General features: G+C 37.9%; 4 protein-coding genes and 1 long non-coding RNA gene across 10 annotated transcripts; 2 read left to right on the top strand and 3 right to left on the bottom strand.

Annotated features, from left to right (window-relative positions):
• Positions 1-26,258: 26,258 nt before the first annotated feature.
• MAIP1 (matrix AAA peptidase interacting protein 1) lies at positions 26,259-35,361 on the bottom strand. Its single transcript, XM_019746479.3, has 5 exons — positions 34,912-35,361; positions 29,995-30,066; positions 29,468-29,594; positions 28,076-28,223; positions 26,259-26,565 (listed from the first exon to the last, which is right to left on the bottom strand). The coding sequence occupies exons 1-5, from the start codon at positions 35,359-35,361 to the stop codon at positions 26,487-26,489; spliced, it is 876 nt and encodes a 291-aa protein (XP_019602038.3). The 3' UTR covers positions 26,259-26,486.
• A 277-nt stretch (positions 35,362-35,638) lies between these two features.
• On the top strand, positions 35,639-58,043 carry TYW5 (tRNA-yW synthesizing protein 5). Its single transcript, XM_019746478.3, has 8 exons — positions 35,639-35,764; positions 41,013-41,167; positions 44,973-45,042; positions 47,418-47,462; positions 48,330-48,467; positions 50,213-50,300; positions 50,684-50,800; positions 52,818-58,043. The coding sequence occupies exons 1-8, from the start codon at positions 35,687-35,689 to the stop codon at positions 53,072-53,074; spliced, it is 948 nt and encodes a 315-aa protein (XP_019602037.2). The 5' UTR covers positions 35,639-35,686; the 3' UTR covers positions 53,075-58,043.
• Positions 42,635-52,589, bottom strand: LOC148754889 (uncharacterized). The gene is made up of 2 exons (XR_016019660.1): positions 52,223-52,589; positions 42,635-44,226 (listed from the first exon to the last, which is right to left on the bottom strand). It is a non-coding gene; the product is annotated as an uncharacterized LOC148754889 (long non-coding RNA).
• Positions 57,062-68,354, bottom strand: C17H2orf69 (chromosome 17 C2orf69 homolog). Its single transcript, XM_019746477.3, has 2 exons — positions 67,880-68,354; positions 57,062-59,956 (listed from the first exon to the last, which is right to left on the bottom strand). Exons 1-2 carry the CDS (start codon positions 68,213-68,215, stop codon positions 59,129-59,131), a joined length of 1,164 nt encoding a protein of 387 aa, XP_019602036.2. The 5' UTR covers positions 68,216-68,354; the 3' UTR covers positions 57,062-59,128.
• A 153-nt stretch (positions 68,355-68,507) lies between these two features.
• Positions 68,508-143,385, top strand: FTCDNL1 (formiminotransferase cyclodeaminase N-terminal like). Of its 6 annotated transcripts, XM_074339735.2 has the most exons (7): positions 68,508-68,660; positions 69,994-70,062; positions 112,443-112,567; positions 115,185-115,280; positions 116,514-116,666; positions 133,490-133,675; positions 142,481-143,385. In XM_074339735.2, exons 3-7 carry the CDS (start codon positions 112,456-112,458, stop codon positions 142,915-142,917), a joined length of 984 nt encoding a protein of 327 aa, XP_074195836.2. In that variant the 5' UTR covers positions 68,508-68,660; positions 69,994-70,062; positions 112,443-112,455; the 3' UTR covers positions 142,918-143,385. The 6 variants fall into 6 exon arrangements, with proteins under 6 accessions (XP_074195836.2, XP_074195831.2, XP_074195829.2 ...); XM_074339730.2 differs by lacking the exons at positions 68,508-68,660; positions 69,994-70,062 and adding an exon at positions 110,233-110,572; XM_074339728.2 differs by lacking the exons at positions 68,508-68,660; positions 69,994-70,062 and adding an exon at positions 110,233-110,666.
• Positions 143,386-144,179: the final 794 nt, after the last annotated feature.

Here is a 144,179-nt window from a genome sequence, read left to right as displayed (position 1 = left end):
CTGAGACAGACAAGATGCAAACACAGAACAATAGAAGAAAGCAGGGCCCTGTGCTTCTGGCCTTTGCCTTCCCTGATTCCAGCCTTGATGGACCCTGGCTTCATCCTTTGTGATTAGAAGCTCTTTTGCATCCCACTCCTCCAACCCAGAATTTCTGGATCCAGTATCCCCTGCTTCAGTTTTGTTTCACCCCTGGTCCTCTCACCTGGTTTGCTCTTTCTAGCAGAAGCAGTCCCCTGACTCCAATTTGCCCTGTGCTCTAGCACTCCCTCCTGCTTACCCAGCTGGAGCATCTGACTGGTCTACTCCCACCCCTAGATTACTTGGTATTCCTCATGTCTTCCCTGGGGCAACAAAGCCTTATGTCCCAGGCAGTGTCACGGGGGGTACCCAGGCCCTAGATGGAAGTACAAGTGGAGGTCCATCTGTCTAAATATTTTAAAGTTATACATTAAGCCAATGACTGCTAAATAAAACATGTTCTGTTCTCCTGCCTTGGCAAGTGTATCTTCATAGTGTCCTTGAAGTCCAGATTGAAATTTTGATTTATTGGGCTCCTCAGAGTTTTATGCCAGAACATAAGGGCAGGTGAGAATGAGGCCCCAATCCTTGGCCCAAACCTGCCACACAACCCCACTGTCTTTCTGACCTGGCTTTGCTCCAGGTGTGAGTGTGGGGAGGGGTCTTACAAGGACATGTGTGGACATCCCAGCCCTCACATCCAAATTTCATCCATGCTCCCTAAAAATATCTTCCTTTTTCCTGGTTGTATGACCAACCCAGAGAAGGTGACAGAGGCCCTGGAAGCAGCCTGAGGCTACCTAAACAGGGAATTCTGGGGTCCTGGGTACCCAGGTGGATGGGGTCTAAAAACAGAGATGTGGGCTTTAGGTGGGGATGTCTCCCTGGCCCATGGACTTCTTGCCCTGTGGGGACTGGCACAACTGGGAAGGGTGGGAATGGGGACCCCTAAAGCCTGACATCAACGCAGGAGTTCCTCTCTTCCAAGTCTAGGGCTGTTCGGAGAGAGAGAATGAAGTTTGGTTTTAGATGTGTCACCGTGGAGGAGCTGGTGAGAATCCCATGTGGAGCTGTCCTGCAGGACTTTAGAAATGTGGGCGTAAAGTTTGATCAGAGACCTGCAGACAGTAGAAAACTTGAACATCACTGAACTAAAGACGTGAAACTAAGTGGGATTTCCCACACTAGCTGACAGATGGTAGAAAGTTGTTAAAGATAGCAGAGCTTTTTAATGCCCCTAAAATCACTGTTCCTAACAATGCAAAGCGGGTTGCCTCTCCCACTCTTTTTAGTGAGATATGTTGTTCTCCAGTAGCCATTAGGGGCATTTGAAGGTTACCTGAAATAGACTGGGTTTGACTACAAATGCCAAAACATATCAATGGCTTCTATAGTGGCAGTCCAGGCTGCAATCTTGATGCCACAATCTTTAGGGGCCCAGGGTCCTTCATTCTGTATTTCTAAATAGTAGTTTCCACCTCATAGTTTAAGCTCAAGCTCCAGTCATCAGGGAAGAAGAGAAATGAAGTATACAAGGTTATTTAATATCTGATAAGACTATTTCTTAGAAGTCATACAGGGCCGTTCTTTTATCTCATTGTCTAGAACTTAGACACATGGCCACATCCACTGCAAGAGGCTAGAAATATAGAATTTATTCCAATCAAGCAGGATCCCCTACTCCCTGAAAATTAGGGATTCTATTATTAAAAGAAGTAGTAGATAATGGAAACTTAGGGACAATTAGCCAACTCTGTCACAAATTGGAAGAGAAGAGATAACAGAAAGAGTTGCCTTAGCGACAGCCTCTTATCGCTTCTGATACAGTGAAAAGTCCTCAGCAGTATCCCCACCTTTACATCCTGGAGCTTCTGCTACTGTTTAGGAGGGTGTGGCAGAAGCCTCCCCAGCTCCCCAGCCCCATTTCTTTACAAATACAGCCAGCAGCAAAAGGCTACTATCTAGATACTGGGCGAGCGTCACATCTTAATTTGTCCTTGCACTGCTCATCAAAGGCTGTTTCTCTCTTTGAATGAGCTGTAGCTGTAGCCGTTATTATGCCTGGGAAGGCTGTGAAGTTTCCACGCGTCAGCAGTTTTGCTAGTTGACTCTGCCTGATCAGATGTAGAGCAAATCATAAACTATTCAACATGTAAACACTGAGGATGTGCTCTGCATGGGTAACTCCCATGAAGTTTGGTTGGTGTAATGGGTCTTGGGAGGGCTGGAACCCAGTCTGTGAGGGGAGGGCGGGTCGAAATCCTATCAGCCCAGTGTGGCAGAGTTGGGGAGGGAGAAGGGGTTGAAATGGGGGGGGGGGAGTCAGAAGCTTGGGGTCTGTTTTTCGTAGATGAGTCTCCTTCATGAGAGTCTGTCCTCTTCCTTCCTCAAAGTCAAGGACTTCCTGGGAGCCCGCTGAAGAAAGTCTTCTGGACACTGTCACACAGCAGCCTCGGGAAGAAAAGACGGCAAAGCAAATCTCTTGAGCACAAGCAAAGCAGCCACTCGGGCTGGATCCTGGCACTAACTTATCTCACCTCGTAACTCTTTCACCTGAACAACTCTCACTGATCTCCCCTTTCCACCAGTTATCACTCACTGAAGGCCCAGGATAGCATTCTGGCAAGTGCATGGGGTTTGCAGCTAGCTAAATCCTGGTTACGACTCCAGATCTGCTGTTTACTAATGATATAGTCTCAAACATAGTAACTTTCTGAGCCTCAGTTTGCCTACTTGTAAAATGGAGAGCAGGAGGAAATACCTCATAGGATTTCTGTGAGGCTTAAGTTAGACAACATACATTAAATTCTAGATCAGTTCTGGCCCACTCAAGTACACAAGCTATAATTTCCTTCCATCTTCCCTTCTTCCCTACTGAAAACACTGAAGCACCTGGAAAACCTGCCCAGGAAAATCTGTTGTTATCTAATATTCCTTGCCCATCCCCACTGCTCCCAGCAACAAATTCCTTCTCTGTTGCTATTCTTGACTCTCTGGTTGAGCCCTACCCTCATCCAATTCTTTTCTTACCAGCCACAAACTGTCCTTTCTCAGACAGCTGCTGGGCCCCCAGCAAGTTCTCCCTGCCACAGAGAGATGTGTAGCTGCAGTCATTCATTTCTCCTATTACAAAATATGGCTTGTCGGCTAAGCGATCCCTCAGCCCCGATGACCTGGGTCTGGCCAGGCCAGGGTGTCAGTAAGTCCACAGCTGTGGAAACATGCAGTCCTGGTGGCTGAATGTCCCCTGATTCCCAGGGCCCTCTGACATACCTCACAGTGATTAAAATCTTCTTCTGAATCAGAGCAGGATGTGAGACTAAATGAAGAGACTGAAACCCCAAAACCTTTCTTCTTGGCTGTGGCATCTGTTTGCAGTTCAAACCCCCTTATTCTCTCCTCATCAGACTCCTGGCTGGTGACATGGGCAGTGGCCTGAGGAGCGGTGCCACACTGGGTTCAGTTAACATTGGAGGCCTTAGGGCAGCAGAAATAGAGAACTTGCTTCTGATCCTGACTCGCTTCCTCAGTAAGACACACTTGGTGAGACCTGCCTCTGCCTTATCTTCTTCCTTCTCCTGCCACAGCGCAAGGAGCCCCTTAAAGCTGGCCCTCTGCTTGGGCTTCAATCCCAGTCCTTTTTCTATCTCCTTCAGTTATCTCCTCTTTAGTATCAATGCTTCCCTCTGTCCTGGATCATTCCCGACACCATAGAAACATACTTTATCATCTCCCATTTAATGAACAAAACAAAACAGAGACCCTCCCCTCACCCCATGTCACCTTACAACCACTGCCGCATGTCTCGGAAGCTCTTAGAAGGATTGTCAGTACTCTGTCTCCACGTCCTCACTCCCGTTTCCTCCACAACACAACCCAATCTGGCTTCCATTCCCTTCTCTCTGCCGACACTGTTGTTACCAAGCCCTCCACTGATCTCCATGTTGACAATCTAGGGGCACGATTTTTGTCTTCATCTTACTTGACTTAGCATCAGCTTTCAGTGAAGTTGACCACTGTCCTTCTTTTAAACTTTTCCTTTCTTATGTCCATAACACCAGCTGTTTCCTAGTTTTCTTTCCTGCTCACTAGTCACCCTCTCTCTGGCTCCTTTGTTAGCACACCATCTTCTATCCAACCCTTAAATACTGGAGTTGCTTACTGATGAGCTCAGGGCCTTCTTTTCTTTCTTTATTTTTTATTATCATTTTTTTACACTCTATCTTCGAGGGCCAGATGTGCCTTATCCTTTCTCATGGGTTTAGATTTCTTTAAATTCATTCACGTGCTGATTACTCCTCAATGCATAAATACTCCTCAGACTTCTCTTTTGAAATCCAGACTCAACTTACTACTAGAATTCTCCATTGGGTGTCTCAGAGGTATTTTCAAATGGGCAAAATGGAACTTTTGATTAAAGTCCTTAAAGTCCTCTTTCTTCCTCAGCTTTCCTCAACCAAAAAAAAAAAAAAGAAAAAGAAAGAAAGAACAATTCTACCAGTTAGTTGCTCAAGCCAATGATTCCTGTTGAATGTAAGCTCCACAATAGAAGGGATCTTTGTCACTTTCATTGTTGATGTATCCCAAACAACTAGAACAGTGACTGACACATAGTAGGAACTCAGTATATATTTGTTGAATGAGTGATTTTCTTAATTTTTCTCATGGCCCCCATCCAATCCATCAGCCAGTCTGATTAATAAAACTTCCAAACCATACTCCCCATTAGTCATACTTCTCCATCTCAGAGCCACCATTCTGATCATCTCACCTGGATGTATGAAACAGCCTTTCCTTTTGTCTTGCTGCTTCCACTATTGCTCCTTACCAATCCGTTCTCTTTACAGCATCAGATGATGTCACTCCTTTGTTTAAAATCCTTCAGGCTTCCCATCAGGCTTAAAAAGAAATATAAACTCCATTATTTGGCCTACAAAGCTTTGAATGGCCATTGTCTTACACGTTGACCTCATTTCATAACCCTTTAAAACATTCTCATTAAGTTTTAGTCATCGGTCTTCCACGAATTCCTGGAAATGTCCAATCTCTTTCTACCTCAGAGCTTTTTCACTCACTGATCCTTTTGCCTAGAGTGTTCTTGCTTTGCTTAGTGGATGGTGGGTCTTTTCTTAGCTTAAATGTCATTTTTTCAAGAGACCTCATTGACTACCTTACCTAAAATAGCTCAGCTTGGTATTTTTGACTATAATACTCCCATTATTAACATTGAATAGAAACTATCATTATTTGGACCATTTGTTTGGTTAAATGTTTTTCATCTCTACTCATCTTTTCCCTCACTCCTCCCACATTAATGTAAACCCCATAAAGTCAGGGGCCATGTCTGTCCTATTCATGATCATATGCCACTGTGTCCAGCACATGGCATTTTCTGTATATTTGTTGAATAATGAATGAATGACTCAGATGTGTTTCACCTGTCAAGGTATGTGTGCCTCTGGAGATACCTGGTCCTACCTCACAATCATTTGAATGTTAAGTTACTCAGCTATCAGCCGAGGTACCTATTCTTTCAGATTTACATATAGTTGGGAAGAACTCCCTTTCCTGCAGAAGTCCAATGCCTTCCTCAGAGTGTTTGTGAATTCCTAGTGTCTTAGGTTCTCAAGAGAGCTTCTGGTTTTAATTTGCTGCTCCTGCAGATTCTTAATCTCATTCACATCTCTTCTCATGCAGCTGTTCTTAACTTTCTGCTCCAACATGACCCAGATGAGAAATTGGGCTAGATCTTTCTCATTGGCCCCAAGTATCACTCAACCAAGCATTTGAGAATGGAGCAGACTTTCTTGAATTGTTAGAGCCTTGGTTGGAATGGAGAAGAGGCCGCCAGGGAAGCAACAGTGTTTACAGCACTAGGAAACAAACAGCTTTAAATTTCAATATTAAACATTCCTGTCCTTGCAAGTCCTTTAGTCACCACCACCAGCACCCTACCACGAGTGCTTTTTCACTGTTGACATTTCTTGGGCCCTCTTCTTCCCTTTGCTCTTGCCTTCATTTCTGTTGGAGAGCAACTGAGTGCTCTCTTCCTGGATTTTCCAACCTGAGGGGTGTTTAGAAGGGCCAAATGGGAGGATAAAAGGGACTTGTATCTTTCAAATAAACAGAGGGCACTCTACTCCCAGAAAAATCATCCAGTCCCTTAGAAATAGAGTGACTTCAGATTGTTGACATTTTAAAAAGCACTTTTTAATTCTACGTTACCTATATATACTCTGTGTACCAATTAAGAGAAGTATATTTCCATATTTGCCTACGTTAATAGTGCTATAGAGAGAGAGAGGTATCCAGGGCAATAGTTTTAGTTGTTTTCCAAAGAACTCATTTGGAAGTAGAGTATGGAACACCAATGGAAATAGTCTGACTTGATTTCCAAAGAACGACTTTGAGCACATAGGAAACCTTACACATCTCAGAAGCAATAAAGAAAATAATAAAAGGACTATGTTCCTCTGGAGAAAGAGATTGAAACCATTTTCTCTAGATGAAAACATTTGGAAAGGTCATGTTTAGATTACCCAAAGAACATAATAGCTGACTCCCCACAGCTCAGAGCTCTGCGATCGAAGTAGTTTCTCTTTTGCTCTAAGTTGATGTATTCTAGACCATTGAGGCCAAGAAAACCTGGTCTCTGAATACAGAAGAATTTACATTTTAGAGAGAGCTCTGACCCATTGCTGGCTTGCTTAAATTATGGGGAATGGGATTATAAACGGAATGATCTGCATTAAGTTTTTTCTGTGGCTTCTGACTGACATACATGCCAACTGTTCTAGAAAGAATAGAGGTAGGACTGTCCCACTACCATGGCAAGATGGAGAAATGAGTTGTTCCTGTGGCTTTCCTCTTTGGAATGATGGCAGATATGGCCAGTCTCTGCCCCCAGTTTACTGTCTCTCCCTGGATGTCTCCTTTGTAGGCTAAATCTTACAAGGGGCCTGTCCACTGGGGGCCAGTCAAGTCTCTCTGATGAGGAGAACTGCATTCTTGTTCTCTGCATGGCTTTTACTAACAACTCTTCTACCACGCCCGTCTTTACCTCTTGCCTTCTTGTGTACTACCTCCCTGGCTTAGGTTAGTGGAGGACCCTTGGTCATAGTTAATAACAAAATGAATTCCCTACTTCCTCTCTTTTTCTCCACCACCAGACATAACTCACTTGGGAGATCCAGAAGTGAGGATTTAGGGGGCTTCTGGACTGATATTTATGGTCAATAGATGACCCAAAATTCTTTTATCCCCTTCATTGAGTAGTTTTATAATACAGGCATAACTATGATTCCTTCCTCTCCTTGACCCTCCAAATTTAATCTGTAGGCAAAATATTTAGTTAGATCTCTCAAAGCCACCTTTTTCTCTCCATCCCCACTGCCACAGTCTAGCCCAAACCTAGACGACTGCAACAGCCAATTCTAGCGTCTTCCTTGTCTTTTCTCTTCTCCCTCTGTTTTCCTTGTGCCAACCAGAATGATCTTTTAAAAGTGCTAATCAGATGAGATTACTGCCCTGCGAAAGCCTCCTATGCTTTGGCAGCTTCAGAGTTTCTGTAAAGATTGGGAGAGGGACTATCGTGTATCATCTACATAGTATTGTGGCAACAGCAATTAAAGAATGAGGTGAGGAAGGACTGATGGAGATTACGGAGGTAGAAGTGGCCCCAAATCACTTTGAATGAAACCCACTGTTTTCCATGGTTTGAAAGGACCTGCATGGGGTAGCCCTCCTCTTTCTTTCTGTCCTTGGAGAGTCCCATTTCCCCTTGGCTTACTGTGGGATGGCCACACCAGTCCCTTCCACACACCGAGCTTTATCTGGCCTAGGATCTTTCTCACATGTTCTCCCTTTTACTTCTGCTTCTGCACGACTGCATCTTCCTTGGCCAGAATGTCACCTCCTCAGGGAAGTCTCCTCGGACCTCCTATCTAAATTAAGAGCCAATTCCCATTCCTCCTTCTCCTTCCCTCCCATTATTCTGTATTACCACACTCTGTTTTCTTCATAATACTTTTCTCAGTTTTGTCAGTCTATCTGACCAGACTGTAAGTTTCAACATTGCATAAAACAAATAAACACAAACACCCACCATGTTAATTTTGTTCATTGCTATTCTCCAGCCCCTAGCATAGTGCCTATCATAATAAGCACGCAAAAAATATTTGTGAATAAATGAAATGTACACTGGCTGGCTATATTTTCTTTTCTGGTCAAAAGAATCGTGTTTAGCTAAGTTAAGAAGGTAGCAAGGACTAATAGCAAATTTGGGCTCTGCACACACAACTTTAACCATTCAAATGCATAATCTTAAAAACTGGAGTTGAAAATATATATATATATATATATATATATATATATATATATATATTATCAAAGGATAGTCAGATGGTTCCTGAACCCAGAGAACCAGTATCAGGGACCTATGAAGGTACATGTAGAGATATATTATTACCATATTTAAGTACATCTAGAATCCTGGCCTAGTGCAGGGTTTCTTAGCCTTAATACTATTGACATTTGAGGGTGAATAATTATTTGTTGTGAGGAGCTGTCATATTGTCACAAGATGCCAATATCACCCCACTCGTACTTGTAAACAACTAAAAATGTCTCCAGAAATTACCAAATGTCCCTGTGGAACAAAATCATTCCAGTTGAGAACCACTGGTCTAGAGGAACACTTACCATCTTCAGGTGGATTGCCGTGATCTGAAAAACCTTGGGTCCCACAAAAGAAAGACAGGAGAAAACTAGCTTGGTAATAGGTTGCTTTTTATTCCCGGCATGAGGAGTAGCACAAAGTATTCAAAGGCCAGAATGTGTAATCAATCTAGCTCTAGCTTCATACTAGACGGAATGTCTCTAGGATGAGGCCCGAAGCTCACTGGAGACTTCCAAAAGAAGGAGGTGAATTAAATATGACTAGATAAAATAATTCATGCAACAGCGACAGGATTTAATTACGGGTGACTGCAGTCTATGAATGTGAATCAAAAAAGTGCCAAAGGCACATCGTGCAATGATGACTGAAATGATGCTCATCCTAAACGACTGGCTTAGAAGCCAGGGCGTGCTGGATGGAACACGTGCGATGAGCTACATCTGCTAGTGGCCTTAATCAACAGGCATGGCCAGGTAAGCAGCTCAGAAGCTGCTAAACTGATGGTATCATTTGCCCATGGCACCGGGATGAGAGTGCTTTATAAATCATCTTGACATCAATCCAAGCACCAGAGAAGCAACACTGAGGTTTCCGGTCTTAGGTCTGGAAGGATGTGGCATGTGCACAGATAAATTGAGTACAGAGACATGATACGGATGAGGCAGAAGTGAAATGTGCTCTACCCATATGAAATAAACGCCAAAACTGTGTTGCAGAAATGCAAACATACACACAGAGAAAGCATCCAAATAGTTAAGTGAATCAGCCTAGAAGGAACTTGGAATGGAAAAATAATTACAGTACAGAGCCCTCCCAAGGAAAACAGGAAACAAGCTACACTGGGGGGAAAGCACAAAACCTTTCTCAAACAATCCTACATGCAAGTGGAAACTTGAAAGGAGATATAGAACCACAGACTCTCACACAAACACTCAGTAACCACATAACAGCTGCCTGATGCAGAGCAGAATCTGTGAATATGTCTTTGAAATTATCAGTGGCAACAGCTGAATAGGACAGAAGCTGTGAAGCCTTCTCCTCTGTTAAGAGAGGCTTTTAGAAAGGATCGGGGAGCCCATGACTTCATAATTTCAACAGCAGGAGAAGAATGTTTTAAAGCTCTAAGCCACAGCTTGAATGTAAGAATCACTAAAAAAAGTGATATTTAATTACAAAGAAATCAACACAAATTTTCAATGGGGACGCTGTTCTACACACCTGAGGTTAAATGGCAAAGGAAAATGTCAATGGCTGAAGCAGCCTCTCCAAATAATTTAAACACCTTTCCAGAAAGAATTTGACACCATTCTTTGTAAAAACCCTAATCTGCAAAAATATATTCTGGCATTGACAAGGCAAGGTATTTTAGCCACAGTGAAAAAAAAAAAAAAAAATCCCCCAAACCAATTTTGAGATAGGCTATTGGATTACAGTTGATATTCTTGCCTGGCGGGAGGAACACTGAGGCTCATTTGAAATACTGTGTGCAGCTCTGATAAGGACATAAATATGGAGAAGGTGGAGCAGAGAGCAACCAAGTGATAAAGAGACTCAAAGGAGACCTACTTTACATTAGCACATATCTTGCAAAATCAGCAACCACACAGCACCTGGTCAGCAAAGAAGAGGATTTATGAGAGAATTGCATTGAGATGTTGAGGAAAAATCTAAAGGGATTACAAATGATAATGCAACAGGGCTGCTTGACTCTAAATGTAAGACCAGGGCCTGCAAATTCAGGTGAATAAGAAAGTAAATTTTAAAAATTGTTTCCTGTTTTTTTGCTTTTTTTGGAGGAGGGTTTGGGGTTTTTGAGGTGGGAAAGCGGCCTTGAGCAGGGTTGAATGAGAAAGAGGGATAGTGAAATAATTGTCAGAACTGTGGAAAGGATAAAGAAAGGAGAAAATGAATTTAATAGCATCTTGAACATAATGGTATAAAACCATTGTGGGGACAGAGTCCCAGAGAGCAGTTTCCAGGCTCTCAGCCTCACGTGGAAGGGTGCTGGCTCAGTTATTAGATGTCATCAGCTGTAATCTGATGGCCATCCACTGTGGCTGGGTGGCCATCAGCTGTTACCGGTTAGCCATTAGCCACTAATATAACTGCCATGGCTATGCTAGGGGGTTGGTTGGTGGGTTGTTTGGCAGAGAAGCAGACGGCGGATTGTGCATCGTGTGGCTCCTGCTTCCTGTGTCTCCAACCCAGCGCCAGCGAGACTATAGAGGTATGAACTCCCCTATCTATGGCTCCGTGGGTGTTCCTTTTTGGCCTCGCCATATCCTGCGTTCTTGTGTGGGGAGCAGGATCTGAGACCCTGCATGACAACCATCCTACCCTAGACTGGAAAAGTAGACATTTCCCTCCTTGGGGTCACCTGATAACATAGTTTATGTATAGATAGTTCCCTTCTTAGGTCCACTACTTGGTGGATTTTGTGTCATCCTACTCCATGATGCAGAAAGTAACTTGTTTCACTGTGATATAGAATCTAGATCAAAGGTCTTAAAGTTCTCGCTGGCTTTTCTCTTCTGATATTTCAAGTCGAAGCCATCTTCAAGATTCAGCCCAAATTCTTTCTCCTCTGTGAAGTCTTTGCTGGCTTCTCCAGTTGAAAGTGACGTCTTTCTGGTCTGAGCTCTTCCAGCATGTATTACCTTTCTATTCATTTGCTACTCTTTAACTGCAATGGAGAGGAACTCAACTAGATCATAAGAAATATAAAGGCAGTAACATATCTTGTGTGTTTTGTGTTTTCCCTTAATACCTCTTATTGCACTTTTTTGATAAAGGGCTTTAAAATGAGCGAGGGTTTGGTTAATGACATACACACAAGCATCTTATAATGAGCTCATTGAATCTTGTATTCTATGGCTGGTTTACAAGAAGAGGCAGGCAGGAAAGGTTCTGTCATGGTAATAATAGCGACCATTTATTGTGCACTTACTATGTACCTACCATAAGTTATGTCAAGAACAAAGGGAAAAACATGAAAAAGTTAGGGGAGAGTATGGCATTTTGAGTGGTGAGAAGAAGCAGGACCAGATTAAAATTAGAGAAGTAGGATCTAATTCTAATTAAGATTTTAAAATTAATCAATTTTCTTAGAAAAGATAAAAAGGTCTTTTAAATGCCAATGTATAGTTAGATTTATGCTACATTATTTCATTATGTTTGCATTAGGTGGTCTCTCTCTTTCTCTCTCGATAGATAGATAGATAGATAGATAGATAGATAGATAGATAGATAGATAGATAGAGTCTATCACTTACTCCATTCCCTAGAGGAAATTGCAGTTATTAGCAGGTATATGAGTTCTGGAGGGACATATACCTGCTAATAACTGCAATTTCCTCTAGGGAATGGAGTAACTAAGTGACAGACACTCAAAGGAGAGCTAATTTATCTGACCACAACCATGGAGTTTGAGAAGGGAGAGAAGATGATTGAAGATTTTCGATTTGCCTCCATTTGTAAATTATTCTTATTTTTATATGCATATTCATGTGTGTTATCAGCCAGAGTGTCAGTCAGAAGGTATAAACCACCACAATTATTTTAACAGAATTTAACATAAAGAATTCTTAACTAGGTATAAAAGAATTGAAAAGGCAAGAAGGGGACACTGCAGTATCCCAGAGGTAATAACTGCACAAAACAGCCACCATCGAGGGCAGGGGAACAAAGCGAGGAGGTTGGGATAATTCCGTTTTAGGAGCTTGAAAGGGAGATTGGCTGCTGCTGGTGCCTCAGGATCTCAGAAGACAGATTCAGATCTGTGACAAGTGGTTGTCTGGAGAGATTGGGAAAACTGCAAACTGGAATCGACTGCCTCTGAGGAAGAATTAGGATGAAGGGATGAAGGGCCATTGCTGGGCTACCCCCACAGGAACATGAAGCATAGAGTAAACGTCTAGTTCTTAACTTTTCCTTCCATCTTTCTGTCTCCCTTTGGCGCCCCCTAATGGAGACAAATGGCAGAGCTTCTTTCTCAGTTCCAGGGACACGTGTATAGCTGATGATCCACATTCAGTCTATTGATTAAGCCGTGCTGCAAACTCTACCATCCTGGTGGATGAAATAAACAATTCAGCTCTCATACTCATAGGAGTCAGAAATGGCCTCAAAGAGTTTAGAAAGGAACCCTATGTTTATTTGTATCTAGTTTTCTTGGAGAGGAACATTGGTTTGATAGAGAGTACGCACAGTTAGGAGCCAACATTTTTAATTCTGTTTCTGGCTCTGCCACTAAGTGGGCAGTCCTATATAAACCATATAATCTTTTTTAAAATAGCAATAAGAATTAATTCCTGTATGGTGCTTATAATGTATCAGGCACTGTTTTGTGTGTGTGTGTGTGTGTGTGTGTGTGTGTGTGTATATATATATACATATATATGTATATATATATGTATACACATATATACATATATACATATATATACATGTACATATATGTATATATATACACATATATGTATATATATACATGTATATATATATGCATATATGTGTGTATGTGTGTGTGTATATATATATATATATATATATATATATATATATATATATTCCTTGTAGCAGTTCTATGAGGAACAGGGACTTTAGTTAATTTACCCCAGGTCACAAAATAGTAAAGGGGAAACCAGAGTATGAACTCAGCAGTCTGACATATACAGATTTTTCTCTTCAGTACCAAGCTTTGCTGCCTCTCTATCTAACATTTACATGAGGCATATCATATGCCAGGCATCTTTCTCTGCCCTTAAAATATAGAAAAAGCTTCTGACATAGGACTGTCATTTTGTAGCTGAAGAAAATGAGGCCTGAAGAGGCTATAACACTCTCTGGCCTCCATTTCCCTTTCTGTCAAATGGGGAGGTTGGCCCACCTGACATAATGCTGTTTCTACAAGACACTGAGATTCTGATATGAAAGAGCTTCCAGGTCCTGGATAAAACACAACTAGAAAGAGTCCTCTTACATAATTATAGACCCCCTGATCTTGCAGAGTTGACAATAGCACAGTCTTGTATATCAGTACAAAAATAGCCAATTTGACACAGGTTATTTTTTCCCATCATCTATTCTCCTGCTAAAAATTAGATGGCAAATAAAAGGAAGGAGATGAACAGTTTTCCAAAAAAAATTATCTAGGATTATTTGTTTTTTGGTTTTGGCAAGTAGCTCTCTGGCCATATCCACATCTGGCTATTGTAAACCAAAATTAGTTTTAGACTGCAATAAATAGAAAGCATTTATTTGAGCAAAAGGAGCTGCAGTCCAGAGAACACAGATTCAGGTAGCAACTTAAATTGTGTTCCACTGAAACAAAGGGAAGCCATCTTTTATAGTGAAAATTCCCACCAAGATTCTCAGTTAGGTGCATTTTATGGAAATGAGGTATCTAAATTGTACAGTTCTGATTGGACAAGGCAGGTCTCAGGCTCTTGGTAGAAAGAGGAAACCAGGGTTTCCCAGCAGTGGTTGACCCAGACCACTGCTTGTAAACAAACAGGGCATACATAGTGCAGGAAGCCGAGAGTTCAGTCTGAGGTTTCTCCAGGTAAATAGAGTACATGAGAAGGCCCTGTCAGCAAATGGCTGCTAGGCTGTTATTATTCACAAAATGTGGGTCCTCCATTGATCATGGGGAGTCCATCTCAGCAGATAAATTCCTTCTCAGTATTCACATCAAATGAATCTTTCTTCTTGGCATCCACATTATCATCCTTACTATTAAACTGGGAAGGGGATAACATGAATTTTTTATTACTTCATTTTTTCCCATTTTTATATCCTGTTTGACTTTAAAATTTTCAGTCTACCACAAGCCTTTGAGATGGGTCAGTATTTTTACAACAGAAAGGTTCAGAGCCCAGGGAAGCTTTAGAACTTGCTGGAGGACACCCACCTGCGCTGGGATTTGAACTTGTGATAAGTTTTACCTAAAGTGACATTATCAGGGCTGCTAAGACTAAAATGGATCTTGTCTTAGAAATCCTCTTTTTTAAATAAAAACTCTCCTGTCAGTGTATAACTTTGTAACTCTTGACCAGCCAGGGATAGGGACGTTGATAAATTGCCAGCCTCTCAGCCAAGAGACTCAACACCACTGAATTCCTGGTAGCACCACTGTGCAAGCCACAGGCCAACCATGCACCATCTTGACACCATCTGGGGGCCACAGGTATCTAACATTCCTGGGAACTTCACACTACACTACAGGGACTGGTGTGTGGACTGTGGCAAAACCTCCATGAACCTTGGGAATATGGTGACTTGTATAAGGACAGACATCAATTTTCCTAGAAATGTTCCTATGGGGAAAAAAAGTGCATGTAAGCAAAAGCAAGTCTTCTCTGTTCACCATAAGATGACTTAGCCAGCACTTTTATAGTGACCCTTTGGGCTTAAAAAAGGTTTCTAATAGCCTTTAGAATCTGCTGGGAAATAGAGGGTTTACTGTAATAACAAGAGGCCTGCCTCAGAGAGACCTTGATTCTTCACTTGAACACCCATAGAACCCCACAAAATACTTTGTATAGGGATGACAGTAAAGGGAGGAGAGCAAATCTTCCCAAGGAATGGTCTGCAATGCAGGTGGCATATAATTTACTCCAAGAATAGGTAAGCAGAAAGAGGGTGGAGAGCTGCTCCAGTTGCTCCCTTTCCATCCCCAGATAGGCTGGAAGTCCTTTGGAAATTCTATACTCCTCTTTACAATGCACCTACCACAGTTTGTGCCAATGTCCTCCTCACACTTGAAAATGAATTATAGTCCTGTGTTGCGTAACGACTTTTAGGTCAAGACAGACCGCATATACAATGGTGGCCCCGTAAGATTATAACGGAGCTGAAACATTCCTAGTGCCTAGTGCTGTTGTAGCCAATCCTAATGGTGTGTAGCACAACACATTACACAGATACTTACCATGGTGTTACAATTGCCTATAGTATTCAGTACAGTGACATGCTGTTTGTAGCCTAGGAACTGTAAGGAAACAGAATTTGTCACCCCAAAACATGTCTTGTTGGCATAAGGATTATTTTAGGCTGCTTACTTTTAAGAAACAGCAGACATGGAAGAAGCTCTGAAAACCAAGTAGAAGTTATCCTTTGTAAAAGACATCTATCACAGACAATAGTTTAGTGGTTACCGGAGGGGGAAAGGGGTGGTAGATGAGGGTAAAGGGGAACAAATATATGGTGATGGAAGGAGAACTGACTCTGGGTGGTGAACACACAATGGGATTTATAGATGATGTAATACAGAATTGTACACCTGAAATCTATGTAACTTTACTAACAATTGTCACCCCAATAAACTTTAATTAAAAAAAAAAGACATCTATATTTGTAAAGGAAATCTCCATTGATAAGGGTGTCTACCTCCCTGTACCAGGAAGAGGGGAATGAACTTATCTCTAGAAACTCTTGTCAATGCAGAAGACAAAAACTTAAATCTGCGTAACAGCCTTACCTTTGTTTACTTTTTCTGCTAACCTCCCATAAACTCACTCTGTGATGTTCACACAATGACAAAATCACGTAACAATACATTTCTCAGAATATATCCCTGTCCTTAAGAGGCACATGACTGCACTTTAATCAACTATCAAAGTCAACAATTAATTGAACCCAATATCACTGAAGGAAAGTAGGAAGGCATTGGGGGTTTCTTAGATTGGGGTTCTAATCCCAGGTCCTCCACTGACTGTGCAAATCCATGCAAGGACTCAGCTTCTTTGAGCCTATGTTTCTTCATTTGACAAATTGGGATAATAACCCCCATCTCATTGGCTAGTGTATTAATTTTCTATGACCGTAGTAATAATGTACCGTGTTTCCCTGAAAATAAGACCTAGCCGGACAATCAGCTCTAATGCATCTTCTGGAGCAAAAATTAGTATAAGACCTGGTATTATATTATATCATATCATATTATATTAAAGACCCGGTCTTATATTAAAGTAAGACCAAGTCTTATATTAATTTTTGCTCCAAAAGACGCATTAGAGCTGATTGTCCGGCTAGGTCTTATTTTGGGGGAAACACGGTACCATAAACTGGGTGACCTAAAATAACAGAAATGCTTTCTCTGATAGTTCTGGAGGCTGGTAGACTGAAATTGATATTAACAGGGACTTTAGGGAAGATCCTTCCTTGCTTCATCCAGCTTCTGGTAGCCCCAGATGTTCCTGGGTTTATCGCAGCATAACTCCAATCTCTGCCTTGGCTTCACATGGCCTTTCTCTCTGTCTCTGTGTTCTCTCATTTTCTTACAAGAACATCAGTCACTAGATTTAATCCAGGATGATCTCATTTTGCTCCTTAACTGATTATATCTGCAAAGACCCTGTTTCCAAATAACGTCAAATTCTGAGGTTCCAGGTGGACATGAATTAGCAAGGGGTGCACTGTCAACCCATGACAACTGGTTCGGGGGTTCAATGAGAAGAGCCTCATACAATACTTGCATGTTATAGGTCTTTAATAAATAAAGAGATGATTATTGTATTTGTTGTTATTGCTGCTGCAAGGGTCATTGTTTTCGGAGAGAAGGAAGAGAAAGGTTTGATTTGGAAATGAAAGGGCAGGCCTGAGGCTTAGCAGGGGCAGGGACAGTACAGAAAAACTAGGAGGTTCAGAAAGCGGAACAAGTGCTAAGGTGACAGTCATCTGCTGGGCTTGCTTGGTTCCTGTGCCCTCAGAGGCCAATGCCTGAGATAAGCTATCCGTGTTGGTCAGGAAAACTGGACACCTCAGCCTGGCCTGTTTGGCCATCTTCCCAGTGCCCTTACTTCTCTGAGTGAAAAAACAAACAAACAAACAAACAACAACAACAAAACCCCAGAAGAATCAAGGGAAAGAAACTTAGCATGCCCATTTTTTTTCTGGCATAGGTATTTCAGTTTTTCTTATGGGAGTGGGTGAAGAATTGATTCTGGAAGTTACACTCCCAGAGTGCTGAGGCCTTCTCACTGAAAATGAAGTGAATCTCAGTGCCGAATGTGGAGAGAAACTCCTATGATTTCAGAAGATTCCTGAGCCCTGGAAATGAACCAAGCATAACAAAAATGTGAAGTCAAAGGCAGTTGGAAAAGCTAGGCCCCTTCCTTCCCAAGGCCAGGATAACAGGCATCCTGGATGCTCTAAAATGTACTCAGCATATTTCTAAATACACCAAAATTTCATTCCGATGTGAATTGTACCCTGCCAAGCATTGTAACTAATAGCTTTGATGTAAGTGTGACACATCTTTATGTCACCAGAAGAGGTGGGAGGGCAAGAGCTGAGTCATGACTAAAAGTTATTAAGTATAAAGATTCCCTTGAAGACTTAACTTTTTCCTCCAGAGACAGACTCCCAGCCAGTTGTTCTTAACTCTTTTTTGTATCATGAACACTTTTGATAGTCTGGTGACCTACATGGGCCCCTTCTCGGAATAAAGTTTTAAACTAAATAAAATAAAATACATAAGATTACTGATGATACCAGAAAAAACTTATGAAAATACCAACAACAAAAATAATAAATTTGTGGTATGGTCCACATGTACTTCTTTATTGATGTGTTAAACAGCAAGATCCAGCAGCAGGTCCTCTAATTACGGTATTTTGAAGCTATGAGTGATGTAAACAACATTTCAAGATCTCTGCAGCAACTATAGTGGGAATCTACAAATACCTGTGATTTCTTGCCTCTATTCATAATGGAAGAAAATGCTAAATTTCAGTTGAAATTTAGGGAAAGTAAACAGTTTTTTCCCCATCAAAGTTCACAGAATTCCATCCATGGAGCTTGGTGGTCCCTAAATTGAGAACGTCTGTTCTAAGCAGACTTTTCAAAGGTACTCAATTTTTGGTGGGGCCCTGTCCGCCAGCCTGAGCACCATGCCAGTTATGTTAGCAAAGGAGGCCTCCTAGTGGCCAAAAGGCTCCAACTCCTCAACCAAAAACTCATTTAATTGCCCATGTTAGAAAACAATAGGTCAGGCAATTAATTAACTGGCTCACAGAGAGAAACGGAGCAGGAAGGCTACTACTTGTCAGCCCGGGCCCGCGGGATCTAATCAGTCCAGATTTAAAAGTGCCGTTTGGCTTCATGGCAAAGGGCTGCAGGTTTGTGCTGTTGGTCATCAGCAGAAGACATGATGCCAGCCTGGCAGGCTGTTTCTAAGGGGGCTGCTGCTCCCACGTCCCCCACTGCTAGTCAACAAAAGTTAAGATTTCCCCATGGGCTTCTCTGACCAAGGCTTTTAGGACCCGCTTTCAGTGCATGGAGCTTGGAGCCATGAAACAAGGAAAGAGGAGAAATGAATTCAGGACTTACTACGTGCCAGAAACCAGGCTAAGTATTTCCACATATGCGATTGCAATGAATTCCTAAAGCAAACCTACATGGAAATAATAATAATAGGTATTGTTATTATTTATAGAGGCAACTAAGGCTTGGAGAGGAAAGTTGTCATTTGCTCACAGTCATCTCTGAATAAATGACGGGGTTGGGGAGCCCATCTGATGCCTTGTCTCTGCCAGCAAAGGCAAGACAGAGATTCCCACAGCAGTTCTGGGGCCTGGAGCCAGTTGCCCAGTTTGAATCCTGGGCTTCTCCACTTACTAACAGTGTGAATTTAGGCAAGTTTATCAATCATTCTGTGCCTCAGTTTCCCTATCTGTAAAATGAGGATAGTACCTATTGTGAGATTGTAAAAATTCAAAGTAAAACCCTTAGAACAGTGCCCAATACCTGTAGGCATTCAAATACGTGATAATTGGCTGTTGTTACTTTCAGACAATATTGTCTCCAAAAGCAAAGCACCAACAAGGTTGCCAATAGTCTAAACCAGTGCTCCTATCCTGTTGGTGATTTTCTTCCCCAGGGGACATTTGGCAATGTCTGGGGACATTTTTGGTGGTCACAACCAGGGGGAATCTAATGGGTAGAATCCACAGGTAGTGTGAAACATGCTACAGTGCACAAGATAGCTCCCCACAAAGAATTATGTGGGCCCCAACTATCAATAGTGCTGAAGTTGAGAAACTCGGCCCTAACTGAACACCAGTGAGGCAGAGAACATTTTGCCAGATATGATGAGGTGCTAAGTTGAAACGGCAAGTGTCCATCCTGATGGAGGGAAGCCAGACAATAAACAAATACTTAAGAAACTACCAGATGACAAGAAATGCTGTGATAAAAAGAAAACAGGATGGCGGGTAGAGAGTGATGGGGTCAGGCTGCTAAGGATTGGATGACAAGAAAGTCTTCTTAGAGGAGGTGGCATTTAAACTGGAACCTGAATAGCAAGAAGTGTCTGGCTACTCAAGGTCAGAGCAAGGAGCAGAGCTGGCAAAGGGAAAAGGTAGGGACACTCTTGATGTGACTGAGGAAAGAATAAGAGTAACCATGAGAGTCATGGCAGGGAGAGAGATAGGGAGCTGAGTGAAATTCCAATAAAGCCCCATAGAAAGGCTTTCTTTGGACGACACTACTGCTCGGTTTACTCCCTCAGAAAAATATTGCCTCAAAGTACTAGATGGTGACTAAAATATGCAATATGTTATGTTATAAATTTTAAGTTTGTTTTAAAGTGTTGTTTTTTTTCTTTAGGGAACAGTAAAAGGAAATCTTTTTCCTAACAGTGAATTGTTTAATAAAGTCAATTATTGGATTGGTTACTTCTGGTTTAAGATAAATCATATTGTGTCTTCCTGTTCTCTATAGCATCAGGACTATTCAAATGTGGTAACATAAGAAGGATGTTAAAAGGAGGGGACACTTAGAACACAGTTCCGTTTTGCTCCTTTGGAGCTTTTCAGCTGCCCTGAGTCGGCTATAATATTGCAATGCATAGTTTGAGAATCAATAAAGCCAGGATGGAGGGCAGGGAGGGGAGCAAGCAGGGTGGTCTGCTAAACCCATACAGCTTTGCCTGCAACTACTCTGCATTCATAACATCAAAGGCTAAGGGAAGGCACCTAAAAAGGAACCAGTGATCAAATTCGTCCATTATTCTTTACATGAAGGCAGTGAAGTAAATTTTGATAGAATGTCCAATAGAACTCATTGGTTTATAAAAAGGTGGGGGGGGCAGGCAGGAGGAGGTTTCTATTGTTTAAAATGGGATAAACTATATCCAAGGTCCTCCAGGCAGAAATATGTGTGTGGTATAATCAACAGGAAGTGAGCCCTCAGAGGTCTGGACATATTATTTGGAGCATCCTTAAACAGCTTTGAAATCAAAAAAGGTTTTCTGGATACTCTATTACATTTAAGCTTTAAAAATTAGCTGGGCAATGTTTAGGACTATGAGCAGACCCCGAGGTCTCTGCAAGCTAAGCTCTTGGTTAATGAAGCTGGCAAAGCAGGCCTGCCAGCCATTTACCAGAGTCGGCACTGGTTCATGACTCAAATAACCCAGTTGGGGAAAATTGCTAGTTGCCTCCTCCTCTCCTTAGTCTTAAGACCCCTAGTAATATTTGGGGCAATAAAATGTACCTAGCTAAAAGACCGTATTTATACTATTTCCCTGCACCACAAAAATTATGTGTGGTCATGTGACTAATTCCTAGCCAATGAAATTAAGTGGAAGTGTTCTGTGTGAACTCTGGGAAAGCATCTTAAAAGACAGCTGTCCATTTTTTTCCCCTATTCTCCATTCTGCTGCCCGGAATACAGATATGGTGGCTGGAGCTCTACCAGCCATTTTGTACTATGAGGATGGGGGTCATATCCTAAGAAGGGCAGTGGTGACTAGAAAGTGCCTGGATCCCCAAAGACTTCATGGAGTTGGCATACTAGCCCAAAGCATTCTGTCTCTGGACTTCTGTGATGTGTAAGATAAAGCAACTATTTTTTTTTATTATTAAGTCAGGATCTTCAAAGGTTTTGTTTCATGCAGTCAGAACTAATCCTAGATGATACATCAACATTTGCATAATCCATCCACATTGTGAGATTGAATTACTAAGATTGAGTACTCTCATAGAAGTCTTATTTTATCTAACTTTCTTAGTTATTATTTTGAAACAATAAACAATTTATAATAAGGCTTAGCTGACCAATTTTTATTTCATGTGGTACCCCCATTAATCGAAGGGGTATTTTAATGCACCTTGGCAGATCTTATCCAGTGAAGAGAATGGAATTCAGGTGTCCTATGGCCTTTTTCATTTAAAACTGGTTTAAGACAACTGCAGTCACTGGTATACAGGAAGAGAGACCCTAATCCTCAGGCTCCTGTAGCAGAGTAGTCAATAAATCTCAGCTAATAATATGTCACCAAAAGATCTGGGAAATCCCTCTTTCTCCTGAGCCTCCTGATGTCTGATGCGATAATGTGTGCTGAGTGGCTCTACGATAGCCATCCCTACGGTTCAAACAAGAGAAATCATTAATTGCTGCTTGTGGAAATCATATTGCTGCTCACCAAATGCTTCTCACTGTCTGCTTCCAGCCTATAAGATAGAATTATACTTCCTGGATCTCTGTCGTTGAGGAGGGCTATCTCTGGCCAATGAATTGTATCACTTCTGAGTTTAGCATGTAATTGCTCATGTGCAACCCTTCAGAGTTGTTTTCCACTTGCTGTAGTGTCAGATAGCAGCTGCTAGGAAGGAGGGTGATGCCACCACCAGAGTCCCCACGTGTCTCTTATTGGACATGCAGTGTGAACAAGAAATATACCTTTTTGGGGGTCTCAATCCACTGAGATTTGGAGATTCTCTATTACTGCAGCATAATCTACATTATCCTGATTAGTACACCACACTATCCAGAAAAACCCTTCTGAGGATTAGGGCAATCACAGAGAAACTGAATGATATTATCAATGGTTCCAGCAACCAGAGAAGAGATGTGGGGGAAAGTTCCCTCTGACCCTTTTAACACCAACACCTTCTGTTCATAAAATTTTTTTGGCGAGTAGTTTCCTATTATCTAGCTACAAAAATCTGTGAGTAAACAAAGCAACCCTCCCATTGCTCAGGGACTTCAGACCTTCTCAGGCTCACTGCTGACTCTGGCATTTAGATTCCATACACAATTAGCTCCACCGTGTGGTGTTTAGGATAAAGGACATTTATTATAGGACCATAAAAGCAAGGTCACATATCCAATACCCTATACGCCTTGAGAGGGGGAGTGTACCTGTTAAATCGCATTTAGCTTGCTAGGGCATCAAATCAAAAGCAATGGAAACATGTTCCTGTCACGTGAGTCAGGAAATTCAATAGTAGTGAGGTTCACTCATTTATTCTCTCAGCTAATATTTACAGAGCTCTACTATGTACCAATATTGTTCCAGGTTCAAGACACAAAAAGTCCCTGCCTCCGTTAGAAAGACAGACAATGGAGCAAATCAATATGGTAGGTTATTCTATAATGTCAGATGTGGGAAGTGCTATAAATTGAAATAAATCTTGGTTTTGGGCATAGGGAATATGGGGGAGGGATATTTTAAATAATGTTGACAGAAATAAAGGCGAGGAGTCCACATTTAGCATTCCCAGACTTCCTTTAGATAAATGATCCAAAATCTCAAATATTTATATAAATATGAACATTCTCTTGCAGACATAAAATGTCAAAATATTTCAAAATGCCCAAATCTTGGTTTCTAAACATCATTCCTGTCTTGATTTGTACAGGCTGCTAAAACAAAACACCATAGACGGAGTGGCTTAACCAATAAACATTTATTTCTCACAGTTCTGAAGGCTGGGACGTCCAAGATCAAAGTGCCAGCAGATTTGGTGTCTGTTGAGAGCCCACTTCCTGGTTAGCCATCTTCTCACTGTGTCCTCACATGGTAGAACCTAAGGAAGCTCTCGGGGTTCTTTTTTTATAAGGGCACTAATTCCATTCATGAGGGCTCCACTCTCATGATTTAATCCCACCCAAAGTCCCCACCTCCCATCACATTGGGTGGTAGGATTTCAACATAAGAATTTCGGGGGTGGGACGGACACAGGCATTCAGTGTATAGCAATTGCCCTGAGGAAATCATGACTCCTTGGAGAAGCCACCGATTTTTCAGGTGTGAGGCAGGAAATGGACAAAAGATCCTGGGACATACTGTTATGCAGAAAGTGCAGAAGCACTAAGACTAACAACAGGGTCACGTTAGTCTTGAACCTGTCACAGCAGATTGTAGGGGCTCGCACTGGCTAAACTGGGGGCTAGTTAAGCATCAGGAAGAATGACTATAATTGATACACTGGATAATTAAAAGCCATGTGCTCGGTGTGATATTTAACAAAAAAATAAAGGGAAGGGGGCCCTGTTTTATAGGATGATGTCAGTAGAAGATATAGAATTAGAGAATCATCATTTCGCCAACTATTATGTAACACTGATTCATGCAAGGACCATGTTGTGTATTAATTTTCCTGCTGCTGATGTAACAAATTACTGCAAACTTAGTTGCTTAAAAAAACAGTATGCCTGAAACTTATTTTCAAATGCTTTAGATAAAAACTGTGTGTGTGATATTGTGATTTATACTATGCGTGTGGTCTTTATCCCAGTTTCTGGCATAGAGCTCCTAAACACCTTGGCATTTCCTAAGTGATAAGAGAAATAAAGGTGTCCTGATATTCATAACAAACCTTTTCAACCATACCTGAGTTTATATTGATGAGGTGACTTTTGGAAAGCACCTGAGGACGTGGGGCTAGTTGCCAGAACTAACCATGATTAGAGGGTTGGAATTTTCAGTCCCATTTCCCTGTCTTTGGGGAGGAGAAAGGGGCTGGTGGTTGAATCAACAGCCAACAGCCAATGATTAAATCAACTGCCTTTGTAATGACGCCTCCATAAAAACCCAAAAGGATGAAGTTCAGAGAGCTTCCAGGTTGGTGAACCCTTGCAGCTGTGGAGAGTGGCATGGAAGCTCCACACCCCCTTTCCACAATCCTAGCCCTATGCATCCGTTCCACCTAGCTGTTCCTGAGTTGAATCCTTTTATAATAAATGGGTGATCTAGTAAGTAAAATGTCTGAGTTCTATGAGCTACTTTAGAAAATTAATGAAACCCACGGAGGGGGTCATTGCAACCTCCAATCCATAGCCTGTTGTCAGAGCCCAGGTGACCACCTGGACTTGTGATTGGCATCTGAAGGTAGAGGGATGGGCAGTCTTGTAGGACGGAACCCTTAACCAGTGGAATCTGATGCTATCCCCAGGTAGTGTCAGAATTGAGTTGAATTGCAGGACACCCTGATGGTGTCCCAGAATTGCTTCATGGTTATGGGGAAAGCTCTCCCTCACACACACAATGGAACCTAGTACCAGATGTGTGTGTGTGTGTGTGTGTGTAGAAAAAGGGAGAGATAAAACAATATGGCAAAGGGTCAACCTTTGTTGACTTTAAGGGGAGAGTACATAGTTGTATACTGTGGTAATTTAAATCTGTCGACTAGATTAGGTCACAGAACTCAGATATTTGGTCAAACATTATTCTAGATGTTTCTGTGAAGGTATTTTTTTGAGGACAATAACATTCAAGTCAGTGGACTTTGAATAAAGCAGATTACCCTGGATCATTACCCCAATCAGTTGAGCATCTCAATAGAAAAAGACTTTTCCCCCAGAAGGAATTCTGCTAGCAGACTTGTTTCAAACTATAGCATCAACTCTTCCCTGAGTCTCCAGCCTGCTGACTTATTCTGCAGATTTTGTACATACCAACCTCCACAACCTTGTGAACCAATTCCTTAAGTAAAAATCAGTTGCCCAGTATGCATGGGTCCACTTTTGAATCTATTCTGCCCATTGGTCCTTAACATTTCTTATAAAACAGGTATCCCGGCAACAAATTCTCTCATCTTTTCCCCATCTGAAAAAATCTTCTCACCTTTTCTGGATATTTTTGAATTCTACATCAACAGGTTTCGTTTTTCTTTTTTTCTTTTTCTCTCAGCACTTTAAAAGATGTCATGCCAAGGTTTCTAATTCACATTCTTTGAGGGGAAAAAAAATGCAGTCAGTCTCTGCAATGGAATTTTTTTCTCCAGCTGATTTTACCTTTTTCTTCGGTTTTCAACAATTTGATCATGATGTACCTCAGTGAGGTTTTATGTGTTATCCTGCTTGTTGAATTTCTTGAATATGTGGGTTTACAGTTTTCATCAATGAAGAAAATTTTGGCATTAGTTCTTACATTGTTTTTATCTCCCCTACCTCAACTTCTAGGACACCAAATACTGATATGTTAAGAGACTTGATATTATCCCACACGTGGTTGAGGGGCTATTTTTTTCCTTTGTGCTTTACAAAGCTTCAAGATCTTTGTTCTGCAGTGACCAACCTACTATAATCCCATCCATTCCTCCTTCTCATCTATCCAGTGACTAGAGGTAATCAAATAGCATTAAATTGTAAAAATAAACCCTATATATAATTTGAATTATTGGTATAAATATATTAACCACAAATAAAATATTTAAGGACTATTAATTTAGAAATGTGTTTTAATACCTTCTTTATTTTCTATAAAAGTAGTTTGTGTATATACACATATATATGTAACATTAGAAATGATACTGAATATGACACCAACAACAAGCTATTGTAGTTTCTTTATTTTGACCTCTTTTATAGAAGGTGATAACAATCTGTGGAAAATGCTTTACTGTATCATGCCAATATACTACAAGGAGTATTGCAAAATAATACAAAAGTAATCCACAGACTTGACTAAGTGAAGATCAACTGATCCAAAACTTTTCTTCCTTAGTTTTCACAGCAATTGCTGAAAGTCCAATAAACTTATTTTTTCCAAGAAAGTTTATTCTAATAACTTTGAGTGATCAATCCGTGAAATGGTCCAATCAGGCTTCACTCCTTGTGTAAACTCCCTCTGAAATCTCGAAAAAAATTACAAATAATGTGAATCTTACATTAGTCCAAATACTTCTTAGATAACTATATATTCTGCAAGTGTACATTAGAGGCAGCTTTTAGCAATAAACTAATGGTCGATGGTAAATAAAAATAAACAAAAATTTAATCTACCAATTCAATCACAAAAAATATTCCACAAAATTAGAAGCACACTGTCAAGTAAAATGAGTATTTTAATGGACTGATCTACACTCCATCTGCCAGTCCTTGAGAGAAACTAGGGTATTTTTATGTTGTTAAATACCAGCTATAACATATGCCTAATATGAGGAGAAATAAATTGGACTATGGTGATTAAAACAGCACTTTAGTGGTATTTGGTTTATATACATTAGATCAATCTTGAAAATAACAGTGTTTATAAGCTGCCCATGGTATTCGTAGGGAATATGAGAAGAACCAAAGGTTAGTATTGATTATAGTGTTCTTTAATTATAAATGATGTCTCAAAAGAGATAATTTAGTAGATTTAAATTAAAAAAGTATTTAAATATACAATGAGGTCTCCATTGAACTTGCTGGACTTGTTCACTGCTCCAGATGTTATTAGCACAAAAATACACTACAGTGTCTCTTTTAAATAATTTGCTAACCTTCTACTAGACAGTACCTCCTTAAGGGCAGGAACCCTTCAGTTTTGTATCTGAACCCCTACCAGAGTACTGGGTAAATGGGCGATGGTCAATAAATGTTTAGTGAGTGGATGGATAGTCCATGTGCCAATTATGGCAGATTTTATTTTCCAGCAATGGCCATAACTGTATCTCCCACCCAGTGTGCTCTCCTGCAATGGGAACTTGCTGTTGCCCCATCAAAAGGTGGAGTTTCTCCAGGCCCTTTTAATGGTGCAGGTCCTGTGTCTGCTTTGACCAGTGGACTATGGTGGACATGATGTTGTTCCAATCCTCGGCATAGTCCTCTACCGGTCTAGCATCTTCTGTCTTCTGCTTCTTGAAAGCCAACCAGCATGGAACGAGCCTGAGACGACCACAAGCCCAAGCCATGAAGAGAGGCCTTGGAGAATGAGACATTATGTGGAGAAGCCAAGAGCACGCAGGTGCCGCACGTGTGAGCGAAGCAGCCATTGTGGAAATGAATCCTCCAGCCCTGCCACCCCCGGTGGTGCCAGGTGAAGCAGAGAACACCTCACAGTTGAGCCTTTACAAAATTCCTGAGTAGTACAATAGCGGGCAAAATAAATGAGCTGTTTGAAACTACTGAGTTTTGGAGGGTTTGTAATGCAGTAATAGACAGCTGAAACACCGTTTAATTCCATTCAGAAATATTACCTCCTTCTAATTTCTGAATGTTCCTGCTGCATGGCCAGTATGTCACTATGACTTTGTCTCTTCATAAAGAACTTGAAAAATTTTAATCCTTTTCCCCTAAAGCTCCCTTTAGTTTTCATACCTTCTTCACACTACCTTCCATTTTCTAGTGAAAAGGGAACAATGAAGTGTGATTTAGACTTACTCATAGCTTGCACTAAGAAGTTGTTTCGTTTCCACGTTCTGATCCCCCAACTTAACCTGGAATACACCGGCTCCACTTAAAGTTTCACTGGGGATGTTGGCACTGGTTAGATACCAAAAGCACATCAGGATGTTAACAAACTTCCTTCCTTAGGGAAAAAACACACACACATACACACAAATACAAATCACAATAATCTATCATCCATATATCCAAAATGGAATCAGAAAGTGGCTGTAGTTACAGTTGTTGTAGATCAAACTCTGTGCTTATTCTAGCCTAACAAGATACCTATATTGATACCTTTTTATTTTTAGAAAATTCTTAGGGGTTCTGACATATTGGCCCTCTTTCCATTGCAGTAATAACAGCTACTATTTACTGAGCATGTAGTATTTACTAAGTATACTACATAGATTATTTTCAATTTGTGGCATTTTCTAAAATTATAATGCTATAGGGAAGATTATAACGTATCTGTTGTCAAACCAAAAATGAAGGAGAAAAAACATTCCTTGCTGCTAAGTAATTAACTTAACCCAAACTGCCAGAAAAAAGAAAGACTCCTGTTCTTCCCTAATGCACTTTGCTATGCCTGGTGATTACGACAATGTCCTATATAAAAATCAGGTAGTGACCATGGTGCTAAGATGCAATTTGAAATATTAGGGGAGGAAAAAATATTTTTTAAAAATATGTAAAAGTACCTTTTTAAATGTTTCAAATTAACGTGCATGAACAAAATTTTTAACTATTAAGAGTCCAAATCAGAATTACCTCGAGAAGTGTGTAAGCAAAGTCCAGATTTCCTGTGTGCCTGGCACGTAATACATATGCAAATATTTGTAGCAGGAATAAGTCAATACATTTTCAGGAATGCTATAGGGAAGATGTATGCATCAGATAGCAGATACCACTAAAGTTCCTTTCAACTTTTTAAACTGTCTCCAAATAAACCCAATTTGGGAGTTCTGTAGTTAATCTTACTTTGGAAACAGTCTTTGGCTGATATCATTTCTTTTTATTGTACTCCTTCTATTTAACATACAGCTGGACATTTAAAATGCTCAATTGTTTCCATCAAGTTAGGAAATCTGAAACACAAATATTTTTAATTTGATACATGGGAGCAGCTTGTGCTAAACAGATTGTTTTCATCAACTTACGTGACAATACCCTGTCCTGTGAATTAAAAAGTAGTAGAGAGAAAAGTTCCAGGTGGAAGGCGTAAGACACTATGACCATATCTCAATTCTTGCAGAGCGAGGTCTTTAAAGAATGAACACATTATTTTCTCTGAAGTTCTATGACTATCCACTTGTACCTACAAACCCCCACTATTTCATGATTATCCAGTAGCCTAGCTTTTTTTGATAATGATGGACCATTTACCTTTCTCATCGTAGTAAATGGAGATGTCCCCTGTTGATGTGTACACAATTTCATCTATGTCAGCAGCAAGGGCATTTTTATGGTTGTCAGGTAGTGAAGTGATCTTTTCTTTCAATACATTTAGTACCTATGTTTGGAAAAATAAAAGCGTAATTCAGCTATTGAGCTTTTGAAAGCTTTTCAAAAGCATGGTGAATTCTTCATGGAATGAATTTTTCTAAACCTATTTTTAAATTTGCTACCATATTTACTCATCTTCAAAAGCAACACTGAAAGTAACTAGTTATTCAACTAGATAATTCCTAACAGAACACTCTCTATAAGAACAACTGAAGGACATCCTATTTACTTACTTTTATGCCTCAAGTAGCAAGTCATTCTATGTTTTTATATGACCCAAAGTACTCAAAAGGAATGATGGCACACATACTATTTTCAAGCATAAATAAAGACGGCGTACTATATATCATTCTGTTGCAAGAGTAGAATACATTTATTTTTAAAGGAAAACTAAAAGTATACTTTACCTCTTTAGCCACAAGTTCTTCCAAAAGATCAAATTTACACTGTGACAGCAACTTGGACACATGAGCAAAAGCCTTAAAAAAACAGTGGAGGGAGGGTGGTGATTATTATTTCCAAACACCATGCAAAATACCATGTATGATGCTCAAAGTTAAGGGCTAAGTGTAACAAAGACTATTTTATGATAAAGGCGATCAACAATGTCAAACACTAAGATATCAATGTTAGGCATGACTCCTAGTCAGCTGGCTTTTGTTTTCTCATATGGCCTTCCCACATATATAGTAGTGAGTGAGTGGATTACTAATAACATCCACTCTCAGGACCTGGGAAAAGCTAGTGTGTGGTGTACACACTAGGTTCTCAGTAAAAATCCTCCTCTGTATTTCCTTTTAAAATAATGATGAAGTAATCAACCTGAGTGTTATATGACAACCTCCCTTCCACCCCCCATCATACAGGTAACAGCTGGGAAGCAACAGTCTAGACTATACTGGGAGTCTGGGGATCTGGGTTACAGTCTGAACCTTATTAAGGCAGATAAGGCAGGCTTGGGAAAGTGTCAGAAAAGATCATGAGTTCACAGTCTACTACAGTGGGTTCTTATTTTGAAGTATGAGGTCCCATTTTAAAGTGTGTGTGTGTGTGTGGGGGGAACCAACTGCAATCCTCCACATTCCCAGCAGTGAGAAATGAAACTGTGGATGAGATTTGACCATATTTTCAAGGAGCTTTCAGTCTACTCAAGGAGAGAGGCAAGTAAACTGTCAAGAATTATGACAGGGATAAGAACAGGATGATTTGGGAGAATACAGAAGAGCCACTTAAGTCATTCTAGAATGATCAGAGAGGGCTTCCTAAAGGAAGTAACATCTAAGATGAAATCTGAAGGACTGGCAGGAGAAAAGAAGCACAAGCATGTCAGAGAGATAATACTGAATAATTACTATGGGATGAATTGTGTTCTTCCAAATTCATATGTTGAAGCCTTAACTCCTAATACCTCAGAAGGTGACTGACTTTATTTGGAGACAGGGCCTTTAAAGAGGTGATTAAGTAAATGAGGGTAGGCCCTAATCCAATCTGATTGTTGTCCTTATAAGGGGAAATTGGGACACACAAAGACACACCAGGGGCACGGGCACACATGCAGAGGGAAAAAACCATGTGAGGACACAGCAAGAAGGCAGCTAGCTGTCTGTGGGCAAAGGAGAGAGGCCTCTGTAGAAACCAAACCTGCCAACACCTTGATCTTGGATTTCCAGCCTCCAGAACTGTGAGAAAATAAAACTTCTGTAGTTTAAGCAACTGAGACTGCGGTATTTTGTTACAGCAGCTCTAGCAAACTAGTACAATAATGGAAATGAATTTTGAGAAAATGCACACGTCCAAATGGATTAAAGGACCCTCTGCAAACACTTTAGAGGGCCTCAGGGTTCAGAGACGCCATATGAGAATGTTTTAGTAAGACTCCGTGTATGGAATGTGGGTGATATTTTGGTAAAATGAAACAAAGACCATAACCATCATATTGAAACCCAACCATCAGATTCTAGTTTATGTGGCCAAGGAAGATCACACCTAAGCAAATTATCCTCTAAGGTGGTAATGAACCATTTGGAGGCTGCCCTGATGAGGCTTTGATGCTATAGGAGTATCTAACGTAAAGAGGCTTCTGGGAAATGGCCCTCTTTTTCATAGCAAAAGCTAAAATGTGCAAGCAAGATATACGAAAACTAACAGTATGTGATTTATGTGGTTTGAGGGCAATAACAGGGAAGATATATCTTATGCACGTATCAGTGGTGTGATACTGTGATGTAATAAGAAATACATTATTTGGCCTTCATTCTGGTTCCTGGCACAGAGCTCCTAAAACAAGCCCCTTTCAACCATACCTGAGTTTAGACTAACGAGGTGACTCTTGGAAGATGGGGGCTGGTTGTTTAGAGGGTTGGAGCTTTCAGCCCCACCTCCAGACTTTCACAGAGGAGAGCCGGGCTGGAGATGGAGTTAATCACCTATGGCCAACGATGTAATCAATCATGGCTACATAGTGGAATCTCCGTTGGAAACCCTAAATGAAGGGATTAGGAGAGGTTCCAGGTTGGTGTCAGGTGGAAGTGAGGGCCGAGTGGTATGCCCCTACAGAGATAATGGCAACTCCACACCCCTTCCCACATGCCTTGCCACGTATATCTCTTCCTTTATAATAAACTAGAAGTAGCAAGTAAAGTGCTTTCCTGAGTTCCATGAGGCATTCTAGCAAATTACTGAACCCAAGGACGGGGGATGTGGGAACCCCTGATTTATAGCTGGTTGGTAAAACGTATGGGAGGCCAGGACTAGGGATTGGTGTCTGAAGTGGAGCCAGTCTTGTGGGGCTGAGCCCTTAACCTGTGGGGTCTGCATTAAATCTGGGGAGTTAGTGTTAGAACTGTTATAAGTACCCCAAAAAGGCTTTGAAGACATAGAAGTGCTTAACCTAAAGAGTCTCTGAGGAAATAGCTGCCTTTCTTATAGAAAAGGCCAAAGTGTGCCAGCAAGATACAGGAAAACAAACAGTATATGATTAATGGGGTTTGATGGCAGTGATGGGGAAGATATGTCATATACACATCAGTGGACGGCAGGGTCTGCGGAGTTAATAAAGTCATCTATAGCATTGGATCACCTATTCCCCTGGTTCAGGTGATGAATAAAAGCTTGCGTAGATTGTACTGAACCATGTCAATTTTGGTGACTTTGGAGAACCAAGACTGTAGAACGGGTCACAGGGCGGTGCACCTCAGCACTCACTAGCTGTGCATCCTTGAGCCAACCGTTCTACCTTTCTGGGACTTGGTTATCATCGGCAGAGGAGGATTAGATCAGAATGATAAGCCCTGAGGTGCCCTTTCATTTTCATGTTCTATGATTAACAACAACAAAAAATCGTAATGAACATGATCTAATTGGTAACTTGATGTTCACAACCCAAGATAACATCTTCCTGCTGGGAGATTAGTCTAAGGAGAAAGAGCAAGGGGAGCCCATGAGAGTAGATACTTGTACACTAGCCAATGTTTTTGCACCAGATTATTTCCAAGCCCTCGAATTCTATCCATGCAAAGGAAGGTAGTTTGCATTATGAGATCTAGTATGGAGAAGGTTTTTCAGCTATGTCCTTTTAAATCTTAGGTGTTGAAGAACTGATCTGCTTGATCTGAAAGATATGTTAAGTAACCACTGATGTGAGGGAATCATAAACATTTGCCATGGGTAACCCAACATCCTTTTTGGATATCAGAATAGCTAGACGCACAAGAATTGACTTAGGTGAGGCAAAACAGCATACCAATTAGTTAATGAAGGGGTGGAGATGCTACTGAACAGCAAAAAGGGGGGCTAACATAGCTAACAGCTGGAGGACCTCTAAATCACAGTGACTAAAAAGTGTCTCATGCTCCTCTGTGTTCAAAGGAAACAGGGACTAAAGCCTGATCCTGTCTACAGGAGGGAGATGATTTCCATTCCTTATTAACACATAAATGAACTGGTCCAGTCATATGTGTTATGAAGTAGACAAGCTCACGTCATCAGTGGGTATTGTGAAAACAGTAGGATCACGCCAATTTACCTCTACGTGGACACATATTTTGAACTGACATGAGCAGAGGTGATGATGCTATTAATCAAGTTGCTCTCTGCTTTTTAATTTTTTAATAAACACATAAAGCAGTGAAGCGTTGACTCAGGAAAGCAGGAAGCAGGAGTTAATGATGACACTGATTATAACATTTAATTTATAACACAGGTCACCTAAATAAATATAAATGGCTTTGTTTACAGAAATAATCTGAAATACATTAGGAGTAAACATAGCAATACCAGTATATAATCAAATGTAAAATGACTACACTTGATGGCATAATTTAAAGATACATGGAGGTATGAAGTGGGAAATAAACTATGATTTCTGTTGTTTATCAAAAGTTCTGAAATGTTTGGGAATGACGAACTCTCTAAGAGATTCAAAAGAAAGTTATAGACAGACTTTTATCCTAGAAAAATGCATGTATGCACAAAATCTGCAAATAACCTCAGGACCCAAAGTGACAGACATGTGGCAAGGAGCGAATGATGGCTTTATTAGCTCACAGACCCTGTTCTCCATTGATGTCTATATATGACATGGTATCTTCCCTATTACTGTCATCAAACCACATTAACATTATCAGCCACTTAGAAAGAGGGGCACGACTGTCAGGATCAGGGGTATGAATTACCAAAAGCTGTTTCTCAGTGTGCAGAGTGGTGTGCATTTATCAGTGACCAGGTTGTCTCAGCAAATTCTTTGAAAAGGGAAAAACTGCTCATCTCGACACAATTCTTTAGAAGTATGATGGGGAAGGTTGAGGGTAGGGGGAGGATCAGAAAAGGGAAACAGAGCTCTGGTGGGAAGTTTTGTCTTTCTACCCAAAATGATATTATAGCACTTTAAAACTGTTCTCACTCTTCAAAACAATCTTATCCACTCATTCATTTATTCAACAAACATTTATGGAGCGCCTACTATATGCGAGGCATTGTCTTTTTCATTCTGCAGATAAGCATGTTTAGAAAAGATAAAGCCATATAACTTTTAAGTGGCAGAAATGGGCTTTGAATCCATTTCTGATTCAAATCCTGTTGAGTGCAAAAGGTAATTGGGGGACTTCACCCTGGTGTTTCAATCGAATACTCCTTCTCGGGGACCATGTAAACAGAAGCAGAAGCTTAATTTAAGTCAAGAAGTGGCCCGAGGGTTCTGTGCCAGGGTCACTACCCACGTTTGATAATTTGAGACTCAGTGAGGACACCTCACCGGTAAATACTTTTACGTGTAATAGTTGAAAGCATGAGAGGCGTACAGGTCAACTCCAGCGAAAGAAACAAACCTGCTTCGCTCCCTCTGAGAATTCTGCGATGCTGAACTCCTGGTCGAAATAGGCCCAGATCAGGAAGGCGTAAATTCGAGTCCGAATCCAGTTGATGGGGTTGGACAACCCGAGAATGATCATCTTGGTTTTCTGGCGCTGCTGGGGCTGCTCCTCAGTGCTGTAGCTGCGCCGCGGGCAGGCAGGGAAAGCCGGGAGGGCTGCGGGGAGTCCCGGCGGGCCGAGCAGGGGAAGCCGGAGGCCCTGAGCGGGCAGCGCGGAGGCTGCCGGAGCCCAAGTGAAACGAGGAAATGGGGTCGTTCCCGAGCCATTGTGGCAGCGACAGAAATAGCAAACTCCAGCCAACGGCGGCCTCACCTTGGCTGCATCGGGAATCCGGGGTCGGGCGGCCCCGCCGGGCAACCTCCAAGTGAGCAGGAAACGCGGTAAAGGACTAGCAGCCAGCGCCATTTTCGTGACCTTTCACCGCTGTGCTTGCTTGTACTGTATCGAAAGAAAGTCGGTGGGAAACTACCTCAGCGGGGTTCAGAGAAAGACACTGCAGAGTAAAACTGGCCTGTTGCTGCCACCTCTGGTGAGTACGCCCCACCCCGGCTTTCCACACACGATCCATACAGAGACCTCCAGCCCAGCGCTCGGAACCGGCCCTTCCCCGAGTCCGTAGGCCTTGCGGACCTTTTCTCTCCGGGTCTTGTTTCCGGACGGATCGCAAAGTTGAAGAACGTGTTTAGGGCAAAGGCTTCTGGGACTTGGGATAGGACGAGCTTCAGCAACGATGGCCCTGCAACGCTTCTCGGTACCTCGGCTCGAGGGCATTTCTCAGGAGCACTTCACGCAGCACCTCTACCCACAGGTGAGGCCCTCGCACGGGTCGGCTCGCAGGAAGCCGGGAGACACCGGTCCCTACCACTCGAGTGGCTCCGAATTGGTTTCTTGCGACCCCAGGGTGTGGGGAGGAGGTGGCAGGCGGCTGAAAATGCCTGGTTAGCTCTGCGGCCAAGGAGAGGGCACATGGGGGATGTCAGCTGGTTCATCTGTTACATCGTCCGGAGAGAACAGCTCCGCGTTCCTGGGGAGCAGGATAACCGCAGAGAGCTGAGTGCGAGAAACGTTTTCACTAATAAGCCCTGCTCGCTGCGAAAAGCGGCCTTGCAGTAAGTAGCCTTACTACGTAGTCTTTTGCCGTTATCAGGGCAATGGAAATTTTTCCACCACCACCTCCGCCCCGTCTCTATTTTCCTTCAGGTTTCCTAAAGTTTAGAGGTTTTGCGGACCCCTGTTGGCGCGAACGGCCCCTGTCAGTCCACTCGAGTTACTGTATTTAAAGGAGCAGTTTTTCACTGTACTGAGCCAATAGGAGAAGCAGTGGGAATCCCCCAGGAAACTTCCACCGGTCTTGGTCTTGGATTCTAACTAACCTGGGTTCTAGTTCAAACGTTGTAATCTTTTATATGTGAATCCGAACCTTAGTTCTTTAAAAGAAAATTGAGAAAAATGTTAAGGGGAAAGAAGTATTTTTACTTGCCGTGCTTTGCAAGGGAGTCGGAGGTTCCAAAAACAGAGACTAAAGAGCCCAGCAGATATTAAAAAAAAATAAATTAAAAAAAAAAAAAATCCACCAGCTTACAGATACTCTCTTGATGGTAGAAAACACCCTCAGCAGTTTTACTTGATATTTACATCTATAAGGGTGGTCAAGGAGCTACAGTTCTAGTGTAAGGGATGAATTTTTTTTTCTTTCTTTTAGGAGTTAGCAACCTACAGAGAAGATTCAAGCCCTCATTTATTTGGGGGACTAGTGCTGAACAGGTTGTTGTTGCTCACCCCACCCCACCTCAGAGTGTGCTAGTATAAGATACCTGCAAGGCAGTATTGTGAATATTGAATGATGTATGTGGAAGTGCTAAGAAGCATAGCAAAACGTGTTTTGTAGTTTAATCTTTTCAGACTAGACATATGAGGTCAATTAAAGTTTGAGGTCAGACAACTAAGTTCGGGAACTCTATTGCAACACTGTTGCTAACATTTTTTGATATCAGAGGGGTATATTCATTATGAATTTGTACCAACTGGATGATTAGCTAAGTTTACTATTTGGAAGTGCTGAAAAGGCTGTGTGAAAAAGTTAGATGACCTGAACTTTTCACCAACAATTCATGACTCTTGTATCAGGACAATGCACCAGCTCACACAGCACTGTCTGTGAGGGAGTTTTTAGCCAGTAAACAAATAACTATACTGGAACAACCTCCCTACTCACCTGATCTGGCCCCCAATGACTTCTTTCTTTACTCAAAGATAAAGGAAATATTGAAAGGAAGACATTTTGACATTCAGGACATCAGGGGTAGTAACACAACAACAGCTCTGATGGCCAGTTCAGAAAAAGAGTTCCACAGTTGCTTTGAAGGGTGCACTAGGTGCTGGCGTAGGTGCATAGCTTCCCAAGGGGAGTACTCCGAAGGTGACCGTAGTGATATTCAGCAATGAGGTATGGAGCACTTTTTCTAGGATGAGTTCAGGAACTTAATTGTCCGACTTTCGTATGTCACAAAGAATCATTAAGTTTCATAAAGTGGAAAATCACAAACAACACTCTGGTCACAAAGTAATATAACTAGAAATTAATAAAATTGCAAAACAAGACCTTGTTACTTTTACTTGGAAACACTAAGGTAAAGCAATGAGGGACATACGCCTGTCATATTTTAAATGTTTTAATAATTAATGGTGTGGTACAGGTGCATGAATAGACAGTCTAGAGGAATAGAAAGTCTGTATGTGTTATATTCATATATCCACATATACAGAGGGTACGAAAAAAATATACACATTTTAAGAAAGATCAAAACTATTAAAATTGTAATACTCAATATATACTGATAACAAAAGACGAATACAAGTCACATTTGATTTCTGCAATTACAAGAGGTGCTCAAAGTGGTTACCATCAGCGTCCATTACACTTCTGATTACAGCAAACTACTGCTTGAGCAGTGTTGACCAAAGTGTCCACTTGTGTACATTTTTTTTGGCACCCCTGGTATATATCCATAGATAGATAGATAGATCCATATATATATATATTATATATATATATCCAGAAATAAACTTCCGTTCATACGGAAATTTAGTAAGTGATGAACGTGTCATTTGTAAAAATCACTGGGGCAAAGATGAACTTTTAAATCAGTGGTGCCGGGACAGCTGGATAGTCATTTGGAAAATGATAAATAAAGTTAGATTTATATCTGATACCTTACACAAGAGTACTCTCCAAAGGGATCAGAGCTCTAAATGTAAAAAAAATGAAACTACACAAGTACTAGAAGAACAGGGGTAAATTTCTCTCTAATGTAGGTGTATAGGAGGGCTTTCTAACTGACTGAGCTGTAAATCAGGTGTAATAAAAAGATTCAAGTTTGCATAAAATACAAACTGGGGGGAAATATTTGCAACATATATTTCATAAAAGGATAGTAAAAGCCCATGTATGTGAAGAACTGAAAAATTAAGTAGGGAAAGGCCAGAAGTCTGATAAAAAGTAAGCAGTTGACAAAAAAATAAAAATGCCCTCTAAACATTTGAAAAGATCTTCAACTTTGCTTTATAAGAAAAATTAAAGCTACACTTAGGTACCATTTCTTACCTATCATATTAGCAAAAATTAAGACTTTAATAATACACTCTTGGCGAGGCTGTGAGGAAACTGTCACTCATACTTTATGCCAAGTGGTACAGCCCTTATGAAGGGGAATCTGGAATATGTAACATGCATAGGAGAGTGATTGATTAAACTGTCCATGTACACTGGTGTACTAAGGATAAAAGGAATGGAGATAATCTGAACTGATAGCAGTGATTTCCAGGATATAGTTTTAAATTTTAAAAAGCAAGCTCTAAAAGAAAGTACACGATATGCTACTTTTTGTGTAAAAAAGGAGGGGGAGAAATAAGGAAGTACATGTTTTTGATCACTTTGCAAAAATGATACAGGAACCATAAGTCAGAAACTAATGAGACGGGTTATCTATAGGGGATGAGTACAAGGTGGAAGAATGTGGATGGAGTGGTCTTTTTGTATAATTTTTACTTGGTGATCACATTAATATTTTACATTCTAAAATGACAGTAATAAAATTAACAAGGATAAGGAATGATTTAAAAAAACAAAAGTCTAATATAGAATATGAAAAAAAAACAAGTGAATCTAAGTAATGGGGAGGATGAGAAGTAACCCAAGTCATTTTTTAACCCAATACTTTGATTGTATGTTCTCAGTAAAGACAAAAAGAACTGTAAACAAATACTGAATTCTAGTTAGTATACTTGTTTTTTAGTCTTATGACTTAGTAATTCTAAAAGTATTTGTTGTGAATTCTGGGATTCTGCAATTTATTAAACATTGGGTGTTAGGAACCAGGCTTCTCACTGTTAGAGAAGGGAGTTACAAACATAAAAATAAGATTAGAGTGAATCTTGTCATGTAAGATCAGAATTGGAGGTATCATTATTGAAAGTGTTGTGGTTCATATATACATCCATTAAGTGTGCATATGTATATAGTACATGTGGAGAGAGAAATAAATAGATATAGATATATGCATATATGGTGTGTGTGTGTATTTTGGGGGAGGACAATTTCCTAGCTCTGCCCACTGAGAAGGCCTAGAAGTAAAGACACCCCCGTAGCAATGAGCACATCTAGTACACAGATCGTGATTTCTAAATAGCGTTCCCCACTAAAAGAAACCAGAGCTGCTTGAAGAAATGACTGTAGGGCTGAGAGAGAGCAAGGATAAAGGATGCTGGATTGTGTTCTTTTGCCATAAAGTAAGGAAGTGCTCAGGTAAAAAGTCCCAAGAGCCAGCTTGAAGGGGCTCCTAGTCGTCAAATCTGGGATAACTTGAGCATCAAAATTATATCAATAAATTATAACCCAGTGATTAAAATAAATAAATGGAGTAGTTAGAGCTCATTAGAATGCCAGCTAATGTAGAAGATGATGGAATTTTTAAAAAGCACGAGTTTTGCACTCATCGTAGGCATACTTGACTCAGGCAGGAATTACCAGTTGATCAAAATTAACATCACAAATAATAGGGCAGAATACCATGTGCCACCTGCCTTGTTGCACAGAGGACACAACATTGCTTCTGTGGTACATTCCTTCCAAAAATGCATAATCTGAGTCTAATTATGAAGAAACATACGAACCCAAACTGAAAGGCATTCTAAAAAATAATTGGCCTGTGCTCTTCAAAACTGTCAAGGTCATGGAAGAAAAAGGCTGAGGAACCATTCCAGATTAAGAGAGACATGACAACTAAATGCAATGTGGTATCTCAGGAATCGGGGAAAAATAACTATAAAGGATATTATTAGGACAGTTCGCAAAATTTGAATATGGACTGTGGATTAGATAACAATATTATATGACTTAACTATAATTTTGATAATCTGATTATGTAAGATAATGTCTTTGTTCTCAGGAAATATACTCAACTGTTTATAGAGATAAAGTAGCTTAATATTAGCAACTTACCGTGAAATAGTTCAGAAAAAATTAAATTATCTTTAATAATATGTTCCTCTCTATACACACATAGCATGAATGAGAGCAGATGGTAAAGGAAATGGGGCAAAATGTTAAACAGTTGGTGAATCAGAGTAAAGGGTATATGGAAGTGCTTTGTGATGTTTTTGCAACATTTCCATAAGTTTGAAATGGTATCAAAATAAAAAGGTACAAATAATATTTGATGATAAAGTACAAATTATAATCATTTATATTTTTGTCATAAGTAACACTCATGAAAATGCTTTAAATAATATTTAGATTTTTTTCTTATCTCTTAGCTATTGGTGGTCTCACTGTTTTGTTTGGTTTTGTATTCCTAATGTTAAAATGTTGTTCTAAGTACATTGCATGAGTCCTCTTCCTGTTATAGTATGAATTGTCAAAAGGGTTGAGTGTGAGCATCTTGGGCTCAAGAATCATTTCTTATTTACTTTTATCCCTCTGTTGTCAAATATAACTCCTGATATATTGTTAGTTTTCCCTAATTATTATTTTTTTTGTACTCTTTCCCCACACGTAGAGAAAACCTCTAGTCTTGGAAGGAATTGATTTGGGGGCTTGTACAAGCAAATGGACAGTGGATTACCTAAGTCAAGTTGGAGGGAAGAAAGAAGTGAAGATTCATGTTGCTGCAGTTGCCCAGATGGACTTCATTAGTAAGAACTTTGTATATAGGTATTTCCTCCTGAGGTTTACTCTGCGAATATACATAACTGGTTTTAAACCTTTACGATATTTTTGCATTATACAAAGACCATATGGCACTTCATCTTTTGGCTAGTTTGATATAATCATGGAATAGCTTACTAATTTTTAAAGAATGGCTTTTAAAAGACAAAAATTCTGAGGTTACATAATTATACAAAGACATTTCCAAAGACCATTTGTTAAATAGGGTGTATACCTGATACCATCTGGAATCATGGAAGGAAAAGAATTTTCATAACGAGGTAGATTACATCTGAAGTTGGGTGTGCTGAATTCATTCAGTGCTTCACTAATCAGTTGATCCTGGCATATTAGTAATTGTTATCTAGAGGTATAAATTCTAAAGTTTTCCTTCATAACCTATTTTGATTTTCAATGCCCTTATTTTTGGAAAATTTTCTAAATCCAGATTGTTTTTAGATAAGTATAAGCCCATGTTTTATTTTTCTACCTTCTCCAGAAATATAAGACAAGTAGTTGCTATGTTTGGTACAATCTTTCATCAATTCTGATAACTTTAAAAAAAAAAAAATCATAATTTTCTCTTTTGACAAAATAACCTTAAACACTTAATTTTCCTCGTGGTTGTCATTTTTGTTTTAGGATCTCTTAAAAGTAAATAAGAGGTAGTTTAGAGCTTCTGGATGTCTAAATTTGAAAGCTTTAAATGCTGTAATCTTATAGCTTTAATATACTATTTATTCCCTTGAGTTTATTCCCATGAATTTCATTAAAAATGTTAAAAACAAATGACCTTCAGATTCTGAACATGTGCAGTTCCCAAAAAATTCAATCTATTGAAAAACCATGTAGTTCACAATAGCCTGATTTTTAAAGGGAGTTAGCTCTCACTGTTCCTTCCAGAGTTTAGAGATGAGTGAAATAGAGCTTTTAATATCCAGGGCCATTCCTTTCTCATTAGTTTTCCAAACTCACATAACAGCTTGCCAAAGCATTTCTCAGTTTTTGATCCTTTGAATATTCGCCAATATAGTTCTGGTTTTTAATAGTCCATGAATTGAATTTAATTGTCATAAGTTTTTCCAAGTGTAAGAACTTTTCATTTTTTAATTAAGTCAAAGGGGAAGAAAGTGCTGGAATGATAAGTGTTTTTCAGCCTGCAGTTAATGATGTTTATTTTCCAGAGAGTCCAGTGCCATAACAAATGGTTATTGAAACTTCATCTTAAATTGCCTGATGTTTTGTCATGTGCTATAAACTTTTCGAAACTTGTTTTTGAAGCACATACATTATGTAATAGCTCTTATCCCAGCTTCCTCCAAACTTTCCACTAGAACCACTAGAGTTGCAAGACTTTTTTCTTAGCGCAAGAAAAAAAATAGGCTTAGTCATTTTTGGCAGTTAATGGGGAATAGGAAAGAAGGGAGGCATCTAGGCCAAAGGCAGACTAAAAAGTAAGAAATCCTCCACACATTTATTATATCATTGTTATCATTTCAGTTTAATAATAGTTATACAGATGAGCACACGGAGGCTGAAAAATGTTAAATAACTTAAACCTAAGATCATACAGCTTGAAATGATGGAATCAGGACTTACACCAAATTTGCCTGACTCCACAGAACCCATGATCCTAACCCCTCTTTGGTACCACATCCCTTACTAGTCTGTATGCCAGTCCAGACAAATGGAACTTCAATAACAGATGCCCTTCTTTATGAAACAGGCATGGTGTAGATAAGATCTCAAGGCCAAGAAACTTTCCAATTCATACACTGCGTTTCTGCTTCTGCAGAATGTCGGACAGGTACCACTCCTGAGGGAGAAGGTTGCTGGGTGCACCCCTCTTCTGCTTCTCTGGATTCAGCCACTCTATCTGCCCTGTTCTTACAAAAGTCTTGAAACACTTCTGGGTTCTCCCTAGTGAAAAAGCTAAGCCTGGGCAACTGCACCCATTACAGAGGTAGCTGTGGGCCAGAGGGCTTCCACGGGGTTCCCAAATTCTTCAAAGATGCTTTGGTGGGAATGAAGGCTATATAGTGAGATCAGAGATGGAAAACATTGAGTAGGAAGATGCCAAGTATACAGAGGGTGCCAAAAAAATGTATACACTTTTTAAGAAAGGAACAAAACTGTATTAAAATTGTAATACTCAATATGTACGGATAACAGAAGATGAATACAAGTCATGTGTATACATTTTTTTGGCACCCCCGGTATTTATTGATATAATTAGCCAGAAACTATAGTAGGAGATTGGTCTGAGTAGACGGCAGACTCCTTTCTTTTCTCTTGCAGTGCTCACTCTACATAATTACCAGCAGTGTCCCCAAGTTCAGAGTGACATTCACACTCACAGGACCTAGTAGTCCATAATCTGGCATCAGATTCACTTGGCTTTGCAGGAAATAGCATTCTAGAAAGATGGTATCAGTGGGATTCCTTATACCAATCCAGGAGCCTTTTTTTTTTTTTTTCTTTTTGGCTCACCAAGTAACAATTATAAGGGAACAAGACTATAGAGGGGGCTACAGAAACACCCTAGCTTAGATACCAGTAACATGAAAGACCCATGAACTTATCTTCTAGGTTCCTCCAAGGGGCATACTCAGTTGCAGGAGTACATTGCACACAGAGAAGCCAAATCCCCTCTGCTTCCTAACAAGTATTTATAATCTACTCAGCAGCCTTCTAGTCCAGACATAGTTCTCCCATCAGGGGTCATTTATATAATAAACAGTATTAACCTGATATCACAGCTGACATTCCACATTTATCTTAACCCAGTTTGTTTCTAGGCAAACATTTCTAGGAGCAGAAAAGCCCAAGGTCATCTTTATAGAAGGATGTGTATACCTCCCAGTGGAAAGATATTTGGTAGCAAGAGTGAAAAGATTACAACCCTTAGAGGTTTGGAGGCTGGAGTGCAGTGTGGGAGGAGAGGAGAGGCTTTTGGCCCAGATGCTCTTGAGGACTTCATTGTCTTGATGTTGCTGATAAGGGATCATCTTCACGTAGGGGGTGGTACTTTTTGATTCTGGACAGTTGAAGGGATAGGATGGGACCTGGAGGAAAGATAGCCCTCCTTTATTTCCAGGACCTGGAGGTAAAAGAAACAAACTGCTTCTACGATATTCAGCCCTGTTCACCAGCATGCTGGGAGCCTGGCATTTAGGCAGAAATATTGAAGAAGAATAAAACTCGGTCATTTCCCTAGAATTCTCCTCGAGATATTCCTCCGAAGCCTTAAAATGACAGAGGGTGGTGCAGGGGGCTGAGAACAGTGTTGGCGGCGTCTGTGTTCTGTGGTGCTGCCCTAAGGCAGGACGATCAGTGAGAAGGCCAGGGGAACTTGATCGTCACTGGACCCTTTGCCTACCTACTGTTTCTTCCAAAGGAGCAGAAGTAGTTGCCCCATTCATCACAAGACATTTTTGCCGTGATACTTGGAAATAGGTAGCAGTAAGAGCTTGAAAGTTTATGTATTTCCAATGCTAACCAGACACCATAGAAACTTGGAATAGTTTTTTTTCTCACAGTAACTTAGAATAGGAGGATACTGACATGAGAAGGATCCCTCTGTACCATAGATTTAAAAATCTTTAATTTTTGAAATCAACAACTGAGGTCAAATAAGCACACAACTAATGAATTTTGAAAATTTAGAATTCTGCATAATATTTTATAATAAAAATTATGGCTATTATAAAACAAGATCCTATCCAACTCTTAACAAGCCCCTGTATATAGTAATTAGAGTAGTATTAGTTGATTTATTATTAATTCCAAGGATCTTTTGTGTTCATTTCAGAACTTTACCTTTTGACAAGTTGGTTCAGAGAGCAGCTGAGGAAAAGCATAAAGAATTCTTTATTTCAGAGGTAATTAATTTTAACATTTTCTTTGGAAAGCATTAATATTTGTAAATGGATTTTCTTATAAGAGAATTAGATATACAAGAGCTATAGCCTTCTCTGATAGCCACTCTTAAGGTTTGATTGTATATGCCATACATGTTAGTTCTGGTATTTATTAGATCCTAAACCTCGACCAAATCATCTTTCTGTGCCTCAGTATACTAATCTATAAAGTAGAAATAATAGCAGTACCTATTTCATAGGGTTTTTGTGACAATTAACTAAATAAAATCTGTACTTAGCACAGTGCCTGACTAGAAACTACTCACTAAATGTTAGCTATTAATATTAACTTTCTTTGAAAATGCTTTGATCTGATATGCCAAGTTCAGATGCTAATGAAGAACTTTATTTTCTTATTGACTATTAGACTGTGTATTTTATTAATATTTATCAGTGTGATTTCTATTGTGTGTATTTGCTATAACGTTTGTTCAGAATAATTCTTTCTTACATTATAATCCACCTTTAGATAAGTCAGTTTAAATATCTTGAAATAAAGCATTGGGGCTTATGTAAATACATTTTTAAAAAATTCAGTGTTATCTCAAAAGCACATTTTAAAAATAAATTGCTTTTTAAGCTTTGAATAAAGCTGTTGTCTGTTTTTGAGTCAGCTGGGCTTGTGGTTAGTTTGGTTGTAAAGGGTGTTGCATCTTAACAGTTTTCTCATCAGGTGAAGATTATACTAGATTACCACCAAGGTCCCTAAAAACTCTGGAGGTCTGCGGTTCCACAGCATGACTAGGATGTCTAATAAAACTGATTCCATTTGCTGTACCTGAAAAATGTTTTTTAACTTTACAGCCAAGCTTTAACATGTGTATTCGTTGCCCTTTGGTATTTTCTTTTCCAAGGGTAATGAGAGGCACAGATTTAAATAGCCATGAAATGTCAAGTGAAGAAAATGAAATAGAAATGAGCAAAGAATTAAAGTCTAAAAATTATGGAAAGTGTGTAGATGAGTATGGACTGTCGGTTTGGTCCTCCAGGAAGATGCTGAGATGGAATTCGAAGTGCAAAAGGTTTATTGGGGAATAATAGCTGTGAAAGGAAAGGGCGGAGGATTGGGTAGAGGGAAGCCAACAGCCCGTGATGCAGATCTGGCAGTCTGTGCCAGCTCACTGTGGAGGGGCTGAGCAAAGACTGCCCGGTAGAGGAGTCCTCTGTTAGGTAGTAGTGTCTAGGCCTCTCACCGTCTGGCTCAGTCATTGCTTAGGGCTGTCCCGTCCCAAGAAGAGCCTGACCTTGGTTCAGAGGCTGAGGTGGACCTGAAGGAGTTAACAGCTGGCAGCTACAAGTTAATCTCACTCCTTGCAGCTAAGTAGTGAGTCCTTTCTTAAAGGTGGTTTGTGCAGTGCATCTCTGTATCTGCCACATGAATTTATTTTTAAATCCTGAACTATTAGAACTGGTAGAAAACTCTTGGATTTTTGAAGAACATATTTTGAAAACTGTTTAGCCGGTAGTAAGTTTATAGAATATACCTGATATGGTACTAGCTGAAAATATAAAAACAATGAATCTGGAAGTTTAAATTTATGATCATAGATTTATAACATATTACTAAGTAAATACGATATATTTTGCAGTTTGTATTGTAACAGTCAGTGCAGATATAAGAGGCAGAATTCTTGTGTTGGATGGCCCCTGTGCTTGAGCAGGTATATCTCAATTCTCTAATTCTTAGGAAATGCAGGCAACAGCAATGTTTTGTTACTCAGTTCCCTATTATAGCTACATAGTGAAATATAATTGATAATTTAAGTGTCAACTTAAATTTACTACTATAAAATAATGTATTTCTAATTTATACGTGAACTGACTCTTAAAAGACTTGGCTTGAGAGTTTATATAATCAAGGATAGGCTTAGCTTGATAAAACAGTGTTCCAGATTTTTAAAAAAATTATTTCAAGTATTTTATTTATATCCTGTTCTATATTTGTATTATATTAGTCCATTGTTGGCCTCAACAATACCTTGAAATCATGTGTGCTACACAAATGAGAATTCTTTCAAGTCTTAAGATGTTATTAAGAGTCTAAATGATTTGGAGTGTAAAGTCTAAATTAAGCATTGTGGCTTTAAATGTGGTATGTATGTACTGCCTTTAGAATTTATTTTACTTAATGTTTTGTGGCTCCAGTCATTATTACAAGCAGTATATAAAGACATTTCTTTATATGGCCACCAGAGAGCATTAGTAGAAAGGGTAAGAAAATGGAACTGTTTTGAAACTGACTTAATGGGGTTAGATTTTAAGACTGTTTCCGTACGTTTTTACTTTCTAATATTTTTACATGAGTACTGATGTCATTTTTCTTTGGGATGTTTAAGGATGAGAAGTACTATTTACGGTCACTTGGGGAAGACCCCAGAAAGGTAAGAATTCTGAGTGTAAAACAATTGTTCAAAGTCTAAATGGAGATAGATAGATAGATAGATAGATAGATAGATAGATAGATAGATAGATAGATATTTTAACTGGCACTATAATTTGTATTATTACTGCCTGATATATGACCTGTTTTATCCTTTTCCATTTTTTTCTCAATGATTCATGCCCTTTAATAAGTACTATTAAAAGTTGATAACTTAGTTTTCAAGTAGGATCATAGAATCTTAGTGTTTAAAGTCGTCTACTCCAATGTGTGCACAATTAAGAAATCCTTTCTACTGTATATTTTATAGATTGCCATTCAGCTAATAAAATACATTCTAAAATAATTATAAAAATTCTGAATAATCCATTATATAAGCTTTGACATGCATTCAGAGTCCAATTAATATGGCTCCAGTATTAAGGAGTGGTCCCTGAAACAATTAAGTAAGATGATATTTTTTTCCTTTATGTCACCATTTACTTCTTTACCTTCTTTTATTCTCCTCCCTCAGTGAAATCCACAAGTTTTACATAGTTGATAACATTCAAGTTGTTGACTCCTAAACTTAAAATACTTAATATTAGATGACAATTGTATGAATTTTGCTTAATGTAGGAAGAACCTTTCTATAAATGAAGCATAGCTAACTTACCAATAACGATATTATTGACTCTGCTGTCTTGATACAGTCTGTTATTCTTCATTTGTTGGCTATGGTCACATCCTAGTATTTTAAAGCAGTGAAGAGAGTTTTGCCCCATTCCCTCTTAATATCATGGGCTCTGATGGCAGCCTTAGCTATAATAAGCATTATGCCAATATTGTGTTTATTATTAAAATTCTTACTGTATTTCTCTCAATGCAGGATGTTGCAGATATCAGAAAGCAGTTTCCGTTATTGGAAGGAGATATTAAGTTTCCAAAATTCTTCAAAGAGGAACAGTTCTTTTCCAGTGTTTTTCGAATTAGCTCACCAGGATTACAGCTCTGGACACACTATGATGTATGTCACATAAATGAGGAATCTAAAGCTAATGGAGATCTTTAGCGCTTACAGATTTAATAGTCATAGGTCCAGCTCTGTAGGCTACGCTAAAGATCTTTGACATGTAGTTTGCTGAATCGTCATGTTTGAAAACAGGTGCTCTGCAAGGCAGTGATATGGAGTGGATTATTAGCTAATGCCAAAGCCTAGTTTCTCACATTTGCATTTCTCTGTGGGCTTGTTCTTGATGCATCGTCACCTGTATATATACTGAATTTTATGAAGTGTGTTTTTTTTTTACATACGAAAAATGGCCACCAGATGAGGGTGAAAATTGTGAAAGTGGAAAAAGTGATAAGATTGTGGTATGAAAATATAGAAATGATACACATGACTAGATGGAACTGTTATTCAGGAGAAAGGCAGAAGTTTGTGGAAAGCCATTTCTAGTTATAAGAATTTGGGGATATCAGTGGTCTTAGGACATATATCCTCTGAGAATGTCAAATGTCTACTGCATTTGTTGAGTAACAAGATATGTAGATTATTGATTTTGATCATCCTATGGTGTTATATTTTTATTTGCTTAAATATATGCATACAAGTATTAAAAAAATTATACATCTAGTATTGTATATGGTTTTGGTGTTGGGTGGAAAAACTTAGGAAGCTACAACAATAACTAATAGGTCTCTAAACATAAAGGAATTGTTTTTTTAAGTTCTAAATAAAACTATATTGTTTTATAAATGAGTTTTATAATTCAGCTGAGGACCTTTTGGGAGGATTTTAACATAGCCACTTCATAATTAAGTGAGATAAGACACAAAATCGTAGCATATTATTTTTTAAAGGTTTTACATAAATGATATGGTGAGAAAATGATGTGGTAACTCAAATAACGTTTTTAACTATTCTATGACTTCTAAAATTTTAAGTAGTATTCTTTTTATATTGAGTTATATGGAGTATTATAAAGCTTTTCTTAAATTAAAAATAAGTCAGAGGCATGCTAGTTATATAGTTAAAGTTTATACAAGTAAAGAGTGGGTTAAAGGAGAAATGCTTTGTAGAAGTGATATGTAAATAATCATGAATATATCTTAGTATATTATATTTTAATTCCTTAGTTGAGAATTTTGTAGCTCTGCCTTTTAACATTTTTCACAATCTGTACCAACGAAGTGCACCCTTGCATACACAGAATAGTCAAGATTGCTCTGTTAATAGGTGTATCAAAAAAATTTGTCAGGTTATATTCCTATAGAAATAATTTAGAAATCAAGATACCTATAACCAAATTATGGCTGGCCATACATTAAAAGTTATTAAAGAGCAATGGTTGCCACAATACCTTGTATTTTCCCAACACCTACATTTTCTAAGTGCTTTCAATCTGTTGTCCAATGTTGGCCTGATAGCATTCCTTGTCAGGTAAGTAATATGTACTAACCAAGGGGAGCCTCAAATAGGTGTAACTACCCTTACTGTCATAATGGTGGGGAAAGGGCAAATAGCTTTGACTTCATGAGGACATGGCTTGCCAAACGTTTCCATTTTAAGGCAGAAATATCTTAGTGAAGGCGCAGTTGTGTTTGGAATACAAGTGTTTTCATTGTAATATTACAATGTTTTATAAGAGTTTTAGATAACGTGAGCCGAGTCCTACTAAAGGACGGGATTTAAACATTAACTGGAACCGTTGTTTCTATTTAATGTGCATTTTAGATATTTCTTATTGATAAGTTCCTATTGGTCTTTAGGTAATGGATAACTTCTTAATACAAGTGACAGGAAAAAAGCGTGTTGTACTGTTCAGTCCTCGAGATGCCCAGTATTTATATTTATCAGGTACTTTATTTTAAAGTTTATATTTTTAAAGTCTAGTTTTTTCAGTTATTTTTTGAGAAATCTCTTTATTCTCATAGAAAAACATTTTAGGGCTTCTTCTTAGTAATTATAATGTATTCTCCATTGTATATGTGTATACATATAGGCTATATGAAGAATGAAATTTTCAGATTTTCTTAATTGTATTACATCCATGTCAGTGGTCATAAATAAAGGGTGGGTCATTGAAAATTTTCTTAGGTTTCAAGACAGTAGTAATTGTTCTCACAGTTTGGGTACAATAAGTAATTGTACAGAAAAGAATAACTTTTCAAATGTATGTAATTTCTTTTTTAAACATGCTAACTGCTTAATCTGTATTATCCTTTCTTGCAACTTTTCAGGTACTAAATCAGAAGTACTGAATATAGATAACCCAGACTTAGCTAAATATCCACTATTTTCCAAGGCTAGAAAGTATGAATGTTCCCTTAAAGCTGGAGATGTATTATTCATTCCTGGTAAGATTTCTAGAATTCAGTAATTTGGTATTTAAAATCTGTACTGTCACTCATCCATTATATGATTTTTTAGTACAAAAGTACATTTGTTATATGTATCTTGTCCTGTACAAGATGATTTTTATACACAACTGTGTACATGTGTTTAAAAGTATGGTTAGGCAAATTATAAAGTTAACAGTCTTGTTTTGCAAAGGCAACCTATAAATATTATACTCTTACTTTATTAAATGACATCAAGCAAGATACTTTCTGTCTGGGAAAGGTTACACCTGGTTATTCTTTTTAATCATCTTATTTCTAAAATATTTACATGTTTTAGAACTATGTCTCTTAAGTATTTACCAAGAAATGGTACATATATTTCAAAGCCAATACAGATTTAGAGATTTTATTAAATATCAAAATGTTATAATTTTCAACACCTGTGATGCCTTTGTATACATTATTTTTCTACAGTCTGAAATAGTGTTACTTAATTTCTTTGTACAATAAGCATTAGTTGTTACTAATGTGATGTAACTAATATCTATAATTATTCTGAGTGATACCTGAAAATTATAAAATAATTAAGGGGTGCATTAACAAATCCTATATATAGTTATTTTCCCATGTGTAAGTTAATATGTTTATAATCAATACCCCTTTTCAATGATAGAATTAAGTTTGAAAATATTAATAAAATTAAGTTTAAAAGTATTAATAAAAATATGATTTCATTTGGGGCTAGATTATAAATTTCTTGAGGACAAGGAACCATGTTTTGTTCATCTTTGTTTACCCCAAGGGGCCTGATAATGTCCTTCACATAATTGATTGTCTATAAAAATATGATATGTTGACCTCTAATTCTTATATTCATTGAAAATATCTAGCACAGTAGTCTTTATATCTATTGCCATTGCATAAATTTTTTATCATTAGAGTGTAGTTAAGGATTATTTAGTTTTCCCTTACTCTGTGCACAACTTTAAAAAAAAGAGGGGGGAGCCAGAAATGCTGACTATTTGCCTATATTTTGAAATAAAAGCAAGTTTCTCATCTTTGGATTTAAATTTAACAGAATGGTTAGCTTTTTTCCTGTTATATTGAATAAGAAAAAAAAGATTCTGAAAGAGTGGTTAAGATTGAAACCACATTTGAAAACTAGTTCTGCAAATTAAAATATTTTAAGCTTTCATTTTTTCTAGAGCACTCTTTGAGTTTGTTTCTAAAATTCAGCATCTTATAAATCTTCCTTTCACTAGCTTAAACATTTTTTTTTGGTGTAATTAGTATTTCATCTTCGTTATATTGTGGTATTGCTTTAGTATTCCTGTAAGCACCTATATTTTGAAAATATTTACACTCAATTGAAAACAAACAAGTAAACTTTGTAGTGGAAGTAAAAAGCAGCTATGTAATATTGTAAAGTTTACTCACCCTCTTCGCCACCAAAATGCTTGCTTTAGTTTTATATACTTTTTGTAAAGGAGCTGAAAGAAATACAATTACATTAGAAATATAAAACTGAAGAGGCTACAATGAATGCAAATTTTAGCAAGCTAGAAAACCAAATGCAGCTTGAACAGGAAGTCTTTGAGAACAAAAGTACTGTACTGAGTCAGAAAAGGTCAAATATACTCCTCAAATAATTGAAATGTTCTGTGTACAAAAAACAAATACTTTGATGTGGTTGTGTGACTCAGGAAGTGTAAACAAGTAACACAAAACACAGCCCCAAATTACAGAACTACAAAACAAATATAACTTTATTATGTCTTTCAAGTTAAAAAGGAAAAATTGCTATTTCCAAAGGTTTTAAATGTAGGGTTGTGCTGTTGACACTTTAAATTGGTTGGCAGTTCATAAAAGTTAAAATGATTCTGTTTAAAGCTGGGAGCGTGCTAACGAAGGGATCTAGTTATATAATAAGAATTATTTCTTACATTGGCTACATGCAACTTGTGATATTTCACTGACATTTTGGGGTTTTTTTTAACTGTAGGTTTTATTTTTAACTTTTTTTTTCCTCCAGCTTTATGGTTCCATAATGTAATTTCTGAAGAGTTTGGAGTGGGAGTGAATGTCTTTTGGAAACACCTTCCGTCTGAATGCTATGATAAAACAGATACCTATGGAAACAAAGATCCTACAGCAGCGTCAAGAGCGGCACAAATTTTGGACAGAGCCTTAAAAACACTGGCTGAACTACCAGAGGAATACAGGGACTTCTATGCACGGCGAATGGTTTTACACATTCAAGACAAAGCCTACAGCAAAAATTTTGAGTAAATAGCGAAGTGAATGCAATGAATATAAACTTTCAAATACAGTTCAGCTCAATTATTAGAATAATATTATAAGACCTAAATTATTTTTATAGATTGTTAAAAGAGGAAAGGTAAATCAATTTCAGGTTTATAGATTAAGTACAGAGGGTGTTTGTGTAGTTTCTACTTAATACAGATTGTTGAGGTTCAAAGAACGTTGTACTGGGACCATTTTTTAGCTTCAGATACAAATAACTAAAAATTCCACTTAAAATGTATTGAATCATTTTACATGAAGTCTGCTGATATATTGGGCTTTTGTATTTCTGATCCAATGACTTACTAGTGTCATTAAGAACCTCTGGGGCTTTTTTCCTCTCATTTCCAGCTGCAGCATTGGCGTCACCCTAAGGCTGGCTATCCTCGTGGTCATGGAATGATTGCCAATAGCATTGGGCTGTGTGCACCTTCATTTATATGCAGTAGAGGATTCAGGCTGGATTCCAGGGGCCCTCTCTTAATACAAGAAAGCTGCCCCAGAATTTGCCACCAAACCCTTGGGTCTCATTGATTTGGCTTATAAGTGTCCATCCCCGAGCCAGTGACTGGCAAAAGGTATGGAATAACCCTTAGGCCAGTTGGATCTACTGGAGCTGGAAGTGGAATCCTCTTCTTCTGAGGTACATCAGGTATACATGGGGGTAGAATGGATAATTTTTAAAATCAGGATTCTGATAAAGGAAAAAAAGGTGGGCAACCACCAATGTCTACTGCAGTGATCTTTTAAGCTTTTAAAAATAGATGGCTATGTCCCAACTTTATAGACTTTGATTCAGTATGTTTGAGGTTTGGTATGGGTATTTATATGTAATCGACTTCATAGGTTGTTTTGATGCATAGTCAGGATTGAGACAATTGGATTAGATGATAGTAATTTGGATTACTGGTTTTATTATCCATCCAAAACAATGTTTAATTTGATCCTGGTTTTCTTGGCACCCAGTATAAATCAGGCCTGCTCCCTTTTTCAGTCTTTGAATGTCAGAAAATATTCAAATCAGTTTTAATGTATACTTACAGCTAAACTTGAACCTAATTAAAGTTTTCTCCACTAAACACTTTTCCACCTATCACTTATTTTAAAGAAAAGTGAATTTTAAGAACACATACATGAGAGATCCCAATAATGCTGTCATTGAAAACAATGAGCCATTGTATGTGGATCTGTGCCATTCTTTGTTTTGGACCTAGTAATTATTTGCACTGCCATTGAAGATGAAATATATTTACTGGATACAAATGTGCCCATCTAAAGGGATCAGAGTATATCAATTTGGTGCATTTTTAATTAGAAAATAATTTTATCGAAAATAATTCATCCACTCATATCCTGTGTTTGGAGTTAGATTAATTTCAGGTATAAAAAGCAAATTGCAATAAATAAGAAAGGAAAAGTATATAAAAACTATTCTGAACTTCCTAGGCGTCTTTGAGAATAGATACTGAAGTTACTCAGGCCAACACGAGTGAAGAGAATCTGTCAGAAAAGGAATTGTTGTATTAGCCAGATATAATTACTAGATTTTGATATTTGGTTACTTCTTAGGTTAAGCAAAGAACTTTTTACATGACTCTTTTTCCTTTGGGAAGGAAAAAAAGAAAAAGAAAACCCGTTAGTTTGAATGGTATTTATAGTCAGCTTTTTAATAAACCCTCCTTGGTTTTGCTTTTTTTTTAAAACCAGTAAGAGAATGAATGCAAAGCATATGTCCAGAGCCACATAGAAAATCTGTAAGTAAAACTGAAATTTAAGTTTACTCAGTGACTATTCATTTTAATTAGTTTATTTGGTAAGCAAACTGAATGACCTTAGGCAAGTTTAATAATCTTTATGAAGCTTATTTTCTTCACCTTTAAAATAGAACTAACTTAAGGTTTCTAGGGTTGCTACAAAAATACAAGGAAATAGTTCAAGGGCAGGCACATGATGGATGGCTGGTACTAGCTCCACTCAATTATTTATAGTTCTTATTTGCTGAGAGATTTGAGGTAAATTATGACATCTAGAAAGCTTGAGATGAACACTTTGGGAAGTTTTGAAATTATTTCCCTGGTCATATCTGTTAATGTTGGTGTTTATTTTAATCTTTTTTGCCTACCTGGTTGAGACCAAATGAGATGTTTTTAAATGTGTAATACACAGTATTTGTTAGCTGTAACTTCTCAGGAATTCCAAATCTTAGAATTTTGTTGCTGAAAGGGATCTTAGAAATCACTCATCAATCCAGATTGCTTAAGTGATTGTCCAGGCTCACAAAGCTGGGTGACAGAAATTGGAATTACAGTTGTGACCAGATTAGTAATTCTCCATTCTTTCTCCTTAAGGCATAACTCATCTCAAATACTTCTGAATACATTATATAGTTATTTGGCTACAGTTTGGGGGCTTGACCTCACCCACAAAGGAATAGTTTTCCTCTGCCAGGGAAATTTCTCATTGTACTGCTTGCTACATAGACAAGGGATGCAAAGTAAGACTAATGATGAACAGGTAGACAGTAGAGTGTAATATAAAAATGGAATATTGTGCAGTCATAGAATGAGACAGACATATGTGTAATGACGACTTTTCCAAGATGATTAAATGAGAAAAAAGTTTGAAGCTATGGGTATGGTATGCTGCCATTTGTATAAAACAAAGATATGCTCTAAGTAAACATACTTGTCCAAACAGAAATATCACTGCAAGGACACATTAGAAACCAGTGAGAGTGGCTGCCTCTGAGAAGAGGTTACACAGTAGGTGGGCAGACTGGAATCTGCAGTTGTGTATTATTTTAATTTTTTGCCCCTGTATGTATGTGTCTTAAAAAATAAATTTTAAAAATACATGTGGATAGTAGCTTTTCACGAACATTAACAGTATTTTTCTTGGTACATAATTACCAAGACAAATACTGTTATTCAGTAATTTCACACTTGTCACTTCCATGAAATATCAAAACAAGAGAAACAAAGTCAAGGAGGCTTATTTTCCATCTTTCCATACTTTTGAACAGCATCTATTTGAACATTTGGAAAGAACCCTAGTAACAGGGCAGTTCTCTCACCTATCTAAAGTTGCCAGTAGAAATCTAAACTGAATTTAACAAGTTGACCCAAAAAAAAATGCAAGTCTGAATGGAGTTTGAACTGTGCTGCTGTGACTCCTTCCCCCAGTGCTAAAAAACACATAGTCAGGAGGAACTAACAGACTGGCAGTCCCCCACATACCTCTGGTCTTACCTTCAAGACTTATTTCAAGCATGAGTGTTTGGTGTCTTAAATACACCTCAGCTGTATTCTGTTCTTTAATGTTCCATTAAATGGAATACTAACGTGACCATCTAAGTGACTGCCTATCTCAACGACTGACTTAAAGCTACTAGGCTTCTCTGCCTTTGTAAAGAGCTACCAGAATTTACAAATGAGGTCTATCTACATGTATATCTTACCCTCTAAAGCATGTTTCTCTTAAAGGCTCTTACACAACAACTCTTACACCAATACTACCTTTTGTTTCATATTTTACCTCTTAAGTCTTACACATTTCTATACTCACACGCTGAGTTTTTTCTGCACTGTAGCCTTAGTGCCTAGACCTGACTTGTCCTTGCTGAGTGCTTAGATGTTACACAAATGAAAAACCGATCACACCATATTCTAACCAAGGAATACAGACACCTGAGATGATTAGCACCAAAAAGGAAGAATTTCCTTATTTTTGAGAGATTTGTTCTCTAAGAAATCCAACAGAAAAAATGGAAATAATGTAAATTTTTGTGGAGAATATAAAGCAGATACATATTGTTATAGGAAAGTTTCAAAGTCGCTCATTTGAAAAAAACGTGGGGGTTAATGAAAACACATGTAAACCCAAAATGGCAAAGTGGAGAGAAATAGCTTCCTTCCAAATAACGATCTGAACTTTTAACACAAATCTAATAACATAAAGCACATCCAGACAGACTTCTGTGGATTAAATTTAATACAATTGTACATTCATGCCGCGGCAGTAACAGCTTGCACATTATTTGTATGTATGACTACTTTTCTCAGTTGACTCATGACATAAACATAAAAAGGCACAATCCAAAAGGATATACTAACATTTACAATAGTTTTAGACAAATGGGGAGAAAAAACAAATCTGAAGTATTAAAATACGTGGATCAACTTGAACATATTTTCATTCAAGAAATACTCTACTTTTCAACAGTCATTTTGATGCAGTGGCAGGTCCAGGTGTCTAGTGAGTTATTTTAATATCCATTCATTTTAATATTCAATATAACAATTACAATTAAGCATTCATATGACTAGATAGCTAAAGGACCCAGATTTTTCATATATCAGTTTTTTTAATGAATCCTGCTGAAAGTCCTTTTTCCATTTTAGTTAATCCTGTAAAAACGAATGCCTTTGCTTGCCCCATCATTAGAGCATTCAGTAACTTAGCTATTTTACATTAGATACACATGAGTTTAACCAAAGACTACTAAACATTGAAAGCCATCCAATCAATCACGGTGCTAACTTAAGACAAGGTAGTATTAGAATCAGGCTGACTTGTTTCCTTGTTGGGAATTTTTGGTCTCAAAAGAAACAGCAGGTATTTAAAGAAACAAGCAATATAAGACTACTTTGTCATTTAAAAAAATAATTTGAGAGACACTATAGAATTAAGGGATGTTATTTTTAAGCATTTGGTAAGTAAGAATCATTTCTTATAAGTCTGAATACTTGGAATGTATTTATAGTCATTAAAATATAATTCTGGGAAAAAATATTTTAATTGTATGTTTTAAGAATTTAGGTCCTGTGGGTTATTAAGATATTAAGCTTCAGTCTTTTTTTTTCAGTTTGAAAGCACCATGTTACTGCCATACTTTGTTTCATGTCCTGCAAAAGCTAATTATAAATAAACAATAAAAAAGTGACCACTCACCTTTTATTGTAATCATACAGCTATATTTCAATATTGTTTGACATTAATTAGATCTTGGTTTCTCAAAATGTATTTATGTAGGTCAAAAAAAACAGGCAGAAGGAAACTTCACCCAGATTATGTAGCAGTGTTAAGCAAATTCAGTTTTTGAGCCAAAATTAAATCATTTGTGTCTTCAAACTTTCCCTGATAACTTTTCTTATAGCAATATAATTTTGCATTTTAGCCAAAGAGAGCTACTTTCTTTTGGCAGACAAAAGCATGCTTCTGGAGAAACACTGACTTAGATCTATAGAATCTGTCCCCTTGTCTATAGAACACTAACAAATAGAGCATCATGTATTTATTTTCCCTAAGTTGATCTCTTTCAAAAGACTGATATGAAAATATTTTAAATCAGTAATATATCTGTAATTAATATATGTAATTATGTTCAAAACAATTTTCCCAAAAGAATTGGTTTGGGCCAAGATTCAAGAAACTCCAAAATGTCTTATGCTAAAGTTGTCAATTAAAAATTTAGCCACAGTGCTTAAGTGTAATGTTTTTAAAAACCAACTTTACACTACTGCATGTTCTTGGTTATCTGGAAACATATATTTTGACTCTCAAAAAAAAACACCTGGTGGCACATTAAAGACAGATTCCATGAGTTTATAAAACAACGGCAGGACAGTTATTCCAAAATGATGGAAAACATCAGTGTACCTTTGCTTTGAAGAGCAATGACATGTTTCTATTCAAAAGTTTTCAGTGCCAAAATAGCTAATTATTGTTACAGTGCCACCAAAATTAGTTTTAAACATTACTCAGAAAATAAACTATTTCCAACGATAACAATTTTAATTATCTTTTATAAGGACTGTATTGTAACTGTCATTCTAAAGGGTCTTATATCTCCTTAGGATTATCACAAACCACCTTTTAGATTTCAAATGAACTAATTCTAACCCAGTCCATATTAAAAGCTTCACATTCACAAGCAAAGAATTCGATTGCACATTACACTCATATTTTAGGAATGTGTGCTCCCCACAAAAAAGTGCTTCTGCTCTTCCACTTAATAAGTACATGAATATTCTTGTAGTCTTAAAATACTTCATGAACCCTGAAGTGATTCTCTATGGAAGGAGCTTCCTTTGCAAAATGAATTTGGCTAGTCACCTGCATACCAAAATCTCCAAGTATCTGAACAAATTTCTTGTGCTCCTTTCCAATCCAAGATCTCATTGGATCACGTACTTGGTAAGGTGTTACATGGGTGTGAACAATAATCCCTGTTTGTGCAAATTCTTTCAAGACTTCTGGATAAGTAATCCAAGTATTGCTTCCTCCAGAATGACCACCATCCAGCCAGTACATTGTTCTTATCCTTTTGATAAAAGCATCTATATTCTTGTCTTTCTTAGCTTCTTTCAATTCAAAAAGCAACTGATTCAAAACAACACAACCTTTACTGAATCCAATTAAAGTAAAAGAAGCACTATTTAGTGATGGTGGATAGAAACTCATAGCAGACTCATCAAAATTTTCACAAGTTCTTTCTTTTTCTCCCTGGCAACCATTGGTAGTATGAGAAGAACTGGATCTACAATTAGATGCTTTGGAGTCCTTATTCAAATCTTTCACATTCTTCTTTGATAGCAAACTGTTCTGACTTAAGTTAAAAGCATTAACTAATAATGTATAAAGGTGCTTAAAAGCTCCAAAGTCAGTATTGTGTTCTGGAGCACCAAACATATTACTTTTCACAAAATTATCATAGCAGCTGAATTTGTGCAAATGCATTCGGGAACACTTTATCACCCAAATATAACTATTGGGGAACCGGTGGGCTAAAATGGTGGCAACATTTTCTAGACTCCAGTTTTCCCACTGATAATTCTCAGGATGACGAGTCATAATTTCATGATAATTCTGAAAGGTAAGAAAGATGAAACAAGCATTAAATATACATTTATATAAAACTATTTCCACAAAATAGTTTCCCATTTTCATTGTGGAGTAAGTTGGGGTGTTATGACCCATGGTTAATATACTATAAGTGAAAAACTATAAATCCGCCATTACTTTCTGGTTATGAGATTTTGAACAAATTACACTCTCGGTTTAGGCCTCAAATCAATCAAAAGACAGGGTTATAAGATAGCTAAACAGCACAGTAGGAATTTAATAAAACACTTTGGAAGGATTATAGATATTTTTAATAAATTTTATTTAGTATACATACAATCTATTCATAACACATTAACAACATAGAAATTTGGTTTATTAGACCTTTTGACCAACACAGAATTTTAAAATATTTTCATATTAAAGCTGCTATCCTGAACCCCTCCCTCATTGGATTACTCTAGCAACCTGAATGCTATGTTTGATTTCAATTTTTATTTTACAAACAAAGCTACAATGAACATTAGAGAAAAATCTTTTTATACATCTGTGACTACATCCTTAAAAATAAATTCCTAGATAATAGAAAAACTAGGTGAAAGAATACTCATAATTTAAGGTTGGTTATATAGACTACAATACTGTCTTCTAGTGAGGTATGTGTTAACTTTTATCTTTGTTAAATTTCATAGGCACAGGAATGATATTCTAGTTTAGATTTGAAAATTTGAATGAAGTTGAAATTTTGTTCATATATTTATTAGCCATTCTCTATTCTATATGTATTAATAACTTTAGTTTTTTGGACATGCATGTAAATTTTATTTTCCTTTTAATTTTTATTCATAGCTTTTTTAAAAAAAGGGAAATTCATTCAAATTTATTCATTTATTTTATGAAATTTATTGGATACCTACTGATTGGGTATGGGTCAGAACAGACTAAACTCCCGCCTACATGGAGCTCTAAGGACAGAGATACACAACAAACAACTCCATTAGTAAGTACAGCAACGCTGTCCAACAGAAATATAACTTGAGCTACATGTAAAATTTTCTAGTAACTACATTAATAAAGTTAACAGGTGAAAATTATTTTTAATAATACATTTTACTGAGCCCAATATATCTAAAATATTATTTCAACATGTAAACCATATAAAAAACTACAGAGATTATACATTTCTTTTTCTTACGAACTCCACTGTATATTTTACACTTACAAACACATCTCAATTTGGATGCTATATTTTCATCAGAAAATCTGAATTTAGATTTCATAAAATTTACAGCTGAAAAAGTAGATTCATGTACCAAGTTGTTCAAATATACTTAAAACTTTTCCAGGAACAGACTTGAGTATCAGTTTTTAGATTTAAATTGAACGTTACATACAATTAAAAATGTAGTTCCTTGATTTCACTAACAACATTTCAAGTGGTCAACAGCCACAAATGGCTCGTGGCTGGACAGCAGAAAACATTAGATGGTGGTGAGTGCAATGGAGTGTAATAAAGTGGGGAAAAGGAGTCCAATGTTTTGGAGAGGGTGGGAGACTACTATTTAAAACACAGGGTGGTCGCCAATAAGGCGAGAGTTGAGAAGGACCTGAAGGGGTTGAGGGAATGCATCATGATATTTCAGGCATAAGAAACGAACTGCAAAAGGCCCTGAAGTGGAAGCATGCTTTACAGAACCGCGATGCAGTGACAAGGCCGGAGGAGCTCCAGTGGAGGGAACAACATGCAAAGCCATCGCCAAGAAAGGCAGAGGGAATGCTGGGGAGAAGCGAGCGTGCTGGTCATGCCTTGGAAGACTGAGGACTTCCGCTTTAACTCTGACAAGGTTTGGAGGAGAGGGCTGATATGACCTGTTTTGAAAGGATTTGTATACTAGGTGTGAAGGGGCAACAGTTACAGCAGAGGCTACTGCAGTCTAATCCTAATGAGAGAAGGTGGCTTGAACCAGAGTGGGGTAGACACGAAGGTGATAAGAAGCGGTCAGATTCTGACCATATTGTGAAGGTAGAGTCAACAGCATTTGCTGATGAATTGGATATAGAGTGTGAGGGAGACAGAAATAGAGATGTAATTTTTCCTTATTTCTAACAGTCATATATTCTATATATCAAAGTTTTAAATGCACCTCCCCTTTGCCTTAGTAATTCCAATTCTAGGAATTTATCTCAGGGATATACTTGTGTACATGTGTAAATAAATATGTATATTTATTTCTGCTTCAAAAGAATGAAGCAGCTCTATGAGTACTTGTATGGTTTGTAAAATAAGGACTAAATAATCCCTGTAAGCTATACTACCATTTGTGTTTCTTAGAAAGTTTACATCAACATTGAATGTCTCTGCAGGGACATATAATCGGTAACAGGGATAGCCTTGGGGAAAGGAAATGGGAGACTACAGGAAATGGGATGAAAAGACTGCCTTTTCAAAGTACAACTTTAAATAAACTACATTTTTTAGCAAAATGGATTTTTTTCTGTTTAAAAATTAAAACTAATACTACAAAAATTCAGTCTATGTACAGAGGTGTAAGAAAGAAAAACCTTCCACAAAACCACCAATTAGAAAATCACTATTAAAATTTTGGTGTCTAGGATTCCAGTTTTCTTTAGTATACATACACATACACAAGTAGTCTGTATATAAGAGAGGATTCTTTCTCCCTCAACAAACTTATATATACTGTTTTCACTTACTATATTATAGTAAGTGAAAACAGTATATCAATAAATTTAAAATTTAATCTGCATCATAATTTTTAGACTTCCCATCAGAAAGATTAATATCAACTTACATTTCCACTGGAAGTATACAAGAGTGCTTATTTTCCCACATCCTGGCTCACACCTGACTATGAGCATTAATTTTTAAAAAATCTTTGCTATGATAAAATGATATCTCACTTTTAATTTGTATGTTTTGATTCCTAATCAGGTTGAATATTTTTCTATGTTTATTGGCAATTTTCATTTTCTTTTGTTAACTTTCTTTTCATGTCCTTTGATAATTTTCCCAATAGGATGCTCAAAGTCCTTAACAGTTTGTATCTCATTAATATTAATAGTTTATGATATGTTAAAGGGCTATTATTTAACTTTATGGATTATGCTATTGCCTTCTGCACATCCAGATTTCTGATATAATTATGATTAAAGTTATCATAGGAGCTTATATCTCAAAGGGCTCGTCTAAATGCTTTTTATAGCTAAGGAAACTGAGGTCCTAGAAACTATAGTTATTTATTTCATATATTTAGTAAATGAGCCAAAAATTAACTCAATATTTTATGATTCTCAGTTTAGCCTCTACTACATAGAAGGTGATCAATCTCAAAACTTGGGTGTTCTCTTTTTCTTTTCCCCATGATCAGAGGGAGGAAATGTTTATACTAAGGAACTGTGTATACTAAAATGTAAAAATGGGATTCTCACTGTGGTGTCAAAGCCCAGATCTGAAAACAATGGATAAGCACATTTGAAAAAAAAGACACCAGACATTCTCATAGGACTTGCTTGTAGCCCAAACTGCCTCTACAACCCAGGCTATGACCCTGACCCATCGACAGAAAAGGCTAAGGACTGTAGGAAGAGAGGTTTTCTTTTGAGAGAATTTTCATCCCAGTGGGAATGCAGTGCACTTATTCTCCTAGAAGGGGAAAAGGGTAGGGGGCACGCTTCTCCTCATCCCCAGTGAAGCAGGTGGCAAGAGAATCTCTTGGAGAGATTAGGAGATGCTTACTGCACAGGCAGATATCTGAGAACTTGCAAAACTTATAGGCCTACCTCATACTGCTACTGAAGTAAAGGAAAGGAGTTTTAGGAAAACTTGAGATGTGTCTTCAAGAGTTTGTAGACATTCACGATAAAGATTTAAACTAGGTGGACTACTCGTTACAGCAGAATGAGAAGAACAATATTGGGTACAAGCTGTACTTCCATCAAAAATGGGGCAAGGGGGCATTTTTGCTGAGCAAAAAGTGGACACCCCAAGTAAGCAAGCTAGAAGGATAACAGGATCCAGCCAAAGAAGAAGGCTGCCTGACGGAGGCCTAAGGTGCATGATCAGGTATGACTAATAGTGTGTAACTGTGTGTAATATCTGTCCCTGGTTCCTGGCACAGAGCTCCTAAAACCCTTGGCATTTCCTGGGTGATAGGAATGTCTTTTGTTCTAATGAGGTGACTACTGGTGGGCTCCTGGGTAGGGGCTAGTCATTAGAAAGACCAAGACATCATCAGAAGTCTGGAACTTTCAGCCTCACTACCCATTATCCAGAGAGGGGCTGAAAATGGAGTTAATGAGAGATCATGACTATATACAATGAAGCCTCCATAAAAATCCCCAAAGTACAGGCTTGGGTAGCTTCCAGGTTAGTGAACAGTGGAGGTGCTAGGAAAGTGATAGGTTTAGAGAGCATGGATGCTCTGCACCCCGTCCCACATACCTTACCCTATGCATCTCTTCTATCTGGATGTTCTTAGTTAATGGAAATCTAGAAAAGGCAAAAATTATAGTGAAGGAAAGCAGATCAGTGACTGCCTAGGGCTAAGAGAAGAGATTGACTAGAGTGGGACACAAGGGCACTTTTTAGGGTGATGGAGATGTTGTATAACATGATTGTGGTGTTAGTTACATAAATGTAATATTTGTCAAAATTCATCAAATTGTAAGCTTACACTTTAAAAACAAAGAGATGAGTGTAATTCTATATCCTGAGGCTTTAAGAAGCAAGATAACGCAAGAAAATTAGACGGTACCTACTGAAATCCTGATCTCCCTCTAAAATCATTACAGATGGATAAGAAAAACATCAAGAGGTATCTAAAGAAATATATATTAAGACAGCCTCAGCTTTCCTGTACTTCAAATGCTAAAAGGACAGGTATAAAATAAAAAAGGATATAAACAATAAAGTAATGATAATTAGGATTTAAATTACATGGACAGCCAGATCCAATTAATACCAAATAATGAATCTATGTTAAGATGAGGCAAAGCTTATAATTATACCCTACAAAGTTCTTTTTGACCCTATTCTGTTCAATACTGATCCAAATTAAGAATAAAGATATAGAAAAAATGCTTATTTAATCTATAATATGCTGCAAACTGAAATAAGTTATAAAATGATCAATAAAAAGATGAGCTTACCTAAGAGGGCAAATTTCATAACGATAAACATGAAGCTCAAAAGCATCAAGTACAAAGATATGGATGAGGAAATCTGAGCCTAAAAGCATTTCATATAATAATAGCAAAGATTTAGCAAACACTTCATACACTGTTCAAAGCAACTTACATACATTCATTCATTCAACAAGTTATCTAATGAATAGTCACTAAGCATCATAGATATATCAGTGAAGAAAACAGACATGAAGCTTACATTGTAGTGGTGGAACACAGACAAAAACCAAAATGAATAACTAATATAGTAAGTGAAATGGACAAAAATAAAAGAAAAAAGTTAACAGGGGTCCTTTACATACAACTGATTATTAAATAGGATGGTCAGAAAAGGCCTCACTGTGAAGGCAACTTTTGAGCAAAGACTTGAAACAGATGAGGTAATGAATCCTAAAGATAATCTGCGGAAAGACTGCTCCTGACAGCATGTTCAAAGCTTTTGAGGTGAAATGTGTAATTTGAAGAAGGCTGGTATGGCTGGGACAGAATAAAACAGAAAAAGACAGAAAAACAACAAGGTGGAGAAAGGTAAAGATAGTGAAGGGACTTGCAGGACATCAAAAGGTCGCTGGCTTTTACTGAGTGATGTGATACGGGAAGTTATTGGAGAATTTTGAGCAGAAAGGTATGGAATGATTTGATTTACATTTTAAAATGATTATTCTGATCACTTTTAGATACATTAAGAAGGTGAAGCCACTTTATTTGCTGATGGATTAAAATATGAGCTGTGAAAGAGAAGACTAAAGGATAACTTCAGGATTTCTAACTTGAGCAACTAAAAAGGAAGTTTCCATTAACTGAGATGAGGAAAACTGCAGAAAGAACAGGTTTAGGGGCAAAGATCCAGAGATTTTAGGTTTGAGATATCTATTAAATATCCAAAATGAAATATTGTGCGTGCAATTGGGAAGTCTAAAATTTGGGGAATATGTCTAGGCTAGATAAACAAATGTTGTATGTGAAGCCACAGACTGAAAGAGATCATGAAGAGAGTAATTTAGCATTTTTTTAGACCTCATATGAAGACAGAGGAAAAGTTGAAGAACTGAGCACTGGGGTACCCCCAATAATTAAAAAGGTCGCCAGAAAGATGAGAAGAACTGTAACTCATTGGGTATTCACATATTTACTCCTCATTGATATCCTATAAATTATTCATACTTTATAGTTGAGGTAGCTGCAATTGGCCAGAGATTTAATAGCTAAAAAGTGCAGCATCAGGGTTCAAACCTAGGCAATCTGGCCTCAAAGCCTTTTGATGCATTACCCTTTGATGCATTCCTGGGTTTTTAGAGCACTTCATACTCTGCGTAAATCAACAGTATATCACTGTCCAAAAAGCTAATGGAATTTCAGGCTACATAAAGAAATGGATGATGTCAAAACAAAAAGATATTATTCCAACTGTATTTAGCGTTTTTTAGACATCAGATGAAGACTTGTACTTACATTCTAGCTGGCACACTTTAAAAACACTTAGCAGGTTTAGCTATCTATACATTTAGTTATCACGCTATCATCATCATCATCATCATCGCAGGTGCACAGTTAGCTGGTCCATAATCTGGAAGTCCTGATCAGTAGTGTCATGCTGGTTTCCCAAATTGAGCAAAAGGGCATCGATTGAGTAAAGTTCTTCTCTTAAATCTAAATACTAGTTTTTTCATAGTATTTATTATCAGTCCATTATTTTGAAGAGGAGAAAAAAACTACAGGTATCTTAATCATCATTTGACTTAGGGCACAAAGTTTGTACGTGTATCATTTTCAAACATCAATTTCAAAAACAATAAATACTGATTCATGGTATACGAAACACATCTAGCCATATTCTAGCTTTACCTGTCTACACCAACACTATCCAGGAGAACGTGGTGATGATGGAAACGTGCTGTGGAACCGTTCTTCTGTATTTGCACTGTTCATTACAGCACACACAAACCTTAGCTGCTGCTGAGCACGTGCAATGCAGCTGGGGCAACTGAGGAATTGGGTTTTTAATTGTACTTAATTTAAATTGCCAGACAGCTAATAGCTACCCGATTAGACAACGCAGTTATAGAATAAGATCTAGATTGAGACCCAGCTTTCCAGGACAACATATTCACGGTAACTTGCCTGCAGCTATACAATGAATAATAAAGATAAAAATCACACAAAAAACAAAAGTACAGAATTTAAGTCAGCATCAAAATACTGACATGCTTAGCAATTACTGTCTCTTTTCTCCGCCCCCCCCCCTTTCTTAGGATGACTACTGAGTGTCATACCTTTGTAGTGGGTTTTTGTTTTTGTTTACTTGCTTGCTTTTTAATTACTGCCAATGGAACACTATGTGCTAAGTTAATTTAAAAGCTATCTCTGTCTCCTGTCCCCTTCCCCTCCCCCACACACACTCCTCTGAGAAACCAAGTTACAGAATGAATATACATCATGTGTCTCAACTCCTTCCTTCTATGTTTCAAATTATACTCCCGTGAAGCCTGGACTGACAACCGGCTCTTCCCAGGTGGGAACTCTCCGAGGACACCGTCCCTCCCGGGCTGCAAGAGGAGGGGGTCAGGGGTGGGGAAGGGGCGGTTTTGGATTCCGTGTATTAACGGAAGAGCCACCCTGTGAGTGCATGTGTGATTGAGTTCAGACGAGGCAAGACACTCGGTACCAGCTATAGGGGAGAATCTATGGAATTCGCACATGCACGAGAGGAAGGAACAGGTGCCCCGAAAGGCCCCAGGTTACCTGCACATCCCCGGGGAAATAGAGGACGTGATGCTGGGTGGGCGGTTGCTGCCCCTCCTTCGCCCGGTCCCCAGAGAGATCCCGCCATTCCGGCCCCTCCGCCGCCGTCGCCGCCAACAGGAGCAACTCGTTGCTGCGCTGCGGGTCGGCTCCCGGCACCGTGGACAGCTGCACGCACCGCTGTGGGCTCCCCTCGGCCGAGAGGGAGCATCGCGCACTGCTGCTGTCGCCGAAGTTCATGGTTCCGGCCTGAGATCGTGAAACAGCGATTCCGAGTCCGAGCTGCGGCAGCAGGAGCAGCAGCGGCGGCGACCGCAGGAGCGCGAACCCCAACATGGGTCGCCGCCGCAAGAACGGTTAGTGGAGGGGGAGGTCCTGAGGGAAGTACTTCAACAGGCCGCTCAACGGTCGCCGGGAGGGGGCCCCGGCGGGAGTCGGCGCGGAGGCGACGGTAGCGTCAGAGGCCGACGTCTGTGCGCAGCGTGCGTAAGGAAGGAGCGGTGTGCGCGAAATTCGACTCGGGTTCACGGAGGGGGCGGTGGAGGGGCGTGGCCCGAAGGACGTTTGTGATTGGTGGGTTCTGACAGCCGGGAAGTTCGAACAAAAGTCTGGGAAAGAGTCGGAGAAGAGCAAAGAAATGGTTTGAGCCAGACAACAAACTAGAAGGCCGACAATTGTGACGCATGCGCAGCAGCAAAAGCGGCCTGAAGGTCGCTGTCCGGTAATACGGTATAGAGTTTTGAGTAGACCATGCACCTGTTTCAGTAGGCTCACCTTTCAGGTGAGGGTTTTCTAGTCTTTTGAGCCTTAAAAGAGACACAATCCCAAAGATATAAATGGAATAATCCTTTCCTGTAGAGAAATCTGTAGGAAGTCTTCTGCATGCCCTGGGTAAAGGGAATCTCCCTCTTCTCATACCATCGAGTTTTTTTTGTAGATATATGAAGAATCTAGGTTCACAACAATCTATGGTTAGATATGAAGTCTAATGCATCTCTGATTGGTAGCGGGGAACAGGACATGTAGACTGGGACAGGAAAAATGGGGGCAAGACAATACTTGTTACACATTTGCTGTTGGTGGTGTTTGCAGCTAACGGGATTGGCTACTTTAGGGTTTTCAAAAACTAGTTTGAGCAGTGGGAAAATCATAGGTGTCCAACAACCATTCATGGCGAGTTGTGTAAGAATAATATTTGGCCAAGTGTATGCTAAAGATAGAGACGGAAGGGGGAAGGATCTAGTATTTTAAACTCAAAAGCTTGTGAGGCATGGCACTGTAAAGAACCTTGTAGGAGAGAATATTAGTGAGAATTATAAAAAGTTTAGCCAACATTTATTTAGGCCTTCCTATCAGCAGGACTCAAACTCAGCACTTCATATATTAACTGTCCTGAGTCTATATATGCATGTGTTTAAACACACATACTGTTTTATTTGTTCCGCATATCAAATATTAACAATAGCCTTGAAGTAAGAACACAAATGAGCAAATGATAAAATATAATTTTCATATAAATGTGTGTATATATATATATATACTTAGTGACTTCGTAGAAGTGTAATATGCTATCATACTCTGGTCTAAATTATTCAGTTCTAGCTGACATCATAGTAGTATAAACAATCAAAAATATTTAATTAATATTACTAATTAATCCACTAAGTAGATCTGCTGCTTTTTGAAAATAACAGGTTAAAAAAAGCAAAGGCTAATATATGATAATGAATATATAACCATATTCAGGCAACCAACCTTCACTCTATTTTGCAAACCACATACATGTTGTTACTTTCTCTTGTTAGGTAGAGAATTACTGAAATATAATCCAAAATCCCCTGCATGTTTATGTACTCCAAACACAGCTTTTGATTTTTGTGGTTTTGTTTTTAGGTTGACATTTTAATTGAATGTATCACTATTGAAGAGGATAGAGAGTTCTTGTGTTTTAGGAAGAAAATTAATTGTAGTAAAGCTAAATATTGCAAAGTTGTTTCAGTGTCTTTAATGTGATTGAGGTCTTTGAGAAATACAAATAAAAATTTAAAGGGCAGAGTAAAGAAGTAAACTGAAGTTAGCACAAGTTTTTTTGTTTGTTTTTTCCCATGGTCAAGGATTTACACAACCCTACAGGAGCCACTTCCAGAGAGAGTTACAGTTCTCAGTTCATTGGTTGATTTATGGTAAGTCATAGAAATTGTAATTCCTTCTCATAGGTCCCATTGATGTTACTGTAATATCTGTTTTTCTCATTCCAGCTCCTCTTCCTTTTTCCAGGAAGACCAGTTTTGGAAATCACTACTACTTTTCTAACATCCATAGGTGCAGATAGCCCAGTACTTTCCCCCTTTATTCTCTCTTAGAGCTGGGATTTGCTTCCCCACAAGAGGCCTTATATACACAAAGTGTGACCAGTTGTTTGAGTCTACCTTCCTTTTTAGTAGATAGAGATCTCCACAGGGATTTTATTAGGTTTATAGTGTGCAAAAGACTACAGCTCTTCTCTGGATTCTTGACAGTTCTCAGGGGATCCTGTGGGGCTCTCAGAATTCTTGTTATATGACCCAATATAATAAATAGAAAAAGTTGCAAAATTAGAATTTGAAAAAGGCTAATTTTCATAAGAAAGCACATTAAAATGTCACACTATAATATCTACAGAAGCTAGGCCTACATCGTAAATAGTAAAATGGGCCACATGTAATCAATAGGGAGTGGTAAACGTGTAGCAAACTAGAGGGACATATCAGATTTGAAGGAGGTAGTCATGTCCACTACAAGTCACTTATAAAATGAAGGCAACATTTTGCCAAACATTCAATTTTTTCAAGAGAAATTAGATACACAGATACTTATGTGTCATTTCCCAATTTATAAATGTTGACAACTAATTGAAATTGCTTTTAAAACATTGTGTCAAGTTAAATGCATACATTGGTGAAATTTGGCCTGTGGGCCACAAATGTGTAATTTCTCTACTAAAAGATAAAATGAATGGATACAGGAAGGCAGAGAATAGTGGGAAAAGACAGACCTTAAATGTGGGTTTCTGTAGAAGACGGTATGAAAGGAATGGGGAAAAAGACTAAGCAGTTTATCGTGGGATTTGAACTGGATCCCATTTGATGTTCTTTGAGAGATGCCAATAAATGTTTTAATTCATTTCAATTATTCTTGGTTTGGGACAGGTAGGTGTTTGTGTGTGTGTGTGTGTGTGTGTGTGTGTGTGTGTGTGTTTTAGTAGCCTCTGTGCTGAAATGGACATGGAGAGGAGCAGGCTTCATATGAAGTTTGCAACTCTAGTATATAATTTTGCCCCCCAAATGACTGATAAAACAAAACTGGGAAGTAAAGACATTTGGGGATTTGAAAGATTATTTTTTGTCTACTCTCACTAGTTAAGCAATACCTTTTACACTGCTTTTGTAGAATATGATTTAAACATCAGCTTCAGCAAAATCCATGCTTCAGCAAAGTACAAATCTCTATAAACCAAGACCTTGCAATAACAAGTTGGCAACCCTTATTCCCCGCTGGAGTGGTATCAGTAAAGCGAGTTAAAATCAAAGGTTTATATAAGATATAGAGTCATAAAACATAATATGAAAAATTCCAGGTTTTATTTGAAAACCTCTTGTTGTACCAAGAATGAGGTAAATCTCAAATTGAATGAAAAAAGACAACAAATAGATACCACAATGAGATGTCCGAGATGTTAGAATTATCTGACAAAGATTTTAAAAAAAATGCAACAAGCAGTTATAAACACACTTGAAACAAAATTTAAACATAGAAAGTTCGAACAAATAAATTGAAAAATCTCAACAATAAAATAGAGACTATAAAGAAGAACCTAAAAACAAAACAAAACAAAAACAAACAAACAAAAAACCCATAGTGGATAGGCTTCAAAACAGAAAGTAGGGAATAGAGGAAAGAACAGTGAACCTGAAGATAGAGTAATAGAAATTACATAATCTGAGAGTGAAAATAAACTGAAAAAATAAAATAAACACAGCCTTAGGGGCTTGTGAGACCATCACAAAAGTTCTAACATTTGTGTCATTAGAGTTTAGGAGGAGAGCAGAAAGAGAGTAGGACTGAAAAAGTACATAAACAAATAATGGCTGAAAAGTTTCCAAATTTAGCAAGAGACATAACCTACAGATTCAAGAATCTGAGTGAACCCCAACAAGATAAATCCAAAAAACAAAACCCTATACAAAAACCTATAAAAAGCCAATACAAATCATAGCTAAATGTGTGGAAACGAAAGGCAATTTACACCTTACTTATAAGGCAAAAGCAATTTAAATGATAGCACTGGAGACATGTAGGGTAATGAAACTATTCAGTGTGATACTGTAATGATGGATATATGGCACTATATATTTGACAAAATTCATAAAATGTAAAACACAAAAGTGAGCCCTAATATAAACTATGAACTTTAGTTAATAATAATGTATCAACATTGGCTCATCAATTGCAGCAAATGTACCAGCTAATGGAAGATGTTAGTAGCAGGGAAACTAAGGTGGAGGGCTAGGGGGAACATGGGAACTCTCTATACTTTCCACTCAATTTTTCTATAAACCTGAAACTGCTCTAAAAATAAAGTCACTAATTTAAAATTTCACTAAGCAGTATGTATACAATTCATGCACTTTAATAAAAAAATTTTTAATTGTGCTTTGAAAAAAATGGTTATTGAAGTAATTCCCAGAAATAAAGGCAGTCCAGGGCTTCAGGGACTGAAATTATAGATTTGATTTTTCTTTTGTTTTCTTTGTTTTTATTCTCTGGTAGGTAGGCAGGTTTTCTTCACATGTAAGGAATCACGACATTCCCTCTTTCCCCACTCCCTAAAGGCCTAGATTGATATTTGAGGCTGGTGGCAGTAGGGGAATCTGGGATACTAAATCAACAAGGAAATTATATTGAAGCCTTGAAATGTGGTGACTTATGTGATAATAAAATAACTGGCAAAACTGTTGTCTGCAGTAAGATGAAAAATGAGCCTAATGAAATTTTTAAAAATTAAACTTATTTTCCACTAATTGTAGATTTATGTGCTGTTATAGAAATAATAGAGACCCTGCGTTCCTCCCTCCTTTCTTCCCTCTCCTCTGGCAAGCTCTGATCTTTTACTGCTTCCATAATTTTGCCCTTTGTGGAATGTCATATAGTTGAAATTGTATAGAACGTTGGCTTTTCAGATTGACTTCTTTCACTTAGCAATGTGCACTTATGTTCCCTCCGTGTTTTTGTTTTTTTCTTTTCATGGCACAATAACTCATTTCTTTTCATTGCTGGACAGTATTGCATTATATTGATGTACCACAGTTTTAATCCATTTACCAATGAAGGACATCTTGGTTGCTTTCAAGTTTTGGCAACTATGAATAAAGCTGCCATAAATACTCATGTACAGGTTTTTGTACGGACATAAGTTTTCAAGTCATTTGGGTAAATACCAAGGAGAGTAACTGCTGGATTGTGTGGTAAAAGTATGGTTAGTTTTTTGGGAAACTGTCTTCCAAAGTGGCTGTGCCATTTTGCATTTCCACCAGCAACAAAAGAGGGTTCCGGTTGCTTCACATCCTCACCAGCATTTGGTGTTGTCAGTGTTTTTATTTTAGCTATTCTAATAGATGTGTAGTGGTATCTAATTGCTTTACTTTGTAATTCTCTGATGATATATGATGTTGCTTGTCCTTTATGTGCTGATTTGTCATCTGTATATCTGTTTTGGTGAGCTGTCTGCTCAGGTCTTTCGTTCATTTCTAATTGGGTTGTTTGTTTTCATATTGTTGAGTTCTAAGAGTTCTATATAGATTTTAGATACAATCCTTTATCGGATATGTGTTTTGCAAAATTTTTTCCTAGCCTGTGGAGTGTCTCTTCATTCTCTTAACAGTGTCTTTCAAAAAGTAGAATCTTTTAGTTTTAATGAAGCCCAACTTATCAATTTTTTCTTTCATGGATTATGCTTTGAGTGTTGTATTTAAAAAGTCATCACCAAACCTGAGGTCACCTAGATTTTTTTCATTTGTTATCTTCTAGGAGTTTCATAGTTTTTCATTTTACATTTATGTCTATGATACATTCTGAGTTAATTTATGTGTAGGATATAAGATCTGTGTCTAGATTTATTTTTTTACATGAAGATATACAGTTACTCCAGCATTATTTGTTGAAAAGACTAACATCATTTGACTATATTAGTATGGTTCTATTTTGGGACTCTCTATTCTGTTCCATTGGTCTTGTCAGTAGCCTTTTAATAATTTCCCTTATTTGCTCATGCTTATTTGAGTTGAATTTTTACAGTTGCAGCTGAAATATCACAAATTAATTCGAGCACTTGATACATGCCAAGTACTGTACTAATAATCTCTTTACATAAATTCAAACACAACAGTATTTTGAAATAAATGAGAAAACTGGGTTTGCAAGTTTAAATAACATGTCCAAGATCATACCATTAATAAGTAACCCAGGTCTATACGGTACTACCTGTCAAATATGACTTTGTTATTCCTCACTCAAACTATTAAGACGGATTCATCTAAACAGCAACTTTCTCATGCCAGTTTGATACTTTTTCCTATTCCACTATTCTAGAGTATTTTCCTATTCCAGACTATTCTAATAGTCTGTCTTCCACTAATTACTGCCTTTAATTACACCATCGTTGCCTTCTAAATTAAATACTGTCCCCTTAGCCAGTATTTAAAGCTTAACTTACTTCTCCAGCTTTTTAAAAATACTCTCTTACATGCTCAGTGGGACTACTCTATAACCTCGTTTTACCCCCGCTGTTTTACTATATCCGGATGTGACCTAACCTATTTCTTATGCTTGCTGCATCTCCAAGGGTTGAATTTTTTTTTGTCAGAATCCATCTCAAATGCCATCCTCTCCCTTGAACCTTTTCAATTTTGTCCCCCCACCTCACCCTAATACTGGAACTGAGAGCTCCCTTTTTAAAATAACCAAAGCATCTCGCTCACCCCTCCATTGTGGCACATCTGACGCCTTGTGTTTCAGATATTGAATTTGACTTCTTCTTACTACTAGACTGTCACCTCCTTGATATCTTGTATACAGTGTAGAAGCTGGAATTCATTTTGAAAATTTTATCAAGTACATAATATCTGTACCAAAAATAGCACTAAATGCTGGGATGGCAAAGATAAAAGACATAACCACTGCCTTAAAAGTGTTTATAGTCTGGGAGAAGAAGCCAGACTAGAATGCAATTACTTTTCTGTAATTCAAGTTCTAATATGAAAGTAAACCTCCAGTATCGTGGGTTGGAGCACAGAGTATGGAGTACTTACTTAATGCAGTTTGAGTTTGGGAAAGAGAGAAGACTTATCAGAAGACAACAAACAGGAGTTACGCCTGCTGAATTAACAATATATGCAATAGCAGAAAGACCACAAAGAGCATCTGTGGGGACAGAGCCAGAAGTGCAGTTTCCAGGCCCTCGGCCTCACGTGGAAAGGTGCTGGCTCAGGTAGTAAATGGCCATCAACTGTGATTGGATGGCCATCAGCTGTGGCTAGTTGGCCGTCAGCTGTAACCAGTGAGTCATTGGCCACTAATATAACTGCTGTGGCTATGCTAGGAGAAAATGGGGGCTAGCAGGAAGATGGTGGCTGAGCTGGCAAGAGCGGATTGCAGTTAGCACAGCGGGTTGCGGACAGTGTGGATACAGCCTCCAGTGAGACTATAGTGCCGCCAGCGAGAATATAGTGGCATGATTCCCCTATCTATGGCTCCGTGGGTGTTCCTTTTTGGCCTCACCATGTCCTGCGTTCTTATGTGGGGAGCGGGAGCAGAGACCCCGCAGGCCGCCCCGCACGACAGCATCACACCTTTGGAGTGCAAGTATAATAGTTCAGATTAGCTCTACTCTAGTGTTTCCAAGGATGAAAAGGTAGGGAGGGTCCATGTATTAAAGAAATTTCTGAATCTTGCAAAGGAATTTGTATCATTATCCTATGGACATGAAAGTCAATGTAAGGTTTTCAGCAAGGAAACTTCATGATCTCACTTATGCTTACATGGGTCACTCTGATCCATCTAATAGATTGGATAGTAGATGGGAATTAGCTGAGACTAATGATAGGAAAGAAGACCAGCTAGCATTATGTTACAGTAGACTAGGTTAAATAGTATTAGGATCCTAATAGGCCAAAGGAAAAGAGGACATATTTGAGAAATATTTAGGAGATAGAATTTATAAGACTTGATGGGGTAATTCTTTAAGACTTCATATTCTCTACACCTGGGGATTCATTTAAACAGCAACTTTCTCATGCCAGTTTGAAGAGATACATTTTCCTATTCCACTGTGTAAATTACTGAGACCCCTCTCCTCATCACTGATAGCCACCTTGCCAAGAGACCTACCACCAAAGGAACTCTCCAAGGAGGTTCTGTCTTACTACCAGAGCCTCTGCCGTTCACACTGCCCAACTTGGGAGAGATGTACTTCTAAAACTCATTTTTTCTTAGAAATAATGTTAAAAGATAGGTACTTAGGTACATCATGTGTTAAATGTCCCCTAACTGTTTATGGCGCTTCGATTACAGGTTCTAAACAAACTTCTCTTAAAAAAAAAAACAAAAAAAAACTTGAAAATTAAGTTGAGGGCTTCTTATACATTCTTGTGTATCAAGGAGTGGTGATACCTCAGCAAGAGGAATATTTTATTGTTGACATTCTTTAGGATTGCTGTCACATAATAGTAATAATAATAACGATGATGGTGATAATAATAACTAGAACTGTTTTTAGTCTGTTTTATTATTGTCTTTAAATTTTCTTGCAGCTAATGTATCCCTTGTTGCCTGCTCCTAGAGTTGGTTTTTCCACTCTCCCCTCAAACCCATTACTTGGTACGCCACTGCTCATATATGAATTAGAACTTGGGAAATGGAAATTAGATTTACCTTATAAGACAAGGAAGAATTCTAAAGGGGGAAAAAAAGCCTGGATGTGAATTTATGTTCTCCATTTTACTAACAAAATAATCTGGGGCTAGTAACAACTTCCTTGAGCCTCAGTTTTTCCCATCATTAAAATAGGGTTAAAATATCTATTTTGTTGCACATTAAATAATGTAAAATATTTAAAGCACCTGGCATTTAGCTTATATTCTCAACAAATATTAATTCTCTTCTGTTGTAAACATTGTCATATTTCCTGGCTGCCCAGGATGTTTTGAACGTTATTTGCTGGGTTTAGGGACTTTCCAATCTTAATGTAAGTGCTGCTTCCCCAAAGTAATCTGCAAACTAAATCTCCAGACTCTTACAGAGAGGGCACAGACATGTGATCTAGACGTCAACGTTCAGCACACCTGCCTCAGACTTTGATTGGAAGTTAGTAGCATGAGCAAGGAAAGATTCTGCTTGGAAACCAAACTGCTGATAAAGGCATCTGACATTTGGGGGTGGCAGTGCTTGAAAGGTGAAATTCCTAGTGTAGAAGTGGCCTTGGTGGGCAGTGTGAGTGGCAGCAGTTGCTTTTAGTGTTTGTTGGGGCCCTAGTCAGTGGTGGTGTGACTTCCTCATCAGGCCAGTTTCTACGGCATGGTTGTAGGCATTGTTCCTGAAAGCTTAGTTCCATACCTCTTTCAACAGCCTCCAATTCTCTCCTCTTAAATTTTCTGCTCACTCAGCCAGAATCAGGTTCTGTTACTTACAACTTTGAACCCTGACTGGTCCATATTTTTTCATTGGTATTGTTACCTGTAAGAGGCCAAGAAGAATGTCAAGCAGTAATTGTGGGGACAGAGTCCCAGAGAGCAGTGTCCAGACTCTCAGCCTCACGTGGAAAGGTGCTGGCACGGTTATTGGATGGCCATCAGCTGTGGCTGAGTGTTTATCAGCTGTTACCGGTTAGCCATTAGTCACTGATATAACTGCCATGGCTATGCTAGGGGTTGGTTGGTTTGTTCGTTGTTTGGCAGAGAAGCAGACGGCGGATTGCGCATCGTGTGGAGCCTGCTTCCTGTGTCTCCAACCCAGCCGCCAGCGAGAATATCTTGGTATGACTCCCCTATCTATGGCTCCGTTGGTGTTCCTTTTTGGCCTCACCACATCCTGTGTTCTTGTGTGGGGAGTGGGACCAGAGACCCCGCATGAAAATAATAATATAATTCTAGAAAGCAAATCATAGAAAAGTTTATTGAGCTAAAATTGAGTGGAAATGGAAGAATATAGCTTTTGAGGAAATTATATTTAATATTACAATACTTTTGCCATGTTTCTCTTCCTCTATTAGTACTGGGAATAGTTAAGTGAACTTAGATTTTCATGTTCCCCAAAAGAAATTATTTCAGAACCAGTTTATAAAAAAAAAAAAAAAAAAAAAAAATTAATCCTTCGATAATAATTTTGCAGAGCAGCCCCAAGTGAGTTTACCAGATCAAGTCAAAGCCAGAATCAAAATAAATAAGGCATTAGATAGCATATTACATTTCTGGAGCTCAACTCAGTTCCTGTAATCTCTTAGCAGCAGTAACAGAGTGGCAGCTCTCACTCATTGCAATAGGGAAATAATAAAGCAAGAGTAAAATTGCTGTTGCAAAATGAAGCACATCACTGCATTTCCATCTAATACACTATAGTTCATGAATCTCCCAGGAGCCAGAAAAACACAGGGAAGTCTTTAAAAGCAAATCCAGATGTCAGCCATCACCTTAGCAGTGCTTTAATTATCAAAAAACAAAGGAATAACTCCTTATGTACATTCTAAGCAGGTGTTCTTTCACAGAAAACAGAATAGCTGAAGAAACAGCTGTGGCATTTTATCTGCTTCAAGACTAGGGAACAGAACTACAACCTAAATAACAGACTACCTAGAGGGCGCATAGATAAATCACAATTATTAGAATTTTGCAAGTAATAATCTATGAAACAATGATTAATTAATATTAATTACTCCATCTTACAGGTGGGAAAACTGCATGCCTTGTAAAACAGCCATTTCTAATCAAAGTCTCTCAGTCTTTGCCAAGTTCATTACATAATGAATTTATTTTGTCATATATTTTAAGTATACTGTATAGCATGGGGTGGTTTTTTAGAAAACATTGATATATCTTATCACAAATAATCTATTTTCATTTTAGGAGAATTAGACAATAAAAATAAGCAAAAAGGAAACCATCTCTAATAACTGCTAAATGTTTATATCGGGATTTTAAAACTGAGTCCATGGTTGGGCTTCAGGGGATCTATGAACCTTTGAAACTAAGTAAAAAATGACTGTGTACATTTTTTAAAAAAATATTTTTATTAAAAACATAGTTAGCATACAATATTATATTAGTTTCATGTGTACACCATATTTATTCAACATTTATATACCTAAAGAAGTGATCACCATGGTAAGTCCAGCAAGCATCTGACACTGTAATATGCTATCACAATATTATTGACTATATGCCCTATGCTGTACATTACATCCCCATGACTTATGTTATACCTGGAAACTTGGACCACTTATTGCCCTTCACTTTCCCCCCCTTTTTAATTTTTAAATTATAGTTGGCATTCAATATTATTTTATACTAATTTCAGGTTACAGCACAGTGGTTAGACATTTACAAAATTAAAGAAGTGATCCCCCTGACTACTGTAGTACCCACCTGGCACTATACATAGTTATTACAATATTATTGACTATACTCCTTATGTTATACCTATATCCCCATGACTACTGTGTAACGACCAATTTGTACTTCTTAATCCCTTCCCCTTTTTCACCTACACCCCTAACCCCCTCCCATCTGGCAACCATCAAAATGTTCTCTATATCTATGAGTTTGTTCTTTAGATTCCACATATAAGCAAAATCACATTGCATCTGTCTTTCTCTGACACTACACTCAGCACAATACCCTCCAGGTCCTTCCATTCCACTGTAGACATCAAGAGCCCATTCCCTTCCCTGGCCAAGCAATATTCCATTGTATGGCTGTACCACCTACTATTTATCCATTCTTCCCATCGACAGACACCCAGGCACCTCCACATCTTGGCCATTGTAAACAATGCTGCAATGAACATATGGATGGATGCACATGTCCCCTTGAAGTAGTGTTTTGGGTTTCTTTGGGTAAATACCCTAAAGTGGGATTACTGGGTCCTTCTTAGTCTCTTGTTATAAGTATTTTGTCTGGTATAAGTATTGCTATCCCAGCTTTTTTCTTTTTCATTTCCATTTTCATGAAATAACTTTTTCTATCCCTTTACTTTCAGTCTGTGTGTGTCTTTCAATCTGAAGTGACTCTTGTAGGCAGTATACGAGTGAGTATATGAGGGTTTTGTTTTCTTATCCAGTCTTCCACTCTGTTTTTGATTGGAGCATTTAATCCACTTACATTGGAAGCAATTGTTGATAGATATGTAGTTATTGCCATTTTATTCATATTTTTTAATCTCCTCCCACTTCCCCCCCGCCCCCCCATTTAAAGGAGTCCCTCTGACATTCCTTGTAATACTGCTTTGGTAGTGATGAACTCCTTTAGCTTTTTCTTGTCTGGGAAGCTCTTTATCTGTCTCTTGATTTTAAATGACAGCCTTACTGGGTAGAAAACCCTTGGTTGTAGGTCCTTTTTTTTCATCATTTTGAATATTTTGTGCCAATCCCTTCTGGCCTGCAATGTTTCTGTTGAGAAATCAGCTGACAGTATTATGGAAGCTCCCTAATAAATTACCAGTTCTCTTTCTCTTGCTGCTTTTAAAATTCTCTCTTTGTATTTAATCTTTTCCATTTTAATTGTAATGTGTCTTGGTATGGGTCTGTATAGGTTCATTTTGTTTGGGACTCTGTGCTTTCTGGGCTTGTATGTCTATTTCCTTTGCCAGTTTAGGAAGTTTTCAGTCACTATTTCTTCAAATAGGTTCTTAATCTTTTGCTTTCTCTCTTCTTCTGGTACCCCTATGATGCGAATGTTGTTACACTTGATGTTGTCCCAGAGGTCTCTTAAACTATCTTCATTTTTTTTGGATTCTTTTTTCTTTTTGCTCTTCCAATTGGGTGTTTTCTGCTACCTTGTCTTCTAAATTGCTGATTTGATCCCCTGCTTCATCTAGTCTGCTGGTGATTCCTTCCAGTGCATTCTTCATTTCAGTTATTGTATTCTGCATTTCTGACCGGTTATTTTTTTATGGTTCCTATGTCCTTTTTTATGCTTGCTACCTCTTTGTTGAAATTTGCACTAAGTTCTTTGAGCATTCTTATAACCATTGTTTTGAACTCTGTATCTGATAGGTTGCTAGCCTCTATTTTGTTTAGTCTTTTTCTGGAGTTTCTCCTGTTCTTTCATTTGGGATGTATTTCTTTGTTTCCTCATTTTGGCTGCCTTTCTGTTTTTTGTTTCTATGTATTAGGGCAGCTATGTCTCCCAGTCTTGCCAGGTGACCTTATGTAATAGGTGTCCTGTGGGGCCCAGTGGCACAGTCTCCCTAGTCACCTGACCTGGATGCTCCCAGAGTGTCCCTTGTGTGGGTTGTGTGTGCCCTTCTGTTATAGATGAGACTTGACTGCTGTTGGCACATCAGTGGGTGGTATTAACCCTCAGGCTGACTGGTGGTGGTGTTTGGCCACATCCACAGCTTACAGGCTGCTGTGTGGGGGGCTTACACCCATGGAGCGGGATTCACCCCAGTGGGCTCTAGTGCCTGTTGAGACCAACCCTTGTGAGTGCTACTTGTGGGACTAATTGGGTGGTGTTCTGCTGTGGTCTGAAGCCAACCTCAAAGTATGTTGGTTCTGGGGCCTCTTGGGAGGAGCTACGGTGCAGGCCCAGGTCAGCCACTACCTGTAAACAGCCGGGGACTACCTGGTAGTAGCTACAAAGCGATGCATGGTTGGTCGTTGCCTGTGCTGTATCTGGAGGCACATGGGAGAGGCCACACTGCTAACCCAGAACAGCTGCCATTGGCACTGGGTCTGGGGGTAGCTCCGTAAAAAGCCAGGATATTCCTAGGCTTGCTGTCACCAGCCAACTCCCTTAAGGTTCAGCCACTGACAAAGCCTGGTGCAGTAGGCAAGTTGGGTGAGGCAGTTTCTCAATGAGTCAGCAGGATGGAGTGAGCTGTAGCTCACCAGGCCAATCAGACTCAGATTTGGCCTGTGGGGGCCTGATCAACACAGGAAAGATGGTGCCTGCCAGCCAGCTGCTCAGGAGGATGCCTCACAGGAAAAATGGGGAGGTCCCTCCAGTCCTTGCCCCAAAGTTACACAACTGTCTCTCTTCATATGTCTCCAATGACCCCATAGCCACCGTCCCTCCACTGGAGCCCAAGGTCAGTGTCTGTGAGCGAGTGAGTCTGTGCACAGGCTGTTTAAGAGGACACCTGGGTTTTCTGCAGCTGGACGGTCAGAATCCCCACTGTTTTTCACAGCCAGAAGTTGTGCGGGCTCCTCTTCCGGGCACCAGTACTCCCGGGCTGGGGAGCTGGTGGGGGTGGGAGGGGCTGGGGTCCCTCACGCGTTTGTGGGGAACCTCTGTGGCTGAGATATCTCTTCTGATTTTCAATTGCCACACAGAGGTTTGGGGCAAGCCCCTTTTGCATCTCCATCCCCCCACCGGTCTCAATGTGGCTTATTTTCTACATCCTTAGTTAGAAAACTTCTGTTCAGCTACACGTCAGCTGGTTCTCTGGGGTGACTGTTCTATAATTTAATTGTAATTTTGATGTGTTCATGAGATGAGGCAAGCACAGTGTGTATCTCTCTGCCATTTTGGATCTTCCAAAATGACCGTGTACATTTTTATGGAGTAAGGGTCTGTATTCCTTTCATCAGGTTCTTAAGGTGTCTATCATTCAAAAATTAAGAACTACCATTATTCTTCTGAACTTTATATGCATGACTGGAAGAACAAAGATACTGCCACAAGTCACAACCTTAAAAGGAAGGTAGTTTGGTCTAAACTGTTAAATGGGTCCAAATAAGTAGTAATTTCTAAAATATGGCTTAGCTTTGCAAAATTATGGGATATTAGGAAAATATTACCTTTCTTCCTTCAGTGTTTTATTTTTGTTTTTGTTTTGTATATGTCTATGTATGTGCAATCTGACAGTTACCTGCTAGACAAGTAGAAGAATAAAGATGTGCTTTTGTAACTCACATTGGTAGGAAGATCTGGCAGAAATAATAACGTATCTACAAGAAGCAGCAGAATCATGGTGGTGATACTATGGATGAATAATTAAAACCTGAATATACTTGATAGCAGAGAAAAAGAACCAGTTGAAAAGGGGAAAGTGAAGAGATAACTTAGGAAATGAAAGAATTGATAAAGTCCCTTAGATGCATATAAGAGCTGGGAGTAAGGACTTTGTGATTGAACATGAGAGGGAATTGGGATACCACTTTCTTTTGATGTTAATGAGACAAGAAAAAATGCAAACTATTGAGAAATACCCTTTGGTGAAAAACACATTACATGGATGGGTTATTTAATGCATTACATCATCATCCATTAACAAATTCCTGTTGAGAGCTTACTATGTATGAAGCATCATGGATAGAAACATGTAAAAGAAATAGCTCTTGGTCCAAGCAATTTACAGCATATCTTGGAGAGACAAATATAAATCAATTCTGCAAAGCAGTGGAATCACAAATGATAAATAATAATGTTTGTGAGATCAAAGTGGAAGTGGTCAGGAAAGGCATTAAAGAATGGTACTTGAAATGGGTCTTCAAATATGAGTAAGGTTTGTTGTTACCTGGCAAACGAAGAGAAAGGACAATGTGGGAGATGAGAGCAAGTACAAAGATGTGGGGGTGAGAAACCATGGCATGGATAGAAAATGCCATGTAAATTGACATGGTGAGAAAACAAATGACTCAGCAGGTGTAGGCATGGCTAATAATGACTTTGGTTTCTGCAAAAGCCCAGAAAAAAAGAAAATGAGACCCTCAACTAAGGCAGTTACAGTAGGGAGAGGAATAACTATAGAAACATTTAGAAAGTAAGAGTCTCAGGATTTAGTACCTCTTGAGGTAGCCATTGGTGAACACTTGCCCCAAAGCTTCATTATGACAAACTAAGATATTAATACCTTAAAGTTAGAATCAAAGGCCCAACCCTCCTAGACTTAAAAAATAGTTCTATTATGTTTCACATGTCTGTTTACTTTTGTTTGTCTCTATTTGGGCCAAGCTTCCCCCGTATGCCCGTCCTCATTTTACTCCAATTACTACCTCCAGGGCCCTCATGTTGCAAAACTCAGGGAGTACTAGTCACATTGCACTGTGTGAATAGTACATAGGGTCCTATTCCTTACCTCTTCCTTAACTCCCAGATCCTTTCACTGTGATCTCCAAGTTGCTCCCTGAATGTCTTAGTATGTGATCAGCAAACTGCCCTCAGCCTCAGCCTCTTACCTCATTTGTACCTTGCGTTAACTGAAAGCTGCTTCAGCAACCACGTCTTTGCTGCTTTTACAGCCCTTCCAGGTGGAAGCTGTTTTTTCTCTCACACCCAAAGTACCTCAGGGCTAAGAGGTGGAATAGATGGCTTTACATCCCATAGCTTTTTTCAAACCATTTCACTCCCTCCTCCTTTTTCTTCAAAACTCATTCTCCCTCCCTCCCATCACTCATATTTAATGTCCTCCCTCCCCTCTCATCCACTGGAGATCTTAGCTTTTGGTTCACGTCTTGGTCTTTCTCTTCACCTCCTTCTCCTGTGTTATCCTTAGAACTTTATCATTCCTACAGCTAACTCATTCTACCCCCGTTTTCTCCGTCCTTGATTTTCTCACTCCCAAACCCTTTCCTCCATTCCATTGTAGCCACACTCCCATAGCCATTTCCTGAACTTCTCAGAACCAAAGTTTGTACCACTTCTGAAATGTTGGCTGCAAATATCTGGCTTTTGACCATTACCCTTTTATCCTTTCAGCTCTTTTTCTAGAGGACTCCCACAGCCACAACGTGTTAATTTAATTGAGACTCCCAATACCTTGACACCCCACTCATTTTGCTTATCGATTAACCGCCTTTTCGTTCTGCCTACATTTTTTTTTTTTTTGGCTTAAGTTCTATGAGTGATTATTATTATGACTACTTTGATAATAACCTATGTTTGTCTCTTTATTCATTCTGCCTAGAGAGGTAGAGAAACTTGTCTGATTGGAAAATTTGGGAAGAATATACTGGGCATGCTTAGCTCAACTCCTTTATCTCCTTGGTAATAACTAAGAGCACACGTTCCCCTGAAGCCCTCTATAGGCAGGCTCTGCCCTGTACAAAGATGGGACAAGGCCTGTCCTGGCCCAGTGCTGCACTGTAGTGGGTGCACAGGCTCATTCTGCGGTTCTGTCTTGGAAACTCGTTTCCCTTTTCCCTTTTGCCCATGGCGTCCCAGCCATACTAATCTTTGCTTTCCTAGAATAACCCAACTCTTTGCACCTTAAAGGTTTTTGCCTTTTTCTGCCTGAGTAACTTTTTCTTCTGCTCATTTTTAGTTCACTCTTTATTTATTGTTTATTTTTTTAAAACTTATTTAAGTGTGTTTTTCTAGGACCCATCAGCTCCATGTCACATAGTTGTTTCAATCCAGCTATGGAGGGCGCAGCTCACAGCGGCCCATGTGGGGGTCAAACCAGCAAACTTGTTGTCAAGAGCACTGCACTCTAACCAACTGAGCTAACAGGCTGCCCCTCTTTATTTTTTCAGGTCTCAACTTTCACCTCTCTAAAGAAGTCTTCCCTGACTTTGTTATTTAAAGTATGTCGTCCACCTCCTTTTATTCTTATCTCAGCCTCTTGTGGAGTTTAACTTGAACTGCAAGTATTGATCTGGAATTCGAAAGAGAAGGCATATACTAATTAGGATTTAAATGTATGGAAGCTATAAGATGGCCCAAGGAAACAGTGTTGAATAAGTAGAAGGCCAAGGTCAGAACTCTGAAGAACCTATAAGAATTGTTTATAGAAAGAGAATTCAATGGTGGAAATTGAGAATAAGTGGTCACAGAGACAGGAGTACCTTGAGATGAAGAAAGGGAGATTTTTAAGAAGGGTTTAGTTTCTAGTGTAGAACGCTGCAGAGTGATTGATTAGATATCTTAAATAGTTTAAAATATTAAATAGTTTATAAAGCTTATTTTTTGGTAAATGGAGGTTAAATTTTAAGGAATTTTAATATGTTGAGCTTATGAATTAATTGAACATTCATCAGAGAATAAATAAAAATGATGTATAAAAGATTTTTATCCCCCAGAACATTGGTAATGATGAAAAAGTCCGACTATACCAAGTGTTGGGGAGGATGAAGACCACTTTGCTTGAAGGTATCTAAAGTGATGGAACCCTTTGGAACACAATTTGGCGTACCTTACAATCCAGTAATTCTTCTCCTAGGTGATTTTATTTCCCAATGATTTTTATCGTAGAGTCTTATATGTATACACTAAGAGATACATTCAAGAATGTTTATAGCAGCCTTGTTTGTGATAACAAAATAAAACGAACAAACAAAAAAACTGAAAATGACCCAAAATGTCCATTGATGGATATATAAATTGTTATTTATTCAAATTATAGATTATTATACAGTAGTGAAAAATGAATGAACTGTTATATCACCAGATGGAATAACTGAGGTGAACTTCAGAAATATAATGTTGAATGGAAAAACTAATTACAGATAAAGTATGATATTAGATAAGTCCAAAGACATTCAACACTAAACAATATGATTTAGGAATAAGCACACTCATCTGTAGATAAAACTATATTGGAAAGCCAGGGAATTAGGAACACAAAAATAAAATGGGTAGTTATTTCTGGAAGAGATGGTAGGGGAAGAGGTTGTGGTCATGTAGAGGCTTAACGGGCTTCAAAGGTAATGTTTGTTTTCTTAAGCTAGGTGGTGAATACATGGATGTTTATTTTATTCTTTGAACCATAAATATTATATGTGTCATATTATATCTGTGTTTATAGATACGTACATATACTTGTACATACATTCTTTTGTAAGCATGAAATATTTCATAATTTTTTAAATACACAATAAAATAAAGTATTTATTAGACTTCCAAGTTGTGTTTCCAGGCTTAAGAAAAACTAAAGTAACATTTACAACTTGAATAAACTGGGTGCTATTAAAAGCATAACAGTTGTTAAATACTGCAGTGCTTTTCACCCATAAAAGCCCTTTAGAACATTTCAAAACTCAGTGGGCACATCTGATATTTCTCTTTCTTGTTGTCCTTTCGCCCCTCCCTAGTGTGGTTCCTGCCATGATATCTTTGATGAATTTTGGCTTTTACAAAAGATAGAGCTTGAGTATAAGTAACTTGGACTTTTAAACCAAACCAGCTACAAAACTCCCCTGACGAAGGGAATCCAAAGCATGGCAGCCTACTTGAAATGGAGGGAAATATAGAGAGCAGGAGCAAAACCCAGTAATCTGAATTACCTTGCTATAGATGTTTTATTACACTTTTATAATTTTTCTTAACACATTCAAATTTTTCAGGAGTTTTACTATTTCTGTGATCTCTTCCTATCAGCTTATCATAAATATCATGCTTATTTAAAAATCATAAAAAAACTTTGTGTCCTATTTTAATAGCATTAATAGCCAGATGTTTTTCTCCCCTCCCAAATATATATATTTTTGAATTTGTTTTGAATTGATCTATTCTTGAAAGTCAGTCTTTCATCCTGGTATCTGAGTCAATGAGAGAGCCTTAAATCATCCCTAGTGACTTTATAATCAAATTTCCTCCAATAAAATCCTTGTGTGGGTATTTGCTGACTGAGAAGAAAAATCTCACAACTACAAATTGTCCTTTGGGTTCTGGGTTCTATGCTCTTCCCTTAAGAAATTCTGCTTAGTTCTTTTTCTTTCAGCATAATTTTTTTTTCATGGATCATAAGGGAATAGTTAGGCAAGATACAAATTTCAAAATCCCTTTGCCCTCCTTTCCTTGGAGTTTTTCCTCTCCTATGTATTCATTCCTCTTCTCCCAGTACTTTTTTTGCTACTTTTCCTTTTCACTCCTTCCATTTTCTGAGTATGTAACTATTCATTTCTGAACTCCCCAAAATAAATATGAGATTTCATATTTGGTTGCTAATCTGCCCCACTTTTCTGCTGCATCTTTGTTTTCCTCGTCTCCAGTCCCTTTTCAGTTTGTTCGTTCATATCCCACCTCACTCCAAATATAATTTTATGCCTTTTACCAAACACATTTTCTCTTGGTTTTATTCCTTTTTCAACTTCAACTCTCCTTTTCTTGGTCATTATTTACAAAAGTTTGACCTGGTACAATAGCAATATATTTGATCTCTAAATTCTCATTTAGTATTTTCTGATAAGAAGTAGTTATTATCCACATTTTACAGATGGCTAAAGGAGATGTAGAAAGGAAAATATCTTGCCTTAAACCACATGTTAAATCTGTTAGAAAGGAAAACGAGATCAGAAAACAACTGCTCCCACATCTACCACCCCCTGGTGCCCTTATCACCTGAACCATTTTTTCTCAGAAGGGGATCTAGGGACCATCTACATTAAAAATCATTCCTTGGTGCTTTTCCTCTCCAAACCCAATGATTTACAGATTCAAGAGAAGGGCCCAGGAATCACCATTTTTAACAACTCCCAAGGTCATTCTTAGGCAGAGTAAGGTTTAAAAAAAAAGCCACTGCTCTAGCTCTGCTTCCCTAAGATAGTGAAGGAACTAATCTTTTGTGTGCACATATGTTTAGTATTGTGCTCTATTTTTTTACAGACATGTTATTATAGTTGATTTAATTCTATAAAAGCCATTGAGGGGCAGCCCTTTAGCTCCATTGGTTAGAGCACGATGTTCTTAACAACAACGTTGCCGGTTTGATCCCCACGTGGGCCACTGTGAGCTGCGCCCTCCACCACTAGACAGAAACAATGACTTGACTTGGAACTATTGGGGCCTGGAAAAACACACTTAAAATAAATTTTAAAAAGTTAAAAAAAAAAAAAGCCATTGAGATAGGATTTCTTATGTCCATTTTATAGCAGAGAAACTATGAGGCTTCAGTTAGGAAACTGCCCAAGGTCACTCATCTGGAAGAGTCCACATTTGACTCCGTAACGCTGGATTTTAAGAGCTATTGCATGGCACATGTTTTAAATTTAGCATAAATAGTTATTAGATAAATTACCATATATATGGGATTATTTTAATCCCATAGTATACTGTAAACTATAATACAGATTAATGGATTAAACTCATTCAAGTGTTGTCTTTTTAAAATGACAGAATAGTCATTTTAAAGGTGTATAGCATAGTGATTCGATATTTGTCTATATTGTGAACTGTTCACCACAATAAGTTTAGTTAACGTCCATCACCATACATCATTACAAATTGTTTTTTCCTTGTGATGAGCAGTCTCTTAGCATCTTTCAAATATACAATACAGTGTTAACTATTGTCACCATGCACCCCAGGACTTATTTTGTAACTGGAAGTTATAAAATAACTGGAAGTTATATGACCACCTTCACCCCTTTCATCTGCCCTCCAACTCTTCACCTCTGGCAACCACCAATTCGTTCTCTATATCTGAGTTTGATTTTTTTTTTTTTTTTAGATTGTATGTATATTTGTCTTTTTCTGTCTGACTTATTTCACTTAGCTTAGTGCCCTCAAGGTCCATCCATATTGTTGCAAGTGGCAGGAGTTTCTTCTTTTCTTATGGCTGATTAATATTCATGTGTGTGTTTATCCACATTTCATATATAGTACTATCCACATTTTCTTTATCCATTCATCCATCAATAGACACTTAGGTTGCTTCCATATCTTGGCTATTGAAATAATGCTGCAATGAACATGAGGGTACAGATACCTTTTTGAGGCAGTGTTTTTTGTTTTTTTTTCCTTTGGATAAATACCCAGAAGTGGAATTGCTGGATCATATGATAATTCTATTTTTAGTTCTTTTAGGAACTTCTATACTGTTTTCCATAGTGGCTGCACTAACTTACATTTCCATCAATAGTACACAAGGATTCCTTTTCTTCACATCCTCACCAACACTTGATCTTTTATGTCTTTTTGATACTAGCCATTCTAACAGGTGTGAGGTGATATTTCATTGTGGTTTTGATTTGCATTTCCCTAATGATTCATGATGTTGAGCACCCTTTCATATATGTACGTGTTGGCCATCGGTTATGTCTTTGCTTTGGCAAAATGTCCATTCAGATTCTCTGCCCATTTTAAAATTGGATTGTTTTTTTTTTCTTTGAGTTGTTTGTATATTTTGGATGTTAACCCCTTATCAGATATATGATTTGCAAATATTTTCTCCCATTTAATAGGTTACCATTTCATTTTGTTGATGGTTTCCTTTGCTGTGCAGAGGCTTTTTAGTTTGATGTGATCCCTTTTTTTTTTTTTAATTTTTGTTTTTGTTGCCTTTGCTTTGGGTGTCAAGTTCAAAAAATCATCGAGACTGCTCATCACAGAACTTACTGCCTATGTTTTCTTCTAGGAGTTCCATGGTTCAGGTCTTACATTTAAGTTTTTAGTCCATTTTGAGTTGGTTTTTGTGTATGTGTAAGATAGTGATCCAGTTTCATTCTTTTGCTTATGACTGTCCGATTTTCCCCCCAACAATTATTAAAGAGACCATTTATTTCCCCATTGTACATTCTTGGTTCCTTTGTCACAAATTAATTAACCATGTAGACCTGGATCTATTATATTTCTGGGCTCTCTTTTCTGTTCCATTGATCCATGTGTCTGTTTTTATGCTAGTGCCATAGTATTTTGATTGCTATGGCTTTGTAATATAGTTTAAAATTAGGAAGCATGATGCCTACAGCTTTGTTCTTTTTGCTCAGGATTGCTTTGGCATGAGAGTCATGACATCACCTTTTTCTGATCTTACCATTCAACATAGAAAATATATAATCCAACATAATGTCAAAAGAATTGACCTTGACGAATATGTTAACTGTCACAGGATCATGATCACATGCTAGTCATAAAACTTACAATGAAGTGTCCTGGGTGGGACATGCTCCCTTTTTCCTTTCTGCTACCTGGACTATAAATGCAGAGTTGGAAGTAGAGCAATAACCTTGAATCACGAATTAGAAACTGAATATTGAGGATGGTAAGAAGAGTCTTGAGTCTGAGTGTGTATCCATAATGCTGCCCCTGAACAGCTTTTTGGATTTTATATGAGAAAAAACTTTTCTCTTACCTAAATACTGTAATTTGGGATTTTCTGTCTCTCATAGTTGAATCTAATCCTAACAGTAATTACTTCTGTTCTATAAAGTTCTATCATGATAAATATTAATATTAATGACTGAGAGTTAATAAAGCTATATTTTGTATCATTTCAAAAACCTAAGACAATAATGAGACTGTAGTATTTTAATGCAATTAATACATACGTTGCCGTTTTTATAGCTTCTCAGTTACAATTATTAAAAGTCTGCTTTGTAGTTGGCAACCTAACGTAAGAATTATTTGTAGTATGCTTCAAATTTAAAATAAACTCAAGAGAAAAATGACAAGTTCAAGTATCAGCTAAGCTAGTCAAGGAATTACAGTTTATCATCATAATTGGTACTTAGAAAAACGTCTACTGAAGAATGAAGGTGAAAATCCTGCATTCCCTTTGCTAGAATTTGACCCATTGAACCAACTTCTGTCAGAGCAGAATTTATTTCCATGGTTTAAATTTTTTTTTTTTTTCCTCCTTGCCCTTCTGAGAGACAGCATCACATGCGTAGGAGGTGTTATTGTTTTTAATGTATTTCTATTGCGTGTTTGGAGGATAGGGAGGTAAAGTAGGGTTGGATTTGGGAATCTATAAAGAACATGAAGAATCATAGTTTTGTTACTGCAGAGCGGGACCTTCTTGGAGCAATGTCCAGGCTTGGTTTCCACACCGGGGATCAAACCCAGCAGTGTCCGGACTAGATTCCTAGACCGGGGGTCGAACCTGGGCCTTTGAACAAAACTGGGAATCTTAGCCACTCCAGCTGGCTGCCGGAGGATGGACCCTCTTCAGTGCAGTGTCCAGGTTCTTGGCGTCTCGAACAAAGAATTGAATGAGATACAGAGGTAAAATAGTGAAAGAGCAGTTTATTAGAAGAAAAAGTACACTTCAAAGAAATAGAAGCGAGCCCAAGCAGAAGCGTGATTCAAAAGGCTCAAAAGGCTCAAAGGGCCAAGGGCCAGGGTATCATTATTAAGAGAAAAAGTACACTCCAAAGAGTTTGGAGTGGACCGATCAAAAGAAGGGGCTCAAAAGGCTCCAAGGGCCAAAGGCATCATTAAAGGAGAAAGGAAAAAACTCCAAAAAGTTTGGAGTGGGCCAAGCAAAAGAAGGGGCTCAACAGGCTCTGACTGGCGAGGACTTGGAGTTTTTATCCCCTTTCTCTAGAATGGGCTATTCCTTTCATGGGACCACTTGATTGACACCTGTGATTGACAGGAGGCTATTACCTCATCTTTTTAGACTGGGTGTGTTCCTTCCCAGCATTCAGTCTGCTTTAATGATATTAATAAACTTCCGGGCATACGTATAATATTAAAATGATGGTATAATGAGGCCCAGGTAAGATGAAGGTCATTGTAGCCTTTACTGAGCAGGTGTGAGTAACTGGTTTAATGTAGTTGGGTGCTTTGTACCCATTTGTTCCTCATAGGGGTAGATAATTATAATGAAAAGGGGAAGTTTTGGGCAGAGAGGGGAGGTCTTTTGGGCGGTCCCAATCTGTGGTTTGTGTTGGAAGTGCAGGAATGCAGAGACACATTGCCTGTCTAATTGCCTGCTTTGTTTTCCCCTTGAGAGACATGAACCCCATAAAATCTCTATGGGAAGTTGAGGGACAGGAGGTCTTTTCTTCTGTATCTGCTTCACAGGACTTTTGCCATATTAGATCTTAGATGAGAGGAAGGGGTCTTGAGATCCGCCTGGAAGACCGTGTTGGCTTCTTTGGTTGGGACTGGTAGTCTTGCTGGGGTATCATCTGTATCCCCAAAGCCCCTGAATGAGGAAAAATAGATTTTAATCAATAAATTTAAAAGTGTTGGCTTAAAGAGCAGAGCTCAAAGCTGTTGATGTGGGTTGGCTACGTGATGGAAAATCCATCAGCTCTTATGGAGCCTGTGGCCATTCAACTGGTCACTCAGGTGGCGTCAGTTGTCCAGGATCTGGGCCCAGGACAGGTTAGAAAGAACATTAGGCTTCAATGATTACAATCAACAAGTATAAATTACAAATTTCAGGATAGTTATCTAAAGCAGCAGGTAAAACACTTCTGATTCAGGCCAAAAACAATCTGTTGCCTAAGATTAAGAAACTGATTTACAAAATAATTAAGAAGGGGGGATGGAAGCTAAAAAAACTGGGGAAAAGGAAACTTTAAGGAGAAGGAAACTTAAAATCTCTATAGGAAAGAAAACTTAAAAGTTTTTCAGTGTGTGTGTGGGGGGAGGCTACTCGCTTGGCCCATACCAGTTTGATTTAAAAAGAAAAAATGTAATGTTTTATAAATAAGGTAACAAATTTTAAGGAATACCTCTCTTTCCTGTTCTTATTTTTAAATGCAAGATGCATTGAACAGGCCCAAGCAGGAAACTGAGACGTGCACTTAACACAGGACTAAATTTCTGCATTTAAAATAGATACTGCTACTATTTTCCTAAATGTTCAGGGTTTTAAAAAAAAAAAATTATAACTTTAATTTCATGAATTTACTAAGTTAGATTTCCCCCATTTTTATTTAACATAAATTCGCTTGGGAATCTAAGAGGCACTCTCTGATGCTATTAGAGACTGAAAACCATCACACAAAGATTCCATTTTAAGATCTTCCCTGGAGGACAAATTTAATGAAAGCTCAATTCTAATTTTCCTCCTGTCTAATGCCAGATAACCAAACTGACCCTGTTGGGATTTGATCCTTTAACTCAGTGATTTTTCACCTGAGATTTGGACCATTTAATAGTGCTTTAAGTACTTTTTCTTAGACTACATTTCTAATCAGGGAAACGTAAAACAAGATCTGTTCTTAAGCTGTTTTATGTTGCCTTATAGTCTTCATTTCCTTTCATGTGGCATTATCTTGATAAATTGCTGTTTTTAACAATCACTTTTTGTCTGGAAAGTGTGCAGTAGATCAGGCACTGAAGGTACTTGTTGGGGTTTAGATTTTGGCCACATGTTGTATAACCTCACTGCATGCTGTATTAATTCCCCATAATATTCTTGAATTTGCTCTTTGTTTCTAATTTGTATACTGGCTATTCTAGCAAATTACACTGGGTGGGTTCTCCCAACAATAAAGCACACTCTTTAGCTAAATGAAGGACTAAAAAGCATACAAGCATATTATCATACTCAGAAAAATCCATAGAGTACTGAAACTCTGTTAGAAAGAGAGAAAGGAAGGAAGGAAGGAAGGAAAGAAGGAAAGAAAAAAAGAAAGAAAGAAAGAGGGAGGAAGGAAGAGAGGGAGGAAGGAAAGAAGAAAAAGAAAGGAAGGAAGGAAGGAAGGAAGGAAGGAAGGAAGGAAGGAAGGAAAGAAAGAAAGAAAGAAGGAAAGAAAGAAGGAAAGAAGGAAAGAAGGAAAGAAGGAAAGAAGGAAAGAAGGAAAGAAGGAAAGAAGGAAGGAAAGAAGGAAAGAAGGAAAGAAGGAAAGAAAGAAAGAAAGAACAGTCCTACAAGAATGGAACAGTCCTACAAGATAAGTCAGGTCACACTCCTTGAATTCAAATGTTAATTATTCCCAGTGAAAATTACCATGGTAATTGATTTATAGAGGTATGTTAGAATTTGAATTACTTACTACCTACTTTCATCCCTAGAAATCTAGCAGTAGTTTAAAGAAAACTTACATGGTAATTTGTTTGTACTTATTACACTTGGAGGAACACTTAAAAAGCACTACACATAAACAAAATACAAAGCAGGCACATCACTGTGGAGTACTAGTTCCTTAGAGTGACAATAACAATTAGTATAAAAAGAGAAATGTTGGCTCCACTGAGGACTACCATTTCCTCAAAAGCAAAGGAGCAATTTAGAGGAAAGCTATTGGAATTAGTCAACATATCAGTGAGTTGATTGTTAAATAATACCCTGAACTGACTTTGAAATCACACATGGGAATAGCCCTGCTACTGGCAAATGGTAAAGAAAACAATTTCTAAATTCATTTATATTTACCTGATCTTTTTTATCAAGTGAGTTTTTTTTTACCATCAAGAAGTCAAGAAAACACCTGTGCCTCTGTTAATTTTTCTATAGTATTAGATGTATACCTTTAATAGAGGATTAAAAGGCTACTTTGTAATTGTCAAGAAAGAATCTCAAATTTATATTTAAAAATAAAGTTAATGTCATACCCAAAGTTATGGAAAATTTTAGAAGTGGTGTTTAAAATAGAAATTTAGACTACTGACTTGAAATCCCATGCTCTAACCACCAGACCACACGCCTGCCCAAGGATACTTACATTTTTCACTGAGTTATTCTTCTTTGTAATTAGATGCAGTGATTAGAGTGTCTTTTACATTACTCTGCATTTTTCTTTTAAGTCAGGGTTGTAAGCCACATAGGGCACTGTCCCTTGCAAACTAAACAAGGGATTTTCAGTCTTGCAATACAATCTCTTGATATTTGTTTATAGGTTTCACACATCAAAAAAACAATGAAATCTGTAATTTTTCAAATTATAATCTTCTCATTCGCTAAGTTATGTGCCTATGAGAATTTGCAAGTCTTTTGAAGAGAATGTAATCTTTATGCTTACAAAATGTAGGCTTTCATATTTGGGTACAATTACAAATCAAGGTCTTTTTTCCCCATAATAATCAGTTTCTCAAAGTTGTGGGTTTTCCTCATTTGAAAATAAATTAATGGGAATTTTAAAATATAATTCATCCAGTTATTAAATCTTTTCAGTCTTTAAAATTAGAAACCATTTGTATTCTCAATCTCCAAAGAAGCAATGGCAGAAAATGCTTTATAGCATATTACAATTTAATTTTTTTGATTGAGGAAATAAAAATAAACACCTAAAACCAGTTTAAATTTAAAAAGGGAGAAATCTTTTATGTGACTGCTTATTGTTTTACCTTTTTTCATGACAGGTATATATTGGGTGCTTAAATATTGAGTTTTTCTCTATCAAGTACTTGTCAAGAGAAAAGGTCAATTTGGGAACAGCAAGAATTCAAAATACTACAGATGGCTTTCTAAAGGAATTCAAATTAGATAGTATTCAAGGTTGCAAAAACAATGTTAACTTCTAGAGCTCTAAACATCCGTGTGTTTTTTTAAATTAAAGATTGATATATAAAGGAACTACTTCTACATAATCATTCATTTTAAAATAATACAGCAAAGTTACTAAATTATACAGTAGTTTTGTGTAGAACATATTTTCTAAATGCTGTCATGTAATTATTTAGAAATTTAATTCTCAAAATCATGAGTTTTGGACACAGGTTACTTTTTTCTATTAGTACTTTATTTTGAGATGAAAATATAGTCATTCACATTTTTTCCAAACTTTCCTAGAGCAATCGGCAGGGCAGCGAGTTGGGGGAGTGGGGTGGCAGTAGACACATGTAAAACTTGTTAACCCTTATATAAGAACATGGGCTTTTGGTGAGGATGTAAAGAGTTTCCCTGAGGGAAAATAAAGTGGAATGAGGGACACCCATGCCTGTACAAAGAGCTAGTCTTCCAAGTAGTGGTTGCCTCTTTATCAGAATTCTAGAAAATAAGCGTAGAGAGCAGGCTCTTTGTTGAATTTCCTCATTCCTCTACCTCTGAAGTCTAGAACAACAAAAATTAGTTGAATAAGTAAATGAGTGAATGAATGAATGAATGAATGAATGAATGAATGAATAGTGATTCTTTTGGGCACCTTTTAAATCAAGTTGACAAATTAACATTAATAATCAGGGGTAAACTGAAGATAATCCCACTGATCAGTGACTGGTGTAGGAAGTATGGGCATGGAAGATATTTGAGAGAACAGAACCGTGGTTGGGATCAGGGATTCTGCAGGGAAAATGGTCACTTGGGTAACCTGAACTTTTCCAAAGCAGATATAAGTCATGGAAAGACCACTGATCTAATGACACCAAAATCTGCCTCTTACATTTATGGATGAATTTCCTTTAAAATCATACTTTGAGGTGTAGGGTGGAGGGAGCAGGAAAAATAAATGGGGTATAGATGAAACAAAATTGGCTACATGTTGATAATTGTTGAAGCTACGTAAGTGGGATCCATTATACTCTTCTCTCTGTTTGTGTTTGGAGTTTTCTATAAAAGTCAATAAATACACACGTCCTCTTAAGAGCCTGACATAATAAACATTTATACTTAGAATGCCCCTCTTATGATATATAAAGAAAAAATTTTAAAAGATTTGTCTTTATGACCAAAAATTACTTTTAGTTCTAGTTGCAACAATTTGTAATAGAAATCCTTATATCACTGATTTCAAGTTTTTAATCATCTCAGGGAAAGCTAAGGAGGTATGCTTAGACTTATCTTTACCCAAAGCCCAAGTCTTCCTCAGCACAGCTTCACACTTGGATGAAGGCCGATGAATTGAAGGAGATTATTGGAAAGGTAGCCAAATAACCAAGGTAACCTAGACAATCTACCTGCTGCTAGCCAACTGCAGGAAAAACAGGGGTAGCCCTCTCATGTTGTGCTGGAATTTGTTACTTTATAGTGCTTTTATGTCATTCTTGTGGCCGGATCATAAGCCAGATTTGTCAAATAAAATTAATCTTTGAGTCTAGCCTAACAACCCTGTCTTAGTCCAATTAGCTGCTGTAACAAAATACCATAGACTGGGTAGATTAGAAACATCAGAAAGTTATTTCTTACAGCCCTGGTGGCTGGGAGTCCAAGATCAGTGTGCCAGTGTGGTTGGGTTCTGGTGAAGGCCCTTTACCAGGTTACAGACTACAGACTTCTCTCTGTATCCTTTTATAAGGGCACTGATGCCATTCGTGAGGGCTCCACACTCATGACCTAATTACCTCCGAGAAGCCCCACTTACTAATACCATCACCTTGGGTATTAGGTTTTCAACATATGATTTTGGGGGGGGACACAAACATTCGACCATAGCAAACCTTTAATGATTTTCTATTTCTCTTAAAGTCTAATTCCTTAACAAGGGACACATGTGTTCCCTTGCCTCTTCAGAGGACTTTTTCAGGTCTTTTCCAGTTCAGTAACTTGTGACTTCATACATAAATAGTCTAATATAAAGTAATTTAGATACAATATGTTTAACTTCTCAATTTATCTTTAGGCATCATCATAAGTGATGATGTGATGCATTCAAATAAGAGTTTGCTGAGAGGTGATTTATCTAGCCCAATCCCATGCTTTCCTATTGAAAGTATAGTTTCACCAACATTGATTTGTGAATGTTTAGCATGAGAGCTTAAATAAAAAAGCTATATATTACAGTGTCCTAGCGGTCAGGAATTAGCTCTCCACAGTACCTTTCTCACTTTCTCATAGCACCTAATAAATAATTCTGTTGCATAGTAGACCCAAATACTTTTATTTGCAAGTATTATCATCATTGTCACCACACAGCCTGACATGAAAATAAATGATTCCTATACTTAATATTTAATCTGAAATTTTAAAGCCAATCTTATTACTGAATTAAGAGAATATACAATGACATTCATACTAAGACTGAAAAATCATTGTTGTAACAGAGCAAGGTCAAAATTAAGTGAAGCGCTCACTTTAAATTGTACCTTAACTCCAGTATTCATACATTATATCGCAATTTCCAGCTGACCCCTCAAATCTACTTACAAGAAGTGAAGTTTATAATTCAAATATTATAGGAAGAGTGAAACTAATTTTGACCGTGAGTCAAACTGATGCTAAATAGAGTTTATGGTTTTCTTTACTTTATAAGCTGTAATTGAAAATACAGTTTCCTTCATCTAAAAAACTATTCCACCCTGAAATTTTCAAACAAAAATAGTTTGCAGAAACATTGGCAAAAGACATGTTCAAAGGAAACTAACTAGTTTGAATTAGAAGGAGAAGGAGGAGAGAGATGGTGGATATTTTTAAAGGGATTATGTTTTCAATATTTTGGGCACTTGATTCTAATTTCTGTTACTTTTTTAAAAAAGTATTTCTCATTTAAAATGTAAAAGTATATTAGTAATTTAAATGTGTTTAATTCGTAATTAAGATAAAAATAACATGAATGCATATAACTTTAAGAGAAAAAATAATATGAAAATCTTTAAATATTAAACAGAAGCAAAATTTTCGTCAGTAAATGTCATAAAGTACTAAGGTATGTGGGTCCATATTATGGCATTAATAAAGATATAGAACTTTCTGAAATTTACTAACAAAAATAGTTTATTTTTAGGAGAATATTTGGTAATACAACTTTGTTTAATACCAGTAAACAAATTATGTTGGTTGTCCTGAACACTGTTTGGTGTCATAGGTTAAATTTAAAACCATGCTTAACTTTGAGATTAACTGACTCATCACCTTTGCCACAACTGTTGTCTAGTATTCAACATAAGACACGTCATGATTCTGGTTTTACGAAGTTAGTATATTATTTCAGTAGGTGAGAGGTTAGTATAGGATAAGAAGTTAGCCTTAAATAGAAGTGTTATCCCTTCTTCCTTCTTACTGCTGCAGGTTCCAAGTCTTACACCGATCTTCTCAGTTCTAGTAAATAGATAACTCTTTTCTCTGTGTGTGTGCATACAGGTATATGCATGTGTATATATGTGTGCACACGTGTGTGTGTACATGTGTATGTATGTATACATATATGTATATATACATATGTGTGTATATATTTGTATATGTGTATCTATATATAAATTCTCACACTCAAATACTTTTGATTCCAGGGAATATTGGACATAGACTTTCATTACCAAAACCATGTTTGACCAAGGTAGCACAAAAGAACCCACCAAAATAGTCTCAAATGTTTTTAGTTTACCTTTGAATTCAATTTATCAGAAAACTGAAATGGTAGTCGCAGTAATGAAAACAGGAGATACCTGAATCACTGAGAGTGCCTAAATATTGGACAAAGGTAGTTCATTTATCTGTTAAGTGACTATCCTCATGTTAAAGAGAATATTCAGAGGTTCTTATTTGTTTCTAGGAAGAAATAATTCAATACAATAAAAACAAAGGAACTGGAAAAGATCCAGAGAAATATCGCATCCTCCCAGAATGGCTTCTGTGCTTGATTAGGCTAAAATGATAAGTCTAGAAAGATAAAGCCATTTCCTGAAGCAATAGCTCCCTTCCCCCACCCTAAACCCCACCAGATTAACCAAACAAAATCAACTAAACCAAAACAAAACAATCAGAAAATAAAGAGAAAAATGGATTTGATAACTATTAAAATTATAATGACCATTGTGAATATCCAAGAAGACAATATACCAAGTAGTGAGATCCAAACTTATTTTGATTTTGGAAAACTTAGCACCTCAAGGAGTAAATGTCCCACAGGCCCTCTTCAGAAAAAGATTCTTTAAAGGATATATGATTATGGTATGTAAAATATGCAAGGTTCGGAGAATTGCAACCTAGATTTCTGAATAGCAGAATTAGGAGCTCTCCTCTGAAATTTGAGGGAAATATTTAAAAGTAAAAAGAAATCTTTCTGCAACGATGGTATATATGGAAAATAAATGATATTACGGAAAGTTTAGAAACTTAACAGATAGTACTTATATCTTTGATCAGAAGGAAGAGAAGCTAGAGATGAGCTTGTTAGATCCCTAAACTGCAGGGCAACACTAGTCAAATCACCCGTTAGAATATGAAAAGAGAATATGAAGGTTGGGCTGTGCTCCTACCCAAGAGGACAATTTGCAGAATCTTAACCTATTAAGCTGGAAAAGACATTATAGAGTACCTCATCCAGCTCCCTCATATTACAGATATGGGAACTGAGGTGCAGAGAGCCTGAGTCATTTGTCCAATGTTATACACTTGGTGACAGGTTGGAATAAAAATATGGCTTCTTGATCTCTGATCCAAAGTTCTTTCCACAATACTATATTAAGTAATCGGGGACATCTCTATATCCACTAAAAACCAAAAATGTGTTATTCATAGCATTGATTGCCTTCTTACAGAGGTGATGTGAGTTAAAGAGAATTAAATGCCATTGCAAGTATTGTCATCTTGGTTGTGAGATTTCACTGCTCTGATCCATCTGCTGGGGCTCCATTTTAAGCCACACAGGCTGGAACAGCAGTCCACTGTCCTGTAACAAAATAGCTACTTTGGAGTCAAAACAATTATGTGATAGTTCCTGCAGAAAAGTTTGCTTTTTGACAACCTTGCCTTCTCCCGTTTCCCAAAGTAATGATACCTCATCTTAGAGAAGACTGGAGCTTGGATTCAAATTACCCTGGGCTGAACCCTGTTGGCATTTCTCAGTGTTTCCATTTGAAGAGATGAACAAAGGCGATGATCAAGGAATAAAACTCTTTTAGTATATGGCTATGCTAAATTTATCTCATGGAGAAGAGAAGGCGATTTGTGTACTGGGGTGGGAAAAACAAAAATTATAAGCAATTAAACATTTTGTCTATAAAATTAGATTTTAATTACATCCATTAGTAAGAATGATTTTTTTCCGTATCCGTAATTTCATGTAGGCTCTCCGTACTGCCCTTTGCATTTGATGCTCCTGGTAGTTTGTGCTGAATATTTTCTTTCAAGGCAGAAACAGAAACTCACATGTTTGAAAAAGAGGAAAAAACTTCAGATCTATTATGGCACTGAAATATTTACATCATCTCCTTTCCATTTCACTCTTCTTTTAGATTGAGTAGCGGTGTATAAATACATATTTAAGCTGAATTTTAAACAGGTTAATATTATATCAACTTTCAGAGGCTGAAGCTAGATATCATAATAGAATGAACTTCTTGGATATAAGAAACATGAAATGCAATTACATTATATTCTTACAATAAAAAATCTCAGTAGTTAAAACATTTTAAATTAGATATGGTACAGGAACAAATATTCAGATTATTGTTCATCTATTTCCCTATTTCTCAATTTAACAACTTAAAGATTCTTGTTTTCTATATAAGATTATCAGCTTTCACAATCTCCCCTAATTTTGCAACACTTTACTCTTCCAATACTTACTTCTAGCACATAAGGAAAATTTAATTCCAAGTTATATCTGCACATTCAAAGGGAAGGTTCAAATATCAACCAGCACATTAGAACAGCCTTCCTTGTTGGTATTATGCCCCTGCTCTGCTGACTGCAAATGATGCAGATGCAACGATGACATACTAGGTGTGTGGCTATTTGACTTTCCAAAGCCTAAAGGGGAGGCTGTAGTTGAAGCCAAATAGAAATCTTGGCCACATACCAAAATCAGAGTCAAAGTTTACTAAGTCCTAATTCTGAGTACGGTAGGACATTTAAATAAGCAAGGAATATCCACATTTTTTAGATTCTAATATTCCTTTTCTGGAGAAATAGACATTTTAAACTGAAATCAATGAATTCCTCTAAAATCCACAAGATGGTGCTATGAAGTGGTGTTTAAACATTTTTTTCAGTACCACATGCCTTCTAGGAGCAATTTTTAGGCAGGGCCAAATAAATACTATTTAATAAAATTGACAACAGATAAATGCTATTTTAAAACAGCAATGTAAGCCAGACTGGTTGATATAAGGAAGGCATACCTGTACTCCTCATATTGCTTTTTAACACTTTACCCCATACATTATACTTCTGTTAACTGTTATTTGTCTCAGGTTTTAAGAGTATTTTGTGAGGAGACTAAGAGTTGAACTTGGATCTCAGCAGGGCTGTCATAATGGAAAAAGTACGGGACTGAAAGAGAGAACAGAGTACGACTCTATAAGCTCACCTGAATTGCTGCATCCAGCCATCTTCCATCTATTTCCGCTGTTCCCAACCAAGGGCGATTTTGCCCCTGGGGGACATTTGGCAATGTCTGAAGACGTTTTTGTTTCTCACAATTGGTGGGGTGGGGGAGACTGCTACTGGCATCTAGTGGGCAGAGGTCAGGGATGCTGCTATACACAGGGCAACCTCCACAACAGAGAGTCACCCTGCCCGAGATGTCAATAGTGCCGAGGCTGAGAAACGACTTGTTCACACTCCTTTGTTGGTTTGTCTATTCATGTATTAATTAGTTCACAAACTCATTCACTTATGCACATATCTACCCGTCAGTCCATGAATTCGTTCCTTCAGATTTTTACAGTGTCTACTATGATTCAAGACTGGACTAAGCTCTAGGGATTGCAAAGACTAGCATCCTATTCCTGGCCAAGCTATTCGGTTGGTGCAAAAGTAATTGCGGTTTAAAAGGTCGAAAATAATTACAAAAACCGCAATTACTTTTGCACCAATCTAATAACTGGGGAGAGAAACACTTATGAAACGATATAATAATATGTGATCGGTGTTTCAGGGGTAAGTATAATGGAACACGTAGTGGAGTATGATGAATTTTGAGAGAAGAGGACAGAATTTAGGAAGGCTTCACAGAGGTGGAGGTTGTTGAGAATTTGGTGGGTAGAAGGTGGTCGGTCATAGGATGAAGTCTTGAGCAAAGCACAAGCAAAGGCAGAGACATATACAATAGTCCGAAGTGTTTGGTGAGCAGTATATTGTTGTGGTATGAGACAAGAGTGAGGCGGAAGGTTGGGAAAAGGAAAGGAGAAAACCTTAAAAAAGTAGAATGGGGCCCCAATGGGAAGGGCCTTGGATTTCATCCTCCAGGCATTTAAAATTTAAGATAGAAGAATCATATTAGACATATGGCAATCACTGAACCTCTTTAGGCCTGAATTTCACACCCTTAAAGTATTTGATGAGATACATTTTAGGTTTCCTTTTAAAACTATGTTTTGTAATTATAAAGTCAATCTATTAGATATATTAAATACTGTGTATTCTTAGATTTATATTACAACTATCAATAAAGATAATAATATCTATAAAGAAAAACATCTTTTTTATACACAAACATGTCACAGAGATTTAATTTCATGATAGTTAATAAAATGTAATATATTCCTATTAATATATTTGGTGTTTGTTTTAAGGCTAGAAATACTTAAGAAGATCAAGTTATTCTGCAGAATACACAGTCTTCCTATTGGTTTATTCCTATGTCAATAACTATTATACTTCAGGTTGCACCAGGATACATTTTTGAAATATTTTTTTCCTCAACCTTCTCTACTATTTGTAGAGAATAAGTTTTGGACAATCTAATTAAATCTGAGTAGTTTAACATGTGTTTCATAATTTGAATGATTACTTCAAAAATATTAGTGTTTAAGGGAACTGAAACAATGGAGTCTTTTAGGTCTTACCTTAACAAGTGAAGAAAACCTAAAGATGAACAATTTTTAGGATTTTACTTGAGTAACATTAGTATCTATCAAGTGAATTTTGATATAATTTGATTGTGATTTACAAAATGTATTCTTAGTGTATATTTTTCATTTAGTATTTTTATACTTGTGTCTTAAAATTAGCTTTAAAATATGGGTAGTTGAAACCACTGCTATAGACCAGTTCTGTTGACATTCAGAATTTAAGCCCAGAGATTACATGGCATAACATGAGATAAAAGAAAAATATTGGATGGATGGGGGGGTTCATAAAAGAAAAATGGGCCTCATATCTAAATTTAAAAAACAACAACCCCAAAACTCCCAGGAACCTCCTATGAGGAAAACTTCTATCCTTTAGCCCCAAATAGGGAAATGAAAATACTGATGTTAAAAGTGAGAGAGACATTGGATAGGGCAGGGCTGTATTATAACCTTCTGAATTGGTTAGTGATACAGTAACTAAGCCATTTTCATCCTTGCCTGTTGTCTATGATTGTCTATTGGATTGCATCTTTTTGAATCATTTTTCTCTCCTTCTCCCAAATCTTTGTCCTTCTGGTTTCTGTACCACATTTCCTCAAGTATTAATTAAAGCCTTTGATGGATCGTTTCAGATATGAATATCCATTCATATTTATTTTCATCCACAAAAATTATTATTAAAACCCATCTAATAATTTAAATAGTAATGTGGATTTTCGACAGTGCTTGCATTTTGAGACAGCACCATGGACTAGTTTCAAGATAGAGGGTTAATCTTCAAAAGATAATAACCTTGTGTGATGTTATAAAAAGGGTTTCAAGCCCCAGAAGAGTGGTTGAACTCGTGAGTGGTTTGCAAGGGCACCTTAGGGTTCACAGAGGGGCCATGGAGAAGCAGTAGTGGGGGCAAAGTGCGGGATGCAGGGCACCACCATCCCCCTCCCCCCCCCCCCTGACCCCACTTCATCACAAGCTCTCCTTCTACCTCTATTGCCTGTTCATTCCAGATCAAACATTATTTGAGTAAAGGTTCCAAGAAGGTGCCAGATGATCTGAAGTTCCTCCAGACCTGAGCTTCTATACATTTTTATTTTCAAAGTCTTTCCAAAAACATAGAACTTCAAGCTAAAAGGATTGTATAATAACTGATGAGAGCCTCAAGGTAGGGTAAAGGAAACATTAAAAACAGCACAAAAAATTAATCTTTCTCATCCCTTCCTTAGGAATTAGACATTTTCTATTTAAATGTATATAAAAAATACGTTTAAAAAGCTAAATCCCTTCAAACACTGAGATATACAGTAAAAGACAAACAAGCAGAAAAACATTCACTCAGACCTTCAATTTGAAAGTTCTACAGAGACAGAGCTTGGAGATCTGCCCAAGGGCAGAAGTGGTTCTCTTCAGAAGGGCTCCTTTTCAAAACTAGCTCTGAACACACAAGTGAATTAGGCCATGCTGACATCACATGAATACCTGTGGTCAGGGTCTCTGATTCCTGTGCATCCAGGGGGTTATCCTGTTGGTGTCAGTAAGAGTTGACATTCACTGGCATATACATAAATCATTAAATAACAACAATAATACAGACGTGCCTCTAAGTGCACACAGCATGACTGGACACTTATTGGACTGTCACAAGATGTGTCATTTTTCTTAATGAAAGTTGGCAGTTATCACCCACTGGTTGAAGTTTTCAAGTAAATATTTATTGATTAAAACCTCATAACAACAAAAACTCATGTTACTTAGGGAAAAATATTTCTAAACATGCCCAGCATTTTTGCGGATATAATAAGATACATTTTGTGAACTAAAATAGTTTTAGAAATAATCTTAATATAGTCCCATAAGTTAAAACAAATTTTCAGCAAAAATTCCAAGTCTATTTTAGGAATTACTCTTCATCTGCAATGTAACTAATAGCTATAAAATTACAACTTCGGAGCAAGGCTCTAGGAGACACTTTATTTTATTAGGTGCCTAGGTCCCATAATAAAGGAATGCACACTGAATGACCACATGGAAGGTCTAAAAAGGCAAGGAATGAATTAAGGGGTGACTAGATCATAGGCTTTCACCTTTTGGCTAGTTACATGAGATATTTTGAGTGTGAATGAATAGAATGCATAACAAGCGGTTCCAGTTTAAGCTAATAACTATGCTTACATTCTAGTCTACTTGTCTTTCATGCATAAAGATGTGAGCTGACTACAGGAGAAAGAACCCAATCCATGTTGCGTAAAGGGAAAGACATTCCCTATATATTAAGGTGGATAAAGGTGAATTCTGGAAATTCTATGGGGTTTTTTTTTTTTTTCCTTCTTAAAACAAAAATGGCTAGAGATCATTTCCCACAGTCAAGGCAGAAATGTAAGGGCAACAGAAGTACTTCTGTTAGTTGCTGTAACTTCTTTCTGGACATCAAACTCCTTTTCTTCATTTAAAATAAATGAATAGCACAGCTTCCTCCACTCCAAACTAAAAATGGGAGCAAGAAACCCATTTGCTATTTTAGAAAATGACTAATAGAACACATATTTCATAATATCACATGATTCAAATAACTTAATACAAGTAATTAAAACCACTTCTGTACTTAACTTGTCCTAAAATGACAATTAAAGTCACCTTTAAAATCTTTCATTTATCAGACCACATTTACATGAAAGAAATAAAATCTTTTCAAGTTCCACGAGGAGGGAAGAAGGTAGAATTAAATCTGACATAGTGTCACAATATGGTGAAAGTAAAATCTTCAAAGAAAAAAATTGCATTAGGAATTAGACCTCTGTCTTTCTAAGGGAAATTTTCTACTCATATTTCCCAGTCCACAGGTAAATGCTACAATATGACAATAGAAAACAGCCATAGTATTAATTAAAATGCTCTTTAAAACATTATTTCAAAATTTCATAGCAAAATAGGAAACTTTCTAATTACTGTATTCTGAAATGTATAGATAACTAGGTAATGGAATGTATTAGATTAGTAAAGTTGACTCTTTTGCTTGTTTTAATAAGTGTCTGCCTTCTTGTAAGATAAGATGGCCAGATATCCTATATATGGAAGTCTAGGAAACTCTTGCACAGACTATAATTTATATGTATCCACTATCCTGGAATTTCTATCCTTGACATTTCTGGTTTTGTTGCCCATTTGGGGGGCCCGAAGAGAGGATGCAGGCAGGGCTGAGTGGTGCAGTTTCCTCTCCACCCTACAATCAGAAACAGGCTGGCACAAAAGGGACCACAACCACAGGGCAGGGATCAGGGTGAGGCGAGTGAGGCTGAGTCCAGCAAGTGCAGGGTAGGATCCTGTCTTTACTTAAAATCTTGTATTTTGTTCACCACAGATTTCTAATTTTGCATTAATTTTGATTTTTTAAGATATTGCATTACCTAGTTTTTTGGCATCCACTTAAATGTTGCTCCCAAGGGGAGTGCCTCCCTCCCTCTCACTCTAGGCCTGGCCCTGCTTAAGCAGCACCTGGCTCTGGGTTCCAGGAGCTCTGTGGAGCCACACTGGAGCACAAGCTTCCCCTTTTACTGCCTCAGCTCTGATGGACCAGGGAAGACTCCTACAAGAACTGCGTTCTCTCTGCTTGCAAAAATGAAATGAAAGGTTCAGAAAAGTGTCCTCTTTGTCTCACAGAGAACCAATGGGAGTGCCAGGAGACAGTTGTCATTGATAGAATTAACCCTGGGACGTTTATCTGTCTTTCAGTGCTTCTTTGTATTGGGACAGGAACTATAAGGAGCAAAGAAACTAATCCTCTGAACGTGAACTCAGCAGGAGAAACCAGGAGCCAGAGTAACACATTCACCCAAAAGTATGAAAAATCCCTCCAAAGCATGCTAAGTTAAATAAAAATGGGAGGCTGGATGTACATACATTGTAAATGTGACAGAAAGCTCTTCTAAATCATGAAATGGGCAGGATTACATGTGGTAAAGCTAAACTAACACCAAGGGTACATTTCCATTCTTGAATAATGCTTTCAATCTTATTGCTAAACTTCTCATCAGACTTGCTGATATCTGTATCCTTGTCTTTTCCCAAAACACATGCTTACTTACAGTCCATAGGCAGGGCCAGACGCTGCCCCCCTCCATAAAGGACGCAGAGGCCCTGCTTTCTCTCTATTTGTGTTTCACACGAGTAGAGTGGAGAAAGGGATTAAGGTTTACTGAGTAACTCTCGGGCGTTGATGCTTTCTGAAACGTTATCTTACCTGATGCCTGGGCAGCCCTGTAAGGGAGAGAGATTCTCACAGAGAGGATTAGGAGACGTTGGGGCGGAAGCTTTAGGTCTGGCAGTTGCTACAGCTAGAACCATGAAGCCCCTCGTTGCCAAAGTTTTCTCTGGAGGGATATGATAAGTAATGTTACTACTCTGTCTTTTGTTTTAGCAAGTAGTTTCATCACAGAATTGTTTGGAAAGGTGAAATACAGGGGCTTCAGTTCCATTGTCCTCTATGGAAGTCAACTTTGGGCTCTGCAGTACTTTTGGAAATTGGAAACTAAGCTACATGCAATAAAAGCTCTGAAAAGAAAAGAAGAGAAAGTTAGGGACATTAATCTGATTAAAAAGCTCGCAGAATTATCTGCTGCCATTACATGGGTATTGATTTTTAGGCATTCCCATGGATGTATATCTATTTTATTCATTTTTATGCAGATTCAGTAGAAAAAAATACCTAAATATATATTTAACTTCATAGGATCCCAAAGCACTTTGAGGATTTAAACTGATAAGCCAACCTCAAAGGGACTGATTCTTGCAACTAAAACACAGACACCTCTGGGGTGAAATGTGGCAACAGTTTGACAGGCATAGCAGTAGCTTAGGCCAGAAAGGATTTATCCAATTAAAATTATGGGATGAATTTTGGCTGGCAGAATGTAATTACCAGCCTTGGAATGGATCCAGGATCCTGAGGTTAACACCCCTCCTCTTGCCAACAACCCTCCTACCTGCCAACACTCCGAGATGGGGAAGGCTGGATCTGACACAATCGCACATAATACTGTTGTGACATCTAAGTACAATGATGATGATGTGAGAAGCATCATGAACCTGATTTTTTTTTAACACTCATTATGTTACTTATTTTTATGCCACATTAGGCTAGAAACCAAATGTCCACATAAATGTTAATTTCGTCAAATCTGTGTTTAAAAAGTATAATTAGAAAATAAAAAATAGATTTAAAAATTAATTTATTCCGTCAAAGTAGTTATTTAGTGATTATTTTCAGTTTAGGAACGAAATTGGATCAAAATGGTGACATTTAATCATTGCTACATAAAAAAGTAGGTCCTGAGTTTTTGGAAGAGAAATGTGTTCTCCAAGTTCACTGGCCTAGAAAAAAGGGGAATGCTTCATGCCTGGTTCATATTGGTTGTACTTTGACTAAGTGGGCATGTGCAAGTACTGCTTTGTCCCGGGGTGGGTCCAATTCACATTTACAAGCACTCGTGGGCAGTATTTCTCAGGAGAATTTACCAAAGGGGTGCGTGTGCGTGAGCGTGAGCATGTGTGTGTAAACCAAAGAAAAGAGCCCCCTGCTGGTGTATAATCAATGGGTAATGACCTCATCATTAGATTCTAATGCCCTTTTAGAAAGTCATTCATTTACGAGAGAATTGTGGGGAGTCCTACGATGAAGCAGAGCAGGCGAGGAGGCAATTCTAACAAGAACATGAAGCTTTCCCAGACGCAGGCACGGGCCGAAGCCGGGGCCAGGGTCAGGGAGAGAACTGCAGAGCCGGCTCGGGAGGCGCTCCGCCCGGCTGGAGCGCGCCCAGGGCGCCGGGAGGCGGGGCCGGCGCCGGGAGCTGCGTACCCGTCACGCGCGGCGATTCCGGCTGGTTGCCGTCCTAGCCCGCCGCCCCTCGGCGCACGCAGATCTGTTCCTTTGCAAACCGCAGAGCGGCCGCAGGTTCGAAGCGAGCCCGGGGCAGTGCCGCCGCCGGCCACCCCTTACTCCTGGGCCCCGCTGCCCGCAGATCCTACTTCCTGCGGGCCTCGTGGGGAGTCCCTCGGGTTACTCTTCGGCCCACGCGGCCCTGAAACACTCTACCCCCGCACCGGGGCGTGGCCGCGAAGAGGCGTCCCAGCCACGGGTTCCAGCCCCTGAGCACACGCATCGGTCTCGTGGGAGAGTCTCTTTGCGACCCGAAAAGTGCTGACGGTGGTGCGTGCGCAGGAGGCAGGTGATCTGGCAGAACCGTCGCGAACTCCACTCCGCAGCGGCCCTGCTGGTTCCTCCTGGGGCGAGGCTGGTTGCTGATCTCTCTCCGGAAGTAACCGAACGGTGGTTGAAGGAACGGGCGGGCGCGCTAGGTTCCACTCTCCCAAAAGTGTTTGGAGGGCTTGCGCTGGGTCACTTGCTTAGAGAAGGAGGGAGAGAAATTCTTACCCTTTTTGCTAACTAGCCCGACTGCTTTCCAAAAGCCTGGTACTCCCGCTGACTTCAGCTTTTGCTGTGAAGGTAGATTTTCCTAACACCATCTTTGTGTGATTTAGCTGTCCACAGGGAATCAAAATGCGAAACGAGAAGATGAAACTAATCCTTTCTTTTGCACTGTTAGGGGTTGCCATAAACACCATTTGTTAAAAAGCATAATTATGTTGGGAAAGTGCCTGATGAGACAATTAAGCTACATAAACACGGAAAACAAATGAAAGCCAGAAGACGCCCACACCCCTGTGTAAAGCAATTTTTTGTTTACATGAAAACCAGAGTTCTGAGCTGCTTATTACAACAATGTTATTAATGCTAGAAAAAGTTAATGACCATATTTTTATGAATTTTTGATGAGATGATGGTCACAATGTGAAAACCTGAACTAACCATGAAGCCCCCTCCAAACTCCCTTTAGGTTAAAATGATTAGGCCAACGAACAATCCTAGTGACCAGCAGCCCTGGATTTACTCATTCATGGAACACTATTATTTGCACCACAGCACGTTGAGCTTAAACTCATAAGCTTAATGTTGAACGTCATTCACTGCTGTATCCCCCACACGGAGAACATTACCAGACACAAAATGGCCCTCATCAAATATTTGTTGAGTGAATTCATGAGGACCACATTTATGTTTAGATATATTTAAAAGAGATCAAAATATAATGGCCTGATCTTGAAAAGGGGGATTCTTATTATTTTGAGATATTTAAATTTCTTCAGTTCATAATGTCATTTGAGATATATTTAAAAGAGACCAAAATATAATGGCCTGATCTTGAAAAGGGGGATTCTTATTATTTTGAGATATTTAAATTTCTTCAGTTCATAATGTCATTTGAGATACAGGAGGCTGATGAGTTGAAAAATGCCATGAAGAGAAAGCAACCTCCAAAACGTGTGTAATTAATCCGTTTTCAACGACTCAGTCACATTTTTTGGCATTATTGAGTAACATACCAGAGTACATGTCAACTTTCAGTTCAAGGTACAGAGTCCTGTGAAAAGATTTCAAACTGCTTTAGAAACTTTGGAAATCAAAGTACAAGAGGAGCTTAGTCAAATAGTTGTCACTTAAAGCCCTGAAATGAGCCCCTCTATTTGTTCATATGGAGGCTCCCATGGTGTAGCCCAGAGATACTTTTTTTTTTTTTTTGCCAGAGGAATACTTTTTAAAAGAATGAGCATATTAAAGAATCTCCCTCATTATTTTCTGTATTTCCCCAGTAAGTCTCATTTAACAAAAGGATCATGCTTATTTGTTAAACAGTGCAGACCTGGAAAACAGAGATAAGCTAAGGAAGAGATGCTTAAAAGGGAATAACACACTTCCATGAAAAAGTTTCACTTACATGACAGATTCAGGCTGAATAACTTGAGGGATATTTTCTAGTACTGTTACATGTTCATTTGTGCATGACCACATGTACATGGTTATCTGGCTGAGGATTTGTCATTTAGGTGTTCTCTCTAGGAAGAAAATAGTGAAGTGTTAATATTTTGAGTGCCTGGTTTCCAAAGAGCTATGATTTTTTTTTATGGTTAATGAACACAAAAATATGAATGAACGGTAGAGACCGAAATGAAGACTCCTTTTTCTCCTATTCTAGAAAAAAAATCAGCATGTCTTCCTCCGGACTGGGGCTCCGTTTGGCTGCCTGTTTACTAAACATTTCAGAAGCCAGAAGAAAACACATTGTTGAGAAAATAGCAAACGCAGCTCTTGGAAAAAATGGTAGGAACTACAGATAATTGAAGTGGATATGTAGTGTTTTGATAATATAGTGATTTGTACTCTGCAGACAGTATCTGCAGGACACTCTTCTTCCTAGATTTCCCCCCTTGTTCTTGGACTGTTACAGCTTCTGCAGGATTCCAGATCCTGAGATAGATCAGTTACTCAGATGTGCACATATGTTCTTCTCCAAACGCAGGCGTACGCTTAGCAACACAGTTTTTCACATTGGAGAGGGAGTGTCTGAAATGCCCACTGTTCAGGATATTTACAGGCTCCTGAGGAGGATATAGTTACATAAAGGTTTAACATTCCCCTCATGGGCTGTTCATTTGATCATTAATAGGATGAACATAATTGTACATTATGCTTTTTATTAGGCAGGTTACATAAAAAATAAACTTGCCAAATACCCACTACTTTTCAAAGCACTCCCGCCAACAAAGCCCATGCTATTATTAGAGTATTATTATTTCTACTCTATTTTCTCCATGTAAAGACTCAGGCAATTGCAGTTAAATGATGTGCTTCAGATCACTTAGCAATTCAGAAGACTGGAACTCAAGCCTTCTTACTCTTTGGGCCAATATTTACTATGAGAGATACTACTCTTTGCTTTTTTTTTAACCCTAGTTAAAATGTTCATGTGATGACACACAGTTCTACGTATCATTTGTTTTTACACACACACACACACACACACACACACACACACACACACACAAAGTATTTACAGACTTACAGTGGTTTAAATAGAAAAGCTTTGTTATTAAATCAAGTTTTTTGGCAACAGGCAAGCATTAGGACCATAGCCTTAAAGCATTTCAGACAGTATATTTTAATTTCTGATTGTCGTTTTTGGTTTGGTTACTGTTTTTCATGAGAAAGAAGTGTTTTCCCTAGCCCATTTCTAACAATGAGCACATTTAAGTTACCATCTCGCACCTTTGCAGGCGCTGGAAATGTCTATGGAAATTCTCGATAATTGCTGATAAGGAAACTCCTCTGGAATCCGTATACAGCTGTGCTTTTGCAGTTTTGGTGGGAAGAGTGCACTTGGGCCTCTCATTGTCAGACACAGTACATCTAATGGGATTGGGTTACCTGTCTCTGTGAGTAAGTGAATGTGCAGAGACATTTGTGGAAGCCACACTGATGGATGCCTGGGTCTCAACTCACAGTTTTTATCAGCTTATTAGTGGCAGCAGCTCAAATGGAATTATAGCTATTATACTCCATTACAAATACCAATTTACTTCTGCTGAGATTCAGACTGACAGCTCCTCCTGCCAGCAGTAATTTTTTTTTCTATATGCATGCCTAAGAAATTGCAGGAGAAAGTGTTTCATTCTTTCAGCATTTGATTTAATTGAATCATGAAACTGAGAATAAAAGCTTTTTAGAAGAAGATTTAGGATGAAAAAATAAAATCATCTCTTTTCTTTGAGGAGCTAGAAGAAATACATCAAAAAGGAGATTGTATGATCTTGTTCCTGCTTCATCTTTTATAGTTATGAAAATGCAGGGAAGGTAACACTAGTTAAGAAAATGACCTATTGTTTTACAGATACTTTAAAGGCATTTATTTTTAAGTCAGTGGAGTAAAACCGTATCACCTATATTTTTTCTAATTATGTAATATGAAAACATTTAAGTGGCTTAAAATGTCTTCTGTAACAAACCCTGAGTTATAAATTTTAGACCTACACCAGGGCAGGGCTGTATAGGTGCTCATTTGGTTGTGAGTGAGTGATATAAGTTTATCTTTTCACGTTGTTAAAATTAATAACATAGGGCTGCTATAAGCTCTGTAGTTCCTGCATGTAACTTATTTTTCTTCTCTTCTGAAAAGATTAATTGTTAAGCTGCCAGGGGACAGAGCGACAAAGGTATAATGGCATAGTGAAAGCTTTAATTACCGCCTGAAAACTTTTGTCCTTCACTTTGAATTTCCTTTTGTAGGCTTAAGGGGGACTTTTAAGGGGCCTGAACCAGGCTTGTAAACTTCAAAAATAACTTTGGGGTTATGTGTGGCTGCCATACAGGGTATGGTAGATTTCTCCTTTAGGTTACACATTCAAGTGAGTCACAGGCCACCAAAAGCTGGAAGTCGTTAACATCTGAAGGCTGTTGGTGGCCTCTGAAACAGAGATGGTGGAATCAGAACGGTTTCTCGTAGACAGGTGCATGCATCCCAGAAACCTCTGCTTCAGGCACTAATTGGCCTATCCTAGTTTTTCCAGATGTCAGATTTTGATCCAGAGAGTTTGATTTCTGGGGTTGGGAAGGAAAAATTGATAAAGCCTAGAAGATGAGATTGATAAGGAACAGAATTTAGAGTGATACGATTTGGCAATTGAAAGCAGAAACTACCAACTTAGACTGAGTTAAAAAGACTCCAAAGCCTAGTGTCTGAGCTGAGCCATCTGGTTATATAGGAAGATGCTGTAAGAAGTGGACATTGCTACCCACACATTTTATGATTAGCTGATGTCGCTTCAGAGATCACACCCCAGAATTTTTTATTAAACTAAATTTAATTGTATCAGAAGGTATAAAGTATTAAGATTTCATCACAGAAAAACAATGCTTGCATTTATGTTTGCTTTCTTTACAGGGCAGAAACATCCTGAAGTATCAGTGCTCAATATATTTTCTGATCAAGACTACAACAGATCAGTCATTACAATAGCAGGTTCTATTGATGAGTTAGGTAAGACTTAAGTTTCTTTCTTTACATATATGTCTTTTGATGAAGGGTGGGCTTCAGGTAGACCTGCATGCTCTTTAATCATTGATTTCCTGTGTAAATCTGAGTATTCCATTACACAGGCTACCTCAGAACTTCAGCATTTTTCTGAACATGCACATCTCAAACATATCCCATTTCCTCTTCATTAAAATGAACCTTGAGGTCCGGGATTTAATAACAGTCTTTCCCTGAAGATGATCACATATGCTTTGTGGTTAAGAAAAACATCTTCAAGTTTTAACCTGTGAAGTATAATTTTGAAGTCAGCCTTGATTTCACTGATAAGTTGGCATAGACTGAAACATGCTAAACAGTTGTATTTTGGGTTGGGAGTCTGAAATCTTGAGTTGGTTCATGGGTTGAAATGAAATGGGCTCCATGTCTCATGTAAGGTTTGGTGGGACAACTTGAATTTGAAGGATCATAATTGTTTAAACAAAAACCTGTATTGTTTTAATATTCCTTAGAACCTTTAATATTGCTTAAGGGTTCAAAATATTTTCAAATAAACTTTATTTCAACTTAGCAGATAGTTTTTTTCAAAAGTATGTTTGTTTGGAGAGCAAAGAGCTGACTGATAATTCCTAGTAAACACAGGACAAATTATCTTGAATGTTTATCATTAAGATGTAAAAACTGCTTATTTGTTGTTTATCTGTCTTGCTAAAATGGTCATACCATACTGCTAATGGAAACTCAGAATAAGAACATTAAACTCTTAGGTGTCTATACTATGTAGGTAGCTATAACAATTTAATGAAAAAATCTAATTATTGGAAAAAGCAAAACTAAAATGAATACTTATGATTTTAAAAATTTATGTTTGTGTGTATATTTTAATGTAAGTTCATAAAACATTCTGAAAATAGCAAGGAGTTTTATCAGATTAATTTGATAAAATTGAAGAAGTTAAAGTAACCAATTGTAAAAAAACACAAAGTTGTTAAAGACTGATAAATATTGCATAATTCCTCCACTGTGGGGAATAAAAAGCTGGAAGAAATGTGAAACTATGACAGTTGGGAGGTGGGGCAGGAGAAAATGTTGGATCTTTCATTTTTCTTTACTTCGGATGAAAAAAAGTCTATACAGATTACAAAAGAAAAACAACTAGTGGGGCAATAAAATATAGCTATTTCTTTACCTGTGTTTGAAAGTTTAGTGATTTTCTATTTATAATCATACCTTTTTAAGGCAATTCTGTTCTGGCTGCCTGCTTGGAAGCCTTCCAGTCTATCGATATGCAGGTTCAAGAGGGAATCCATCCTTGCCTGGGAGCAGTGGACCTCATTCCCATTTATCCTCTCACTGATGTTGGAGTGGAAGAGTGTGGAGCTGTGGCCAGAAGTAAGAGAACATTTGGGGTAGTGTGTTATGTCTTAATGGAAATGATTTTGACAAATCACAACAGGTTGTGACAATATAGTCGCTCCTCAACTCTCTTGGAAAAATTGACTTAAGACTTATATCAACAGTAAGCTTTCCTGGCTTTCCGTGGCACACTGTGTCTTTGTGACTCATCTTTCCACTTTCCACGCCGTGACACCATGGAACACTAACTGCTGTGAGATGCAGCAAATCAGTCGTTTTGTCCCTTACAAATTCATGATAGATCACGAGGAAACAACAGTAGTTTATAATGAGTTCCTTAGACTCTTCGGGGCAGAACGATGGTGTGTTTTGCCCATCTGTGTCTTATTTTCTTGAGCAGGGGTAATGATGAGGTTGAAAAACCACTTAAATGTTAATTCCTACCCCTTTTCCTCTGACTTTTTTTTCTTTTCTTTTTTCCCTATGCACAACTCTCTTTAAGATTTTCTTTAGAACTGAACTGTCACAGGCTTGATTTCAGCCCGAGGGTTACGTTTAATTTGGAAAATTTGAGCTATGTCACTTGAGGTGTTTTTGAGTTAGGCAAATTGGGAGAAAAGAAAAAACCTTTTGCCTGGACTGTCCAGCTGCACCATGGTTAATTACAACATGTAGAGGCTCATAACCTTTGGGGAAAAGTCCGCTTTAGGATAATTGCATTCTTCTCTGTATGACCTCAGAAATCCCTCTATGATGTTGCCTCATTTTTCTTTAATAGTGAATTGTCTAACATTTGGGATGTAGACTTGGACTCTAACTGAGCTACATCAAGCACTAGAAATAGGAAATGAGACTTGTTTCCAAAGGAGAACCTCACTGCTTGTGCTGCATTTTAATATGACCTGACAATCTAAGGATTACTTCCCAGGGAAACCTTGGCCCAAAATTTGCTTTCCTTTTTATCCAAGAAAGAGTTAAAATTCAACATGGGGGAAAATACGCTTCACACAAAAATGAAGAGTTCAGAATTGTCCAGACCAGAGTAATGATTTTAATTGTCTTCAAAACAATTATGTTCAATTACATTAAATCTCAAATTAGCTAGTACATGAAGTTCTTCATTACATCACGACCAGTCCACCCCAGATGTTCATCCTGCGTAGGAGACAGTTGACAATCAGAGGCTCTGGACACAGTATTTCTCCCTTCCCTTGCCCTTTTGCTTCATTGGCAGCTACTGTACCTCATGATTTAAACATGGACATTTCTAATTAAATGAGAGCTCAGCTGCATTCTTGAACTAATTTATAACATTTGATTTGAAATGTAATAGCTTCAATCTTCATCTGATTAAAAACAGTCATATACTGTACATGGTTACTATTTTGATGCTCCAACATGCAGTTTTTATTTTTGCACTCCCCTTTCTACACAGCTGTTCATCTAATAGCATCCAATTTTTTAAGGGTTTTTATTTTATTTATGTATTTATTTTTAATAACAGCATGCTTAGGCATTCTTATAAGGCAAAAGTATTCGAATTCTAGGAGCTCACTGTTCTCAGAATAGTGAAGGGATTGGTTTTCACTAGGGTAACCCCTTGTCAGAGAAACCAAGTTTAAAATAATAATTTATCTTTGGGAAGAAGAGCAATGGAGAACATTCTAGTGAAAAAAAGTATAGTTGATTGATATATATACTTTGTATGTAAAAACTCTGAATAATGTATTTCAGAATTTTTTGATATCAGCTGTAAGCTTTCTCAGACCTTAAGAAAGGGGTTCTTAAAGTGGGTTCGAAATTGGTGTTCAGGGGACTTTTAAATACTGTCAAAATCATATGCAAGTTTTTATGCATGTGCTTTCTTGTATACATACATAGAAACACACTCACACATAATTTTGCATATAATTTTAGTCTAAGAACTTCTAGAATAAAGGGCCCAGCAATGCCGAGGCTCAGAGTCGATAGCAGCCTGGGCTTCAGGACCTGCAAAGGCCTTCAGTGTGGCTGGCCAGATGAGGAAGACATTTCCGGGAATGTTAAGTAATGAAGCTCAAGCGGTAATTAGAGGTCCTATCATGCAGCCTTATATGCCAGGTGAAGGAGTTCAAACCTTATCCTAAAGGCAATGGGAACTGGTGAAGAGTTTTAAGCTAGAAAGTGGTATGATTGGATTTGAATTTTAGAAAGATCACTCTGGCTGCATGGTAAAGGACGGACAGGAAGCACGCACAGCAGTTTGGAAAGTTGATGGTGGCCTAAGAAATAGAGAATGGAGAGACTCCATAGGATGCTGGGGGGTGGGACACAAAACAGTGGTATGACAGTGTCTTCACTTACAAATGATGGAAGAAAGGAGATTTGGGGGGGAAAGAGCATGAATATATTTTTTACATGCTGTCATTTGGCAGTTGGATATAAAGTTGAGAGCTAGGAGGCACATAAATCTATATTTATTTATATTTAAATCTAGTCTATATTTATATAAGGCTTACAGTTTTGTTTTTTAATGTTTTGGACTTGATTTTTATTTTCTATAAAAACCACATTTGATCTGTTAGACTACATCCCATTTTTATCTCTAATATGTCTCTAAAAATTTTTCTCTCCTCCCTTTTTCCCTTCTTCCCTCTGTCTTTCCCTCTATTCCTTCTTTCATCCTTCCTTTCCTTCTTTTTGTTATCAAAATGATACATGCATGTGGGTGAACATCCAATGTTGTACCAGGTTTGTTTTAAAAACTGTAGGTACCTACATTACGCACCTTTCCCCCTCCCCGTGCACAAACTTCAGTTTCCTTTTCTTCAACTCTTTTATCATGTAGGATTCAACTCCGGATAAGTAAATATCACACTTATATTGGTACTTCTTGGTTTCTCAGTTTTATGCATTGCTTATTGACTTTTTACTGCAGAAGATGAAAATTTAACTCTCTCACCTCACCCAACACACACACACGCACACACACGCACACACACACACATGCGCACACGTGCACACTGTTACTTCCTAATCCTTCCTCTGCTCGATATAGTTATACAAAATTTGGATCAATACTTAGTGATTACATTATCATGACTATATAAACATTATTCACAATGAATCCTTTAAAATGTTATTATTATTTTACTCTTTCTGCACAGCTTTTTCTTTTTGCTGGAGTTGATCATTATCTTTTTATTGTTTAGTTTTTTTATATACTTATCACTGTTTTAATCCCATATTCTCTGTCAATAACATTTCTCCATGCATTCAGATAAAACACTCCACGTGTTGCGTGTTCTATCAATTTCATCTTCTTAAAGAAATATGTTCTAGAACTCTGACCTGTTCTAATTAGAACCGTTTGCTCTCAGTTTGTTGAGAATAACTCATTCTGGGTTCTCCTGGTTGTTCCCTTTATCTTTTCTCTGTGTTGGATTCCCTGGTTCCTGAATCTCATGTGTTCTCTCTCTCAAATTTATGTCCTTGTTTTGGTGAACACATCTTCTAGTAGCTTTAAAATAGGTAGGGGAAGGGCATGCAAGAAATACAGTTTTCAGACCTTGCATGTCTAAAAATGCCACTACTCTGTCTTCACATTTACTTGTTAGCTTGGCTAGGTATAGAATTCCAGGTTGGAAATAATTGTTAGCTTGACTAGGTATAGAATTCCATGTTGGAATATTTGAAGACACTGTGCCATTAAATTATTATTTTCATGTTGCTATTGAGACTTCTGAAGCCTTTATAATTCCTGATCTTTGTATGTGATCTGTCATTTCTCCCTGGAAGCTTGTAAGATCTTCACTTTGTTCCAAGTTCTGAAATTTCTGTGATGTTTCTTTGTCTGGGTCTGTTTTCATTCATTGTGCTGGAGACTTGGTAAGCCGTTTGAATCCTTGAAATTCTTGTCCTTCAGTGCTGGACAATTCTCTTGAATTACTCCATTGATGATTTCTTTCATTTTCTCAGGTTTTTTTTTTCTGGAAGTCCCATTACTTGAATATTAGAACCTTGTACTGGTCTTCTATATTTATTTTCTCTCTTTTTTTCCATCACTGTATTTTTATACCATGTTTCCCCGAAAATAAGACCTAGCCAGACCATCAGCTCTAATGTGTCTTTTGGAGCAAACATTAATATAAGACCCAGTCTTATATTATATCATAATTATATTATATTATATTATATTATATTATATTATATTATATTATATTATATTATATTATATTATATTATATTATATAAGGCCCAGTCTTATATTATAGTAAAATAAGTCCTGGTCTTATATTAATTTTTGCTCCAAAAGACGCATTAGAGCTGATGGTCCTGCTAGGCCTTATTTTCGGGGAAACACGGTAATACTTTCTGGCAAATTTCCTCTACTTTATATCCCAAGCCTTACATAAGTTTTTCATTTCTTCTATATTTGTTCCCAAGTGCTTTCAATTTACTCTCTAAATATTCCTTTTATTTTATTATTTAAAATAACATCCTGATGTTGTCCATGAATGCAGTATCAATGGATAATTGACATTTTCTTCTTCCTGCATAGTGTATGTTCTGTGCATGATTGGTTTTTTTCATTTATCTTAAAATACATAAAACATTAATGAATTTTATTAGACTTAGCCTCGTTAGATGATTTTTCAAGCATTTATATGACTTGGAGGACATGTGCCATGGCGAATTCATACGACGTCAACACTAGTGTGATAGACTTGACACCCTTTGACTACTTTATTACAGATTTTCAAAACCCCCACCCACACCCTCACCCCTAGGTTGTTTTTCCTTATTGGTTTTAAAGGCTTTCCTCAGATGTCTGATGGTCCATGGTTGGCTGCTTACCCTAAGAGTAGACACTAAAAGATTGATGGATACTCTGAGCATAGGTGGCATTTGTCAACTGTAGGCTTATCTGGCTGGGTCGTTTCTTTGGGAACCCCTCATTTCAGTATTTTTTTGGTCTTTTCTCTTGGTCAGTTCAAGTTCCCCAGCGAAGGATCTTCCAGTCTTCAACCTGAAGTCTATACATAGCTGTCTGTGTTTTAGGAACTGAGTTGTGGAAGACGGCTGGAAAAGTCTCCGCATTTAGTTTGTAAATATTCTCTTAATTCCCCTCTTTTCATTAATCACCTGTGCCTTCACCTGTGCCTGGTATCCCCCAGCCCAGACCCCTTGGGTTTTACCTCTTGTGTTTTCTGCCACGGTAGGGGCAGGGCAGTGTGGACGGTGGGATCCAACTACTGCTTAAATAGACTTCCCACCAGTCTACCTGCTTTGATCTTTGCCTTTATCTTCCTCCTAAAGTGAGGCTGCTGATTCGGACCATTTTCAGGTACCTGTGGTAAGTCAGGTGGCTGCAGTGCCTCTTGCTGCCTTGGGTCTGTTAAATCACCAACTCCTCTTATATCTACTCTTCAAGTTCCAATACTGTTGCCTACTCTTCTATTTGTTTGAGTGAGTCAGTGCTTTTAAAAATATATATCTTTACCATCTTTTTCCTGGGGCTTTTGGAAGACATGAAAGTAAAGCTAGGGATCCACACTCCTGCTTTGACTTGGAAGTCCCTACTTCTCTAATTCTCCTGGATGGTTTTTAATTATCTCGGATCCTAAAAGAACAATGAATTCACCTAATTTGGAATCAGCGGTAAATTTCCAGGAACATTATTCTTTTGAAGATATTTATTGTTGTTTTTTGGACTTATATAAATTTTTTGTAGACAACTTCTGTGAAGGGTTCCTGTGGGTCATAGTGCTTCCTGTGTGTTTTCCACTTCTTCCTTAGTCAATGTTTTCACGTGCAGGAGCCAGTGTCCCTGAAACATGACCCTGTTTCACCTTCACGAGAAGGATTACGTGAAAATGGAGGGAAAGGGTCAAGGCAGAAGGTGCTCAGAAATTCTCCCCATGATTTACCAGTGAAAATGGGCTTACTTAACATGTAAGTTCATAACACTCAGCTTTCAAAGTCTGGACCATAGATATGAATTTTAAGGATTTGGAAACTTGCTTTTTGTTTCATGTCATTAATCAAATGAAATCATGCTTGTACAATGCTGTATAAATTGACGTTATTGAGAAGCGCCTGGAAAGATAAAGTGTTAGCTAAGTAAGCTATATATATAAAGAAATAGCTCTTACATGATTGATTTCTTTTTTTATTTATCTTAAAATATAGAAAACATTAATGAATTTGATTAGACTTATCAGCCTCGTTTGATGTTTTTTCGAGTATTTATATGACTTGGAGGACATGTGCCATGGCGAATTCACACGATGTCAACACTTGTGTGATAGTCTTGAGACCCTTTGATTACTTTATTACAGATTGTCAAAACATGCGCTGATCTGGCAAATCAGGAACAACTTTTCACTTCAAGAATTTTCTACTCTGATTCTCCAGTTGCTATGGAGATTGTCTCATAAAACAGCTTTGTATTTGGTTGAGATTAGTCGATTTAGAGGCTGGGTTCTGATATAGTTCTCTCCACCATCAGCACTGCCTTCATGGCCATAGCGTAAAAACAGTAGTTGATTTTACAAGCATACATACATAGTTTCAGGACGTAGCGTTTAGTTTGAGAATTATACAATACTGCCACCATATAAAAAGCTGGGGGAAAAAAGAGTGGTGCATTGGGAAAAGACTTAAAATATTAAGACTGATTTCCAGTGACTTTAGTACATTTTAACTACGAAGGAGAGTTACCAGTGTGTTCATAAATGCTTATTGCTGCAGGCTTAATAAATGCAACAGGATGATATCTCCCACTGTAGCACAGAGGTCCTAATGAGGAAGGAAACGGCCAAATGGGAGAACTGAGATAAACTAACTTATTCTTCCATGACTGACAATTATAGGTGAACCCAACCATACTTGAAAGTGCTGCAGTCCTTTCTCTTACTTTGGCTCTGCGATAACCTGAAGTTCAAGCAAGTTAAAAACCCTACGAGGCAACCCATGACCCCAGCTGGTAGAGAAATGATCTTGTCTTTTGTCCCTGAGATAGACAATTCTGAGGCCCATTCCAGCATGATCAAGCCCCAGCCGCTCACAGGGATGCCCAGCTTGATAACATACCCTGGTATTAGCTTTCCCTCCTTCCCTGTTTCACTCTTGATGTTTATTGAATAGGGTTTAGTGAAAATGTTGAATAAATGTACTATAAAAATCTTCTAATTGGATTGAATAGGTGAAGTGGATGAAATCTTGCTGCCTGACTGTACACTTCTTGTAATTCTTTGCTAGTCTAGAACTTGTAAGGTTTAGAGTTAAAACCTGGGAGACCCACCTCCCCACTGCCACTTCATCTAGGGAAAGGATCACTTAGGATACTCAGGATTAAGCCAGGGGTGGTTGTGGGAGCCATTAATAATTACCCCTTACTAGCCAAAGCAGCCCTAGGGGCACTCAATGTTTAGGGGCTCTCATCTAGGTTTTCTGATTTTGAATAGTTATTCGTTATCTACATCCCCAGAGACTGATTTTTTAATGATTACTGATGGTGTTTTAGAGAATATGGGCCTAATAGGGGATTTATAACAGGTGATTGGTACCATGCTAACTGTTTGAGCCCAGGCCCCCTGACCTTGGAGATGCTTTTCCTGAATTCCTTTTCCTTTTTATCCCTGATTCGTTGCATTTGTTGTGACTTCCTGTGTCAAGGCCACTAGGATTAGACAATTCTGAAGAAATGACCTAGTGATGCTAGTGGCATTCATGGGCTTAGAAGATTAAGTGCGTCAGCCCACGTTTCTCCACACCCTCAGGTACCCACCAGCCATCTACCTGGTCACCATTGGTCAAGTGGGGGAGCGCTTATTCATGAGACCCAGAATATATGATAATAGTGACAGCTGTGGTTATAACATCATTATTAATTAGGTTAATTATCATTTATTGCTTGACTATTAAATTTGTGTATGTTAAATAACTCGTTCTTCAATTTTATTTAACCAAAAATATGTAGTAAGATAATTTCTTGAGATAGTAATTGTAGTGCGTTTCTTTCCCCTGTAGCCTACGTGTGACTGTTTCATTGAGAGTCTGAGTTATCTGCTACCTTGAGGGGTATAGAATTGTTATAGTGTAACAGTCAGTGTTCATTTTTGAATTTGTAACACCCACAAGGAGAGGCCTTGGAAAAGCAGGGCACTAATTTATTCTGTAGCAATAGAACAGAGAAAGAAGGTGGCCACCTCACTTCCTGCTCTGAGGAAGATGAGGACTGGGGCAAGGTTCAAGAGGAGGGCATTATAAATAGTACACTTCTTCCTTTCCGAAATTTTGAACCGATTCGACAATAGAGAAAGGCAGATGAGAAGTGGAAATGCTAACTTCATTACTGGTGAAACTAACCTTGACAGCTGAGTTTATCCAGCTGGAGAATTAGACAGATTCATGCAGCCAGTCGGGTGGCCCTGGACAGCACAGGGCTGCCCTTGGAACGCTTGTGGCAAAGACGGAACGGAGCAGAGCGTGTGTCCTGCTGGCAGCTAGCTCTCAAGAAGGAAGAGGGTGGAAGGCGTAGGCCTACGCAAACCCAGCTTCTCTCCCCAACTCCCCATCAGGGAATAAATGTTGGGAGGGAGCAAAGGCAATGTTTTAATTTCCTGTGGGCTACAGTAACAGAGTGCCATAGCCTGGGCAGTTTAAACAAGAGATATTTATAGATAAACACAGTTCTGGAGGGTGGAGGTCAGCATGGTTCCCTCTGAGGGCTGTGAGGGAAGATCTGTTCCATTTTGGCTGGTAGATGGCATTCATGTTCACATGACATTCCCCTTGTATATTATCTGTGTCCAAAGTTCCCCTTTTTATGAGGACACCAGTCATATTGGATTAGAGTCCCACCCTACTCCAGTATATGACCTCATCTTCACTAATTATGTCCGCAATGACCCTATTCCCAAATAAAGCCACATTATGAGGTCCTGGGGGCTACGACTTCAACATATGCATTTGGGGAGGGGACAATTTAACCGATAAGAGCTAGCAAGACCAGCAGAACTCTCTCCATGTGGAAGGAATATCAATACTGGGCAAGAAGCGATTTTCTCCAAACGGAGATTTAAAGAAGTGGGCATGGATATGTGGAAATGGACATCCCCTGAGAGGTAGCAAAGAGGAGAGGGACTGTGGGGAGGGAGATGGGAGGACTTGACTTGTTGGTGACGGGAGATGGCAAGAGTTTGGTGTGGGCTTGAGACTACTGAGAGGCTGAGTGTTGTCAGTGGCCAGTGGACAGGAAGATACGTGGTTGCAAATACATACATGGAAACCAAATTAACTCATGCAAACTATCTATTTGCCATTTTGGGAGCATTGGTTGGGTGGGGACTAAGTTAACTCTTTGTTACTGTGGGGAGTGGGCTTTATATTGAAGACTGTCTATACATTGCTGATACATTGGCCGTGAAAGTATATTGTATATTAGGAATTTGGGGACACATAATTCATATATTTATGATGAGTATAGAGGATACATGAATTTTTTCATTCCATAGCTGGAAAATAGACCTAGAAACATTAAGAAACTTACTCATAGTTTTTCATCAAGACAACAGCAGAACAAAGGAGCCTGACAACTGCTTATTTATTAGACCTTGCCTGGAACATTCTTTTTTCTTTTACAAAATTTCAAGCATTATAAGTGAGGTTAAAGTTCACCTCTGACCATTACCCCCATTCCTGATTCCCTGGTCCCTGGTCCCCTGCCAAGTTCTGGTATCAGTAGAGTATACTCACTGAATTTAGAATTTTTCATATATATATATATATATATTCATAAATCCAGTAGTATTGCTCGTATGTGTTTGTATCATAAATGAAATCATACTATAGCTTTTTTATTCAGCAAGATATCTTGGAAATCTATCCTTGGTATTATGTATAGTTCTATTTCATTACTTTTAAACTGCTGTATAGTTACCATAGTATGTATATATCCCCTTTTATCTGGTTCCCTATTTGTGGACATTCAGATTATTTCTCCTTTTTCCTACTACGAATAATGTAGCAGTGAACATTCTTTAATAGAATGTCTTTCTTGTGCACAAATGCAAGAATTTCTCTAGAGCCAAAAGAAAGGAATAGAATTATTAAGTACAAGTATTTAAAACTAATTTTTACATGACAGTTAATCAAGCTCTGATCCTCATTTCCTCATGACCTCATTTTCATAATATGTAACAAGTTTTTTCATTGCATTTTATTTTTCACCACCATGCCAACAATAAATTGGCATCTCAGTGACAAAAGTGAAATTTTTTTTAGCAAGCCCTGTTTATTTTGAATCATAGATACTGTTATCTCCATATCATTATTTGTAAGCTTATTTGTCCTTTAGAAATGAAGCATGAGAAACAGTAGCATCCAGTGATAAGCTGCAGAGTTTTGTTTTCCCCCCTTAAATCGTTTTCTGCTATCTCAAGAAAGAACAGGCAACAGCATGTGTCAGTAGAAATGCAATTTAGGAATTGCACTTCATCTCGTTTTTCAGCCTAATGTTTCTGTTCTTTCATCATAAAGATCAGCTGCATTTTATTTTTTTCCAGTCCCTTAGAATAACATCCAGTTCTAGTCATCATGTTTAATGTACTTCTCGATGTTCTAGCACAATAAATTTTCGTATCTCGTGCATGTGTACATATGGTAAAAATTTCTTCAAGTTCTAGCCATGTGGGGGAGGAATATTGCGGTTGCTTTGTTAATGCAGTGTTTGTGTTGGAGCGGTTAGGGCCTCGTGCTTTAACTCTCAGCACTGGGCATAATGAGATGGCTTTGATGGTGGCGTAAGAGTCTAGTGGGATGGTCACAGCTTCACACTTCAAAGCCGAGCATATGGGGTGAATACTGGGTAGCTTTGTGCTCTTTGGGGATGGTTGGGAGACAATTCTTAACAGCTCTGTTTAATGAAGACATTGGAAAAGAAATGCTCTATCTTTAAAATAATTTTGAATTGCAAAGAGAGAAATTTCCACCACCCGCTTCCATAGACTAAACTAAGAATAATTTTTCCTAGTCTGCACTTAATTAGCGGCAGTGCAGCATCACACTAGTACATGTATTTTCAAGTGTCTTCATTTTCAAAGTACTGTAGCAAGATTAATCGGCCAGTTTTATTTTAGGTATGTGTATGAATTTAGGCACAAACTTTTAGGGCTATCTGTTTTACCATCTGAGAGATTTTTATGGCTTCTGGTAGAGAATCTTTTTTTTTTTCCTTCTCATTAAAAAATACCAAATAAAAAACTCAACTAAACAAAAAACTTGGCTATATTAAGAGAGCTATACTAAAACTAGAGGATGCTTGTAAGATTTCAAGTCTAGCACCCATATTAATTTTTAGATTCTGTGCTTTTTTACCTCTGCTTGTTATTGTGTATGAGGTTATGGGGTTGAAAATACTCTTTTTTGATTGCCAAGATTTGATACTCTTTTGAGTATCATTAGCGTTCTGGTTTAAAATAAGCCATGCAGTTATGCTATACATGGGCTAGAGGAAAGAGAATTTATCTAATCCCAGAGGAAAAGGAATGACAGACTTTAAGTTTTTTTCTCTAGTTGTGCATTCATTTTGGCTGCTATGGAAAATGTAACAAAAGTGAGCTTACCAGTTATGTTCCTTGAGCTGCTGAAGTGCAATTCTGTTTAACAGTTAATTTACAACTCCATTTATGCGAATAGTCCTAAATTACTCCTGAAAGAAACAAAAGTGAAGGGAAGAGAACTTATTAAATACCACCAAAGACGCGAAGTGTGTTAACTATCACATAGGCATATACATGTAATTAAGCAGATTCTTAAATACTGTCTTCCTGTCCTACTTTAACTATTGTATATTCTTAATAAACACCACCTTTCAGTCACACTTATGTCTGTTACAGGCTCAGAGAAAAACATTTTGTTAAGAATATGAAGCTTAAATTCTCATTGCACAGAGAAACATCTCATTGATCCTTCTTTTGCAAAGAAAAATAAACAAATTCATAGAAGTCTCTAAAGTTAAGAGAGGAAATGATAAATATACCTGTATAGAAATGGCTAAAAATCATTTTTGAGTAAATAAGTACAGCTAATCATGAAGGTTTAAATATATTTTTAAAAATATTGTCATCAAATCAGCCTTTATAGAATATAACTGATGAAAATGGAAAGAACTATCAATAATAGTTTTGGGAAAAACCTGTCAAAAATGGAAGAAAACAAAAAATATTGTTCTTTTAATAAAGAGCAATTTAGGAAGCTGCAGAGTTTTGCTTTGCCTGTTTCAAGACGGCGGGATGGCATCATACCATTTCAGCAAGGTGATTCAGACGTGTATCAGGTCTTGTCAGTACTGACTGGCTCAGGTAGCTCACTGGTACAGGTGGCTGTCACAGTTGTGGATGGAACTTCTGTTCTGAGGACAGCTCATAAAATACGATGACAACAATGGAAGATTGATCTCATGGTTTCTCACTACAGATTTATTGTACTCCTGCTCGTGTTAAACCCAGCTTGCATTTTGTAAGCACAGTGATGGTGGCGTAAGAGTAGGTTTGGGATAGACACTGCTCTTCCTAGTTTACAGTAACATCTTCAAAGTGCATAGGAAACCAATTCAGTTCATTCAACTTAATTAACAAACCCTGGGGCAGCCTGGTGGCTCAGGTGGTTGTAGTGCTGTGCTCCTAACAGCGAGGTCGCCAGTTCAATTCCCATATGGGTCAGCGAGCTCTGCCCTCCACAGCTAAGATTGTGAACAATGGCTGGACCTGGAGCTGGGCTGCCATGGGCTGCCAGGTAGAGAGCAAGGCTCATAATACCAATTATGGGCCAGGGAGCATCCTCCACAACTAGACTGAACAATGGCTTGAATCAGAGTTGGGGAGAGAGAGGAAAAAGGGGTGGAGTGGCAAAAAGGGGGAGAGGGAGAAAAAGGGGAGGAGGGAGAAAAAGGGAGGGGGAAAACAAACAATCAAACAAAAAGCAAACCTTAATTGTTCAGGGAGTTTGAAACTTAAATGGAGAGAAACAAAAGTTCACAGTTGACTATGAAATACAAGTAGAAATACAAGTAGATTATCTAGATTAGATTTGACATTCTAGCCAATAAAAGCTGTTAAATACTACATGAACACAAGAGAGAGAGAAATGAATTTCAGTGGAGGGAGAGCACAATTATAATGCAGGAATTAGTTCAGTAGTTCTGATTTCTTGGTAATAATTGAAAATGCTAAAAGTCACTGCTCTGGAAATGCTTGACTCCACTGGAGAGAGGAAAATGGTTTTACAAAAAATGTACACAGAACTGTTGCTTTAAATAATAATAATGCCACTTACCTGAAAACTGATGAAACTTAGTTTCCCACACGCTTGAGCTTGAAGTATTCAGAATTTTTATCTTCTTTAAGAGACCTATTTGTTTGCGTAATTTGAAATTACATAGAGTGATTGTTATATAGATTAATTATGAAAATAAAATGATAAAATTAAAACTACCTCATTCGAATATGAAATTTATACAACAAATAAAATACTTGCTAGTAAGTATTTTTCTGACTAAATTTGAGAGACATTTCTTTGACATGCAGGCAATCTACATTTACTTTTCAGGGGAGTTATAAATACCTACCTGTATGGGCCTTTGGGTTGCAGTCATTAGAAACATAAATGATACATCCTTCAGTATGAAGAGTGTAGTGTACTGTCTCTGTTACTAAACATCATTTTGGTTTTGGTTGCCTTTTCACTGTATGAGAATAATGAAATATTTTATTTTCTTGCTTCATTAGAGAACAAAAATTAAGTTTGATTCCTTCCACAACAAATTTGTGTAAAAGAGATAATGGAAAAGGAGTGTTGTTAAAATATACAGGAATTTCTAGTAAGTGGGGATGTACCAATGCAGGAAGGTATTCAGAATTTTCAGAGTTCAGAATAGTGGTGTAGGCTTGCAAAGGAGAAAGAAAGCTAGCGGGTACTGTGTACCAGGCATTGTGCTAAATACTTTTCTTAGTTTATTTAATCTTAATCTCGCCATCTATTCTATAAGGTGCTTGTCTTTCTTTTTGTTTTTTTCTTTGCTTACTTTATTTTTCTCTCCATTCCTCTCATCTCCCTTTTTTTCCCTTTGGTTTTACTAAAGTACTTTAAAGCAAGTTCCAAAGAGCATATTATTTTACCCACACATATTTAATATATATCTTTGAGCAATAGGGACATTTTTCTACTAACCACAGTGCCATCATCACACACAACAAGATGATAATTCTTTGGTACCATCTAACTCCCAGTGTGTAATCCAGGCAAATGTCCTTTTTGATGGACTTATTTGAATATTCGAAGCTGCATCTACACATGGTTCACATATCACATTGATTGTTGACCTAGACCGGTTCTCCTGCATCCCCCACCCTATCCTCCCCATTCACTCATTGGTTGTGGAAACTGGGTCAGTTGTCCCATAGAATTCCCATGTCTTGGTAGGTCTGTTTGCCCCCTTGTGGTGTCATTTAATTTGTATCTTTATAGCTCACCTTTTCTACAACCTCTAAGTTAGCACTACAGACTCGATTGGTTTGAAGCCCAATTTTTTTAGCAAAAATTCTTCAAAGGTGGGCTGTGCACTTTATATTGCGTCATAACAGGAGGCCACAATGTCTGGTTATCTAACATCTGGTGATGGAAATATGAATTGCCTTTGTTCCTAATTGCCTTTTCATGAGGGTATACCCATTGATAATCTTTGTCTGAAACAGTTATTTTCTTAAGGGCTGCAAAATTGTGATTTTCTAATTATACAATTCTACATTTATTAGTTGGGTTTTTTCCTATTAAAAAATTATTTCCTTCATCAGTTCAGGCTATCTGGCTACCCTGAAATACAGTTTATACAGGAAAGCCCACATAAATGCTTTTGTTTTTAATTGCCACATTTCTAGGTAAGGGATCTTTAGTGGAAGATGTGTTTTCTTCTTTTTCATTTTACAGATAGAGAAGTTGATGCTCAGAGATGTTAAGCAAATTGTTCAAGATCCCAATTAGCTATTAAGGTGCAGAAATGGTATTCAAACCCGTATCTTCTGGCCTCAAAAACATATGCTATTTCTACCAAACCAGAATGCACCCGTGTCCTCCACCCCCAATTGCTGACAGCTGGAGATTGCTACTGCAGATATTTTCCACTGCTTTGCCCTTTCGGAACAAGGCCCCAAGAATCCTCCTTTACAGCATTCTGGGCTTTATAAACTTACGCAATCCTCCAGAACTGCAGCTCCAATTGGAAGCGCTGGCCTGGGCAGGCAAAGAACTGGGCAGAGCCAGGAAACATGTTACACTGTCTAGTAGGAGAGGCCTTAGGCATTGCAGTTTGTGTTTTAGGCTGCTGCAGCAGCCAGAGTATGAGTCACTAAGTTACGGTTGGAGCAGATACCAGTGATGCGAACAATTGGGAGAGTTGTCAGATGTGAAGATGTCTTAACATCCTAGCTCTCCTAAATGTTCTCCCCTTCTTCTGCCACCCTCACCCTCTGCCATTCTAGATTAGAGGGGAAAATTTAGCTAACTGCCTAAACATTACTTTGCAATTCTGAAACCTCAGCTGACTGGATGTGTCCTGGCGTCTGGCCCCACCACCCCTCAGGAGCCGTGGCCCGTGAGTACCTTAGAGCCGTGTGAGGCTTCGTGGCTTCTGGTGCTGGCGTCCCTACCTGACGCAGAGAAAGAACATTTTCCAAGACTTCATACAACCCAGAAGTATAAAATCTTCTTTAGTATCCTCCACATTTCGCCCCTCCCATCAACATGGCAGTCTACATTTGAAACAAGTAACAAATCCTAAAATTGCAGTTGGAGAGGTTTCCTTGAGTTTTGTGGCTAGAGGCCCTCTCGCAGCCTCTCCCGTTCCATGATGTACCTCCAATAAAGAAGGCCCATATTTCTGCTGCCCTGGGCCAGTACCAAAATTCCCCAATACCTACGTTTTATACATCAGATAAAAATGTATGCTGTCTTTATCCTTGCTTACAGGGGATTGTGATTTGCCCCCACGAAAAAATGCTATTAGCTGCAGAGGTTCTCTGAAGCAGTTCACTAGAAAAAAACGGTATAGCAATTCTGTAATCTGCCTTGAGAAGATAGGTAGAAAGAATGAAAGAAGAGGATAAAAAAATGTTGCCCTTCAGAGTAGTCTTCATAAAATTATGTTTAAATGTTAGGCTTCTTTATAGGACATCTGCTCCAGTGTTGTCCAATAGAACTTTTAGCGATGAAGGAAATGTTCTATATCTTTGCTGTCCAATAGGGAGACCACTAGCCATGTGTGGTTACTGAGCCCTTGAAATGTGGCTAGTGCAACTGGAAAACTTAATTTTTAACTATCTTTCATTTTAATTAATTAAAATTAAAATTTAATAGCACATGTCGGTGTATTGGACAGTGCAGATCTGGCCCTTATACTTTTTTTTTGAACTTCTGTTAACAATATACACAATTTGGAGCTGTTATAAAATTGTTCAAAAATGGAAGACACCAATTCATTAACATTAGTGATGACTGTCCCTTGTGAAATTAGATTTGTAATGGCTTAGAAATTCAAGCCTCTTTGTGCAAAGACAAACTTTTATTATGTGACTAACTTCATGGGAAAATAAATTATGCTCAAACTTTAATTTTTAAAATGAGTACGAATTATATGCTTTAGTGGCGATGGTTACATGATGGGAATGTACTTAATGCCACTGAATTATACACTTAGAAATGGTTAAAATGGCAAATTTTGTGTTAAATATATTTTACCACAATAAAAAATTGTATGCTTTATTTTCTTTCATTAGGCCTGATTTTAATTTAATGTTGTTAACATCTCCCACTACCCATAGGCCTTGCTGAGAATCTGGTCCTGCACGTTCCTGGCTGCAGCGTTTTTCTCTTTGGTGAGGCCGACCTGCCTGAGAAGCGTACTCTTGTCCAAAGAAGGAAGCAACTGGGCTGGTTCACAAGGAGGGATTTCAATGCTCTTGAACCTGACCTGGGAGCTGCACCTGCCCGAAGATGTGGTTTAACAGGTTCTGTTTCTGTTTTTAAACTTGATAATAGAATCCTGAGATACTCTTAGTTTCGTCCCTCCTGCATTATAAGTTACAATTGGGGCTCATTGAATTGGCTCTTACTCTCATCCATGTCTTCCTAAGCTGAACAGAGAGGCTAGAAGCCCTCGTCAGATATTCGTTGAAAGTCCCCTACAGTGATATTCAAGAGATATAATGATCCCTGCAGCATGGCCACTGAGGATAAGAATGGTTGTTATTCCTGATGCTGGGCTAGGATCGTGGAGGCCTGCTCCTGTGCCAGGTGTGAGGCTGTGTCCTGGGGTGTGATGGAGACACTTGGGGGTAAGGACTTGGGTAGAGGTTACTTTCAGCTGGTAGGAAAGTCTTTCAGAGCTTGACCATCCAGTGTGACCAAGTTGATGCATACAGCTGGAAATCAGTTCTAGAGGCACGTGGGCAAAAGCTCTCTAGACAACATGCTTCTGAAACAGGGAGACTAGATACTGGAAATGGTATTCTCCCTTCCCCTTGATCTCACCAACTCTTGCCTCTCTCTGCTATTCCAGCCTTCCCCTCACCCCTTTGAACATAAGGTTTACCTTAGAAAAAGGCAGTACGGTCCCTCTCCAAAACTCCATCCCCATTTCTTGCACTTCACCATCATGGTGCCATTTATTTGAGTCTTAATTCTTTCATTCTCAGATATCTTCTGTAGGGGTCACAAATTAAACCATGTTAGGTAACATTTTGTAGGGGTCACAAATTAAACCGTGTTATGTAACAATTAATACCTCAGCAGTTATGAAAATACTGGATCCCCAAGGAGCGAGAGGTGGGCAGGCATAAGAAACATATTTCCTTATGGCACAGCTCTGCCGCAGCCACACAAAGGCCTTCGGTTACTCGTCCGCTGGTGCAGAATTCTCTCAAAGAGATGGTGTCTGTAATCAAGCATAGTGTAGTAAAAAAAGCACAAGCTTTGGGGCTGTGCTCCAATCCTGGCCTTGCTGTTGATTGGCTGTGGGACCTCAGAGAGTTCTTGAACTCATCGGGCTTCAGTTCCCATATCTATGAAATGGACGTAATTATTGTATCTCCCTCATAAGACTGTGAAGTTGAAATAATGTCTAAGTGCCAAACACAGTTCCTCCTCTCTTCCCTGTAGACAGGAGGTGTATAAAAGAGTGATTATAAATGTGTTTCAGTGTTTAGTTATGGAGAAAAGGAAGACACTGATGGCTCCCTGATCATTTGAACCTCACATATTTTCCCACGATTTGTCTCACAAATGTAGAAGTGTAAATTTTGTGACTAAATTCTCAGAAATCCATTTCCTGGTTTCTAATTTGAGCCTCACTAAAGACTGAAGGGATTATACCACAGACCTAAGCAGTGCAGTGCCAGGATTACTCAGTGGGTGGGAAATAGAAGCAGGGATCCTAGCGTTAGCATACGGAAGAGCCGGAAGAGCCGGCTTTAGCGTTGCTTAGGCAAACCCTTGACAAATCTAATTCGCATTTTTGCAATGCTGTGAGAATGAACGGGTCGGGATTTGGGAAGAACTTTAACCTGATATAAAAAGCATATCTGAGTTAAAGACCAAATGTTCAAAACTGGCACTAAAGTGTTTAAAGATGGTATTTTCAAGGCAATATTTGACACTGGTAAATCTGTAGTTACAGGCACTCAGACTGTGAGTGGTGTTACCAATGGGTTTAAACTTTTTGGAAATGAGTTGGTGGTTAAGTATCAAGGAGTCTAAAAAATGCAGATAGCTGCCTTGCAGGAATTCTAGTTCTAGTGATAAATCCTAAGGAAATCATAAGTGTACTGATGTGCAAGTATGTTTATCAGAGCACTATTTGTAATAGCAAATACTGGAAATATTGTAAATCTTCAATATTTGAGAATGATTAAATAAACTATGGCGTACCTAAGTGAAAGATAGTTATGCAAGCAATTAAGCATAATGTTTTGGAAGAATTTTTAGAGACATGGAATATACAATACACTGGAGAGAGAATTTGTAATTAGTTAATTAATACAACAAGTATGTATTAAGTACCTAGTATATGCCAGGCACTACCATCAGTGGGCAAAATAGAATTCATATGCCCTCAAATAATTTATATTCCAGTGGGCAGGGGGTGAGAGGACAGACAAGTAAGAAGCTTAGTCAATAATGAATTATATAGCATGTTAGGAAAGGACAAGTGCTACAGCGCCTCCACCTTCCCCCCAAAAATACCATGAGTTCAGGGATCAGGGTGAATTGCGATTTTAAATAATCCAAAGTAGGTCTCATTGTGAAGGCTGCATTGGAACAAAGACTGGAAGGAGTGAGGCCGTTAGCCATGTAGACATATGGACACATCTCAAATAGCGGGAATAACGAGTGTCAAGGCCAAAGCATATAAAGTAGTATAAACAGTATGATCTCAATATTGTAAAATATATCTGCATCAATTTATTTATCTCATATATTTATAAGAAAAACCTTTTTAAATTTGTAATACTTCTAATTTATTTTCATAATTTCTCTAAATCAATCTTGCGATTATTTTCCATCATCTTTCATGAAAGACAGTTATTAAGATTTATCAGTGGTCAGTTTTATAAAAGCTGGGTTTCAGATTGGATTCAGTGGACGAGTCAAGATAAGAAGGGAAAAATAGCACATTTTCCCCACATGTCTTTTTTGCTAGTATCTCCTGATAAGCGGTAGAAGCCTTAGTTTGTGCAAAAACATGAAAACGAGTTGTCAAGGTTAGGCAACCATTGTTCATCCAGAGGCCCCTCATTTAATAGTCTCAAAGCAGGTGCTGATAACAGAAAAATAAAATGTTTCAAGGAGCAACAGTGAATAAGGGATGTGAATAAACAATTAGTTTCTAATATTTCACAAACCAGATTGGAATTCAAGCTTAAGACACATGATTAGCCCAAATCTTAGGTTACCTTATTTGCAAAAATTCTTCCTTGAAAAAACATTTATGTAATACGGAGTAAAATCCTTTCGTTTTTTTAAAGTAATATCTATTGAAGTAGAATTTATAACACCTCTGTCATTAGGGTATAAATGTTATTCATCTAATTTTTCAATGAATTTAGTTCCCAACGATGGTGGTTTCCCTTCTTATTTTTAAATTTAATGGCTTTATATATTTTTCTAACATTTTTTTTTAGTTATATCAGTTTCTCAACATATTTTTCCACTTGTCCCATCAAAACAGAAAAGCCTCAACACATTGTTGCTGTTTATTTCTTTTCCTAAAAAAATTAAATAGAAATGATTGGTGCTATCAACTGAACACTTACAGTTAACTTTTCAGTGACAAATTAATCTACGCAGTACCCAAAAGGAAGCAGAATCTATAAGGGAACAGGTTTCTGTTTTGAAGTTCCCTAAGAATATTATAAACAGAAGAGAAAAAAAGTGATCTCAGAAATGATTAACACTCTCGGTCAGTGCCAAACACACAAAATCTTTTAAACCAAATTCCTTTTAAAAGTTTGTAGTTGGCCAGCTCGTGGGGAACGTAAATAAGGGCAAAGCAGTAATAGTTGATACTTTTAGATCTTTTATACATATATATTTAAAAAACTCTAAACATTTATGGGATAATTTAAACACTGCTGGCTGATATGTTATATGAATGGCCTGCATATACTGTGTGCATCATTGTTTAAAAATACAGGACAATTCTTTGAACTATAGTTTCATATGATGCTTTAGGAATCATAGATGGAGGTAATTGGTACATCTTGGAATCAGGGACTTCTGTTTAGTTATTTAAATGGGTTACTGAGAGAGCTGCCCTGCTACTTCACTCTCTGTAAATAAGAAGTACAGCATCAGGCATTTTTCTTGACATTGAATAACGCAATTTACTCCACACCAAAAATTTTACTTAGTCTTTGAAAGCTAATTTCCTGTTTTAGAATGAGTCTTTTAAGTTTTAGGGAACTTAAAAGAAATTATTTTCATAATTTTCTGTGTTTGCTTGTAAATCTAGTTGGGATGATGGAAGATGAAAGTTTCAATGTGTAATTAAATATGTAACCTGTGGTGGAAACCGTGAAGGACTTAGGTGTCGTCTCTGTATAACTGGTGGAGGGCACTGTCCTACTATGGAAAATTTGGGAGCAGGTCAGTCACCTGAGGTCCCCCTCACCTGGGTTGGCTTCATTCCAGGACGATGTTAATGTGTACCTACCGGTATAATTTCCTCTTTGAATTATTGCTACGCTGAAAGACTTAAAGTTGAGAAATTGAGACACAATTCCTTGCAGAGAGGGAAAACATAGCCATTTTGCAGAAAAGCAACTGAACAAAATGCCATGCCATGAAGAGGTAGAACTTGAATTCAGATCCCTGGGGAGCCATTGCCAGCCTGTGCCACGTGGTTCTCCTTTAGCCTTTTTTTCTATGGATTGGGCCACATGCATAAGACTCCTGTCTTCTTCCTGCCGTGGGAGCATCGGACTTAGCAATTATGCTTGAGTTTTACAGTTTTAGTCATCAAATGTCCTGTTTCAGCTGTGGTTTCTCTTTAGTACATGTTCTAAAAAATGTAAAATACCAATATTTAATGACGACTAATTGCTTTTGGTGTATAACTGTTTATATATTTGAACCTGAGTTCCAAGTCTGCTGCCTTGCTCTGTTTGTTTCTCTGAAGCAAAGACCACTTTTAGGCTAGGTTTTATCTTATTTTAACCTTCATCATGTTTTCATGCCCAGCCACCTGCCTTGTTCCTGGCACTCAGCAGGCTTTCAATGAAAACATATTTACTGAGGGAGTTGCACATTGGTCCACGAAAATCTTATCTGTAGTGTAATCCACAAATTTGAAGTTCTCTCTTCAGATATAAAAATGCCAAATATCCCAAAACATCACCTTAGCTCTCTCCTCACACATGCTTCAATACTCTTCACCAAAGAGGAGCTTACTATTATAAACAGAACTTCTAAAGACATCCCAAAGCAACTTCTGAGCCCCTAAGATGAAATTATTTCAATGGAGGAAAATATATAGACTCTTTTCACCTTGAATTCATTGCAGATGATGGTGCCTGGAACTGTTTTTAAGAATAGGGGAAGAAAGGACATGTGTTTCTTCTGCGTGCTTTTTCATTGTTCTAATGGGCTCTTCACTATTGTTTTGTCTGAATCGCAGTTTTTTATTTGTTTTATTCCAGACGTGGTCCTACCACAAGCATCTTTAAACCAGACATTAATAGCATAGTTCACAGTCATTACTGCCAGTGCTCAAACACAAATATTGCATTTGTGTTTGCAAAAGCTACACATCAGATGTTAATTAAGTGCATTTGGTTTTTTTTTGCTTAAACAATCTGGCATAAAGAGTTTACATCTATATCAGTTCACCATAAGGTCTCTACAATATCTGAATCACCAGCCATACAGTATATGATAAATACAGTGTTTCCACACCAGAAAATAACAGAATTGTCAGGAAAACATCAGGCCTGTTATATTTCCCCGTGAAATAATAGCAACTGAATCTCAGTTTCTTGTTCATATATATATATATATATATATATATATATATATATATATATATATATATGTATATGTATTTAACTGGGAGTAAACACCAATATTTAGAATGATAACTTTTTCATTAAAGAACACATGGAAAGTGAAATCATACCAAAGCGTTTTTCCTTGTTTTTAGCTTGCTTCAGGGCGTTGTGACAGTTGCGTTGGAATCAAATTGGTATTTGAGCTTTGCAGTGAGGAGATTCTGCTGCCACCAGAGCAGTGAGTGCCAATCTGCGGGAGACAGGAGCGGAGCGAAACCGCAAACTGAGAAACAAACTTTCACATCAGGTTTCTAATTTTAGAGTAAAAAGTGGAGTTACTTTAATTATATGACATTTAACTAGAAATACGATTTGCTGGGATTAATTATCTCCCTTATTTAAAAATTCTTACTAAGTTTAAATTAGCATAAAAAGTCAGATTCAGCATTTGAATAATGTCAATGGGACTGCTGGATTTAAAAGCAGAATTTGATTCATTAGAATTAGATCACCATATTGGTGTTGGATTTGGGAAGGATTAAAGGGAGGAAATTGGAAAAGCATGCATTTGGGCAGAAAACGGTTCTCTCTCTCTCTCCCTCCCTCTTTCCCTCCCTCCCTTTTTTTTTTTTTTCATTCTTCGTAAAAATGGTCATGGTCTCATACCTCTCAGGAAGAAAACTACTACCTGATTAGGTGAGAAACTTCTCATATTCATTGACTGTCTCTAGCAATAAAACAAAGTAAATTATTGTGTAACTAAAGTTTAACAGAAGAATTTAAAATACACCCAACAATGGTATACATGAAAAGTGATCATCCTATGTTAAGTGGTTACCTTTTATTTTATTTAAAAGAGAATGTAAAAGTTGCTTCTGATGTTTAATTTTATTTTTTCTAAGAAACAATTAACTTTTAAGTATGGTTTCGAAAGCATTTTAAAAATGAGGTATTTGTTTTTAATTAAGTAAATCAATGTTGGGACAAGTGTAATGTTTATCAAACTTGTGCTCTGGGCTCAAGGTCTAAATATTTTCTATCATTAATAATTTATCTTAGGCAATGAATTAATCTATTAGCAAGAATGATCAACTTTGGAAATTCTACTAAAAAAGCGACAGTCATTGGGCACCTGGTGATAAAAGGTGCCTTGTAATTTACTGGGTGGGGAATTCAGGAAAAGTCCTGTGACTGTAGGGATGGAATGGCCCCTGTCATCACAGTGTAAGGAGGAAGAACCCTGGGTCCATATGAAGGAACTTCCGTTGAAAATGACTTGCTCCCCCAAGCCGATCAATTACATATGACTATCTGAATGTAGATTGGGCCTATCAAAGTTGTGGAATAGCAAAGCACAGTAGGCCTAATACAAATTTTGAATAGTTGTACTTACTGTAACCCAGTGTATATATGTTCTTCAGCAAAATCTGAGTGAGATTGTTGGAGCGAAGGTAAAGATAAGGTGACTTCTTGAGTCAGAACAGGGTGTGCATATCAGATTTGAGGAAATGGGACTATTTGTAACACTGCCTGTTGAGGGGTGGAGGAAAGCTTGGGTGTTTTTCATTAATGAACGACATTAGCACTGACGAAAAAAAAAAATTCCAGTATACTCTGTGAAATGTTAAAACTGATACACTTCTCAAAGATATTTAGCGTAAGTGATTGGTGTATGAGATTATGAGAGAGAGAGATGTATTGACTGTTAGGAAATTTAATTTTTATGAAATCAGCATTATGGAGAAATACTGTAATCTGATTCATTCCTGCAGAATTCCCAGGAGGAAGAGGCCTAACCTCGGGAGTTGAAATGTTTCATTATGTACATGTGTGGGAAAAGGATGAAATGTGGTTTCCGTGTGCCGATTTTCTGTAAAGCATCTATTAGCATGAGAGTGCCCAGGCTGGGCAGCAAAGTCCCCAAACCACGGCTGTCTAGAGGAAAATAAACCCAGAAGGATATTTCTGATGGCTACTGACATTATGAGTAATAAGTTTGAAAGTAGCAAGAAAAAGCAGTGACAATAAAATAATGTTGAAATAGTAGCTAAGGAATTGTCATGTACTGCAGATGAGGTCAGCCTTTTACTCCCCCATCAATCCCTAATCAACTTTGCTTTTAGAAATGTAAGGTTTCCCCAAAATGAAGAAACTGCAAACCTAAGCTTTTTATACCAATGCTAATTTAACCAAGTTGTCCATCTTATAATGTAAACTATAATTAGAGCAGGGCTATTTATGTAACATGAGCTGCACTATCCCTGAGGCAGGGCAAAGCAGGACGTTTGCCCCTGGTCTCTGAAGTAACAGAACTCTGGAGTGGCAACGGCAGTCCCTGTCCCTTGGGAAGCTGGGGGTGGAAGAAAGGGGTGCCTCCAACAGGTTATACGAAAGAAGGTGTACACAGTGCTCTAAACCCTGCCAAACCCACATTGTCATGACACACAAGTATCTTTGCCCTTCCCAATTCCAAGGCTGTCACTTTTTAGTGACCTTATGCTATAATGAAGACTGTTGTTGGGCTTCACTTGAATTGGATGTTAACCTAATTCAGTGATAACAGGTGTATGTTTGGAGAGGAAAGGATGGGTACAAAGTATGATTTACTCCTGTCTCCCAGGCCCATAGGCCTGCAACTGAATTCCAACCCCTGTGGAGATGGCCTTGGAAATGAATGAAAGGCCAAAGCTTTTAGCTGCTGTTGATGTTTAATTCTAAAGTGTGCTTTCCTTTTTCTGCTGATATTTTGGAAAGTCTAGACTTTCCTTAATTATTCTAGGAAAAAAGACCCTTCAGATACATTTAGAGTAAATAAAAGTATCTGCTTGTAGCTCATATTGCACACACACACACACACACACACACACACACACACACGGTGCCAAAAAATGTATACACATTTTAAGAAAGGAAAAAAACTGTGTTAATTGTAATACTCAATATATACCAATAACAAAAGATGAATACAAGTCACGTTTGACTTCTGCAATTACAAGAGTTGCTCAAAGTGGTTACCACCAGCATCCAGACACTTCTGATTACAGTGAACCACTGCTTGAGCAACACTGACCAAATTGTCCACCGGTATACATTTTTCTGGCAACCCCTGACCTTTAGAAAACTCTGGAGTTGATAATGAGAAATATTTGTATTATTTTTAAATAAAACCAAGTAAAGGAAGCTCCTTGGGTTAAAATTGGCTAAAGAATAGAATCTTCAAAGCGAGGCTTTTGGTTTTTGTTTTAGTAACATACTTTTCTGACGATTTAGGCATCGGTGCCAGCCCGTATGTGATGAACTGCAATGTTACCATAGATTCTCAAGACTTGACTTTGGGAAAAGAGATTGCAAGTGCCATTCGGGGCTCAAATGTCAATGGACTGAAGGGTGTCCAAGCAATGGCTTTTCCCCATGAGGGGAAAATTGAAATAGCTTGCAACGTAGAGAGTTTTCAAGACCAAGAAGCTACAGAAACCTCAGACGACTCTCAATACATGGCTTACAGTGTCCTTGGGGACCGTTTTTCTTATGTATCTCCTCATTACATAGAAGCTCGAATTAAAAAGTTGGCAAGTGATCAGGGAATTGGTACTATAGGAAGAGCATTAATCGGATTTACACCTCAAGAGTGCAAGAACTGTGCCGAATATGCTATAAAGAAAAGTATTGGGGAATTCTGGAAGATACGGGGAGGTATTTTCATGTGATCCAGTTTAAGGCTTTATTGAAATTTTAAGGAAGAATATCAATCATTGCAAAGTTTTCTTTTGGTCATTGAAGATGAGGGGAAAATACGAATAGATTGGTGGTAGCTGTGTATTGGGAAATTGGGGACATTCTGTCTTCATAGATTGCCCATAATTGCCCTATGATATTCTACTCATAATAAAATCTCCATGAGAGCCTACTCTTTATCAAGTTTATGCACTTCTGTGTATTAGAAATCTTGAATCAACTGGGTAAAATGGCCGTCTTGCTGAACCACTTTTAATTATTGTGAACAAAGCTAAGAATGGACTCAATTTACTTGGATTTCCCAAATTCTTTATCTCCAAGTTCTGTATTCAACTTTCATTTTTTGAGTAATCATTTTTTTAATGTACACTTCAAAAAATCAAGTACTAAGTGACTGAAAAGTGGAGAGAATTATAAAATAAAGTTACTTTTTCAAAGCATTATTGTTCTTTCTTGTCTTCTCACTTTTACGATGATCTGTTGTTCATTCTAGAGATAACTCCAAAAACTTGATTTGTCTAATATTTTTTATGTTTATATAGGAAGATGGAATGGTGTTGTTGGGCATGACTTCAAGGAATTGTGTTTATCCTTCCTGGAATTTAAATGGAAAGTCTGAAGGTTTAGGGAATATATTGCTTTTGACCAAAGAGAAGAATATCAGTGGAAGAATTTTAATTGAAAGAAATCAAAATATGTAGCCTCTTTGTGAACTAAAAGAAACACTTGTTGACTAGCAATTTTATGTAAATCTTTAGTATTTATGTCGCTTTAGTACAATGTACTTTCTATCCATACAACACAAAGAAATGTATTTTTCCACAGATTTTGAGCAAGAAAGATAATGGTCTTGTCGAAAAAGAGCACATAATGTGAATTTGTTTTAAGGAATTAAAAATAAAAAAAGAGGTTGAATTCAAATTTTTTATAGGCTTCAGTAATCTGTCCTGATTTTTTTTTTTTTTTTTTTTTTTACTTACATTTGATTCTTGAAGCTGATCGCATTAATTTTGTTCCAGAATTATGCTTCTTTGGGTGTTTTCTTTTCACGGTCAATATAAATACACAAAAAGATGGAGAAACAGTAGACTAGGTTTGGTTTTCAGGCGTAAGGAAGTTTAGTTGCTGTGGTGAAGAGAGCAAATGTTGTCCAGGTAGATCTGCTGGGTCAGTGTCGTAGTCTGTGATTGGCGAGAGGGGGTGGCGCCTCGTTCTCGTGTCCCTCTGGCAGAGG

Source organism: Rhinolophus sinicus, chromosome 17 (genome assembly GCF_057876585.1).
Source record: "Rhinolophus sinicus isolate RSI-liver-muscle chromosome 17, RSI-T2T, whole genome shotgun sequence".
In the NCBI taxonomy this organism is placed as follows: Eukaryota; Metazoa; Chordata; class Mammalia; order Chiroptera; family Rhinolophidae; genus Rhinolophus; species Rhinolophus sinicus.
The sequence above is the reverse complement of the archived record's forward strand: the minus strand, read 5'-3'. Positions and strand labels throughout refer to the sequence as shown.

What these genes read in the sequence shown, in the direction of transcription:
- MAIP1 (XM_019746479.3), bottom strand. Translation starts at nt 35,361, where the DNA reads ATGGCGCTGGCTGCTAGTCCTTTACCGCGTTTCCTGCTCACTTGGAGG. An exon ending in AAGAACTTGTGGCTAAAGAG is followed by an intron (nt 29,595 to 29,994) that starts GTAAAGTATACT and finishes TTCCAAACATAG; the next exon opens with GTACTAAATGTATTGAAAGA. An exon ending in CATTTACTACGATGAGAAAG is followed by an intron (nt 28,224 to 29,467) that starts GTAAATGGTCCA and finishes TTTTTCCCTAAG; the next exon opens with GAAGGAAGTTTGTTAACATC.
- TYW5 (XM_019746478.3), top strand. Translation starts at nt 35,687, where the DNA reads ATGGCCCTGCAACGCTTCTCGGTACCTCGGCTCGAGGGCATTTCTCAG. An exon ending in AGTAAGAACTTTGTATATAG is followed by an intron (nt 41,168 to 44,972) that starts GTATTTCCTCCT and finishes TGTTCATTTCAG; the next exon opens with AACTTTACCTTTTGACAAGT. An exon ending in AGATGTATTATTCATTCCTG is followed by an intron (nt 50,801 to 52,817) that starts GTAAGATTTCTA and finishes TTTTTCCTCCAG; the next exon opens with CTTTATGGTTCCATAATGTA.
- C17H2orf69 (XM_019746477.3), bottom strand. Translation starts at nt 68,215, where the DNA reads ATGTTGGGGTTCGCGCTCCTGCGGTCGCCGCCGCTGCTGCTCCTGCTG. An exon ending in ATTTCCCCGGGGATGTGCAG is followed by an intron (nt 59,957 to 67,879) that starts GTAACCTGGGGC and finishes CTTACCTTTCAG; the next exon opens with AATTATCATGAAATTATGAC.
- FTCDNL1 (XM_074339735.2), top strand. Translation starts at nt 112,456, where the DNA reads ATGTCTTCCTCCGGACTGGGGCTCCGTTTGGCTGCCTGTTTACTAAAC. An exon ending in AGGTTCTATTGATGAGTTAG is followed by an intron (nt 115,281 to 116,513) that starts GTAAGACTTAAG and finishes TACCTTTTTAAG; the next exon opens with GCAATTCTGTTCTGGCTGCC. An exon ending in CCGAAGATGTGGTTTAACAG is followed by an intron (nt 133,676 to 142,480) that starts GTTCTGTTTCTG and finishes CTGACGATTTAG; the next exon opens with GCATCGGTGCCAGCCCGTAT.